The sequence below is a fragment of the Ascaphus truei genome, chromosome 7 (genome assembly GCF_040206685.1).
Source record: "Ascaphus truei isolate aAscTru1 chromosome 7, aAscTru1.hap1, whole genome shotgun sequence".
NCBI lineage: Eukaryota > Metazoa > Chordata > Amphibia > Anura > Ascaphidae > Ascaphus > Ascaphus truei.
This window is the reverse complement of record NC_134489.1, coordinates 15,973,494-16,117,672: the sequence shown is the minus strand read 5'-3', so window position 1 is coordinate 16,117,672 and position 144,179 is coordinate 15,973,494. Positions and strand designations below refer to the sequence as shown.

The 144,179-nt window shown below is 46.0% G+C and overlaps 2 protein-coding genes across 3 annotated transcripts in view; one reads left to right on the top strand and one right to left on the bottom strand.

Moving 5' to 3' along the window:
- MVB12A (multivesicular body subunit 12A) overlaps positions 1 to 2,007 on the bottom strand; it is a 31,800-nt gene extending 29,793 nt beyond the window's left edge. Inside the window, exons 1-3 of the mRNA XM_075607083.1 lie at positions 1,901 to 2,007; positions 941 to 1,042; positions 36 to 128 (exon numbers count right to left, since the gene is read on the bottom strand). Of these exons, the coding sequence (XP_075463198.1) occupies positions 36 to 128; positions 941 to 1,018 (171 nt within the window). The 5' untranslated portion in view covers positions 1,019 to 1,042; positions 1,901 to 2,007. The remainder of the gene's footprint in view (positions 1 to 35; positions 129 to 940; positions 1,043 to 1,900) is intronic.
- A 34,375-nt stretch (positions 2,008 to 36,382) lies between these two features.
- On the top strand, positions 36,383 to 138,583 carry LOC142498741 (cytochrome P450 2G1-like). 2 transcript variants are annotated; one of them, XM_075607080.1, is made up of 9 exons: positions 36,383 to 36,605; positions 50,906 to 51,068; positions 51,835 to 51,984; positions 79,629 to 79,789; positions 86,416 to 86,592; positions 87,064 to 87,205; positions 98,670 to 98,857; positions 101,899 to 102,040; positions 138,081 to 138,583. In XM_075607080.1, the coding sequence occupies exons 1-9, from the start codon at positions 36,426 to 36,428 to the stop codon at positions 138,269 to 138,271; spliced, it is 1,494 nt and encodes a 497-aa protein (XP_075463195.1). In that variant the 5' UTR covers positions 36,383 to 36,425; the 3' UTR covers positions 138,272 to 138,583. The 2 variants fall into 2 exon arrangements, with proteins under 2 accessions (XP_075463195.1, XP_075463196.1); XM_075607081.1 differs by lacking the exon at positions 138,081 to 138,583 and adding an exon at positions 113,608 to 113,856 and having other exon boundaries at positions 36,385 to 36,605.
- Positions 138,584 to 144,179: the final 5,596 nt, after the last annotated feature.

The following is a 144,179-nucleotide window of genomic DNA, read 5'->3' as shown; positions in this document are numbered from 1 at the left end:
TTCTGTGTATTCTTATTTATAGACAGGGTTACTACCTCTGGGACTGTGCTGCAACACAAATACACAGCAGACCTCTGGCCAAAACCCTTCACAAAGTTAGCAGATGCTCCTTCCATGGTTGCTACAATCTGTTGAAAGGACAAATATTACAGCGTTCAATAAAGAAATGAGACAGCATTGAAATAATGTAGTGTAATGAATGATTCACACTCTCTGTAGGTGCCCAGTCTATGTGCCCTCCTCTATGTAGGTGCCCAGTCTATTTGCCCTCCTCTCTGTAGGTGCCCAGTCTATGTGCCCTCCTCTCTGTAGGTGCCCAGTCTATGTGCCCTACTCTCTGTAGGTGCCCAGTCTGTTTGCCCTCCTCTCTGTAGGTGCCCAGTCTAGGTGCCCAGTCTATGTGCCCTCCTCTCTGTAGATGCCCAGCCTTCGTGACCTGCTAAGTGTTCATGCCCAGCCTCTATGCCTTCTCTATATCTCCCTGTGCTTTGGGCATGCCTCTACGAGCAGTCAGTAGTCAGTCTCTGTACCCTGCTGTGTACAGCCGCGTCCATAGTGGAAAGCGCTAGCTTCCACGCTTCCTCCTCGCGCTTTAAATACTAACTTGTTTGTATTGCGACGCTCTCCCTGTAGCGCACATATACGCGCACACTAAGCGCATATGCATTGGCGTCCTAGTGTTTATTTCAGCGCAAGCTACGCATCTCGCGCCGTATCCTGCATAATGTACAAAGCCTAGTGGTATGTGTCCATCCTTAGTATCTTCCTCTATAACAGTAGATGCACTTTTACAACGTTACAGTGTGTGCCTACTCTGTGCCCTGAGGCAAAATGAGATTGTCATGCAAGTCTATGGGGAAAATTGGATTTTAATGTAAAGTCTTTGGAGCAGGCGCCTTGTACACTGAAAAAGTTTATTAGAGATATATTAATGCCTTACCATGTTGTAGCCTTTGGGACAGGCCTGTTGACCCGAAGTCCAAGCGAGTGCAGTGAGAGGTTGAGACACCTCTTCCATGTTGAACACGGTCCTCCTGAATTGCTGCAACAAAAGGAAACAGTGTGAATACTTCCCGTGATGATGTGTTGTATGTGAAAGTACGAAGAGAAGATTCTAGGAAGAATAAAAAAAAAAGGACGATTGGCTCCTGCCTCAGGCTTCCCCATGTTGTATGCTGTCCAACATGTAACTCACAGTAATATATCGATATTTTTTTATGACAGGGCGGCCCAGTCTCCTGACCCCTCTAGGACAGGGCGGCCCAGTCTCCTGACCCCTCTAGGACAGGGCGGCCCAGTCTCCTGACCCCTCTAGGACAGGGCGGCCCAGTCTCCTGACCCCTCTAGGACAGGGCGGCCCAGTCTCCTGACCCCTCTAGGACAGGGCGGCCCAGTCTCCTGACCCCTCTAGGACAGGGCGGCCCAGTCTCCTGACCCCTCTAGGACAGGGCAGTCCAGTCTCCTGACCCCTCTAGCACAGGGCGGTCCAGTCTCCTGACCCCTCTAGCACAGGGCGGTCCAGTCTCCTGACCCCTCTAGGACAGGGCGGTCCAGTCTCCTGACCCCTCTAGGACAGGGCGGCCCAGTCTCCTGACCGCTCTAGGACAGGGCGGTCCCGTCTCCTGACCCCTCTAGGACAGAGTGGCCCAGTCTCCTGCTCCCTCTAGGACACAGTGGCCCAGTCTCCTGCTCCCTCTAGGACAGAATGGCCCAGTCTCCTGCTCCCTCTAGGACAGGGTGGTCCAGTCTCCTGACCCCTCCAGAATAATGACCCAGTCTCCTGACCCCTCTAGAATAATGACCCAGTATCCCGATCCCTCTAGGACAGGTGACCCAGCACACATGTCTATCATGGACAACTGACCCAGAATACAGCAAAGACAGATCCCCCTCCACCTACCACAACACACAGACACCTCTGAGACAGACAAGAGAGCTTCAATTCCTGGTTGGAGTTTCCTGGATGCGCACGCGCATTGTTCTAAGTGCCAGGTTACTAAAAACTACACTTCCCAGCATGCCACAGCAACGCCTGCGACGTCAAAAAGCGTCACGCAGGCTCAGCGCAGACGCAGAGTCTTCCAGAGAGGGGCGGTCAAAGAATCGTTTGCAGCCAGCAAAGGGCGGGAAACATGCGGGGTATATTGGCCTCACATACAGTGTCCGAGTGGGGGGGGGTCTGAGGATCCCAGTGATGGGGGCCGTGGGCAGGGCCGCCGCCCCCTCCCTTAACTCACACTTCCCCTTTCTGTCTCCGACCCCTCTCTCACACTCCCCCTCACAGACCCCCAACTCTCTCCTTCTTCCCCACCAATCTCATTCTCTCCCACCTCTCTCCTTCTTCCCCACCTCTCTCATTCTCTCCCACCTCTTTCCACCCCCACCTCTCTCCTTCACCCCCACCTCTCTCCTTCACCCACCTCTCTCCTTCACCCCACCTCTCTCCTTCTCCCCCACCTCTCTCCTTCACCCCAATCTCTCCTTCACCCCCACCTCTCTCCTTCACCCCACCTCTCTCCTTCACCCCCACCTCTCTCCTTCACCCCCACCTCTCTCCTTCACCACACCTCTCTCCTTCACCACACCTCTCCTTCACCACACCTCTCTCCGTCACCCCCACCTCTCTCCTTCACCCCCAACTCTCTCCTTCACCCCCACCTCTCTCCTTCACCCCCACCTCTCTCCTTCACCCCCACCTCTCTCCTTCACCCCCACCTCTCTCCTTCACCCCACCTCTCTCCTTCTCCCCCACCCCTCCTTCACCCCACCTCTCTCCTTCACCCCCAACTCTCTCCTTCACCCCCACCTCTCTCCTTCACCCCCACCTCTCTCCTTCACCCCACCTCTCTCCTTCACCCCCACCTCTCTCCTTCACCCCACCTCTCTCCTTCACCCCCACCTCTCTCCTTCACCCCACCTCTCTCCTTCACCCCCACCTCTCTCCTTCACCTCCACCTCTCTCCTGCACCCACCTCTCTCCTTCACCCCCACCTCTCTCCTTCACCCCACCTCTCTCCTTCTCCCCCACCTCTCTCCTTCACCCCACCTCTCTCCTTCACCCCCAACTCTCTCCTTCACCCCCACCTCTCTCCTGCACCCCACCTCTCTCCTGCACCCCACCTCTCTCCTGCACCCCACCTCTCTCCATCACCCCCACCTCTCTCCTTCACCCCCACCTCTCTCCTTCACCCCACCTCTCTCCTTCACCCCCAACTCTCTCCTTCACCCCCACCTCTCTCCTTCACCCCCACCTCTCTCCTTCACCCCACCTCTCTCCTTCACCCCCACCTCTCTCCTTCACCCCCACCTCTCTCCTTCACCCCCACCTCTCTCCTTCACCCCCACCTCTCTCCTGCACCCCACCTCTCTCCTGCACCCCACCTCTCTCCATCACCCCCACCTCTCTCCTTCACCCCCACCTCTCTCCTTCACCCCCACCTCTTTTCCTTCACCCCCACCTCTTTTCCTTCACCTCCACCTCTTTTCCTTCACCTCCACCTCTTTCTTTCCCCTCCTCCTCTTCTTCACTTTCACTCCCTCCCTCTTTCCCCTCACCCTCCACCCCACCTCTCTCTTTCACTACCCCACCTCTTATCCCCCTTTCTTTATCATCCCCCCTCTTTCTCCTTCACCGTCCACACTTCCCCCCCTCTGTCTCGTTCTCCCACCTTGCTCTCGTCCCCCTCACCTTTCCCGTCCACATTCCTCCCACCCTCTCTCCTCCCCCTCTCTGTCCCTTGCCATCCACCTGTCTTTCCTCTCCCCTCTCTCTAACTCCCTCTTTTACTCAAACCTATACATTTGCACGCCCCGGGCGAGTGGATTTAACATCGTGGCGAGCTCCTATTGACCCAAGCAGCACACGTGTGGAACTAGGTGGCGAGTAGATTTTTTTGTTCGGCGAGTACATTTTTTGATGATTTGTCGACCACTATATATATATATATATTATACTATATTAGTGAAAGCACTGTATGTTTGCCTGCCTGGATGTCCGGTGTCCCTAGGGGAAATCTCATTGGTCCCTTGGCCCGCCCGCCCCCGCACACCTCTCATTGGCCTGAGGCGGAGTGACGGGCCAAAGGTCACACACACACACACACACAGGGAACACAGGGACACACACACACAGGGAACACAGGGACACACACACACAGGGACACACACACACACACACACACACGCGGGGACACACACACACACACACAGGGACACACACACACACAGGGACACACACACACAGTGACAGACACACACACACACACACACACAGGGACACAGGGACACACACACACAGTGACAGACACACACACACACACACACACACTGTTACATACATTAGCGGGGCTCACAGTGTTAGCAGCACCCGCGCGCACCTCCTCCTCTCCCCGTGTCTCCCGCGCTTTCACCCCGACCCCCCCCTCCCCCGGCGCCGCTACAGTCAGCGGGACACACACGCTATTATTACCCCTTCAGCGCCCCCCCCCCCCACCCAGTGTCAGCGGCCGTGCGAGACCCCCCCTCTATATCTCCCACCTCTCCCCCCCCACACATATACATGCCCCCCCCTCCCCGGCGCTACAACTCACCCCTCCCCGGCGGGGGAACAGCCAATGGCCAGGCAGGCTGCCTCGCGCGCCGAGTGCCCAAGATGGCGGCGCCCGGGACACAGCGGGGGAGCGGCCACAACACGCTGCCTCCCGCCTCAGATCCACGTGGGACCTGCCGGATGGGTGAGTGAGCGGCCTTCACCTCCCCTCCACCCCCCCTTCACCTCCCCTCCACCCCCCCCCTCCCCTCCACTGTCAGTGTCTCCCCGATACCCCCCCCCCCCCCCGGCGCCGCTACAGTCAGCGGGGGAGCGAGCGAGCGCCCGGGACACAGCGGGAGAGCGGCCACAACACGCTGCCTCCCGCCTCAGATCCACGTGGGACCTGCCGGACGGGTGAGTGAGCGGCCTTCACCTCCCCTCACCCACCCATCACCTCCCCTCACCCCCTTTCACCTCCCCTCACTCCACTTCTCCCTTCCACCCCCCTTCACCTCCCCCCTCCACCTCCCCTCCACCCCCCCCCTTCCACCCCCCCTTCACCTCCCTTCCACCCCCCCCTTCACCTCCCTTCCACCCCCCCCCTTCACCTCCCTTCCACCCCCCCCCTTCACCTCCCTTCCCACTCCCCCCCTTCACCTCCCCTCCACTTCACCTCCCCTCCACCCCCCACCTTCACCTCCCCTCCACCCCCCCCTTCACCTCCCCTCCACCCCCCCTTCCCACCGCCTCCCCCCCCCTTCCCACTGCCTCCCCCCCACCTTCCCCCTCCTCCTCCTTCCCACCACCTCCACCCTTCCCACCACCTCCCCCCTTCTCCCCCTTCCCACCACCTCCCCCCTTCTCCCCCTTTCCACCACCTCCCCCCTTCTCCCCCTTTCCACCACCTCCCCCCTCCTCCCCCTTCCCACCACTTCTCCCCTCCTCCCCCTTCCCACCACTTCTCCCCTCCTCCCCCTTCCCACCACTTCTCCCCTTCCCACCACTTCTCCCCTTCCCCCCCCGCTCCCCTTCCCCCCCCCCGCTCCCCTTCCCCCCCCCGCTCCCCTTCCCCCCCCGCTCCCCTTCCCCCCCCCGCTCCCCTCCCCCCCCCCCGCTCCCCTTCCCCCCCCCCGCTCCCCTCCCCCCCCGCTCCCCTTCCCCCCCCTCCGCTCCCCTTCCCCCCCCTCCGCTCCCCTTCAATCCCCCTCCGCTCCCCTTTCCACCCCCCTCCGCTCCTCTTCCCCCCCCCCCTCCACCTCTTTTTCCCCTTTCCCCTCCCACCCACTCCCACACTTCCACCCCCTCCTCTAACCCTTCCCCCCCCTCCTCTAACCCTTCCCCCCTCCTCTAACCCTCCCCCCCTCCTCTAACCCTTCCCCCCCCTCCTCTAACCCTTCCCCCCCCTCCTCTAACCCTTCCCCCCCCTCCTCTAACCCTTCCCCCCCTCCTCTAACCCTTCCCCCCCCTCCTCTAACCCTTCCCCCCTCCTCCACCCCTTGCCCCCCTCCTCCACCCCTTGCCCCCCTCCTCCACCCCTTGCCCCCCTCCTCCACCCCCTCCTCCCCTTCCCGCCGCCCTTCGCCTTCATGCCCGCCTTACCGCCTCCCCACCCCCGCCTCTGCCTTTCACCCGCCCTTACTCCGGCCGCCTCTGCCTTTCACCCACCGCCTCACAGCCGCTGCACGCACTGAACAGACACCCGCCACACTCGACACATACCTGCCGCCACACACACCTGCTGCCTCCCGCCCCTACGCACCGACATCACTGACCCACCGCCTCACACCCTAGCAGGACCCCCACTCACAGACAGCACTCACAACCCACGCGCCAGCCGCCGCCTCACACCCTTGCAGGACCCCCACTCACAGACAGCACTCACAACCCACGCACCACCCGCCGCCTCACACCCTAGCAGGACCCCCACTCGCACACAGCACTCACAAACCCACGCGCCACCCGCCGCCTCACACCCTAGCAGGACACACGACTCAGATTTTTACATCACTTATGCCACCAAAATATACATTGTACTGTGGTGTGGTAACAATAAACCATTTTTATACAACATCGTATTACATTTTCTTCATCTTTCTTTTCAATATTATTATCCAACCTTTACAACAAACAGTCACCTATTGTTCCACGATTTATAAATAATACTACCTATTACGCATTTACATCCCGGGCAACGCCGGGTCTCTCAGCTAGTATATATATATATGCAAATATAGCTGTATGCTATACACACACATATACATACAATCACACACACATATACATATAAAAATCAGACCTGGCATGCTGGGGGGGGGGGTGGCTGGATGAATGTCCCAGTCCCTGCACAGGGGAGGTCAGTGCTGCCTGTGCCACGTGGGGGGGGGGGGCGGTGTGCTGCGGAGGGCGGCAGTGCTGCTGGGAGACATCTGTCTCCCGGTGCTGCTCCTCCAGCGCGCGCGCCGGGCCTCCCTCTTGCTTACTTCCGGCGCTGCCAGAACGGTGACGCTGCCAGCACGGTGACCTGGCGCCGAGTTCAGAGGTTTTTTTTTTTTAAATTAACTAGCAGCCCTTGTTCCCCGCTGCTGGCGGCCCTGACCTGGCTAGAGGGGCGCCGCGGCGCACAGTTTGGGAACCACTGCATTACACAATTCCTCTAACTTTAGAACACTCTCATTTCACTAATGCGTATGAGAACTAAGATATACCCTGTAAATTACTAAAGGCAATACTGTCAAATTCGTCTCATTTATACATAGGACTAATTTGATGCGGCCATTTGAATATAGGTTTTAAGATATAAAATTGTGCAAATTAAAAATAAAAATACATATTAGTGGAGGTGAAGTTTCACCTCTTTTAGAAAAAATAAGGTTCTGTCTAAGAGATTGAGTGCAAGCATTATAGGGATTACTTTTCTTTTTTCTATAAATATGATGTGGTCCCTATTGGAATATAGGGATAGAATTACATTGTACATATGTATGTGTAAGAGACAGCTTTGTATGAATGCATATAGCACAGTATGTATAGACATGTCCTCTAGCACTCATGGGAAGAGAGTTCTTTTGTTTCAGAGTAGTGACTCATGAACAGCGGTCTCGGTTTAGGCCACCGCTAAGTATGTATGTATGGCTTTATTTATATAGCGCCTTTAATGTACATAGCGCTTCACAGTAGCAATACACGTGACAATCATATAAATAACAAATACTACAAATAACAGATCATTGGAATAAGTGCTTAAGACATAAAAGTAACATTTTGGAAGAGGTGTCCCTGCTCTGAGGAGCTTACAATCTAATTTGTATGTAGGCATAACGTACAGAGACAGTAGGAGGGCTGTCTGGTATGTGCGTCTGCTGGGGGCCAAGCTTTATGTATCATGTGTATAGTATTAGCCACGGTGCTACTCATACAGGTGCGACGACTAGTATTCTAAAACTTGCCTTGGAAATTCTGGGGCAATATCCAGGTAATGCTGCCAACATTTCAGTGACATTTCTGCAGACAGACTAATGGCCCATCGGATTAACACCGTGGGGGTCCCTGGCAGTCCCATTCAAACTGAATGGGACTGCTTGGGACCACTGCTGTGTTAATCTGATGGGCCATTAGTATTTCTGCAGAAATGTCACAAAAAATGTTGCAGCATTACTGGGGTATTGCTGGTGATTGACCCAGATGTTTCAAGGTAAGTTTTAGAATACTCGTCGTCTCACCTGTATGCTTCTTTAAGCAAGTGTGTCTTAAGGTGGGTCTTAAAGGTGGATAGAGTGGGTGCTAGTCGGGTATCAAGGGGAAGGGCATTCCAGAGGTGTGGGGCAGTCGGCGAGAATGGTTTAAGGTGGGATAGGGCTATAGATACAAAGGGGGTAGAGAGAAGACATCCTTGAGCAAAAAAAAGAGTCGGGATGGTGCATAGCTAGAATTTAGGGCTGAGATGTAAGGAGGGGCAGAAGAGTGTAAAGCTTTAAACGTGAGGAGGAGAATTGAGTGTGTGATACAGGATTTGATCGGAAGCCAGGAGAGGGATTTCATGAGGGGAGACGCTGAGACAGATTTAGGAAAGAGTGGAATGATTCTGGCAGCAGCCTTTAGGATAGATTGTAGGGGAGACAGGTGAGAGGCAGGAAGGCCGGACAGCAGGAGGTTACAGTAATCGACATGGAAGAGAATGAGGAGTCAGAGTTTTAGCAGTTGAGCAACAGAGGAAAGGGCGTATCTTTGTAATATTGCGGTGGAAAAAGGGCAGGTTTTAGATACGTTTTGAATGTGAGAGGAGAATGTGAGAGAGTGTGACCCCTAGGAAATGTGCTTGTGCTACTGGGTGAATGACAGTAATTCCAACAGTGATGGGGAAGGAGGTAATAGGGCCAGGTTTGGGAGGAAGAATGACAGTAATTCCAACAGTGATGGGGAAGGAGGTAATAGGGACAGGTTTGGGAGGAAGTGTGAAGAGCTCTGTTTTTGCCATGTTAAGTTTATGTCGGCGGAGGGCCATCCAGGATGATATAGCAGAGAGACATTCAGAAAGTTTGGTCTGTACAGCAGTGTAAGGTCATGGGTTGAAAAGTACATTTGTGTGTCGTCAATTTTTTAGATTATATATATATATAATTTTTTAGATTATATATACTGTTGTTCATATATTTTCTTACATACACTTATGTGTTTTATAGCGACCTATATATTACAATACATTAGTTCTAGTATTTTTCACTTTATTATCACTATTATTCATTAAGATCATTATTGTTGATCTATACATAGATGCACTTTTTACACATAAGTTCCAATTATTTATTATTATATAGATATGTTCATATTTTGTCAGATATATGAGTATATGTTCCGCATTATGGTTTGATAGTGATGTTTATGTTTTGACATTCATGTATGTATTTTAGTTTGGTTATTTATTAGTCTTTAAGATTTTTCCATATATATGTTATACCTTTGCTACATGATCACTGGTAACTGTTTCTATATATTGTTTACTAATGTATTGAGACGACAGTGTAGCACTTTGTTTTTAATGTTTTTTGTATCTTTAATATGATGTTTTACTGCTCTAGAGGTCCTCAGTGATCCTATATGATTGAGTACAGCTATTGGGTAAATTAGGTCTTGGACCTAGAGTTTGATTAACTCATTATTCACCTGCTGAGTTAATTAATTAAGTAATTTACCTCACCCAATCGCAGTCTGTGTCTCACTATATAGCTATCTCTGGGACCATTACCAGACACTCTTTGAAAAAGTCCCTGCTCGCGGACGAAACGTGTCAGAGTTTCCATGTAGCAGTGTATTTTACCATGCCAATGCACTCAATAAACAACCTTTTAGTCTTTGCGTGAGGATTTCCTTTTTTTATGCCCCCGCGGTTTGCAGTGAACCGCCTGAAAACCCCTTTTTCCTGATATAACAGAGAGACATTCAGAAAGTTTGGTCTGTACAGCAGTGTAAGGTCATGGGTTGTAAAGTACATTTGTGTGTCGTCAGCATAGAGGTGATGTTTAAACCCAAGAGATGTGATTAGGTAACCTAGAGAAAGTGTGTACAGAGAAAAGAGAAGATGTCCCAGGACAGAGCACTGTGGTACCCCCACACAGATTGATAGAGGAGGAAGAGATGTTAGCAGAAGAGACACTGAAAGTACGATGGATACTGAAAGTACGATGGGAGAGGTATGAGGAGATCCAGGATAGAGCTTTGTTACGAATACCAAGAGTATGGAGAATGTGAAGGAAAAGAGGGTGGGCCACGGTGTCAAATGCTGCAGAGAGGTCGAGTAATATGAGCAGAGTGTAATGACCTCTGTCTTTTGCAGAATGGAGGTCATTAGTTATTTTAGTGAGGGCTGTTTCAGTCGAGTGAGCAGTGCCAAAGCCAGATTGTAGAGGGTTTTGGAGAGATAGGTGTTGAGAAAGTGTAGCAAGAGAGAGAATACAAGACGTTCAAGGAGTTTAGAGACAAAAGGCAGGAGGGAGACAGGTCGATAGAAAGACAGGCAGGGCCAAGCTTTCTGTTTTTGAGTAATGGTATAACTGTTGCATGTTTGAAGGAGGAAGGAAAGGTACCAGCGTAGAGGGAGGAGTTAAAAATGTGTGTGAGAGTAGGGATTATTGTAGGAGCAAGAGGTTTTAGGAGATGGGAGGGAATGGGGTCAAGAGGGCAAGTGGTAGAGGGAGAAGAGGAGATCAGCAGTGACACATCCTCCTCTGAGACATCAGAAAAGGAGTCAAGGAAGGCAGGAGGAGAGTTAAGAAGCGGTGTAAGATAGGAGGAGGAAACCGGGACTGTTCTGAAGTATAGATTCAACCTTTTCCTTAAAATAGTCAGCAAAGTCCTGAGGTGAGATGAGGAAGATGAAGAGGCAGCTGAGGGTGGTTTGAGTAGAGAGTCAAAGACAGAGAAGAGTTGGCGTGGGTTAGACTTGTGCATGTTGGTTAGTGAAGAAAAGTAGGTTTGTTTAGCCTGAGAGAGGGCAGAGTTGAAACAGAATAGCATAAATTTGTGGTGAAGGAGGTCTGAGAGTGTGAGATTTCCTCCAGAGGCGTTCAGAGCAACACGTGGCGGAATGCAGCATGCGATGTGGGAATTTAGCCAGGGTCTGGAGTTAGAAGGGCAAGGACGGCAGAGTTAAAGCTGTGCATGTAGGTCAAGAGAGGAGGATAAGACAGAGTTGTAGTTCCTGACCAGGTTGTCAGGGTCTGTAGCCGGGCTGAGAGAAGAGAGGGAGGAGCGTAAATTGGAATCAAAGGCTTGTAGGTTAATAGAGCGCAGGTTTCTACAGAAACGATGGGTAGATGGAGAAGGGGAGAAGCGAGAGAGAAAATGAGATGAGATGGTCAGAGAGAGGAAAGGGGGGAATAAAGAAATCAGAGAGAGAAAAGTTTTTGGTGAAAACCAGGTCTAGGTAGTGGCCATCTTTGTGGGTGCTGGCTGTAATCCACTGTTGAAGGCCAACATAAGTGGTTAGAGAGAGAAAGTGGGAAGCCCAAGAGAGACGGGTCATCAAATCGGCAGTTGAAGTCCCCAATGAGAAGACCAGGGAAGTCTGAGGAGAGAAGGAAAGAGAGCCAGGATTCAAAGTGAGAGAGAAAGGCAGAAGTGGGATGAGTAGAGGTAGATGGGCGATGAATGACCGCCACATGGACAGGGAGAGGAGAGATGATCTGAACAGTGTGAGCCTCAAAGGAGGGAAAAGAAGAGAAGAAGGAATAGGAAAGTATGGTAGCGGCAGATAGAGGAGAGCAGGAGTCCCATGTCTCCACCCCTGCCATCAGGGTGCAGAGTGTGGTAGAAAGAAAGGCCAGCTTCCAGAGCAGTCAGACTGAGTGAGCCAGGTCTCAGTTATAGCAAACAGGTGCAGAGAGTGATTGAGAAATAAGTCATGCACAGAGAGGAACTTGTTAGAAAGGGAGCGATTATTCCAAAGGACACAGGAAAATGGGAGAGAGGAGAGAGGGTGACAGGGGATGGGTATGAGGTTGGAGGGGTTGACGCCAGAAGGAGTAGAAGTTGCATTTGGCAGGCGAGGACAAGTGCATGTAGGAATAAGACAGGGACCAGGATTGGGAGAGATATCCCCAGAAGCAAGGAGGAGAAGCATGGATCGAAAGAGAATGTGTGAAGCTGATTTGCAGGGGTGTGTTTTAGTGCAGGGGGTTTAGCGGTGTAGTGACAGAGGGTAAGAAAGGAGTTCATATGAACTGAGAAGTGCTGAAGGAAGGAGAGCTGGAGATATATAAATAGTTAGAGACATAATGAGACTGGTAGAAAGAAGTGCATAATTTGAAAAGAAGTGAGGCCTGTAACGCGTAGCTCACCACAAACGAGGCGTGACCGCGGGGCTGAGGTAGGGAATTGTATAGAACGCCAACCACAACCGCAAGGGCACGTCTAGAGTGTAGGATAGTCGTGCAGGCCGGATCAGGTTAACAGAAGACAGTGTTAGTGAGGTACTTGCCGGGTCTTGGAGTATAGAGCAGCGGATCGTTGGGGTACGTAGCCAGAGTCAGGGTTGGAGAGCGTAGAGTAGTCGTGTAGCCAAGCCAGGGTCAGTGCAGGAGAGAGCAGCGTTGTCATGGTTCAAAAGCCAGGGTCAGTGCAGGATAGAGTAGAGTAGTCGTCCAAAGCCAAGGTCAGTGCAGGAGAGTATCATAGGGTAGTATCCAGGCAGGGTACAGCAGACAGGAACTAGATAGTGAGTGCAGCATCACACAAACAGGTTATGCTTGGCAATGACTGTGAGCACTGAGAGCATATTTATAGGACCTCCCACCAATGGGAGGCGACCAGGAAGCCGGAGAATGACACAGGATAGGCTGCTCGACCACACAGGTGTGTCCTATTACACAGCCAATAGCCAGTGCGTCAGAATGTGCGCGCTCACCCCGCGCAACACGTAGGTGACCCGGTCGCGCACCATAATCACGCGCCGCAGGAGCTGTGCCAACACGGGGCGGAGACCAGAGGCATGACCCGCGGGACAGGAGGCGGAGCGAGGGGCGACACCACGCTGCGTAACCGCGACGTCACGGCGGGGGCGGCTACCAGAGGCGTGACCCGCGGAGGTAGAGGCGGAACAAAGGACATGAGCTGTTTAATGGTGATGTCAGGCTGGGGGCGGGACCGAGAGGCGGGGACCGTAGAACACTTAGGAGACCGTGCACCGCGCACCGCACGCCAAGCCAGGAGGGACGAGACCACGCTCAAGCCCAGGAACCAAAGGGGACTGCATGGAACCGCGCGCCGCACGTAAGTACTGCCACCAGGTTGCCACTCTTGAGTGCCAGACGATGAGGGTTAAAGGGGCAGGAGCAGCAGACCGGCGAATCCTCACAAGGCCATAGCAAATATAAATAGCAAAGGCGGCATCACAGCAATAGTAACGTGCTGAGATGTGCAGTATTGGATTGATAATATTCTACTTTTCTGTGTAATTTAAATCCAGGATTCAGGGCCAGTAGGTGTTGTCCATTCCTTTTGAACTCCAACCTTCTCGCTACTTTAAACTTGGCTACTTAAAACATGGCTGCAAACAGCAAAGGCTGCTGTGCCCTACTAATATAGCTCTAAAATGTCACCTGACTGAAGCTACCTTAATTAGCTCATTTGAGGAACATTGAAATCGGATGACTTTTCTAAACGGTGTTGTCCTGCCTGGGTGTGAAAGCTAAATTGAATTAAGGGGTGAATTGGAGACAGGATACAAATATGGGATTTGCCTAGAATTGTTATAAGATGTATTTACAAACATACACACATGAATGGGGTGATTGGAGACAGCATTCAAATATTACCCGAGAAGAGAAGAAGATAATATCTGTTAGGGCAAGGGATAGGTCCAGTAATCCAATAGAACTCCCTTTTAATCTCCAACACTTCTCGCTACATAAAACATGGCTGCAAAAGGTAAGTGTCCCGAACAGTTGCATACATTTGTATTCATGCAACCGTCTCTCTTTCGGTGTTCTAAGATTACCTTTGAGTATGGCCACCTTCAGATCGTTCATCTTATGGCCAGAGTCAAAGAAATGTTTGCCGGAAGGACTGTATCTTGTTCCGCGTGTGATGCTGTGGTGATGCGGATTCATTCTCTTGTTTAGCCTCTGTCCCGTCTCACCAATGCAGTAGCATCCCCCTGGGCATTTCATGGACATGATGTCACGGTTGTGCTCGCAACAAACCAGGGTCGGACCGCGTGGCTGAGGTGGGGTTGTATAAGCACCGACCTTAGACCGCGCAGGCTGATCTGGATTGCGCAGTTCGTAGTCGTACATAGCAGGGTCGGGACTGGAGAAGGCAGCATCGTCAGTGGACAAGCCAGGGTCAGGATTGGAGACATCAGGGTAAACGTTATCCAAGCGGAGTTTCAGCAACAGGAAGTCAACTAGGTCCCGCTTCAGCGTAATAGCTGCAGGGCAGGAGCGGGTTCTGCGTGTGTGGCAACCATGGCCCATGGTACTGGTCTCAGGAAGGGATAGGCAGACTGGAGTGGGCACACCGCCTGGCAGCACTGGTAAACCAGTGCTTCAGCGCAAGAGTCCAGAACGAGCCTGTGCAAGGAGAGAGAGCTACAGACCTCAGGACTCGTAGACCGGCCTCTGCTAAGGGAAGGGCAGCAGGCCTCAGGAAACAGGGAGCTGAAGTATACACTGGAGGTCCTCCGTTTCAGCACAGGAACAAGGACACGGCCTCTGCAATGGAGAGAGCAGCAAGCCCCAGGAACCGGTAGGCAGGCCTCTGCTATAGAAGGACAGTAGGCCTCAGGAAACAGGGAGCTGAAGTACACACTGGAGAGTCCTCCGCTTCAGCACAGGAACCTGGACACGGCCTCTGCAATGGAGAGTGAGCAGCAGGCCCCAGGAACCAGTAGATAGGCCTCTGATATTGAAGGACAGCAGGCCTCAGGAAACGGAGCTGAAGTCAACACTGGAGAGTACTCCGCTTCAGCACAGGAGTCAGGAACAGGCCTCCGCGTGAAACTAGCAGCAGGCCTCAGGAAAGCAGGAAACACAGGCCTCTACGTAGAGAGTAGTAGCTGGCCTCAGGATACTCGGAAACACAGGCCCCTTGCATGAAGACTAGCAGCAGGCCTCAGGAACTAGGGGAGAGAACTAGAGAGGTTAGTATACCAGGAGACAAGCCTAAGGCTTGTGGCAGAACACGTGTGACATCCAGGAAGGATTATGCTCGGCAGAGAAGCATTGTGGGAAGGCTGTATTTAAAGGTCAGTGAACCAATAGCAGAAGGGGCGTGTGACAGTATTGCTTTAATGATTGAACCCTGGCTGCAGTAAATATCAGGGGAAGTGTTCCAGGACTGCATAGGTCTGTAAGGCAAGGTAAGCAGTAAACTAAGGTGCGGATTCGTTACAGTACCCCCCCCCCCCTTCACGTGAGACCTCTAGGCGAATAAGACCACTCATAGAGTTGGGGGACCTGGAATTTTTCCTGAACTGTCTAGGATTGGGAGTAGAGTCATTGTCCAGAGACTCGTGGGCACTCCTTTGCGTACCCCCACCCCCTGTTGAGAACTGTGGCCAGACAGGGCCATCCATGGGTCTTGGGGACATTGAGTTGTTCCTAAAGTTTTTTAGGCGGAAAGGGGATTCGTAAACGAGCAGTTCCTTGGCGAGTACTGTTCTAGGATATGAGAGTGGTGGTAGAGACAACATTGATTCATGGCTCGCCACGCGAAATGGCTTGGGAATCCAGGGCTGTGAAGAACCAGGGGTTTCCGGAGCAGAAACGGCAGAAGAACCCCCACTGGGAGCCCAGTCTTTAGTAATGGGAACAGAGTTTAGGATAAGCGGCATCGATAGTTGATCGAATATACCAGGGCGACCTTCGGGACAAAGTCTTGGCTGACCTCTGCATGTAGGAATTTGAGAGGGTCTTCTCCAGAGGTCTCCCAGGAAGTGGCCAGCGAGGGTATAGGGTGGGTGGGAGCATTTCCAGGTATTGGTATGGAAGGTGACAAGGCAAGAAGTAAACCAGGCTTAGACACCGAAATCTTGGGATACGTACAGAGTATTTCCAACACAGAGGAAATAACAGGGGCAACAGAAGGTTCCGAAGGGGATAACCATGGGTTCGCAGAGGCAGAGAAGCAATCAGCAGTGGAGCTCCCAAAAACTGTAGAACCCTCAGTGGGAGATAGTATTGTCTGGGGAGTAGGAATAGGCTTTGGGGCTTTAATATCAGGAACTTGAGAATCAGGCAGTGCAAGGGTAGCGGAGGGAGGGGAGCTAGCATCAGAAGCTGAAGTCTGTACTTCAGTGACAGGAACCTGAGACACTACAAAAGCAGCAGCGAGTAGAGGAATAGACTCGAGCTGGAGGCTCAGAATCCATAACAGGAACATCTAGCACTGCAGGGGTACTGATAGGAGAACTAGCGTCCTGAGCTGGTGCCTGGGAGTCAGTGACGGGTAGTGGAGGAGTAATTCTGGGAGTTAAAGAGACAATAAGCGGTAAGTTGGAACCGTGGAAACTCTTAATAGCAGAAACCTTAGAAGTAAAAAGAGTCTTATCCAAAACAGCAAGGGCCCTAACAACATGGGTGCTTGTCATGACAAAAACAGAAATAGGTATGTTTACTAGTGCGAATATTCTGATAACGGAGCTCCTAGCCAGTGGTGAGGGTGTCTGGGTTTGACTAGTGAGAAAATCAGATATAGTGATAAGTGATTTAGAATCAATCACAGAAGCTCTAGGTTTACTGGACATGTGTGAGAAAGTACACTTTAAGACAGGAATTTTCATTTTTACCCCGAGTAACCCAACGGTTGCTGGAGCACATTTCGATGCAATGCTAAGGGACTGAGGTTCAGCAAGGGCAGGAAAACTAAATAGCTCAGATTTCAACACCAGGACTTGTAATATAGGCAGGGTGGTCTCTGACTGTACTAAGGGAGTGACAACAGATACACTGATCCCTGGAGGGGTTGCATGGGCAGAGAAATCAGGGGAACCAAAAGCAAGGATGGCCTCTATAGAAATAGATTCTGAATCTGAAGGAAGGAGTTTACCTCTCAGAGTAGCGGGACCGACAAGGCAAATTTCAGAGAGAGGGGAAACTGTACAGGCTTCTAGCAAGCACATATGAAAAAGCATCACTTTTGAGTGAAAGCAGTGTGTCAGCAAACATTCCTGGGAACACAACATGAACCCCAGGAGGGGCATAATAACCACTGTATGCTTTTAACCCTAAGCTTTGAGAAGAGGAGAACACAGACAGTACAAGGGGGGCAATCACAACTGTACTGGTCTCTGAAGTGGGTATTTGGTAAGGAGTGTCTGGGAAACCAGAAATGACTGCAGATTCCACAACGTGGGGACTATGCGCTGAAGCAGGGATCACCGCTCTGGGTGACAGACTGGTTCAGTGAAATACCCGGGAGTGGGGACTCTGCAACCAAGCTTAGGGAAAAACCTGGTACCTGAATACATTTAACTGGAATCAGAACTTTAGCCGAAGTTTCAGGGGGCTCAGCAGCTGAAACTTGAGCTGAAGCAGGGGGTTTATAGCAAAGAATATCTAAGGACTCCGCAACGGTAGGGGAGTCATTCAATGCAAGCTCTGCTGTCGGACTTGGGGAGTCATTCACTGAAGTTAGAAAGGAGGCATTAGCTTGGAGGCAGCAAGAATTTACAGGGGTTAATGCAGATAGTACCTGAGAGTAAAAAATAGAGCGCTTTTCCTCTGTAATTGGGGGCACAAGGGATTCCTCCTCTGGAGCTAGGGACGTGACCTTGGCTGGCAAAGAACAGGGACTTACCAATGGAGACTCATAGAGCTGCCCCACAGGGGTTAATACAGGAATGACCTTGGGAACAGAACTTAGGAATTCAAACTTAGAATGTGGAAGTAGAAGGGATTCCTTCTCTGACGGGGAGAGCACGCAGAACTGCCTAGCAGGGGTTAAAGCAGGAAAAACCTTAAGGGCTGGAATGGGAGGTTCTGAGTTAGAAAGTGAGGGTAAAGAGAGCTTGCACTGTGAGAGAGACACACAGACCTGAGAAATGCAGGGATTTACAGTGGGAAACTCATAGGCCTGACTAGCAGGGGTTAAGACAGGACTAGGCTCAAGTTCAGAAGTTAGGGGTTCTGAGCTAGAAATAGAGGGTAAAAGGGATTTGTTCTCGGATACTAGAGCCTTAGTGTTGGCTAGAGAAATATACGTATACTCCACGGGAACCTCACAGGACTGGTCGGCAGGGGTTAACGTAGACATATCCTTGGGGTCCAAGTAACCGGAGGGGCAATCAGGGCTAGTGACCGTGGCAGCTTTTACGTTAGGGGGTAGTGATAGAGAGGTAATTTGGTCATTTTTTGGAGAGGGAGGTACGCCCACAGGTTTAGCAACAGGACTGGCAGTACAGGGGAACTGCCCCGCAGCAGCATAGCTGACGAGAAGGGGGTCCTGTTCTTTTATGCAAATGTCCAATGTTAAGGAAAGTACATGGAGTGTAGTTTGAGCGTGAGCCAACATGAAGAGGGCGTTCTGTTGTACTACGTAAATGTCCAATGATAAGGCCAGGGTATGGAGTGTCTCTTGGGCGTTGGCCAGTTCCACAGGGTTCACGTTATCCCAGGTTAAAGGGGAACCAGGGGAGCGAACACAACTGGCCTGTAACTGTTTTAATTCCTGGAGGCAGAAAGCCTTCATAATGAGATCATTACGGCATCGTTGTTGCAAAGGGGTTAAACCTTCTAACATAAACAGATCTTCGATCAGGGGTAGTATTTCACACAGATACTGGTTTTCAAAATGGGACTGGTCCGCAGGCCGGGACAGGATTTCAGATAGAAACCTGCCAACCCTCCCCACAGGGCGGTCCGAGTTTGTGGGGCCGAGCATACTGTCACGGTTGTGCTCGCCACAAACCAGGGTCGGACTGCGTGGCTGAGGTGGGGTTGTATAAGCACCGACCTTAGACCGTGCAGGCTGATCTGGATTGCGCAGTTCGTAGTCGTACATAGCAGGGTCGGGACTGGAGAAGGCAGCATCGTCAGTGGACAAGCCAGGGTCAGAATTGGAGACATCAGGGTAAACGCTATCCAAGCGGAGTTTCGTCATCAGGAAGTCAACTAGGTCCCGCTTCAGCGTAATTGCTGCGGGAGCGGGTTCTGCGCGTGCGGCGACCTTGGCCCATGGTACCGGTCTCAGGAAGGGATAGGCAGACCGGAGTGGACACACCGCCTGGCAGCACTGGTAAACCAGTGCTTCAGCGCAAGAGTCCAGAGCGAGCCTGTGCAAGGAGAGAGAGCTACAGACCTCAGGACTCGTAGACCAGCCTCTGCTAAGGGAAGGGCAGCAGGCCTCAGGAAACAGGGAGCTGAAGTATACACTGGCGGTCCTCCGCTTTAGCACAGGAACCAGGACACGGCCTCTGCAATGGAGAGAGAACAGCAAGCCCCAGGAACCGGTAGGCAGGCCTCTGCTATGGAAGGACAGCAGGCCTCAGAAAACAGGGAGCTGAAGTACACACTGGAGAGTCCTCCGCTTCAGCACAGGAACCTGGACACAGCCTCTGCAATGAAGAGTGAGCAGCAGGCCCCAGGAACCAGTAGATAGGCCTCTGCTATTGAAAGACAGCAGGCCTCAGGCAACAGGGAGCTGAAGTCAACACTGGAGAGTACTCCGCTTCAGCACAGGAGTCAGGAACAGGCCTCTGCGTGAAACTAGCAGCAGGCCTCAGAAACCAGTAGATAGGCCTCTGCTATGGAAGCACAGCAGGCCTCAGGAAACAGGGAGCTGAAGTCAACACTGGAGAGTACTCCGCTTCAGCACAGGAGTCAGGAACAGGCCTCTGCGTGAAACAAGCAGCAGGCCTCAGAAACCAGTAGATAGGCCTCTGCTATGGAAGCACAGCAGGCCTCAGGAAACAGGGAGCTGAAGTCAACACTGGAGAGTACTCCGCTTCAGCACAGGAGTCAGGAACAGGCCTCCGCGTGAAACTAGCAGCAGGCCTCAGGAAACACAGGCCTCTACGTAGAGAGTAGTAGCTGGCCTCAGGATACTCGGAAACACAGGCCCATGCATGAAGACTAGCAGCAGGCCTCAGGAACTAGGGGAGAGAACTAGAGAGGTTAGTATACCAGGAGACAAGCCTAAGGCTTGTGGCAGAACACGTGTGACATCCAGGAAGGATTATGCTCGGCAGAGAAGCATTGTGGGAAGGCTGTATTTATAGGTCAGTGAACCAATAGCAGAAGGGGCGTGTGACAGTATTGCTTTAATGAGTGAACCCAGGCTGCTGTAAATGTCAGGGGAAGTGTTCCAGGACTGCACAGGTCTGTAAGGCAAGGTAAGCAGTAAACTAAGGTTCGGATCCGTTACACATGATGAGGTATACGACATTGCTGGAGGAGCCTTCCTCTGATTTTGTTCTTCAGATTCCTGCGTGGTTTTTTTATTGTGCACGCTGTGTGGAGCATTGCGCAGGTTTTGCATTTTGCATCCTGGCATAGTCTTGTCCTGCATTCAGTTGTACTGTTGAGTACTTTACTCCTCACCATAATTTTCTTGTCTGTATGATAATTAGGGTGTTTCAGGGAAGACCTGTTGCTGTCTTGTATCTTCCTGGAGAATGGGTTGTAGTTCCTTTGCGTAGGGCTTCTAGGTGTGGGTTATATGTGACCACCAAAGGTACCCTGTCGCTTGTTTCTTTCTGTCTGTATTCAAGGAGATCACTTCTTGGTATTCTGGTGGCTTTATGGATTTGCTGGTCTACAATTCTTTGGTTATATCCACGGTTTATGAAATCCGATCTCAAGGCTGTAATCCGCTGGGCTCTGTGAGCTGTGTCGGAGCATATCTGGCTGTATCATACGGCTTGACTGTAGATGGTTTCATGCTTAATGTGTGTGGGATAGAAAACAAAAAAGGAGCGCAATGAAGAAAAATAAAATGAATACTAGTAAAGTCACATTTATAAAAAGCACACTTGATGCTTACAACATATAAAATAATCAATAAGAAAAACACATATTAGTGTTGTACACCGAATTACTAACAACCACAGAGGATAAGGTCCTGTCTGAACAGGGCCACTCAAACCCCAAAGGTGTCCCAGATCTAAATAAGGGAATCAATTCTATCTGCGGATGGTGTGAGCGAACAACTTAGCTTTGGGTTTATTTCCTCGTGGAGTAAAAATCAGGTACACAGCAGCTTGCGAGTCTCAATCATGATGGGGTCACGTGCTGCGTAATGACGTCACATCTACGCGTTTCGCTCACCAATAGCGCTTTATCAGGGGATGAGCCAACACAAATCTATGATCCGGTACCGTGTACAAGACCAGCCAGTGTCCGCCCATTTCTTGTCAGCAGGGCATAGTATCACCCAGCTACGGGTGCAAGTCATAGACCATGTCTTGAAACCAACACGTGGGGGCAATAGGGTTTTTATCTTTAAAAAATGTGAGGCCTTCTGGATACACGAGTTGGGGATGTTACATTCCCATGGACTTAATCGTGATTATGACTTGACGAGTTTCTGAGGATGGAAGTTTTTATAATTAAAGGATGCCTGTGTTGGTTGTTTGTGGTGTGATGCTATCTGGGAGAGTGGTGTTTTATTAATTTGCTACACCATTTGTGTCAACCATTACAATTATGCACCTCTTTGTCCATGCATGTGCTATGTGTACCCGTTCTATTTCAGTGTTTTCACGTTACCTATTATTTGGGTTTCCCGTCTATCTTTGTGTGTGTCTGAAGGGGTTCACTCATTACTTTTCAAACCTGTTGTCTATGACTACCCCCAGGCTACTGATGTTGTTTTTACCTGTGTGATGTTATTGTTCCAGCTCTTCTGTTTTGGACTATTTAATATTGCCTTGAAATTCTGGAATTTTTGCCTGTTCACTCATTTCACATGCTTCTTTTGTTTACCTTGTCCTGTCTATTCTCCCCCCACCATATCCCTTTATTCACTTACTATGTACTGTATGTGTATTTATTGTACTTTTTTTTTTTTTTCACTGTTTGTTGCCTATTAAGTTAGGGATGCTGTCTTTTTGTATATATAGGGATTATAGCATTTTGTGAGGAACACACATTTAGAAGGCACCCTTATACTTCTAATATTCTAGTTCAGAGTACAACAAAGTTTATTAGTTCTTTCCGTGGGCAGTGTATGATCTGTATATTAAGGGCAGCTTATGTTAATTTGTGATCAATGCACATGCTCTGTAGTGCTGTTCAGACAAGCAGCATAGGTTACACAGCTGTTGAAGGTTTTGTTATTAGGACTTTAATGCTGTTTGTATGTGTTCCACCCAATATATTCTGTCCCTGCGTCATTGACAACAAAGAGCTTGAGAAAAGACCTTGTGGTCTGAAATGTATGTCGTTCTGGATTTTGGTGTATGCCTGATGATTTATTTAGAGTTAATAATCCCTTTTCTATTGATTGTTTTGCGGACTTCGGGGCTTATGCAGAGAGGAACGTTAAAAAAGTTTAAAATGGCTGTAAAATAGCCACAGATTTGCCGTTAGTGAAGGTGTTATGCAGAGAACGTCGTTAACTCATTTCGGCAAAAACCTGCTAATTGACAACTTTTCCTGGCTATTTGAAACGCGCCATACTAATGCACATATTGGCGTGTTCCAGCGATTCGGAGCTTCTGGAATACCACGCTATATTAGCATGGCGAGTTTCAGGTTCTCGCCACGAGTGTGGCGAGTTTTACAGCTCTGAAAAAATTTCTGGGCACTTTTAAAAATCGCGCCATTTTCTCCCGAGTTTAAGGATTTCTGGCTAGTTTTTTCGCCAGAAGATGGCGCTATTTCCTTATCTATGCTCTGTGCATGAGCCCCTTCATGTTTTTGTGTATCTATTAGACTGGTTGGTGTTCCCTGTCTGTCTGCAAGCACCTGGATTTCTGATAAGTATATATTATTTATTCTTTTTAGACTGGGGCCTTTTTGTTTGTGTGCATCCAGCTTTATTTATGGTTAATATATTTATGGTGGATGAAAAAGGGGACAAAAAAACCTCCACCGTTAGAATATAGCCAATAAAGAATATCACTTGTGAGCACATTCACATGTCTTAGACAGGTCTGCAATCCTGCCTTTCAACCATTATCACTTAGCATACAGTGCTTCTACTGCAGCAAGGGATTCTGGGAAATGACATGCAAATGAGCACACAATGTGTCACATTTTGCCTAAAATCCATTTTTACATAGAACCCAAATAAGCAAATGCACTTCTGTTTGTGCCATTTCGCGATTCCGGTTATAACGCAGTCTCATTATGTGGACCCAAAGCACTGCGTTATAACGGGGTTCAGAGATATATCTATCTCTCCAGGACTCATCACTGCTCTGCACATTACCAGTGTTCCCACATACATTTTGTATATATGATATGCATTGAGTGAACAATGTTTATTTACTACATCCAATATGACAAAAATACACATTAAAATACTTATATATTCTCTTGAAAAAGGGTAATTTAGATTAACCCTTTGGCCAAAGCGTTGTAAGCTTGCGAGCCACGACAAGGCAGACCCAGTTCGCCGGTCCTAACACTATCAGATAAAATACTAATATGCCTCTATTAGGATTAAAATTCTCATTTACTTCTATTAGGAGGGAGAAAGACCAACATTGGATCTATATCCAGTAAAATGAAAAGGACCTGCTGACTTGGGAAGTGGGATGGGGCGGGCTTAAAACCTGGGAAGGAGGGGCCACTAACCTCCAACAGCTGTGACATCTGAAAATAAGTTAACAAACAACACACACAACCCCACAAAATATATATGTATATGTGACAGGGTGAAGTCAACCCCTATCAGTTATGCCTGGGAAACATATGTCTGAGTGCTGCATCCAGCACTCAGAAGGTTAACTCAGAAGGTTCAATCAGGAGGTAAGCTGACACCTGATAGCCAGCAAGGTAGAAAAGGATCTTGTTACTGGCAATAGCTGCCTACATTAGACCAGAGCACACTGCTATGTGAGCTGTTAGCCAGAGGGATTTCACCAAAGTCACTACTTCAACCAAAGTAAGGATTGTTCTTTTGTTTTCCTGACTGCTTAAAGTACACTTATGGTTTGGTTATGGTCCAGCCAGCCAGCCTGCTAGATAGGCCTGGTGTGTTAGTCAGATCTCCCAATGTGGAGCAGGTTTTGTTTCGGTTTGAAGGGACAGTGTACCCACATGTTATGTTATGTTATGGAGAAATAAAGCCACTGAACGTTTTTCATTATTCTGAAACTACACGTGTGGACTGTTCCCTGACCTCGGCTACAGGCCGTTCTGCCACAGGTGGTGTCAGAAGTGGGATGTCGGACGGCCCCTGTATCTGAAGGGCCACACAAAAAAAAAAAAATGGAGACCATTTTTTCTCAGTTCCTTGAGCAACAGCTCCAGCTAGCAGAGAAGCAAGCTGAACGACAAGCACAGCAAGATGAGCAACAGGCCCAGCGAGAGGAAAAGCTACTCCAACTGCTGGCCGAAGGCCCAGCCCCAGGCAGACCAGCGATTCCAAATAACCCACCGGTGATGCTGCCTAAAATGAAGCCAACCGAAGACCCAGAGGCATTTCTCCTCACTTTTGAAAGGGTAGCCACGGCCCACGGCTGGACAGTTGATCACTGGGTAACGACTCTGGCTCCACTCCTCATAGGAGAAGCTCAGGCAGCCTACCAGGCTCTTCCAGCAGACGAGGCCATGGACTATCAGCAACTAAAGGCTGCTATTCTGGATCGCCTAGGCCTCACTCCAGAGATCTACCGACAGCGGTTCCGGACAGTCAAATATGCAAACAGAGACCGACCCCGGGTCGTAGCCCACCGCTTAGTAGACTTATGTGCCAGGTGGATACAACCGGAGAAGCATACCAAGGCAGAGATCCTTGAACAGTTTGTGCTCGAGCAGTTCATACAGATACTGCCCCCCTCCTCCCGCTCTTGGGTAAAAAGACACGCTGCATTTTCCCTGGATTCAGCGGTCCGCTTGGTGGAAAACTTCCTTGGCGACGACACCCAACAGGATAGCTGGGAACGGTCCGTGCAAACACCAGTTGCTTCCGGTGATGCCAGAGGCAGGAGAGCAGACAATCGAGGGGTCTACAACCCGCCAGCTCGGGAGATCCAGTCAACTCGATCGGAAGACCCTTTCCGATCTCAGAGGGTTCCTGGTACAAACACCCGAAGAGACGCCCGTCCCGGGTCGGAGGCCATTGGATCACTCAAGGGAGGCCGCCACCCACAGTATTCCCCAAGAACCTGGACTCCCGTCACCCATCCGGTGGAGAGGATACCACCACCAACCAGAAGGGAGGATCCCATCCAACAGCGGGGAGGTCCCAAACCGAACCCCGTCGAGAGCTTCCGCTGACGACCGAGTTTGCGGACTCCGGAGATGATGAGATGGACTTTTCATATGGCAGAACCACTGCCACAGCTTCTCTCCGAGGGGACCACAATCCGTGGTTAGTTCCAGCATCTCTGGAGGGGAAAATAGTCAAAGCCATGCTGGACTCGGGATCTGGAAAAACCCTGATCCTAGAGGGCCCAATTCCAAGCCACAGACTATCCTATGACTCTCTGTGGAATATCGAGTGTATCCATGGGGATACAAAGAGATACCCGACGGCGAACATTCTACTGCGTATCAAGGATCAAGAGGCTAGCCTGCTAGTGGGAGTTGCTCCCTGGCTACCTGCTCCTGTTCTACTTGGCCGAGAGTGGCCCTACTTCGAAACATTTTTGGGCCCTACTCCTACAGAGCCTACTTCTCTGGTACCGGAGAAGCCCGGAGACTTGTTTCCTTTTTCCCCAGAGATTTTCCCCCGTAGACACCACGTCCCAAAGACACGTAAAGAGAGACGGGCGGAAAAAGATGACTGGTTAAGAAAGGCTGGGACTCTTGGTAACATTAGTCAGCCCAAAGGACTGCAGGTCATGGCCGGAGATGACCAGGGTGGGGAACAGATAGATATGGGAATTTTGCCAGACCTGGATCTTCCTGACTTCCGTCAGAGGCAGAGGGAAGACCCAGCTCTGGCTAGACAATATGAGAAGGTGGTACAGGTCAACAACAAGATAATGGATGAACAAGGTGTAAGAGTGTTTCCACATTTTGAACTGTTGAATGACATCCTATATCATGTGAATATGGTTACACAAACAGGGAAGGTCATTCGACAGATGCTAGTCCCAAAAGGGTTGATTAAAACAGTGTTCACTCTAGCCCATACTCTCCCATGGGGTGGTCATTTGGGCAGAGATAAGACCACGGACCGCATCTCGTCCCGGTTTTACTGGCCAGGCATACATAGTGACATCATGAAACTATGTGAGACATGTCCTGAATGTCAGTTAACTAGCCAAAAAGGACAGAAGCCGGCTCCCTTGGTCCCTCTGCCCTTGGTAGCCGTCCCATTCGAGAGAATTGGGGTAGATCTGGTGGGACCTTTAGAACCCTCTGCGAAGGGACATAAATTTATACTCGTTGTTGTTGATTATGCCACCAGATATCCTGAGGCCTTCCCTCTGAGATCAGCCACTGCTAAACAGGTTGCTCACAGGCTGTTAGAACTGTTCTCTAGGGTAGGACTTCCCCAAGTAATGTTAACTAACCAGGGAACAAATTTCATGGCAAAGTTAATGCAGAATGTCCTGAAGTTATTGGAGGTAAAATCCGTCCGGACCTCAGTCTACCATCCTCAGACTGATGGATTGGTAGAGAGGTTTAACCGAACTTTAAAAACCATGCTTAGGAAGTTTGTGGACACTGAAAAGCGAGCTTGGGATGAACTTTTCCTTTTTCTGTTGTTTGCGGTACGAGAAGTTCCCCAATCATCCACAGGCTTCTCCCTGTTTTAGCTTCTATATGGACGCCAACCTCGGGGTATTGTCGACCTACTGAAGGAATCCTGGGAGGAGGAGCCCTCCCCCTCCAAGAATGCCCTTCAGTATGTCATAGACCTTAGAAACCGCCTAGACATGATAGGTCGGTTTGCTAAGGAAAACCTCAAATCTGCTCAAGAACGTCAAGAGAGGCAGTACAACCAAAATGCCCGCTTGAGGATCTTCCAACCTGGGGACCAAGTGATGCTACTACTACCGACATCAGAGAGTAAACTCCTTGCGAAGTGGCAGGGTCCTTTTCAAGTTCTCCGCCGCACCGGGGAGGTGAACTATGAGATCTCTCAACCAGGGTCCAGGAAGGGTAAACAAATCTACCACGTAAACCTCCTGAAACCCTGGAAAACGATGAGATCGCTGTTCATCCACCCTCGGGAAGGAGAGACAGATTTGGGTCCACAGCCTCCAAAGGGTAGTATGTACAGTGACCATCAGGTTCCCATGGGAGGGCAGTTAACAACGGAACAAAGGTCAGACCTACTAGAATTATGTGACCAGTACCCAGATGTTTTTTCTGAGCTGCCAGGGCAAACTGATTTAGTGTCCCATAGGATTGAGACAGAACCTGGCGTAAAAGTACGGTCCCGTCCCTATAGAATGCCAGAGGGCCGAAAAGACCTGGTAGAGAGGGAGATAATAGACATGTTGGAATTGGGCGTGATCGAGGAGTCCCACAGCGAATGGTGTAGTCCTATAGTGTTGGTCCCTAAACCAGATGGGAAGGTGAGGTTTTGCGTGGATCTGCGAAAGGTAAATGCTGTATCCAGATTATGCATACCCAATGCATAGGGTGGATGAATTGCTTGACTCTCTTGGTAAAGCAGAGTATATCTCCACCCTAGATCTCACGAAAGGATATTGGCAGATACCTCTAGCGGAGGAATCCAAATGCAAAACTGCCTTCGCCACCCCTCTTGGTTTATACCAATTTGTTACTATGCCATTTGGGTTACATGGGGCTCTAGCCACGTTCCAAAGGTTAATGGACAAGGTACTACGACCCCATAGGAAATATGCCGCGGCCTACTTTCATGACATTGTCATCTATAGCAGACACTGGCAGTCTCATATAAAAAGCTTAAGGGCAGTCCTAACGTCCTTAAGAGAAGCAGGGCTCACTGCAAATCCAAAAAAATGTGCCCTGGGTAAATCCACTACAAAATACTTGGGCTATGCAGTTTGGGGAGGGATAGTAAGGCCACTAGCTAGCAAGGTGGCCGCCATAAAGGAAGTCCCCACCCCACAGACAAAGACACAGGTCTGCTCCCTTTTGGGGTTAGCAGGGTATTTAAGGCGGTTTATCCCCAATTTTTCAGAAATATCTGCACCCCTAATAGATCTGACAAAAAAGAGTGCCCCGACCCAAGTTAAATGGTCTTGGGAGTGCCAAGACGCCTTTGACATGCTAAAAAAGTGCCTGTCAGAGGGCCCCGCTCTTCGGAGCCCAGATTTTAAAGAGCCCTTCATCATCCAGACGGATGCCTCAGAGGTAGGACTGGGAGCAGTGCTGTCCCAGCAATTTGATGGTGTTGAACACCCCATACTGTTCATTAGCCGGAAGCTGTTCCCAAGGGAAGTGAGGTATTCCGTCATTGAGAAGGAGTGCCTCGCTGTAAAATGGGCAATTGAGGCCTTGAGACATTATGTCGCCGGAGTACACTTCACCCTGGTCACTGACCATGCGCCCTTGAAATGGTTAAACACCATGAAGGACACAAACTCAAGGTTGACCAGGTGGTAAATGGCCCTCCAACCCTTCTCTTTTGATATACAGCATAGACCTGGAAAGGACCATGGAAATGCTGATTTTTTTGTCAAGAGAAGGAGTGGAGGGTCGGGCTTCAGCCGTGTGGGACCCTAGCCACACACAAACAGGGGAGGTATGTGACAGGGTGAAGTCAACCCCTATCAGTTATGCCTGGGAAACATATGTCTGAGTGCTGCATCCAGCACTCAGAACGTTAACTCAGAAGGTTCAATCAGGAGGTTAGCTGACACCTGATAGCCAGCAAGGTAGAAAAGGATCTTGTTACTGGCAGTAGCTGCCTGCATTAGACCAGAGCACACTGCTATGTGAGCTGTTAGCCAGAGGGATTTCACCAAAGTCACTACTTCAACCAAAGTAAGGATTGTTCTTTTGTTTTCCTGACTGCTTAAAGTACACTTATGGTTTGGTTATGGTCCAGCCAGCCAGCCAGCCTGCTAGATAGGCCTGGTGTGTTAGTCAGATCTTCCAATGTGGAGCAGGTTTTGTTTTGGTTTGAAGGGACAGTGTACCCACATGTTATGTTATGTTATGTTATGGAGAAATAAAGCCACTGAACGTTTTTCATTATTCTGAAACTACACGTGTGGACTGTTCCCTGACCTCGGCTACAGGCCGTCCTGCCACAGTATATAAGTGTCAAAAAGGAGAGCTATTGAGCATGGCAAATGTATACAGAGGCACCAGCCTTTATTCTAAAACTTCGCCCGGCGTACCGCTCTGAATACCAGGGTCATGACGCGCTATGTTTTCCAACCGTATAGCAATTGACTCGGGTTTCTATCGGGCGCAGAAAATGGCATTTTAGCAATGTTTGGAATACCATCTTGAAACTCAAGTGAGCAATCGCTCTTAAAAGTCTAATAGCAATTAAACCTACTGTACAGCCGTACAGTTCTGCAAGTCTGTGTGTGTACAGTAATTGTAATTTGAAGATTTATATTTGAAGCAGAGATTAAAGTTACCAATTAATACTGTATACAGTAGTCTGAGGCTCCTTAGCCACACACATAAAACATATGAGGACACATACTGTACTGTATAAAGGATAATAAAGGGAAAAGAAGTACAGTATTACAAAAATATAACGTTGCGTCTTCCGAACATAAAATATTTTTTCCGCTCATGCGGATTGGAACCTTGCTGAAACGCATACTGTATGCGTGTCATCACATTTCTATATGTATTATTTATTAATCAATACTTTTGCTAGGCTTTCTCTTTTCATTGTGTTTTTTATTTTATGCGCATGCATGTACTGTATGTCTCATTGGAACCTTGTTGAAACGCATATGCGTGTCATCACATTTATGCGCATGCGTGTATGTAAAAAAGAGACACCACACATCCCCCCTCCCCCCAAGCCATTCATGAAAATTCTTGTAGGCTGATAAGCCCTTACTGTGGAACAAATCCTCCCCCAAGCACATTCATCCGTTTTTTTTACTAATTAATCCTTCACACACACTTCTACAGTAGTAGTTCCCAACCTCCCACCCACCTCACACGCAAAGTCTTACTAACAAGACAACGGTAATGCAACCATTTATCAACACGCTCCCCACCCCTCCACTCATGAAAATTCTTGTAGCCTTACAGCACTATATTACATTGACTGTAGTTGGATATAACATAGGCCTCGTCCAGGGTTGCTGCTTACTGGCGGAGGCGCGCTTCCGCTCGGCACTGAGCCCCTACAGTCGCTATTAGAGCGGCTTTAGTAGGGGCTCGTCTACACTTTCACAAGCGCGCGAAAGCGTCGGTCTTAGCAAAATTTTTAATTTTCGCGCTTGCCGGAGCGCTGCGCTGGTCATGTGAGCGGTTCGCCCAATGAGGGCGAACCTGCTCCGGGACGTCACTGGCCCGCCCCCGACACGCCCCCGCACGGCGCGCTGTCTAAGGCCAGGGAAAGCATCTGCTTTCCCTGAGCCTCAGCGTGCCTCCGCACGTCAGCGGGGAGCTTGGGCGAGGCCTTAGTCAGGTACAACTTGTCTCAACACACCAAAATCACATGGTACAGTTATTTCAAGTAAGTGTTTTCTAAAGGTACCTACTGTCCTATGGTTTTGCGGGTTATCACAAAAATTGCTTTTAATCCTACGTGTATTATACCAGAGGGTATACTTAATTGTTATCCGTTTGATAACATTCGGTCATACTGCTATTATGAGTACTTCTATGGGGCTTCAAAGTTCTCATTAGAGAACTATGGTTATTTAATACCACATTGCGAGATCACGTTGAATTACCCTGATATCGCAAGTGAAAGGCTCAATTAACCCTTTCACATCCAGAGGTATTCTGGGCTGTCTAACGTCAGCTTGCACTACAGGATACAACTTTCTGTTTAATGTTCATTTTAATCACCATTATTTTAAAAGGATATTAATAAAGTTATATGTTTTAATACTAACATAACACATCCAGCCTATGACAGAGTGCCCTAACTGGGTTACCTTTTCTTTCTGTGTGTATATTTTAATACAAGTGTACATGAGCAGGGGGTCTCCCAAGCAGAACCGCATTGATTTGAGGTCCAGGGACTCCCTGCTTACCGAGATACAGGTCCCATTATGGAGTGCCAGTATCTCCTATGCATTTTATTCCCATGGTCCCGTGACAATAGACATTTAAATGCATAGGAGATACCGGCACCCCATAACGTGGCCTGTATCTTATGAAGCAAGGTGTTCCCGGACCTGTAATCAATGCTGTTCTGCTCCGGAAACCCCCTGCTTATCTACCCTAGTATGCAAATTTATATTAAAACAGCTTCATTAACTTAGAGGCCAGCCACTAAGGCAATGAAGGGGTTAAACCTCAATAGCCTGTTTCTTGGGGCAGAGTGAGTTGATGAAGGGGGTATTAATTCCAGAGTGGGTGGTTATGCCTGTCTGGAAGGTTTCAGGAGGATTTAACCCCTTCACTACCATAGTAGTGAGAACCACTATGGTAATGAAGGGGTTAACCAGTCCCGCTAGCCCCCATAAGGCCTAAACATCCATCCTTGGGGCTACTACCCCTTCACCCAATCCCTCTACCCCAAGAAACAAAAATAAACACAACAACCTTACAAACCACCTCCTCTACCCCTAACAACCCCCCAAATACATACAGTACAGTAATGGTAATAGTGCATTTGCCGATTATAAAATCAAACATTAGTCAGCCAGCATAAATAAAGTAAATAAAACGTTCAACTCACCCCCGCTATCATGAAGGGCGTCCTCGTTAGCATACACACACAGCACCTCTACACACACTGGAGCTCTACACACACACACAACACAGCACCTCTACACACATACAACACAGCACCTCTACACACACACACACACACACACACACACACACACACACACACACACAACACAGCACCTCTACACACACACAACACAACAGCTCTACACACACAACACAGCAGCTGTACACACACACAACACAGCACCTCTACACACACACACACAACAGCTCTACACACACACAACACAACTGCTCTACACACACACAACGCAGCAGCTCTACCCACACACAACGCCGCAGCTACACACACACACACACACACACACACACACACACACACACACACACACACACACACACACACACACACACACACACACACACACACACACACACACACACACACCAGCTCTACACACACACACACACACACACACACACACACACACACACACACACACACACACACACACACACACACACACACACACACACACACACACACACACACACACACCAGCTCTACACACACACACACACACACACACACACACACACACACACACACACACACACACACACACACACACACACAACACAGCAGCTCTACACTCACAACACAGCAGCTATATACACACACACAACACAGAAGCTCTACACACACACACACACACACACACACACACACACACACACACACAACACCGCAGCTCTACACCCATAAACACTGCTGCTGACACTGACACACACACACACACACACACACACACACACACACACACACACACACACACACACACACACACACACACACACACTGGAGCTCTATACACACACACACAAACTTCTGCTACACACACATATAACAGCACAACACACACACTGCTGCTGCTATACCCATTAACACTGCTACGGACACAAACACACACACACCTCTGCCCCAATAAACAGGCTATTGAAGTTGAACCCTTTCATTGCCTTAGCAGCTAGCCACTAAGGCAATAAAGCTGTTTTAATAACAATTTTAATACAAGTGTACATGAGCAGGGGGTCTCTGGAGCAGAACCGTATTGGTTTCAGGTCTGGGAACCCCATGCTTCCAAGATACAGGCCCTGTTATGGCGTGCCGGTATCACCTATACATTTCAATGTCTTGTGCCACGTGACCGGGACATTTTAAATGCATAGGAGATACCGGCACCCATTAACGGAGCCTGTATCTTGGGAAGAAGGGAATACCCGGACCTGAAATCAGCACAGTTCTGCACCGGAGACCCCCTGCTTACGTACACTAGTATTAAAATTGTTTTTAAAACCCTGCGGTCGCTGGTGAGATATGCGCAGGGGGAGGCGGCTCTCTCTATGCAGCTCTCTATGCAGCTGGGCCAGATCGCTGCAGATCCACGGGTGACACATTTTGAGAAAGGCGAACATCAGATCACTCAGTGCTCCTCACCAGTTTTGGTCATTTTGCTATCTCAGGTCTTCAGAGTCTTTCTGAATACTGTGATAACTACACTGACAAAACTGGCGGCGTAACAGGCCAAGCGACACATTTTATGAAGGCTACTAGCATAGGCCCCTAAATTTTTTTTAAAATCCCTTCTCAGTTTTTATTAAACATGGGACTGGAGGTAAGGCCCTTTTTAATGGTAGTTTTGGCAAAGTATATCATGACATTTCACTTATTATAAAGTAGTACTGCTCATAGAAAAGGGACACCATTTGTAGCTTTGTCTCTTATCTGAAAACGGAAATCAAACACTATACATAACCCCTACTTGTATATAGATACTTAATCATATTCAATAAAAATAGGAAAAAAAACTAAACACATTGACATTGATCCACTGGTTTAAATTAAGTTTTAAACAGAAGACTTTGCTTGTAATATGCTGCTACTGTATGGAAAGAGCTGAGTTTATAAGGCATTTTTATTTTCATTGGTAGTTAAAGGGGCCGTTTTCCATGCTTGTTTATTGTTTTCTCTGTTACAGATTTTGTTTCTCTATACTGTACAATGCAGTCTTGGTTTTCACCCCTCTACGTGATTTCTCTGATTACTGATTTTTTTTTTAAATGTTTGCTTTAATCTTAAAAAATGAACCCAAATATAATATGTCTACTAAGACTTTCACTTAGGTCAGGATTCACCAATCTGCCAGATAAGTAAATAGCAGTTACCACCAGACTGAGGTGTGATAACCACATTGAAGCGAATCTGCCCCTACGTGACATTAGTAGAACTTATCTGAGAAGACCAAGATGAAACATTTTCTGATATGAAACAACGGAGGGATAGGGAGTGATCACAGGACCATACCAATTGAGTAATGTAATCAAATATTTAAGTGAGGTAATCAAAAAGATGGGTGCAAACTGTGAACTGAAAAGTGAATCAGAAAAGGGGGGAAGGGAAACACAAAATGAATGTGCACCCTAAAAGAATTCACTTATATGCACACCACACTAGTGTAAAAATTAACTTTTAATAAATTCCTTAAAACATAAATTTGTCCCTGAAGAAGCTCCTTTGCTGGAGGGAAACGCGCGTTGGACGCGCAATGTTGTCAGTCTCCTATTTGGAGCTGTTTTTAATGTAGTGTCTGTAGTCTCCTGGTTCTAACCTTGTAGACCCTAGTAGTTAGCCGTTTATTTATTTATTTCCACAGTTTGTGTGCCTGCTTCCCTTGCACTCTATGTGAGGTGTTTCCACAGTTATTTATGTGCTATTCACCCCAGCACTGCTGTGTCTGGCGTATGTTGCAGTGTCTGTATTATCCCTACACTGTATGTGCTAGCTTTACTACCCAGGCAATTGTACTTTAACACACCTAAGCCTTCATTGCAGTGCGCAGTGCTGGTCCATCTAGCAAGGAAGCTTAATTTGTTGGCCACCTACTTATGAACAACTATATATTTTCACTACTGGGTCTCATCGTTGCTCCAGAGGGGTTAACACCCTGACTCCTAGCATCCCCTGTCTTTTGTATCCCACTATTATTAAGTAGACATCTGGGACAGCACGATTCAATAATCAAAGACATGGATGCCAGATATTTCTGATTTAATACATTCTTAATCCACATTACACATTACTTTGGTAATATATGTTTTAAGGAATTTATTAAAAGTTAATTTTTACACTAGATTGGTGTGCATATAAGTGAATTCTTTTAGGGTGCACATTCATTTTGTGTTTCCCTTCCCCCCTTTTCTTATTTTCTGATAAGACCCTGTATGGAAAACAACTGTAACGCTCGGCCTGCCCACAAGCCAGACGAGACCCCGGGACTGAGGTGGAAAGGAGTAATACCACACACCTAACAGTAAACGGGGGCACGGCCGGAGTGTGGAAGTAGCATAGATGGTCCAGGTAACAAAAATAGAAAAGGTACCGTACTTGCCAACTCCAGTGGTGAAAGGTAAAGTCTGTAAGCCAATGGTCGTGGGATGGAGAGAGCAGTGTAGTAGATTGTCCGTAAGCCGTGTCCAGGGAATATAGAAGTCTGCAAGGTAGAAAGTCCAAAGCCAGATCCAAGGAGTTCCAGAGAGCAGCGTAAACGAAGTCCAAAGCCAAAGGTCAAAATCCAGGGCGGTCAGCAAAAGCAGACAACACCAAGGTACAGAAGCTATGCAGAGCAAGGAGGAAATGGTGAAGAGAGGTTAAATAGGGGGCTGGGACCTATCAGTGGAAGGGGAGGGACGGAGGAGCGGCCCAAAGGAGACCTGATAGGCCCCAGCCTCCCAGACACTTCTCCCCTATCAGAGTGAGGGGAGGGACGAAGGAGCGGCCCGAGGGAGGACCTGATAAGGGAGAAGTGCCTGAGAAGCTGGGGCCTGTCAGAGCAAGGGGAGGAGCGGCCCGGGGAAGGGTCTGAGGGGCGGACCTGACGGAGCAGGGGCAGGGAAGTGCGTGATGTGCACGCCGCGTCAGCGGAGTCAGGCGCCCGGCACCAGCAAATGGATGCCTGGGTCCGCGCGCGCCCGTAAGGGTGACGCGCATGACTCGGAAGTGCGGGGGCAGCCGTGGAGGGGACCGCAAGGAATGAGGGACGCCGCCGGGGAGCCCAGGTAGCATGGAGCAAAGTTAAGGAGGCGCTGGAAGCGGGTGTAACCGCAGCGCGGATCCTTACAACTCTGTTCTGACTGGTGAAAGTGAGAGTTGCACTATGAAACTATACTGCAGGCTTTGGGTCTTTTTACAGTTTTATAGTGTCATGTTGGGTGAACTGTCCTTTAATGTACTTTTGATTCATGGGTAATATGAGCCTTGTTGATCTCCCAATCATGATCTGAACTTACCCCAACCTTTTGTCTCTTTGGCAACTGGTTAGAGCTGTAAATTGTGCCAAACAGCTCAAGTGAACTTTAGATACTTTAATGATAATTTTTGGACAGTAGCCACTAATACCAATATATATATATAAAACACACCACAGACAGAAGGGCTGGGTGCTTTAACTCAAGAGAACATGGATATTACGGTGCTCTGGACCGTTGTCCTGGCTGTGGTGATATCCTGTATGCTAATCTATTCAACATGGAGTACAATGTATAGGAACCGTAATCTCCCCCCAGGTCCAACTCCCCTACCTGTGATTGGAAACTTGCTGCAGATCAAAAGAGGGAGGATGGTGAAGTCTCTGATGGATGTAAGTCATTTACCTACATATTTCCAGTTCCCATTTCAATTTTAATCTAAATAAAGCTAAAACGAGGAGGATAATGTGACTTTTGATTTTATATGAAGGGGACCCATGTTTGTGGATATGAATCCTTTCTTGCAGAGGGGGGTGGGAAGAAAGTCTATGGAGACATACAGTATATTTTGTACCAAGAGGGATCCCATGAAAGTCAATGGGGACAAATCCTTCTAATAGAGGGGAATGTCAGGAAGATCCTTGGGACAAATCATTTCTTGTTGAAGGGGATCCTATGAAAGTAAAATAACTTCTAGATGAGTGGGATAACCAAGAACATACATATACATTCCTGGTTGTCCCACTCGTTCTAGAAGTGATTTTACTTTATTTGATTGTCTCTTGTGCTGTGCCGGTATATTGGATCTCTAGGGACCTCACAGACTTTAACTATTTACCCTTTATCTCGCACCACACCTGCCTCTGCTGAGGCTTTTTATTCAGTGTGCTGCCATTCTCTCTCTTTCTCCTTTTTTTTTTTTAGTCCTGTTCATTTTGGGGAAATAAGAAACAAATGAAGGTAGAATTAAGAATTAAAAGGGTAATTAAAAATATTATACTGTAATGTATATAGAACGGGAAGGAAAATCTATGGATCTAAAAACCTAAAACTGTAAAGGGTGCTGTGTGATTAAAATATAATGTGAGCATTTCTATTAAAAAAAACCCACATATAATACAGAAATCTGTTTATTATTGAAATAATATGTTTACGCTTTATACAGATGTAGCAAGACTTAATATCTCTGGAGCCACGGCTTGAGAAGCAAAAAGTTGCGGCTCTAGAGGCATTGTCTGCTGAGGTCTCGCTATGGGGGTCCATGCTTCCAAATCAGATCCCCCACAGTGTTAATCCTCCTGCTCCAGGGCAACCAGGGTCGTGTGACCGCAACTTACTCCAATGATGGAAACATTAAGCTTTGCTACTGTACATCTGTATATAAAATACGTGGATTGGGGTTCTGCAAACCATACATTTGAAAGTGGCACACAAGATAAAAAGGGTCAACTTTTACCATTCATATCTTTCTTTTCTATCGACCTCAATTGAAATAGCACCTAATGATCCATTTCATAGAGAAATCAATGGCCCATATCCACACAAATGGGTGCTAATCTTTAGTATGCCTTTAGTGTCATGGGAGTAAAGGTGTGCTAAATCTGAGCACTATTTTGTGAATCTGGGCCATTGTGAGGGAGCATTGACCAGCAGATCGTGTGGGTTTGTCTGATATGAGAAAATGGGCACACTGTACATTTGGTGGCAGATGTTCCACTCGAATATGTAAAAAAAGAAATTAAAAAAAAATGTGAAAAAATGTATATAACAGTTATTTTCAACAAGTGTGTGTAGTGGCACCCGGTGACACTAGCATAATCCGAGATGGTGTCACCCTATATTGTAGAGCAATTTAAATTTTAGAAGGCTACACAGAAAAATACTGTAACTCCCCTCTAACCGGAAAAAAACTATATCTATATTTACAATTTTTTTTAAATAAAGAACATTTTCTTTACAAGTATTATTTAGCAAAGCTTTTACAGAGAACGCTATGGCAAGAAAGGAATAAGGGTGTCACCCATATTGTGAAAATAAGGCCGGAGACAATGGTGTTTTTCTAAATCTGGTGCTGTGTTTGACAAGTCTGCATTTGTAGACCCTGAAAATAAGATGTTCTGATAACCACTATCCAATATTTACTGCTGGCTGAAAGTACCCGCTTCTCTCTTTCCACTTGCAGTATATGTACTTGTAGCCATGTATCCCTCTGGCTACTAATCTGCCCTGCCTATCACATAAGCCCACAACAGGCAGTGTTGGAGTTAAATCTATGCCCTGCTGTAGTAAGCAGCTACCTTGAGTGATAGGAGGGGGGTGGCCTGAGGCCTAGATGCCGGCCAACTGGGACTAAGACCTGAAGCCCCGCCCCAGGTAACAGTGGGGAGTGACAGTTGGGAGTTGTCAGTCAGTTCTCCCCTCTCCCCTCTAGGGAGTGCGTCGTTGTTTTATCCCCTCACGCAGGGTAGTGGGAGCTGTTACCCCTTAATCCACCAGGGAGTAGGGGAGCAATGGATAGACCTTTGAGGCCTCAAGCCCTGGGGGTTAATTCCAGGGACCAGAGGAAATGTATTTTTGATTGTGTACGACTGTACTCAATAAAGACCAGTTGCTGTTTTTATACTCGTGCCTGTGACTGCAGTTTATCAGGGGGAGTGCAAGATGGTTTTCCTGCAGGAACTGCACCAAGTCGGCTGGCGCCTGCTGGAAATGGAGGCGTTGCACCCAGAAAGAGCTGAGAATATCCTGAAAGCCTGTCCTGTCTTCCCCACTACCATGAGCAGACACTCGGTAATCCTGTAAGCCTCACGGGCACAGCACAGCGAGAGTACAGGTAACAGTGAAATCTCTCTTGGGGTGTGGGAACACCTGTTAAATTTGGAGGCACTGCTGAGATCATAATCAGGACAGTCTTTTACAGTAAGAGAAAGGAGGTACGCTCCTGTTTATGTACGAGGGGGGGGGAACTGCCAGTGGAACTACAGCCTGTGCTGCTCCCTAATAGGTTCTAGGTCATGCCAAATTGAGAGGTGCTTGTTGAAAACCACTGTATAAAGGCCGTTTTCAGAGGACTGTTGTGTAGGGACCCTGGGGGTGTTTTGGGATCCTGGGGACCCAAAAACTTCAGAAGGGGACTATGGCATCAAGGGTCCAACCACTAGTAATTCTGCTCACAGTATGGAGGGTAGTGTCCGAGGAGGGGCGCTTGACCTCGGGCAGCCTAGAACCTCAGTTTGAGGTACTGCAGCGAATACTTAAGCAGTCCCCAGCACAGGGAGCTGCAGTGTGCTCTATCTGAACTGTCCACGTATGTGTAGCATCCCAGGGGGGGCGGCTCTCGAATATTGGGTGCTACAGCAAATAAAAGAGCCGTTCCCGCTAAAAGCGGCAGGACCGCGTGGGGAGGTTTGCAAAATTGCAAGCTTTCTGTTGCAAAATTGTGCTTGGTTCAGCGTGAAAACGAAGCTCCGCCCACAATAAGGGCTGGGTTCGGAGTGAAAGCAAAGCCGTGCCCACCTGCTGTGAGTGGCTTGGCGCGAAAGTGAAACCACACCTATCTATAATGTGCCGGTGCTCCTGGATCCACCAGGGGGAGGAGGCAAATAGTGTTGTGACACCATTGGGGTGTAGCCGGCCATGAGCTACTGCACCCTCAGTTGTGCGTGGTGAGTCAGCAAATCAGGAGCTAACTACGAAATTTTCCTGTTTGAACCATCCCTATTATGGCTGAGTGTGCAATCTCACAATATACCCTGTGTAAGGAATCGGTGAATGCGTCCCCCGCAGCGCGCTCCCTCCTTACCTGCAACCTTAGGAACCTCCGTGGACATCACCATGCGCACGCACGGAAGGGTTCTCATGACCTCACGGGGACTGGCCTCGCCTCCCGTTCATGCCACGTGACGGCGCCACAGTGTGCACAAATGTGACACGTGTGCACCGCTCCCTAGCTACGTGTTAACATCCACTATCACCTAATCACTCCCACCTGTCTCCTGCACTTGCTTTCAGATTGATCTCCTGTGCACCGACCCGGCTTAACCCTTGGACTCTGCACCTCTGGCTCCCTGACCCTGGCTTACCTCTGACCTTCCGCATCTCTCCTACCCTGACCACGGCACTCGGACTTCTAGTATCCTACTGGCTTTACCCCTGGACCATGGCAATCGGTCTCCTACTATCCCACTGGCTCCAACCCTTGACCTTGGCATGTATCAGGACTGTTCTTTTATCTATAACCTTGACCCCGATACCTTGACCATCCACTCTCCAGACATGCCCTCATTGCTGTGGGTGGCGTTTATACTATTCCCACCTCAGTACGTGGGACCCGCCTTGTTCGTGGTGAACACAAGCGTTACAGTATGCTCAGCCCCACAAACATGGTCCCCCCTGAGGTGGCCCAAGCTTTGTCCGAGATTGACAACAAGTTTTGTCAGTTAGAGGCTCAGATTGTAGCTCTAACCGATAGTTTTCTACTTTTTCTATCCAACAAGCACAACCCAGTATATTAAGACCTGCCACCTTATTTTTACTCTCACTGGAACACTCTCCTGCTGCTGAGCCACGTCTTCCAACTCCCAACCGCTATGCGGGTGATCCACACTGGTGTAGAGGATTTCTAAATCAATGTGCTACAGTATACACTTTGAACTCACTCCCTCTCGTTTCTCCTCTGCAAGATCCAAGGTGGCATACGTCATAGCACTGCTCACCGGTGACGCCCTGGCTTGGGCATCCCCCATCTGGGAACAGAGACCGGAGTTGACACAGAACTTTCCACGTTTTACAAAAGAATTCAGGCAAGTCTTTGACACTCCAGGCCGCAAGGGGACCGCAGCCTCTTCCCTGTTCCACTTGTCCCAAGGGCACCGTTCCGTAGCCAGATATGCCGTAAAATTCCGGACTATCGTGGCAGAGACATCCTGGAACAACTAGGCCTTATCTGCAGCATTTTGGCAGGGTCTATCCGAGTCTCTCAAGGATGAACTGGCCGCTAAGGAACTACCAAATAATTTAGAAGATCTCATTGCGTTATGTATATGAGTCGACCAGCGCCTCCTAGAAAGGAAGGCCAAACGTTCTCGCTCCCGACCATTTTCTGTCAGATCCCTTGTTTTTCATTCTATTTCCCCAGACCCACCAATCACAGAGGACCCAGAACCGATGCAGTTGGGGAGTCAACGTCAACCAGATGGCGGCCGGGAGGTACCAACAGTCAACAGAAGGGTAAGGGGATCTTATTGGGGACAATTTCTCCTTCTCCTACCAGTCTGGAGAACTTACCTACCCGGATCATGCTCCCCATTTCTCTCCAAGGCTCTAATTTCCAAGTCGCTACGCCCACCTTCATCGACTCAGGATCCGGAAAAACTTCATTGACCACAACTTTGTTCTAAGGAACACAATCCCACTGATCTGCAAATCTGTGCCTGTCGGGTTAGAAGCCATCGATGGACGACTTCTCCAACCAGCGTTCATGTCATTGGAGGCCTGCAAACTTCGCATTCTTACAGGGGACGGTCACCAAGAGGAAATTTCACTAGACGTGATCAACACGCCCTCCGTAGAGGTAATCTTGGGTCTGCCTTGGCTCCAGCAACATAATCCTCACCTGGATTGGACCGATAAGGAAGACATACAGTGGAGCAACCATTGTGCCAGATCATGCATCAAACCCACACAACAAATCTGTGGCATAAAGAACACCAAGGATAAAGGAGAAGTCGTGCCAGAGGTCTACGCAGACTTTAGAGATGTCTTTGACAAGGTACGCTCAGAACTCCTTCCCCCTCATCGCCCCTTCGAATGCCCAATCGATCTATTATCTGGGTCTGCTCTACCCACAACTAGATCATATCCCTTTTCTCTAACAGAAACCGAAGCAATGACGAACTATATCCAGGAGAACCTGAAGAAAGGATTAATTCGGAACTCCTCATCCCCAGCTGGGGCTGGTTTCTTCTTCATCAAGAAGAAGGATGGATCCCTCCATCCTTGTATAGATTACAGGGGTCTTAATAAAATCACCCTAAAAAGCAGAAACCATTTACCTCTGTAACGCCTGTATGCCCGCAGACCTGGCCAGTCCCCAGTACTGAGGTGGGTAAGGGTATAACACGCACCCACAGCAGTGAGGGCGTGCCCGGAGTCTGGTAATGCGTTGACGGGCCTGGTAAGAAAGGGTTAATGTATACTTGCAGAGTCCGGGGTGCCAGAGTTCGGGTAGTAATGTCCGTGTGCCAGTTCAAGGATTGGAGAGAGCAGCGTAGCGATGTCCGTGAGCCGAGGTTCAAGGACAGGAGAAAGCAGAGTAGTCAAATCCAGAGTTCATGCCAGGGGAATCCAAACAGAAGCAGGGACAGGAACCAGCGCTGAAACAAACAAGGGAGCTAGGCATATACACTGCACACACAGGGGTCACAGGAAAGCTATGCAGAGCAATGAGCAAGAGGACAGATAGGGGTTATAAAGGAAGGAGAACCAATAGGGGAGAGAGGAGGAGCAGAGGTTTGAGTGAGAGTTTGCAGGGATAGGTCAGAAAGAGCAGGGGAGGAGACAGGGAAATAACTCAGAGATATGGCTTGTAAGCCACGGGGGGCGGAGCTAGAGTTTTGGGACGGCAGATAGCTGGAGCTTGTGCGCGCGCCCTCTGTAAGGGTATTATGCGCATGCACCGTGCGCGCCACAGAGCGCGAGGGACGCCGCGTCGCGGGGGATATATATATATATACGTATCTTTTGAATAAAATGATGGTCTTTTAGTTTAACTCTTTGGCCAAAATGTTGTAAGCCCTTGAGCCCCTCCACGGCAGACCACGTCTCAAGGGTCCTAACCCTAATTTAAATTCTTAATAACCTATGTATGTTGTGGTTATATTGTGGTTATTTTGGGGGTTCAATATGAGCCTGTAGGGGTTCTGTGTGTTTTGCAACTCTGTTCAGTTGTTCCTAGCTGATTTGGAGGGTGGCTCCTCCTTCCCAAGTTTGAAGCTCACCCCCTCCCACTTTTAAATGGTTAAAAGCTCACTCCATCCCACCTTCCACACTCATGGGAACTTGCAGGAAGTTTGATTGCGACAAATCTAATACAGAGGGCTTTTCCTGGTGTTATACAGGTTAATAAGAGCTTCAATCAGACTTAGAACTATGCAACTAATTTTGACAGATTTATTATAAATCATTCTTCCTGGTAATGTACAGGTTATTAAGAATTTATATTAGTGTTAGGACCCTTGAGACGTGGTCTGCCTTGGAGGGGCTCAAGGGCTTACAACATTTGGCCAAAGAGTTAAACTAAAAGACCATTTTATTAAAAAGATATATATATATATTTAGGCACTGTACTGTGTATTTGTGTCATAGGATGTAGCATTGAGCTCTGTCTGTGTTTCGTGTTCTGTCTCTGGTTTTAAATATATATTGCCATGCTCAGTAGCACTCCTCTTTGACACTTATACGCATATATATATATATATATATATATATATATGTTGTGGTTATTTTGGGGGATTCAATATGAGCTTGTAGGGGTTCTGTGTGTTATACATTATTTCGGACTCAGGATATTCAATGGACCCTGCTAAACTCAAAGCAGTCCTGGAATGGCCACAACCGACTTCGCTCAAAGCTATTCAGCGTTTTTTAGGTTTTGCAAACTACTATCGAAGGTTTATTCGCAATTTTTCATCCACAGTGGCACCCATCACAGCCCTAACAAAAAAAGGAATGGATGCCACCATCTGACCACCCGCTGCACTTCAGGCATTCACCTCACTCAAAAGAGCCTTTGTATCTGCCCCCATCTTGTGCCACCCGGATCCCAAACTACCCTTTACTCTAAAAAAAATTATTCAGCAGAGAGAAACTATGTCGGCAACCGGGAACTCCTAGTGATCAAACTTGCCTTACAAGAGTGGAGACACCTCCTGAAGGGCACAGAGAACCCAGTCACAATCCTCACGGACCACAATAATTTGCTCTATATAGAAAGCGCCAGACGCCTAGGAGCTCATCAGGCCGCTGGTCCCTTTTCTTTTCCAGGTTTAATTATATAATCTCCTTCATTCCGGGTTCCAAAAATGTTAAAGCGGATGCACTATCCCGTCAGTTCTTACCAGAAGACAAATCAGAGGACATTTCCGAAACCATTCTTCCATCCAAACACATTCTCGAGGCAAACTCATTTGATGTGTTGGATGACATTCTTGCAACCCAGACACACATTCTGGGGGGGTCTAGAGGTTCTGGAGGGTTGTTTGTACGCTGCACCCAAATTTCACAAAAAAATCCTGGAATGGGGTCATGCGTCCAAATCTGCCGGCTTCCCAGGTACTAGAAGAACCACAGATCTGAACAGAAGGACCTTCTGGTGGCCCACCATGCTCAAGGACATTGAGGAATTTATTAAAGCCTGCTTCACCTGCGTTCGGAACAAAATGGCACTCACCAAGGCATCAGGCCTTCTTCGTCCTCTACCCATACCGGACCATCCCTGTACGACTTTGTCGTAGAACTGCCCTTCTCCTGACGAATGAATACCATACTGGTCATAGTCGACAAATTTTCAAAACAGTCACTTTTTATTCCACTAAAGGGACTGCCTAATTCCGCGACCCTAGCAGACGTCTTCATAAAAGAGATCTTTCACATTCACAGCATACCTTTGTCTATAGTTTCCGACAACAGATCCCAATTCGTGTCTAAATTCTGGCGCTCATTTGCCCAAAGACTGGATATCGCCCTGCATTTCTCCTCTGGGAATCACCCCCAGACTAATGGACAGACTGAAAGGACGAGCCAGACATTAGAACAGTACCTATGGTTCTTAATCTCTGACACAAAAGACGATTGGGTGGACCTACTACCCTGGGCAGAATTCGCCCACAATTCTTTGAGAAACGATTCCACTCAAGAATCCACATTTTTTGTAAATTATGGCTGCCATCCCGCAAGCTTTCCATCACTTCCCCTTCTGGGGTTCTGGCAGCGGGCGACAGGATCAAACTCCTTCAAGATTCATGGAAGAAGATCCAAAACACGGTCAGACAGGCCACAACTAAGCATAAGACAAAGGCGGATCGTCATCGCCAGAAGAATCCAGAGTTCAAACCAGGAGACAAGGTGTGGCTATCCTCAAAAAATATCAGAATCAAGACTCAAACGCTCAAATTGGCTCCCAGATTCTTAGGACCCTACATAGTCCAGGAAATAATCCACCCAGTGGCCTATCGCCTCCAACTTCCACCTTCGATGTGGGTGCCTTCCGTATTTAACGAATCCCTCCTAAAATCAGTCTTTTCAAGCTCTATTTTTCCAAACTCTTCCACCACTCCTCCATCGCCCATAATCGTACAGAGACAAGAGGAGTATGAAATCCAGATAAATATTGATTCCAGGATCTCAAAGGGAGCAGTGCAGTACCTGGTGCACTGGAAGGGGTTTGGACCTGAGGAACGGTCCTGGATACCCCATCACCAAGTACACGCCCCTTACCTCATCAAGAAATTTAATTTAAATTACCCCCTCAAGGTTTATTGGAGTCGTCCAGAGGCCGCTCCTCAAGGGGGGTACTGTAAGGAATCGGGAAACGCGTCCCCGCGGCACGCTCCATCCTTACCTGCAACTTCAGGAACCTCCGCGGACATCACCATGCGCGCACAAGGAGAGGTACTCATGTCCTACCGGGGACTGTCTCCATCTCCCGTTCACGTCACATGACAGCGCCGTGCGGCACACACACGTGACATGTGTGCACCGCTCCCTAGCTACGTGTCCACTTCCACTATCAGCTAATCACTCCCACCTGTCTCCTGCACCGGTCCCTAGCTGCATATTAACATTCTCTAATCACCTAATCACTCCCTCCTGTCACCTGCACCACTCTACCTATCCTTGCCTCCGCTGAGGCCGCACCTCCGCTCCTCCCCTCTGCCTATTGGATCCCTTCCCTCATATATGCTCAGCTGGGCCACTGGCACTTTGGCTGAGCATAGTTTTTTGTAGCCTTACTGTTCCCACGTTCCTTGCCTTGCCCTGTGTTACATTGCCGTGCTTTCAGATTCATCTCCTGTGTACTGACCCAGCTTAACCCTTGGACTCCGCACCTCTGGCTCACTGGCTCCAACCTCTGACCTTGGCAAGTATCAGGACTGTTCTTATATCTCTAACCCTGACCGGATACCTTGACCATCCCTCTCCAGACGTGCCCTCATTGCTGTGGGTGGCGTTTATACTATTCCCACCGCAGTACCGGGGACCAGCCTTGTTTGTGGTGAGCACAAGCATTACACCCTGCCAGGAGGCTTCCTGCTTGTGAGACTAAAGGGGAAAGACTTCCTACAGTGCATCTGTTCCATATGTGACTTTCCTGGGGAAGAGGTGATCCTTGAGTCAAGGTGTAAGAGGTGCGGGAATCCCCATCTTAAGCCCAAGGTGGGGCTACCACTTGCATGAGCCCCACAGAGATGGCACGGTCCTACCTACACCCGCACAAACATGGACTGCGGAATCGGTAGCGGGTGCTCAGAGAGAACCGTGTTTCTCTGCCCCGCAATATTCAAGAAATTTACCTGGTGAAATGACTGCCCGGGAGGAGGCTGAGGCACTTCCGCTGGTGGTGCAGGAGCGGGACCGCTGCCTGCAAGCTGCCACCAGCGATAGCGAGGTGTCCCGTTCTTTTTCCCCAAGGGGCGTATCCAACGCTATGTCAAGAAAGTGAAGGGGGGGCACTCCCTTGTGATGCTGCAGTGTCACCCAAGTGCTGCTGCCGTGGAGATGCCAACCCCCAAGGGTGCGCGGGAGCTGAGTCCCGTATCTGTGAGGTCATCAGAGGTGACGGTGCACCCTAAGTGGAGGAGCACCAAGGCCTCGGAAGTTCCTTGTGAGGTGGCATTGGATGCGCCTGCTCCCGGCCGGGAGAACCGCGCAGATGCCCAGGAGCAGTGAGGATATGCTGCCTTCCCAGGTTCCAGCGTATGGATCCATCGGAGAGGTAGCGGCCGGTAATTCTTTCCGCACCGCAGACGTCAACACCTTTTCGGTGCGACCGGATGTGGTCATCACGGAGGCGACTGCCGGGGTGGAGGAGGACCTTGATACACACGTTCCAGTGAGTAAGGCCCAGACTGACTTATTCTTGCAGCAGCACAATGACCGAGCCAAGGACCAAAGACGTAAGGCCCCTACGAACCCTGACAGCATAATGTGTTGGCCGTAACAGGCCACGGTAGGCCTAATGTGCTTGGAACCGCTGAACACACTTCTGTGCCTAAGGCTTCCACAGACATTGCCCAGGACAATTAAAGGGTAAAGAAATCTTCCCAGGACAGGAGAAACTGGACTGGATTTGATGATGATCCTGCTGGGATGCAAGAATATGTGATATTTTCTAGGGAAGGGTCAGAATGGTAATGAACACCATCTAGGGCAGACTCCGAGTATGATGTATCTATGTGTAATGCCAATGTGGGGGAAAGTATTGCTGTGGTGGGACCCCATGTTTCAAGGGTATGTTCATCATATGAACCGGACACGGTTCTTGCTATTCAGTGAGGATATTGTGGATCATTGGTGGGAGGAAGGAGAGTTCTCTGCGGAAGAGACGGCAGTGGCTCTCAGACGAAGAGATAGGGAAATTAAACTAGGGTTGATAAAATCAACTGGTTTAACAATAACTTATTAAAAAATGTCCTCTCATGAAGCACTATTCTGGGTGCTACCAGGCAGGCCTGTGGCCGGGAAATTAACTAAAATCAGCCGGGCTGACAGATTAATAGTGCAGAGGTACCATCAGTCCCATGGGTATGATTACCCCATGTCCCTGAGGCCATAATGAGGAAAATAGAGGCCAACAGTGATGAGTGATTGAGGGATGCGGTCCTAGACTACCTAGCCTCCAGGTGTAGTATCTCTAGGTACTGCAATGATAAAAAAAAGTATGTTATCTCATCCGAGAATGGAGGGTGGGGAGAAACATCTACATGGACCCGGCGGAATATATCTCTGAACGGGGTCCAAAGAGAGTATATTCTGTTACCATTCCCAACGGGGAAGGCAGGTTAGTTAAGAAACCTAACCCAAAGCATTATTATTAAATGGGGTATGGATTCTCCATGTTATGGAAGGGATCCAGACATTCCTCATCGGTTGTTATGTCATCAAATGTTATGCCATAAACTGTTATGTGTTATTGTCATGTTATCCAATTTAGGGATAGTCTGTAAATTGGGTTCTCCGCGGGGTCCGTGAGATTCCACCAGGGGGATTGTATGTATCCCCTTGGCTACTAATGTGCCCTGCCTAACACATATGTAAGGCCGGGTACCAGTGCAGGCAGTGTTAGGGTTAAATCTACACTCTGCTGTAGTAAGCAACTTCCTTGAGTGACAGGTGGGGTGGCCTGATGCCTTGGTGCCACCCACCTGGGGCTAAGACCTGAAGCCCCGCCCCTGGTAACAGTGGAGAGTGGCAGTTGGAAATTGACAGTTGGGAGTTGTCAGTTCTCCCCTCTCCCCTCAAGGGAGTGTGTCATTGTTCTAACCCCTCCCGCAGGGGAGTGGGAGATGTTACCCCTTACTCCACCATGCAGTAGGGGAGCAAAGGATAGACCTTTGAGGCCACAAGCCCTGGGGGCTGATTCCAGGGACCAGAGGAAATGCATTGTTGATTGTGTACGGCTGTACTCAATAAAGACCGGTTGCTGTTTTTATAATCCTGCCTGTTACTGCAGTTTATCAGGGGGAGTGCAAGATGGTTTTCCTGCAGGAACTGCACCCAGCTCTGCTTGGGCCTGCTGGAAATGGAGGTGCTGCATCCAGAAAGAGCTGAGAATATCCTGAAAGCCTGTCCTGTCTTCCCCACTATCATAGACGGACACTCCGCAATTTTGTAAGCTTCACAGGTACAGCACAGCGAGAGTACAGGTAACAGTGAAATCTCCCTTGGAATGTGGGAACACCTGTTACATACTGATCAATGTTAGAAAAAACAAATAGGTAGCGCTATATCCCACAGTGAGCTGGCAGCCGGTGATATAACCCTGACCCCTAGTCAGGCTATAGAAGTGGAAAAGAAGTTATATCAGTGGCGCTCAACACTGTAATGATCAAAGCAATTCTAATAGATATTATAAAATATATATTATAAAATATACAACCAGAGCCACGGAAATCGCCCGTCCGATTGGATGCTCCACGTGGTAAGGGTAAACATGTAAATATACAAAGAAATCAAATCATAGCATAATACTGTAAAACATACACATACATAAACAAACAACACTTAACAAACGCTGAGAACAACAGGTAACTACTCACAATGGCATTTAATATGGCATATCATTAATATCATAAAATACACTTATTACACATAAAATAGTACATAAAAACATATATTAGGTTCAGGCAAGATTCTCCAACTCGGGTGGGGGTACCTGCTTACCGAAAACAGGATGTAATCAGGCAATGGATAATTCAAAGAGTATCCCCTCTTATGGATAGCTGCTGCTGCTGCTGCTGCTGTTGTTAACACCTGGGCAGGGACAGGTTTTTCCAGCTAGCTGCGTCTGCCTCAGTCCTCTCCCAGCACTGCAGAAGCTCCAGGACCACACACAGAGATACTTCCTGGTCTGCCCGCACCACGTGCACCAAACACAGCAATGCTGAAATGTTGGATATTCCTACGCCAGCATGTGCTTTCCCACAGCTCACAGCTCCCAGCTTCGGAAGGGTACAGCACTCACACCCGAGTAGTGGGGCCCTCACAGAACCACCCTACGCGTTTCGAAAGTCTTGCTTTCTTCCTCAGGGGTTAAAAGTAATTTAACCCCTGAGGAAGAAAGCAAGACTTTCGAAACGCGTAGGGTGGTTCTGTGAGGGCCCCACTACTCGGGTGTGAGTGCTGTACCCTTCCGAAGCTGGGAGCTGTGAGCTGTGAGCTGTGGGAAAGCACATGCTGGCGTAGGAATATCCAACATTTCAGCATTGCTGTGTTTGGTGCACGTGGTGCGGGCAGACCAGGAAGTATCTCTGTGTGTGGTCCTGGAGCTTCTGCAGTGCTGGGAGAGGACTGAGGCAGACGCAGCTAGCTGGAAAAACCTGTCCCTGCCCAGGTGTTAACAACAGCAGCAGCAGCAGCAGCAGCAGCAGCAGCAGCAGCAGCAGCTATCCATAAGAGGGGATACTCTTTGAATTATCCATTGCCTGATTACATCCTGTTTTCGGTAAGCAGGTACCCCCACCCGAGTTGGAGAATCTTGCCTGAACCTAATATATGTTTTTATGTACTATTTTATGTGTAATAAGTGTATTTTATGATATTAATGATATGCCATATTAAATGCCATTGTGAGTAGTTACCTGTTGTTCTCAGCGTTTGTTAAGTGTTGTTTGTTTATGTATGTGTATGTTTTACAGTATTATGCTATGATTTGATTTCTTTGTATATTTACATGTTTACCCTTACCACGTGGAGCATCCAATCGGACGGGCGATTTCCGTGGCTCTGGTTGTATATTTTATAATATATATTTTATAATATCTATTAGAATTGCTTTGATCATTACAGTGTTGAGCGCCACTGATATAACTTCTTTTCCAATACTGATCAATGTTATCATTGCAAAATCAGTGGAGTCTTAAATAAGAGAAACTATGATGTAATGAAAGTAACACCCATTTTTTTACCTTTACAGCTGTCAGAGAAATACGGCTCAGTGTACACTTTATACTTCGGGTCACGACCTGTTATTATTCTCTGTGGCTACCAAGCAGTGAAAGAAGCCCTCATTGATCAAGGAGACGAGTTCAGTGGCAGAGGAAGGCTGCCTACAGTGGACAGAGTTTTCCAGGGATATGGTGAGAAACCTGTGTACATTATATTCTCCCAAGTGGTACTGTACATCTCCCGCCACTTCAATTCCAGACTTACTGTATTAGGATCATCCATTTCCTTCATATGCTTGCCCTCAGAGCCATAACCTCACATATTCCTACGTTCTCAATTATTCACCCACTCATTCTAAAGCAAGAGTTTCCTCAACGTTTTATATTAGAGAATAGCTTTTTTTTTTTTTACAAACTTGTGTGGCTACTTGTTTTGCTCTTTCTAACAAAAAAAAATTCTAACAGGCATGCTGTTTGCCTCTAAGTTACATTTTCTCTTTGTTCTGTTTTCTTAAATTTTTTTCAATTATTTTGCTTTAGTAAAACAAAAAAGGTAACTCCAGTGCATTCTATTGCTAGTTATGTGCAAAATAGTCACACTTACCTTTAATGTAATGTTTCATTGTATACAGACTACTTATCTGTAGTAGTTTTTCACTTTCTGACTTCCATGCTTTGCTAGAAACCCAAGCAGAATTAAATAGTGTGGTGACTCTCTTGGAGAGGAAGACTCTCACAAGAGTCAACAACTCTACAGTACAGTACATGCAGCATTGTCAACATAGTTCTGTAATTTTAGATTTCAATCAATCCTTGTCTTTAAAATCTGATTCCTGCATGTTCTGGTTCTCATTAGTCTCATTGGGAAACAAGTTAATGATGACAGGAATAAAGGTTGTAAATACTCTACATACAGTATACATCACATGCTCACAGATACAGTATGTTTGTTTTACAGGGGTTGTTTTGAGCAATGGAGAGCGCTGGAAGCAGCTGCGACGCTTTTCTCTTATGACCCTGAGGAATTTCGGGATGGGGAAAAGGAGCATTGAGGAGAGGATCCAGGAGGAGGCTCAGTGTCTGGTGGAGGAGCTCAAGACATATAAACGTACGAATAGGACTGTCTAATGATAGGCTCTCATGTAGATTTATTATAGGTTGTGATATCTTCTAAGGCAGTGGTGCGCAAACTGGGGGGCGCGCCCCCAGGGGGGTGCTAGATTTTCTGGCGGGGCACGGCAGTTATAGAGGTCCTGCGCGCTCCCCCAGACATTTAAATTAAATGCTGGGGGACCGCGCAAGGCCTCTATAACCCACTTACCTTCCCTTGTTGCGTTGTGTAGTCCTGGTAACCCAGCGTCAAATGACGCCGCAGGGTCACGTTACCATGTCAATGTGACGTCACATGACCATGCTCGTCATTTGATGCTGGGGTTGAGCAGAAGGGGGGGGGGCTCGAGGCACAGAAGAGCTGGCATGGGTGCGCACAGGGAAAAGTTTGCACACTCCTGTTCTAGGGAAACAACATTAGAGTTCTTCATAGATGTATACAGAACTTTCCATAACCTCATAGGTTTCTTCTTCAAGATGCGTTCGGCTATCAAAATATGAATGTTTTACCAGTCAAGAAGGTATAAGGACTTTATAAGAAATTCTACATTACGTATCAGCTTTGTAATGTTTCTATCTGCCTCGGAAAGAAACGTACAGTACGACCACATCTAATGTCTGTGATACCTTTTTAATTGACAAAATTTTACAGCGACAGCCTTCTCATTTCATAAAGTTTAAATAACAAGAGTTTATTAAATGTTATTAATCACTAGATCCCGTATTTTCTCTTAAGACCTGAAACTGGATGATTAACCCCTAGGGTGCCATTATGGCATGGAATGTCATGACACTAGTCTTCTTGGGAGAGATCGTTCAATCCAAGAGGTGAACGTGATTGGAAAAGAAGTGGAGCATCCATCACTTCTGTTATCATCACCATGTGATCGCTTCCCCAAGTGATTATTTTCCTGGAAGATCGGTGGCACCCTTCTTGCACCATAAGGGTACATTGGATTTGAGGCCAACAATACCAAATGTACAGTATGCCTACAACATTGAATGTCCTTTTTTTTTGTCTTCAATGATTGGGGTTTTCCCACTGAATTTTAGAAATATCCACTATAAACTTATTAGCCCTTGAATAGTTCTTTCCGTGCGATAGAGCCAAATCGGTGGAATCGCAGTTTAAAGAGTAAAGGTCATTATTTGAAACCTGCTAATGAGAGAATGTTAGTTCCCAAATGTTTGTTGTACAGGTCGTTAGTCTATTAACAAAAAGTACTGTATCACAGCCAACAGATGAGACACACCTTTCTAGCTACTTGACTGGCGCAATACATCCAGTTAAGGCCGAGAATACACTAAAAAACACAGAGACATGAAGCGCGATGCAAAAACAGATTACATTGCTACAATCATATTGATTATACCAATGGCGATGGCTGCGCTGCGCCGTACTGCAAAGTGACAGACTGGAGAGGAGACAGCGGGTTTTGTTTTGGGCAGGTGACCGCTGTGTCATGTGAGTGGTCCAGCCAGTGAGGGCAAACTGCTCATGGCCATGCCTCCACCACACCTCCCTGTCTCTGCTTTTCAGTTTTTCTGGTATAATCAAGATGCCGCTCGGCGGCAGCACAGGGTGACGTCACCAGATTGTGCTGCCACCCACCGGCATCTGGTATAATCTCAGCCTTACACACCAGTTATGCAAGATGTTTGCCAAAGAGTAGAGAAGTGTGAATCTGTGGAGATCCGCTTCTCCACAGTTTCTTGCAAAATTTCAGAACATTCTCAAAACCTCACTGGAACTTTTTGAACTTTTGGACGCCAAAAGTTTTAGAGAAATTAACCACACTTTTTTTCTTGTGAAACTTGTGAAATGGCACTCCGGAAAAAAACATTTTTTTTTATGTAAAAGTGAATTTCAAATGTGAAAGTAAGTAAAATTGAGCAAAAATGCTATGTTCATTGACTTTTTAGCCCCACCCAATTTTTTGGGATCAAAGTAAATTTTTTCGCGAACTTAAAACGGTGAAATTTTTCAAGTTGTGTTAAGCCCTCTAAAATGTGTCCATATCTATCAAAGAGAAAATGCAATGTTTTTCAAGGTTTGTATAAGTGAGGGGCCATTGCAAACATAGCTCAGAGCAGCTTAACCAATCAAATGCTAAAAGACAAGCAATTCATTTGGGGCACAAAATCTATATTAAAAAAAAAAAAAAAAAAAACAGATAAAGAGTTCATATCCATATACACTGGCGACACACTTTATTCGAGCTCGGCTAGTCCCACGAATTCGGGTATACCCGGGTGTATTGAGGTTTGTGACTGTTTACTGCCCGAGTGCATTGAGTTATTTTCCGGCAGGGATTGAAGCATTTTATTCCCGCTGGCTGCAATACTGCACAGTAGATATATATATACTGCATTACAATTCATGAATTTATGCCATCTGGTAGACACGCGAAGCATTGCAGCCTATTAAATCCTAATCATTATCATTTAACAGATCAGCCGCCCGTCAGCCAGGCATGAACCCAGGCTGGGAAGGCAAATGCAACGGGGCTTGTCAGAGGTGAGGAGCGGCGCATTCCAGGTATCTGCCAGGTACATACCGGGTATTTGCTCGAATAAAGTGTGTCGGTGCAGTATTCAGAGAAGTCATAATGTTCGGTGCATCAACTGGGTGCACCAGTTGTTCCCCAAGAAAACTTAATTTTGTTAATTGAAGGAACCTTTGCTCTGCCAAAAGGCCTTTGTGAATTTCCACTTCTGGACACCAAAACTAAAGGAACTTTTGCTCTGCCGAAAGGCCTTGAGGCCTTGTGACTGGATACGAACACACAGCACCACACTGCTGCAGACTCCCCAGGAAGCTTTGACATGCCCTGACACTGTTATCTCCAATCTGATTAACGTACGGATCCGGGAAACGAAAGAATCAACACACAGACAGTGTTTCAATCCTTCCGTCTCAGTTTATTAAGCATAGGGTAAAGGTTTTTATACAGAAAAAAAGAACGGTTTGGTTAGAGGCGTAGGTGTAGGTGTAACGTAGGTGTAACCTGGGTGTGGCTTGGGTAGGGTTTAGATTAGAGGCGTGACTTATGGGCAGGACATATTGGTGGAATGATTTTGGGGCGTAATTCTCCCTTTACAGGCACTGTCTAAATACATAGCCCATTAATTGTCTGTTATCAAAAAACCTTGAATTTCTCTAGCAACTTTGTTAGACGATTTTACCTCTCTCAGAGAACCAGTCTATTGTTTATTAAAACAGCAGGAAGCTGACAACATAAAAAATATCTTAGCAAAATCCTGAGGAAAGAGGAAATGTAATTTGGCAGAAGCTGAATACATTAGAAATTATATTTCAGCAAAAGCTGACTACATAATCTTAACAGGTATTTACAGACAAAATGGATGGTTTAACACAAATGCAGTTTCTGGCCTTACCTACTGTCCCTAACAATTCCTCCTTATTGTTCTCTAAAGAACAATACCCTTACTTGGTACTCTTCTTTATGACTAGAGCCTTGTAGGGACCAATAGTGTCATATATATATATAACATTAAACATTTCCACAGATTAGAAAAATGGCTTACGTCTCAATACGTCACATAATTTAAGGGTCAGCTATTTGTGAGAAATGGTGGGGGCTAATTTCTTCTAAGAGCGACTGCACAAACATCCTTCTTGCACGCATCTTTCATACTGCATTTACTCCGAATGGCAAAACGGACAAAATGGATGCTATGGTCAAAATGGCTGACTTGTGATTCTTTCCTTGTGGTTGACTCACGGCCCTTGGTGACCTCCCACCTTCCTCATATCATCATATCCAGTCTTCTCAGTCCGCCCATATCCTTAAGAGACAATCTATTTAAAGAACAGTTAACCATTTCATAGTCCTGCTGGACCAAGATGTCCAAGTTGTGCATAACTTTATTCCTTTCCTTTCCGGCCATTATATTAGCACAGTTGATTTCTTCTTCGGTCTCTTCTTCTGGGGGACTGCCGACATCTTCATCACCGAAAAGAGGCATAGCGTCAGTGGGGGTTGCAACGCACTTCTGGATCAGAGTTTACTGCATGTAACATATACATAGAGAATAATGAGTAGGACAGACACACATACAAAAGCATTCGCTAGCTTTGCTCAAAGCAAATCAATCCAACCACCAAGTCCCAATGGTTCCTGAATCCTGGATAAATACACAACATTGCGCTTTAACTAGGGCGCATACATACCCCTCCCTTTGAGACTAAAATATAGTATAGAGCTATTCCATTCTGTAGGGCCATTAATCTAAACTAAACCTATTCTTGGTTAAATGAGTGGTTGTATGATTGAGGATATCTAACCTGTCATACAGTAACCCAACTCCTACATTTATGAATAAGTTCCCCGAAACTTGTTCTTCCCATAGACTACTTTTTAGCACTTGTGTATTGGGTGTCTCTCTTTTGTTTCCAACTCTACCTGTGAGCAATTAACATAACCGTGTGTTTGACTGATAAAACATCCTCCCACCGGGATATCATTCTGCAGGGAGATTCTATTAATCTATAAATCCAAACAAAATAAACAGAGTTAAACAAATAATACCTTATAATATTTTTGTCATCCTTATGGGACGCCACTTACACAAACATAATGGAGCATACATTATAACTGAAAAATAATAAAAACCTGTAAAAATAGTAAAAATTCAAAGTTCGTGTGTTGAGGCCTGGACTTTTGCCTGTGACCTTTCTCCCTTGATGATTAGTGGTCAGGGAGTCCTATGCCCATCAAAAAACTAATTTGCAGGCGCTTTGTCTTTGTTTTTATTAGTTGTTTGTGCCGAGGCTGGCACTATTTTGACGTGCGTGATGTGTATCCATGATGATAATTAAGCAAACTTTTACTGCAGTGCTGGTGGTGAGTAGTATTTAAATGGACTTTTCATCTGGGATGAAGAGCATGCTTGCGCAGAAAATGCTTGACCATTAACGCGTCTCGCGTAGGTGCACTTTCAGCTTTGACTTGTGCCTAGAGATACTCAAAAAATATATCAGTTGCATGCAATACTTATTAGTTGTTTTATTACCAATAACATGGTCCTTAATTCGTTCCTTTGAACTACTGATAGTCATAAGTCATCCCATAAGTGTCTCATAGGGAGATAATTTATACCTAGAAATAAATTCTTGTATTAATATGGTTACTACTGTCTTAGCATCCGCATATAAACAGAGGTATCCCCTAGTAACGCTCCTCAAATTTCAAACTAAGCAACCAATGTGGACTTGACTGCGCTACAATCCAAGTTCCTAAGACTTGGTACCTCAGCCTGTGCCAAACCAATTGCTTCCATAATCAACTCTATCCTGTATGCAGGCCATATCCCTAAGAAATGGAAAACTGCCAGAGTTGTCCCAATCTTCAAAAATGGGGACAAAAACACTGTCTCAAACTACAGATCAATCTCTCTTCATCCAATACACACTTGCTCTCATTCATACCTAACTGCCATCTGCCATCTCCTCTGATGCAAATTGTGTCAACCTTTTAGTCATTTAATACTAACTAACCTTAAAACTCGCCCCACAACTCAAGCATCTCAACAGCCTGCACTCATGGCTATTGTCCCACACCCACAGTCACTCCTGGCTTTCACGTCAAACACTCCACTGTAACTATTCTGCTAAAAATGTGAAATGCCTTGTATATAATGTATACCCTGCTCACTTATGCAACTGCACTTGCAGCAATGCATTACCTGTCCTTTAACTCTATGTCCAGGACACACCCAAAAACAAATAAATGGTTCCAAAATTATAAAGTTGGCAGATATGATACACCCTCAACATAGGGACGGCCTGCTACCTGCTTTGCTGTGACATCTGCAAAGGTATTTTTTTTTTTACCAAGAGCCTGTCAGCCCTGTTAGTAGTATATGCAGCAACCTTTATTACTGCATGAGTGTCGCGGTAATTTGTGATAGGATATAATATGCTTCAAAATATCTGGGTTGAATTGAACACGACTTAGATATAATAAATATAGTTTATTCCTTAAAGAAGGTGAACACACAAGATATACAAATAACAGGCAAAATATAAACGTACTTAGGGGTTGGGGTGGTGAAGTAATCAGGATACAGGATTAGCAATTCACACAGCAATCAGGCATCAAGTTGTTGGTAAAATTGAAGACACGAAAGACACTGAGCATAGGACTGACACTGGTTTATATGTAATTCCAGTCCTATACATTGTCTTTGAGTGCAGATCATTGGAGAACAATTATCTGCACCCAATCTCTCTTTGCCACCTCACTTGGGGGGCAACGTAATACCTGCCCACTGGGCAGATATTATTCTAATCAGGGGCTTATTTCCTTAGCCCCTGTGACAGGGTAAATAAAAGCCACCAGCTATATGCCTGGAAAACCTATGTCTAGTCTGCAGTGCAGCACTGACTAGGTTAACTTCAGCTGGGAACCTCAGGACAATTAGTTGGAACCCAGCTGCCTAATCAAAATGTGTTAAAACCCAGGCTGTAGACACATGGAAGCTGCTGTTGATGAGAGAGGAGTAGGAAGTAAAGAGATTCCTGAAAACAAGGTCTGAGTAGCAAAGTAGTTGTATTGTGAACTGTCTGTCCCCTGCATAGAAAAAGGGTAGCTGCCTTATATATAAACTGTCTGCTAAAGAGAAACTGTTTTGTTTGGTTTGCTGAAGAAAAAGCCAAATTTAGTTTTTGCTGATGGAAACTATTTTTGTTTTGTGTGCTGCATATCTTTTAAGGCTAAATAAAACAGCCTTGTCAAGAAAACCCACGTGTGTAGTTGCATGTACCCTGCAACATATGGTGTCAGAAGTGGGATGGTTTTTTTCAAAAGGCTCCTGCAGTTAAAGGGCCACACACACACACACAAGAATGGAAGAAATGTTGAAAGAGTTTCTGTGCGAGCAAACCAGACAGCAGGGACAGTTAATGCATGAGCAGACCAAACAGCAGGGACTGTTAATGCAGGAGCAGGCTCGGCTGCAAGCGGAGAGAGATGAAAGACTACAAGCAGCACAGGATGTGCGGATTGCCAAGCTGCTGACCCAATTCCAAGGGTCTGCCAGTGCAGAACTAGCAAGCAGACCCCCCGATACTCCTGAGGAAAATGGCTCCGAACGAGGATGCAGAGGCTTTTGTACTGACTTTTGAAAGAGTTGCCGAAGCTCAGGGCTGGGCTACAGATCGCTGGGCAACTGCTTTGGCCCCACTCCAAATAGGAGAAGCCCAGGCTTCATATCAGGTTCTCCCAGCAGATCAGGCAATGGACTACCGACAAGTAAAAGCCGCCATATTGGATCGCTTAGGTCTGACCCCAGAGACCTACCGGCAGCAGTTCCGGAACATGAAGTACACCGCTAAGATGAGACCCCGGGTCCTCGCTCAGCGATTATTGGACTTATGTACGCGCTGGATACAACCCGAGGAGTGCACTAAGGAGGCAATTCTTGAGCAGGTGGTTTTGGAACAATTTCTACAAATAATATCCCGTTCCGCACGCTCGTGGGTAAAACGCCACGCTGCTGAAACCCTAGCTTTGGCGGTCCGACTCGTGGAGAACTTCCTTGGGGCTGAGCAGCTGGCGAGTGTCCTGGACCTGACTCCACCGGCACTTGCGGACGCCCAAAGAGGGAGGTCAGATCAATGGGGAACCTACAGCCCGTCACGGAACCGGCAAGTCCAACGGAAGGAGCAGTCGTTCCAGCAAGGATGGAGTCCAAATGCTGGTCCCCGCAGAGACCCTCATCTCCTTCCGGATGTCGGCTCGTCGCAAAGTGAGAGGAACTTCCGAGGACGTCGCCCACAGGACCCACCAGATGCCTGGTCTCCAGTAACCGGTCCAGCGGAGCGCTATCCACAGCCCCCTCCTGCGAGGGAACCCTCTCCATGTTCTGCCTACGGAGAACAAGGCCACCGGTATGTGGACTGTCCACTGATGGATTGTTCATTCAGCAGAGCCGTCACCTCGGCTTTTACTGGGGATAATTACAAGCACTGGCTACTTCCAGCCCTGATTGGGGGAAAAACGTCCAGGCCCTTGTAGATTCGGGCTCTGGGAAAACTCTGGTCCTCCAGGAACTGTTACCGCCAAATGTGTGTTCTTTTGACTCCCCATGGAGCATAGAATGTATACACTGCGATGTAAAACGCTATCCGACGGCCAAAATCCGGCTACAAGTAAAAAGTCAGGAGGCTTTCCTCGAAGTAGGAGTCGCTCCTTGGCTCCCTGCCCCCGTTGTGCTCGGTCGGGACTGGCCTTTCTTTTCGGACCTAATGGCCCCAGTCTTTCATGAGGAGCCTCCTCTAGGGCTCTGGAGAACCCTGGCAAACTGTTCCCCTTCTCGGCAGACCTTTTTCCCAGTAGACACCGGGTTCAAAAGACTCGGAAGCAAAGACGCTTGGACAAACAGGACTGGTTGCAGAAATCTGGGTCTCAAGGTGACCATTCTAGTAGTCAGAGGTCACAAGTGATGGCTGGGCATGGCCAAAGAGAGGGGGATATGGGCCCTGGAGATTTACCAGACCTGTACCTCCCAGACTTTCGCCAGAAGCAAAGAGAAGACCCAGTCCTTGCTAGACAGTATGACAAGGTGGTGAAAATTGATGAACAGATGTTAGATGCACAGGGGGTGATAGTATTCCCCAATTTTGAGCTATCAAAGGATATCCTATATAGGGTGAATAGGCAGACACAAACAGGGGAGGTCACCAGACAGATATTGGTTCCCAAGGCGTTTGTTAAATCTGTGTTCACTCTAGCCCATACTGTCCCTTGGGGTGGTCACCTGGGCAGGGATAAAACATTGGACCGTATTTCATCCCTATTCTATTGGCCAGGGATGCATAGTGATATTGCTAAGCTATGTGCAGCATGTCCGGAGTGCCAGCTAACTAGTCCAAAAGGACAAAAACCAGCCCCTTTGGTTCCTCTACCCTTGGTGTCAGTTCCCTTTGAGAGGATTGGGGTAGACTTGGTAGGACCTCTAGAACCTTCTGCGAAAGGACACAGGTTTATCCTTGTAATAGTGGACTATGCAACAAGGTATCCTGAGGCGTTTCCCCTGAGAACAGCAACAGCGAAGCAAGTAGCCAACAAGTTGTTGGAACTGTTCTCACGGGTTGGACTTCCCAAGGTTATGTTGACAGACCAAGGTACAAATTTCATGGCTAAACTGATGCAGGATGTCTTAAAGTTACTAGAGGTCAAGTCTGTTCGGACATCGGTCTACCATCCACAGACTGACGGATTGGTGGAAAGATTTAACCGAACTCTAAAAGGGATGTTGAGGAAATTTGTAGATTCAGAGAAGAGAGCCTGGGATGAACTTCTCCCTTTTCTGCTATTTGCAGTGCGGGAAGTTCCCCAGGTCTCCACGGGATTCTCTCCATTTGAATTGCTCTATGGCCGCCAACCCCGGGGTATCCTAGACCTCCTAAAGGAGTTCTGGGAGGAACAGCAGTCCCCTTCTAAAAATACCCTGCAATATGTACTAGACCTTAGGAAGCGCCTAGATGTGGTCGGCCATTTTGCCAGGGAGAATCTTAGATCAGCCCAGGACAGTCAGGAGAGACATTACAATCAGAATGCTCGCATGAGAGTGTTTCACCCAGGAGACCAGGTGATGTTATTGTTACCCAGTTGCAAGAGTAAACTCCTGGCCAAATGGCAGGGCCCATTTGAAGTACTCCGCCGTACGGGTGATGTGGATTACGAGATCGCTCAACCAGGGTCCAGGAAGGGTAAACAAATTTACCATGTGAACTTGCTGAAACCCTGGAAGATGCAGCGGTCTCTATTCATCCACCCGGTGGAGGAGGAAACGGACTTGGGTCCTCAGCCTCCACGGGAGAACATCGTGAGTGACGATAAAATCCCAATGGGTAAACAGTTGTCCTATGAACAAAAAGGGGACTTGTTAGCAATAATTACACAATTCCAGGATGTTTTTTCTGACTTACCAGGACAAACTAACTTAATTTCCCATGCAATCGAGACAGCACCTGGAGTAAAACTACATTCCCGTCCTTATAGGTTGCCTGAAAGTCGTAGGGCTCTGGTAGAGAAGGAGGTACAAGAAATGTTACACTTAGGAGTGATTGAGGAATCATGCAGTGAGTGGTGTAGTCCACTAATTATGGTCCCTAAACCCGATGGGAAGGTAAGATGGGTTTATACCAGTTTGTGACAATGCCATTTGGACTGCATGGAGCCCCAGCCACATTTCAGAGACTCATGGATAAGGTACTGAGGCCCCATAGGACTTATGCCGCAGCCTACCTAGATGATATTGTCATTTATAGTAAAGGAAACAGATAGGAAAAAACAGGCACCAGCAAAGCAGGAAAAAAAAAAAAAAACCCATCCAAAGAGCGTGTGCCCATTAAAAAAATTATTTAATGGATTGCAGCAAGGGTTACAACAACATTATGGGGTACAGAGCCCCCCCCACCAACGCGTTTTGAGCGTAAGCTCTTTTTCAAGGTCCTAGATGACATTGTCATTTATAGTAAACACTGGCGGGCCCATCTAAATAGGCTGAAAGCGGTCCTCATATCTCTAAGAGAGGCAGGGCTCACAGCCAACCCTAGGAAATGTGCCTTGGGTAAAGAGGAAACCAAATATTTAGGGTATGCAGTGGGAGGTGGAAAAGTAAGGCCACTAGCCGACAAGGTAGCTGCCCTGAAAGAAGTTCCGACCCCCCAAACAAAAACGCAGGTACGCTCTCTACTGGGTTTAGCAGGGTACTACCGGCGGTTCATCCCCAACTATTCGGAAGTGGCAGCCCCTTTAACGGACCTCTCAAAAAAGTGTGCCCCTACACAAGTGGTGTGGTCAAGGGATTGTCAGAGAGCCTTTGAGGACATAAAAAGGTGTCTTTCAGAGGGTCCCATCCTTAGAAGCCCAGACTTCAACAGCCCTTTTATAGTGCAAACAGATGCATCAGAGATTGGGCTAGGGGCAGTGTTGTCACAAGAGTTTGAGGGAGTTGAACATCCTATCCTTTTCCTGAGTAGGAAATTGTTCCCAAGGGAAAAAAACTACTCGATGATTGAGAAAGAGTGCCTCGCAGTAAAGTGGGCAATCAAGGCTTTGAGGCATTACCTGGCAGGAGTCCATTTTACTTTGGTGACGGATCATGCTCCACTGAAGTGGTTAAATAGCATGAAGGATTCCATTGCTAGATTGACTAGGTGGTATATGGCCCTCCAACCCTTCTCATTTGAGATTCAGCATAGGCCGGGAAAAGAGAACGCAAATGCTGACTTCTTTTCTAGAGATGGGGTGGATGGTCGGGCTTCAGCCGTGCGTAGCCCCAGCCACACACTAACAGGGGAGGTATGTGACAGGGTAAATAAAAGCCACCAGCTATATGCCTGGAAAACCTATGTCTAGTCTGCAGTGCAGCACTGACTAGGTTAACTTCAGCTGGGAACCTCAGGAGAATTAGTTGGAACCCAGCTGCCTAATCAAGGTGTGTTAAAACCCAGGCTGTAGACACATGGAAGCTGCTGTTGATGAGAGAGGAGTAAGAAGTAAAGAGATTCCTGAAAACAAGGTCTGAGTAGCAAAGTAGTTGTATTGTGAATTGTCTGTCCCCTGCATAGAAAAAGGGTAGCTGCCTTATATATAAACTGTCTGCTAAAGAGAAACTGTTTTGTTTGGTTTGCTGAAGATAAAGCCATTTTCGTTTTTGCTGATGGAAAGCTATTTTTGTTTTGTGTGCTGTATATCTTTTAAGGCTAAATAAAACAGCCTTGTCAAGAAAACCCACATGTGTAGTTGCATGTACCCTGCAACAGCCCCCCTCCCACAAGACTGGCGTCTGAATGTCTGCTTTGGCTAGGAATCTCTTTGTCTTGAGGTGTGAAACACGACACTTATCCTAAAGTGTCCACGTCCTGCTATCCTTTGTGCTAACATACACAAGCAGGGTGGGGGAGCCTTTGATCAGGGGTTTATAGAAGACCACTCGTCTCCCCCCTGAGCATTAACATGCCATCTGGGCTCTGGGTTTTTATACCAGACCCAAAATGCACTATATGTGTTATATATACACAAATTAAAATAATCCGTTCTGTGGGTCTGAGTGGGCTGAAATTTTCCAGGTCCTCATGCCGGAAGACCTTTGCCAAAGTGGCCAAGTTTCAGCATTCCACGATCCCCAGAACCGTAGATACCAAACACAAGTTAAAATCCAGTATTAAATTTAATGCAGGATTCTCCGCTATAGCTAAAATAAATCTCTGCTTTTCACTCTCCCATTGAAATCAACGGCTCCGCCGCTATAGGCTTTCAATAGAGCAACTCTGCCATTGAAGTCAATGGCTCCGCCGCTATAGGATTTCAATGGAGCAACTCCGCCATTGAAGTCTATAGGAAAACCACAATTTTTACATTTGCCCATGCTCCGTCTGGTTGATCGGAGAGGGCTGGAAATGGCCATGCAGTCATGCCGGAACAGTGACTACATGCGACCCAAATTCCAGCCCTCTGGTCCTCACAGAACCGGAGATATAGGCTTACACTTTTTACCTTTTCGGACTTAGCCGTTTTAAAGCCACGTGGCTTTCCCCCATTAGAATCAATATGGCCGGCACCGCCATAGGATTCAATGGGACCTCCGCTCCGCCATTAGAGTCAATGGCGTGACCCTCGTGGCGCACGCGACCCTTTACGGGGGTTCTTCATTCCCGGACCCGGCGGTGGTCGTGTGTGGGGGTTCCTAGGGTCTAGGGGCAAAAATTATTTTATTTCTGGGTGCCCTAGAACCTAAGTTTCCCACGCCAATTGTATTTGAACTTGACCGGGGAGCTCTCTTTTAGACATTGTTTCCGCTCTTGCGGTCTGTGGTTTGGATGGCTGCCAACCCGTTCCTGGAGTTCGGCGTCGAGGAATCCCCATTGAAATGAATGGCTCCATTGACTTACAATGGGGAACCGTCGCTCCTCCTCTTGGGCGCCACCTGCTGGTCTTCTACCGAAACGGGCCCAAATCGCCGGAATCTCCATAAGGTTGCATTGGGCTGCAGAGATCTGCAAAATGGAGCCTGAAAAGGTGGGAAAATGGAACAAAGGGCTGTAAACACTGAATTAACATTAACCCTTTCCCTCCCACATCAATCCCAGTGTATGTGTTGGTGCAAACACTGGAATGGGAACAATACACATTTACAGGGGAATATACATTTGGTTGCTGATGCAGGGTAAAAACACATTACTGGACCGCAGTCCAGTTAACCCCTTGCTTCCCAAGTGAGAGCAGGGGGTGGCCAAATGGGGTGTAACCCCTTTAATACTGGGCCAAACACCCTCTCCCATGACACCTCCCCTGCTCAATGGGTGCCTTGTGAAACAGCTGCCCACCCTGGCACTGGGACACCACTGGCATCCTTGATGCACTTGATAAGTCCTGAGGGGTTGGACTGGCAAAATTGTCCTCCGGCATTCTCCAGTACCTTGTCCTGGCCACATTGGATTGTGAAGTCCAGATCCTTCAGAGCAGGGCTCCAACGTGGCCGCCGGGCATCCTCCTTTGCCACCCTCTGCCCCCCACCCAGTGCCTGGTGAACCAAGCCCATCATGAAGGGGCACCTCTGCAGACCAGGCTGCATGTTGCCCAGAGACTATCAGGTCTCTGTACCAGTGAGAGACCAGCTACCAAGCACAGACCGTCGCATCTCCGACAACCAAGTCTGGGAAAGAGCTATGTCACTATCATGTAGGGACCCTACCTACCCTGGCCCTTTGGCCACCTGTAGCTGCTCCGCTATACCCTTGCCTCTCCTCCCTGGCTCTAAGGCAGTCCCCACCCCGAGTGGCATCACTTCTGGATTCAAGAAACCACCTGGGATGTTGACTACCATCCTCTCCTGTGCCTCCTGGGACAAGGCAATCCCCCAGTACCCTATACTGGGGTTCCTGGTACCCAGATGCTTTGATCCTGCCCTCTCAAAACTGAATGCCAGGAAATAAGCACCTGCTACCACCACTGCTGCTAGGGCCAGCATCACTCCCCTCCACTGTGCTGCCCTTCCTCCCTGTAGCTACCCTTGGCTGCCCTGTGGACAGAACCCTCTGCTGTACCCCCCTAGCCCTGGCTACTGCTCCTGGCTGCCTACCTACCCACAGCCCTGCCTCTGGAAACCCTAGGGAATCTTTCATGGGGGTCGCTCCTGGAAAGTCAGAACAAGGGACCTCCTGCCTTCCTAGCCCATCCCTAGCTTCTACCAGCTGCGTGACACCCCACTGACCTCCTATCTCCCCTGCTCCACAGTGTCTCCCTGCCTAGCCTCCTCTAGGCTCAGCACCTCAGCCCCTGCTGATGACTCCTGCTGCTTATCTCCCTGCAGCCCACCTGCACTCCGCTCCCCCCTAGGCAATCCTAACCCAGACACAGGGACTACCTGAATGCACCTACCTCCCTGACCTTGTCTCCCCCTTCCCAGGGATGAGCTCAGGGGCATTTCTTCAGATGCAACCGCCTTAGCTCTCTGTTGGCATGTATTCCTGGGGTGGCACAAGCTTGCCACTGCACATGATACCTCCAGCCCATAGCCAGGCTGCAACAGGGGATTGCTGATCTGAGAGACACCCTGAGGCTCCGCCAGGGTAACGGGGAACTCTAGCTGCCATACTTGCGGCTTTCCCTCCCCGGCTACCACTGGCCCTTCTCCTACTGAGACCTTGTGCTGGCTACCTACCTGCAGCCATCCCTCACTCCGCATCGCCCTTGCTAGTCCTAACCTGGATACTAAGAACACCTGAGTGAGGCCATCTCCCTGACACTGCCTCCCCATTACTGGAGAGGAGCTCAGGGGCACTGGTGCAGAAGCACCTGCCTTGGCTCCTGGCTGGCAGGTAATCTGGGGTGGTTTAACGTTGCCACTGCCCCTGATACCCCCAGCCCATAGCCAGGCGACAACAGTGGGGCTGTAAACTGAGAGAACCCCTGATGCTCTGCCAGGGTAATGGGGAAATCCAGCTGGCTAACTTGCTGCCTTTCCTCCCCGGATCCCGCTGGCCAACCCAATCCTCTTCCAGGCAATCCTACCCTAGGGCTGGGTGCTAACGAGGCTAGGCCCTCTCCCTGAAGCTGTGCCCCCATTACTGGAGACGAGCTCAGGGTTGCTGGTGCGGATGCACCCGCCTTAGCTCTTGGCTGGTAGGTAACCCTGAAGTGGTCTAACTTTGCCACAACCCCTGGTACCCCCAGCCCATAGCAAGGCTGCAACATTGGGGCTCTTAACTGAGAGTCCCCTTGATGCTCCACCAGGGTAATGGGAACGCCTAGCTGCCCTACCATCTGCCCTTCCTTCCCCTCCCCTGGTACCCCTATCTCCTGCCACCCACCGGTCACTCCTATAGGGGAATAAAAGGGTACAGTAATTGGAAAAAATAAGTCAGGGTCACTCTGCGACTGGGTCTGGCTTACCTCGCTGGTCCCTGCAGAGACCGCTGCCTTTGTAGTTCCTGATTGCAGGGGGACAGAAGTGGCCACCGCCGGTGTTATCTTGGCCGGGAAGCAACGGGCAACTGCCGCAACAGCTCCCGGGTTTGGCACAGGGAAAACGGTGCAGGACATGGGTCCCAGGTCCTTGTGGAGAAACAAGGCTCCATTCAAACCAGGAAAAACAACCCCCTCCCGCAACCCCTGTCCCTCACCCCCTTTCAGAAAAGGTTTCGACACTTTGCCGGAATCGCGGATCTTCCGCTGCCGCTACGGCGAGCTCTGGGTGACTGCCGCAACAGCACCTGGCTTCGGCACAGTGTCACCGGTGTAGATCGTGGGGCTCCTGTTGCTTCTGAGGAGCGTCGACTCCTCCAAACAAGAAAAAACACCCACCTCCCGCACACCCCGACCCTCCCTCCAAATAAAATCGGCTCCGCCGCCGCCTGCATCCCGCATCCTGGGAGCACTTCCACTGGCCGGACCATATCAGGTCGGGCCAGGGGTATCACAGCACCTTGCTGTAGCAAGCCGACCGCTTGCCGAGCACCGCTGCTGATGACCGGAAAAGATGTGCTCCGGCCACCGCTCCACTGTTCTCTGCCGGGATCAGATGGATGGCCACCGCTCTCCACCGCTGTTGCCGATGCAGCCCGGCTAGGTTCTCCAGGGGACGTCCCGCGAAGGGTTGTCGCCCCAGCTGGGCGGGATTCATTGGAGGATGCCGCTAAATGGGTCACCTTTTCTGCAGCTCGTGAGCGCTGGCCCTGAGGGGCTTCTTCGCCCGACCACGCATGGTCCGGGACTCGGGCTTTGATGTGGCCCGCTTGTTGGCAGTGATAGCACCTCCGCTCCTGCCGGAGCTCCTCCGCCGCCGGTGGACTACCCCCCGCAAGAGGCTGTAAGGTCCAAGATGGAGTTGTGGGAGCGCCGGGCTCGTTCCAGAGCTCCTCCACCACCGGTGGACTACCCACCGCAAGAGGCTGCTGAGTCCAGAGCGGAGTTACTCGAGCGCTGGGCTCAGGGAGGGGGTAAGCGGGTTGGGACATGGCCAGCTTCTGGAGCTCGTTCTGCTCCGCCTGGGACCACGTCTCTCCCCACGCCGACAACTGTGAAAGCTCTTCCAGGGAAAATGGACTGGCCGCCGCAACGGCCGATACCTCTCCTGCTGCAAGACTCCCATGGACTCCGCGATCACCCGCTCCCTCCGCAAGTCTCTGCCATCCCGGAGCTGGGTCCATTCCCTGCTCTCCAGACGGTTTGATGGTTACAGCGGCTGCAGCGGTGGTTCTTTGCTCAGCCTGCCAGGTTTCGTGCCCACCGATCGCCGCCTCTCTCTCAGCTTTACCGGCTGCAGGTTCCCGCTCGGACTTGATACATTCCTCCGGTCTCGGTGCCCGGCTCCAGTCACACGGATGGCCGGCACTTGCGTTCTGGAGGCAATGCTTCTCACAAGTAGGGGAACAGTGAGGTGGTGCCATATCTTGTGTTATATGTTGTACACTGTGTGTCCAATATCTTTACCCTTAGGAACTCGCAATTCACCCGAGTTCCAACTGTATTACAGAGTCCCGCAGTAAACTGTAATACAGGTTCAATTCAATCCCGCCGCTGCCACCAGTTTATTATAAGCCTGTCACGGTAACTTGTGATAGGATATAATATACACCAAAATATCTGGGTTGAATTGAACACGACTTAGACATAATAAATATAGTTTATTCCTTAAATAAGGTGAACATTCAAGATATACAAATAACAGGCAAAATATACAGTTACTTAGGGGTTGGGATGGTGAAGTAATCAGGATACAGGATTAGCAATTCACACAGCAATCAAGTTGTTGGTAAAATTGAAGACACGAAAGACACTGAGCATAGGACTGACACTGGTTTATATGTAAATATGTAAATCCAGTCCTATACTTTGTCATTGAGTGCAGATAATTGGAGAACAATTATCTGCACCCAATCTCTCCTTGCCACCTCACTTGAGGGGCAACGTAATACCTGCCCACTGGGCGGATATTATTCTAATCAGGGGCTTATTTCCTTAGCCCCCCTCCCACAAGACTGGCGTCTGAAGTCTGCTTTGGCTAGGAAACCCTTTGTCTCGAGGTGTGAAACACGACACTTATCCTAAAGTGCCCACGTCCTATTATCCTTTGTGCTAACATACACAAGCAGGGTGGGGGAGCCTTTGATCAGCGGTTTATTATAGACCACTTGTCTCCCCCCTGAGCATTAACATACCATCTGGTCTCTGGGTTTTTATACCAGACCCAAAATGCAATACATGCTTTAATATATACACATATTAAAATAATCCATTCTGTGGGTCTGAGCGGGCTGAAATTTGCCAGGTCCTCATGCCGGAAGACCGTTGCCAACGTGGCCAAGTTTCAGCCTTCCATGACCCCCCAGAACCGGAGATACCAAAAACAAGTTAAAATCCCCTATTAACTTTAATGCAGGATTCTCCGCTATAGCTAAAATAAATCTCTGCTTTTCACTCTCCCATTGAAATCAACGGGCTCCGCCGCTATAGGCTTTCAATAGAGCAACTCCGCCGTTAAAGTCTATAGGAAAAACACAATTTTTTACATTTGCCCATGCTCTGTCTGGTTGATTGGAGAGGGCTGGAAATGGCCATGCAGTCATGCCGGAACAGTGACTACATGGGACCCAAATCCCAGCCCTCTGGTCCTCTCAGAACCGGAGATATGGGCTTACACTTTTTACCATTTCGGATTTAGCCGTTTTAAAGCCACGCAGCTTTCCCCCATTAGAATCAATATGGCTGGCGCCGCCATAGGATTTAATGGGACCTCCACTCCGCCATTAGAGTCAATGGCGTGACCCTAGTGGCGTGCGTGACCCTTTACGGGGGTCCTTCATTCCCGGACCCGGTGGTGGTCGAGTGTGGGGGTTCCTACGGTCTAGGGGCATAAAGAATTTTATTTCTGGGTGCCTTAGAACCTAAGTTTCCCATGCCAATTGTATTTGAACTTGACCGGGGAGTGATCAAAGTTCTCTTTTAGACATTGTTTCCGCTCTTGCGGTCTGCGGTTTGGATGGCTGCCAACCCGTTCCTGGAGGTCGGCGTCGAGGAATCCCCATTGAAATGAATGGCTCCATTGACTTACAATGGGGAACCGCCGCTCCTCCTCTCGGGCGCCACCTGCTGGTCTTCTACCGAAACGGGCCCAAATAGCCGGAATCTCCATAAGGTTGCATTGGGCTGCAATGGCGACCTATGGAGAGCTGCAAAATGGAGCCTGAAAAGGCGGGAAAATGGAACAAAGGGCTGTAAACACTGAATTAACATTAACTCTTTCCCTCCGGCATCAATCCCAGTGTATGTGTTGGTGCAAACACTGGAATGAGAACAATACACGTTTACATTTGGTTGCTGAAGCAGGGTAAAAACACATTACTGGACCGCAGTCCAGTTAACCCCTTGCTTCCCAAGTGAGAGCAGGGGGTGGCCAAATGGGGTGTAACCCCTTTAATACTGGGCTAAACCCCCTCTCCCATGACAATGAGCCCGTGGAGTTAACATTGCTTCAAATAAATTCTGAACCTGCAGTCCATTGTGTATTGTCAACAAACATATCAAGTTCTGGAGCCTCTATAGGGATCTCAAAGAGTCCTTCCCTACCCTATGTGTCTCCCCTCTTTTGTTCATATATTATCTATATTCTATGTGAACAAAGATATAAACATAATTATGAAACAGTAGTGGCTAAAGTTTTGGTTGCTTGATATAGCAAAATTAAACTGGTAAATAGATTTGTATGTGCAGTGACTAAAAAAATATATATACTGCTTGTGGTAAAAGAAAAAGCCTGTAGTAGGTCTTTTAAAAACTGTGGCATTAACAATTGGGAACCTGTAAATATAAGAAAAACCCTGAAATCTTAAGCAGAAGATTTTCTTTTAAAATAGACAAATTATTTTGCATAGGACTCCACACTATTTTTTTTGTAACTCTTTGCGAAGTGCCGAGCACACGGCCAGATTTTACTTTTAAAGACACTCCGACTTAAAAAATAATAATTTACAAAGCTCTTTTTTTTTCTTTTTTTTTGGACAAACAGTCAGTTTGTTCCAGGCATTTCGCCAAAAAAACCTTGAGCAGTACAGATAACAGATAACGGGTTTTGCCGTCTTATACATATTAATTGCTGGATTAATCCCTCGCGCAGGGGATTGGAACATTAGTTTAATGTTAAAAATTAAGCTTCCTACACAGTCCTAAAACGGCATTTTGTATGGCCTTTCAAAAATAAAATAATTTTATATAGACGAGGTTAGATGACTTTTAAACACACACACAGACTCCCACAAGCTCATGCTATGTCCTTCCACAATATCACAAAGATACACCCTTTCCTCTATTGCTCAACTGTTAAAACTCTGATTCTCCTCAGCACAGAGACTCCTCTTCCTTAATGTTACTTTTATGTCTGGATCACTTATTCCATAACCTATTACCTTTTACCATTTGCTACTTATATGATTACCACATGCACCACACTTGTGAAGCGCTTTGCACATTAATGGTGCTAAATATATATATATATATATATATATATATATATATATATATATATATATATATATATATAATACATATATATAATTCAAACAGTGCTTGTGAGCTTTTACCAGCATTTTTAAACAAAAACATTCCCAAACATATCTTAATCCTGTACAAATAAAATTGAAATGTGTTATCTTACTGGTTACACTCAATACAGGACACACAACACAAAAACGTCTCTCATACACAGCCAACCAACTTCACAGAAATAACAAACAGACAAGAAAACAGGGGCTCATGCAGAGAGCATAGATAAGGAAATAGCACCATCTTCTGGCGAAAAAACTAGCCAGAAATCCTTAAACTCAAGAGAAATTGGCGCGATTTTTAAAAGTGCTTTGAAATTTTTTCAGAGCTGTAAAACTCGCCAAACTTGTGGCGAGAACCTGAAACTCGCCATGCTAATATAGCGTTGTATTCCAGAAGCTCCGAAACGCTGGAACACGCCAATATGTGCATTAGTATGGCGAGTTTCAAATAGCCAGGAAAAGTTGGCAATTTGCAGTTTTTTGCGGAAATTAGTTAACGACGTTCCCTGCATAACACCTTCACTAACGCCAAATCTGTGGCTATTTTACAGCCATTTTAAACTTTTTTAACGTTCCTCTCTGCATAAGCCCCACAGTTCTACATTACCTTGTTCTCATAAATAAACTGCTTAAGCACAGAGCTAGTTCATTTTAATGTGAATGCTGCACATTCTTTAAAGTGGAAGGGAGAGGCTGTGCCCCTCTTTTCGTTAAGATAGAAATATAGCAAACGGAAAGAATGTGTCCGGTTTAAAAAGTATTCGCCTGGCCAGGACGAAAAAACCTTTCAAACTATCACCAGGGACAGAGCTGAATATACTCGTTCCTTTCCGCTGTGATGTATTTCTATAATTGGTGTACACCTTTTAAAACCTTTTAAAAATTTAGATTTCATCATGAGCAACAAATATTAATATTTTTGTAAATATCTGCAAATTCATGGATGGCGACCTATACACATATGATAATCAGCATGACCCACAGTATCTTTCACACAAGAAATCATTCAGGAAAAAATTCATCAGGGTTTCAAACAAACTTTTTACATAAGGTAGCATGTTTTTTTTTTACAGGGACTTGCACTCTGAGCCCTCACGGACAAAGCAGCAGTTCCCTGCTTCTGACTCTGATAGGGGCACTCTCTCTGCCAATGACCAAAATTACCACAGTTAAAATAGGCAGCATTATTCTGAGCTATTCTTCCTGATTAATTTCTGGGACCAGCATAAGATCTTCGTCTATTCTGCCCTCTGCCTTGTATCCTACCTCGGTGTTGTCCATTATCAAATACATTGCCTTATTCTCTTGCCGAGAATAACCTGCTGCATGATCTTCAAACGGGTCACAATAATAATCACCAGCCGTCGGAGCAACAAATTCCTCAGGAGTCAGACTAGGTTTACACTTCACTTGCATTTAAAAAGTTGTATATTCCTAGGCTTCCCTCCAGAGTCCTTCATACTCATGTAAGCACCCATTAGTAGCTTATAGAAAAACAGCTAAATTATGACAAATAATTGCAGATAAGTAATAATACAATTCTTATACTTTACACAATATACAATGGTCGTTCACCCAGATCAGAGATGACAGTCCAGTCGTGCACAAAAGTATCTGGACTTTATACCAGCATACATTTGTCTCAAAATTATCTGGACTTTATACCAGTATAATTTTAACTATCCACAGTCACAATTTAGGTTACTGAATTCCCAGAGAAGGGTGAGACAATGTAAAAATCAATTACATTTACTCACCGCCTTTGTGAATTTCCACTTCTGGACACCAAAACTGAAGGAACCTTTGCTCTGCCAAAAGGGCTTGAGGCCTTGTGACTGGATACGAACAGACAGCACCACACTGCTGCAGACTCCCCAGGAAGCTTTGACATGCCCTGACACTGTTATCTCCAATCTGATTAACGTACGGATCCGGGAAACGAAAGAATCAACACACAGACAGTGTTTCAATCCTTCCGTCTCAGTTTATTAAGCATAGCGTAAAGATTTTTATACAGAAAAAAAGAACGGTTTGGTTAGAGGCGTAACGTAGGTGTAACCTGGGTGTGGCTTGGGTGGGGTTTAGATTAGAGTCGTGATTTATGGGCAGGACATATTAGTGGAATGATTTTGGGGCGTATTTCTCCCTATACAGGCACTGTCTAAATACATAGCCCATTCATTGTCTGTTATCAAAAAACCTTGAATTATTCTAGCAACTTTGTTAGACGACTTTACCTCTCTCAGAGAACCAGTCTATTGTTTATTAAAACAGCAGGAAGCTGACAACATAAAAAGTATCTTAGGAAAATCCTGAGGAAAGAGGAAATGTAATTTGGCAGAAGCTGAATACATTAGAAATTATATTTCAGCAAAAGCTGACTACATAATCTTAACAGGTTTTTCCAGACAAAATGGATGGTTTAACACAAATGCAGTTTCTGGCCTTACCTACTGTCTCTAACAATCATCCAGAAATCAAAAAGATAGCAGTATACAAAAGATAAAATACACTTGCGCACACACACACATACAGTGGTGTGAAAAAGAAAGTAAACCCTCTTTGAAATCTATGGTCTTACATATCAGGACATGATAAGTGTTAATCAATGATCTTCCCACAGCTTGTAAGGAAGCCTAAATATACATGTATTCAGATGACACAATCCTATATGCACACAGCCATAGCCTCTCTGACCTTCAACACATACTTCAATCTGACTTTTTGAGACTCGAAAACTGGATTTCCCAAAAACAAACTGTTTTTAAACACTGACAAGACTGTAACAATGGTATTTGGGACCAAGACTAAATTTTTTAAGCTTCCAGCGACTGAGCTCCAGATTAGAGCCAATGCTAACACCACCCTAACACCTGTCACTAGTTTTAAATATCTGGGCATATGGTTTGACTCCCACTTAACATTCGGGATGCACATTGATACCCTGACAACCAAGATCTATGCCAAACTAGGGGTACTTTACAGGAACAAATCCTCCCTAAGTCTCCTGGTCAGAAAGCGTATCACACAGCAGATGCTAATGCCAATTATTGACTATGGAGACATAGTATATGGCTCGGCACCTCAAACCCACCTTAGCAAACTTGAAACCCTCTACAATTCAATTTGTCATTTTGTTCTCCAATGCAACTATAACACACATCACTGCGAAATGCTCAAAAAACTAAATTGTCATCACTCGAGTCTAGATGCAAAGTTCACCTTTCCTGTCTTGCCTTCAAATTCTTTATGGGCAAGCTACCCAGCTACCTGAACAAGCTCCTCACCCCTACCACATGCAGCACCTATCATCTGAGATCAGACTCCAAAAGACTGTTCATGGTCCCAAGGCTCAACAAAGTATCCGGACGTTCCTCCTTCTCTTACCGTGCACCCCAAAACTGGAACAACCTACCAGAGACTCTCACATCCACCACCAGTTTAAGTTCTTTCAAATCTAAGGCTGTCACACATTTTAATCTGGTCTGTAACTGTTTCATACGCCCATAATATATATTATCTTTAACTGTGCTTGCAATGTCTTGTATATAATTTATACCCTGTTCATTTATGTAACTGTATTTGTAACCATGTATTATTTGTCTTAACTCTGTGCCCAGGACATACTTGAAAACGAGCGGTAACTCTCAATGTATTACTTCCTGGTAAAATATTTTATAAATAAATAAATAAATAACAATAGTCTGTTCCTTAGCTGGTAAAATTAGGTAAATACAACCTCAGATGAACAACAACACATGGCATATTACAACATGTCATGATTTATTTAACAAAAATAAAGCCAAAATGGAGAAGCCATTGTGAAAAACGAAGTATTCCTTATTATTCAATAGCTTGTAGAACCACCATTAGCAGCAATAACTTGAAGTAATCGTTTTCTTCATGACTATCAGTCTCTCACATTATTGTGGAGGAATTGTGGCCCACTCTTCTTTACAACGTTGCTTCAGATGATTGAGGTTTGTGGGCATTTGTTTATGCACAGCTCTCTTAACGTTCAGCCGCAGCATTTCAATCGGGTTGAGGTCTGGATTTTGACTGGTCCATTGCAACACCTTGATTCTTTTCTCTTTCAGCCATTCTGTTGTAGATTAGCTGGTGTGCTTGGGATCATTGTCCTGTTGCATGACTCAATTTCGGCCAAGCTTTAGCTGTCGGACAGATGGCCTCAAATTTGACTCTAGAATACTTTGGTATACAGGGGAGTTCATGGTCAACTCAATGACTGCAAGGTTCACAGGTCCTGTGGCTGCAAAACAAGCCCAAATCATCACCCCTCCACCATCGTGCTTGATAGTTGGTATGAGGTGTTTGTGCTGATATGCTGTGTTTGGTTTTTCCCTAAACGTGGCGCTGTGCATTATGGCCAAACATCTCCACTTTGGTCTCATCTGTCCAAAGGACATTGTTCCAGAAGTCTTGTGGTTTGTTCAGATTCAACTTTGCAAACCTAAGACGTGCTGCCCTGTTCTTTTTAGAGAGAAGAGTCTTTTCATGGGCAACAGTTCCAAACAAATCATACTTGTTCAGTCTTTTTCTAATTATACTGTCATGAACTTTAACATTTATGGTATTTAAAACCATAGAATTCAAAGAGGTTGTACTTTCTTTTGCACACAACTGTATATACAGTGTATATTAATTTCTGGGTGAATAAAATGAAGATTTCGGAGGGAAACTGGTGCACCAATCCTCTTTTCTCTGTTTCTTTGTCAATAACTGTAGTTAAAAAAAATCTAATTCAGCAGATTTTCTAAGTCAACAATCAAGTCAATGTAGCCAACTTAAATAGAATGTAAAGTAAACCTTTGCCATTCCCAATGTAAAATAAAGGATAGAATATTATTGCATTAAACTGCCAAGATGTTCTGAAGTTTGGAATGATATCTGTAATTAGAACCTCACACTTGGCACTGTGGAATATGTGTGTCAAAGGAGGAAAAGTAATTCATGCATGTATCCATGGAATAAAAACTATTATATCACACACAAAGGGTGTTATTTACTAAAGTTTGTAGCTGGCAGACATTAGCATGTAGACCCATAAAGGGGGGTATTTTCTAAAGTCTTGTGGTTGCCGAACAGGGGGACAAACAGATTTATATTACAGTATATCAGAAAACTATATTGGTATTCCTGTTCTTTGATAAAGCTGTTTATTTCCATTGGGGTTGTCCAGTTTTGCTGTCAAGACAAATGTAATAAGTAGACCCCTATGTGTTCACATAGAGCATTCCTATACAAACCTTGTATATGGCTTAGAGCATGTGTTCTTGAACCTCTTTGCACTTGAACAAAGGGGAACATTGTAGAAAAGGCCAACAAGGTGCAGAAGGAAAGCATATATTTTGGAGACTAAGAAGTGCTAGAACAAAAGTCCTGCTCTGAAGGTGGGGGGTGGGAGGCTCAGGGGAAATGTGACAAAGTAATTCTTCATTGAAAATGTGGTGTATTAATAGAACAGCTTCCCAGCAGTGGTGGTAGAGCTAAACAGTGAAATACTATATTTCATTATTTTGCAACAATTTGTAACTTGTGTTACATACTGTACTGTACATATTTACATTATCTTAACTAACAAGGGAATTTACACTACCGACACACTTTATTGAAGTGTGGTCGGTACCGCAAGCCGGGAAATCTCCCGGCTTGCTAGTGGCCGCCCCTCGGCGTGCCGCGCGTCATAGACGCGCGGTCACGCGTCATCGGGAGCGTGCGCCCCCTGCACGCGCGTCCAGGGGCTCCCCGAGGGAGCCCTGGTGTCCCGCGATCGCGGGACAGCGGCAGGGGGTTCCGGGGGACTCGGCGGACCCGGCAGCGGTAGGGAGAGCGCCCCGATCGGAGGGCGCTCTTCCGCTGCTTCGGCGTGCGCCCGTCACTCTCGGGCGCGCGCCAGGCTACTGCTGCGGCACAGAACGGGCAAATGCTCGAATAAACTGTGCCGCAGCAGTAAGTGTGAAAAACAGCTGTTACTGTAACTGACTAAGCATCTAGCATGAAATTAACTGCAGCAGGGAGTCTAAGGCCTCGGTCCCGCTGCGCTCAGTGGCGCGGGCGGCAACACGCGAGTTCCCCACCAGCAGGGGAATCCTGCGGAGCCGGTCCCGGTCCCCCCTGGCTGCACAGCTTACTACACGCTGTGGCGCGTCAGCCGCTATGGGATACAAGATAATGGTGTTCCCTAGCGTTGACGCGTCACGTGGTGTGGCTGTGAGCCAATGGGGAGGGGAGGCTTCGGGAGGAGGAGAGGCTTCGGGGAGCAGGGAGGAGTGTGGAGTGACAGCAGCGTGAGTGCCTGTCTGTGTGTGTGTCTGAGTGTGTGCGTGCCTGTCTGTGTGTGTGTATGTGTGTGCCTGAGTGCCTGCCTCTGTGTGTGTGTCTGAGTGCGTGCGTGCCTGTCTGTGTGTGTGTGTATGTGTGTGCCTGAGTGCGTGAGTGCCTGCCTCTGTCTGTGTGTGTGTGTGTGTGTGTGTGTATGTATGTGTGTGCCTGAGTGCCTGCCTCTGTCTGTGTGTGTGTTGCTTTACTTACCCGAGCCGAGGGGGGAGAGTAGCGGGTCCCTCTGCTCAAGCCACGCCCCCCCTCCCGCTCAAACCTCCCACTCCCGCCCACCTCCCGCTCCGGCTCCCGCTCCCTACAGACCGCATATCGCGGTCTGTGTATGTCAGCGCCCCGCCTGTCTGCAGTGCGGGCGCGCTGACTCTGGGTGCGGGGCCTTAGCCTTAGTGTCATATTAAGGCTCTGTGGGTGCTACTGTACATTTGCTCTGCTGTATTACACTCTACCACAACGTTTCTAAACTAGTGGTCTGCAAAGGAAATCAAAGCTGCTTGGCATAGAAACAAGAGGATCCTAAATATTCTAAAAGGTTAAAGATTCTACGGGCATCTGAGCCTCCCAACAGGTAGCGAAGTACTGTACAGACTGGGTAATCACTACAGTACATCTGCTCTCAAAGTTAATGTGTTTATGTAAGTTTTTTCCACCAAATTTAATAGGAAATACATCATTTAGTTTCCAATTATCCAATATTTTTTTAATGATAGACTGGTTTGGAGAAATGTTCATCAGTAAATCCCTTTTCCCTGTCTACCCTCGACATATGTAAATATGAAAATACTAATTACTGTAGTTACATTACTGTAGCTGCAGTTTGCAATACCATGTAATAAACCAGCATGAGACTTCTACACAGATGCAGTGTGTTCACAAGATTTCAAGACCTTGCATGTGTCTGCATCAGTCATACAGACTATAATAAAAACTTTGATATTGCGTGACTACACCAGCAATAAACCTACACATTTCTAGGACCAATACAGCTGCTAAAACTGTGCACTGTTACATGGGTTGTCAACTAAACTTCACTATTACATGTCAGAACTTTTCAATGAAAACAGTATTTATTTTGATCCAGAATTCACAACTCTCACTTATTTGGTTCTGCAGACTTTGACAGCAATGTACTGTGTGACTAATCTAAGACTGAAATCTCATTCCATTATCTTGCAAAAAGAAGTAACATTTTCTCTCCACTCCAGAATCACCAGTCAATCCCACTAATATCGTCGTGCAGGCTGTCTCCAATGTCATCTGCTCTGTTGTCTTTGGGAGCCGGTACGAGTACGAGGACGTGAAGTTTCTGAAGCTGCTCAATATGTTTAATGAAATCTTCTTTCTTATGAGCTCCACTTGGGGTCAGGTAAAAGGCTTTATATTTCTAGATAAGGGGGAGGCTGCACCAGGTCTCCTGCTCAACAAAGCTTTTCAATAACTCAAAATATCATGTATTCTAAAAAAAATGTAATGCACCAACGTAGCAAATCTGAATGAAGCAATGCACTTCCACGAACTCCTATAAGCATAGTAAGGGCCTATTCACAAAGCTGTGATAAATGGTTTAATGGTCGATAAATGCCCTTATTGCGCGATACTGCCTGCTTTGCTATTCACAAAGCAGTGATAACACTACAGTATCTCACCAGTGGAAATTTTCTTTCACATGGTTTACTCCAACCAATCAATCAGATTGTGAGATATACTATTTGATGCCTCACAATGGTATATCTCACAATCTGATTGATTGGTTGGAGTAAACCATGTGACGGTAGACATCTTGTTTTTGGTGACGTCATCTTAAAGGGGGGGTAAGCACAGCCTTCATGATTGGCTGGCTTCCCTCCCTTTGCATGACTCACATCCTAAAAAAAAAGTGGTTATGTCACATGGTACATCGTCCAATAGGATTGGAGATGTTTCATTTGACAGTAAAATGTGACATCACAGGCCTTGTATAAGGTCTGTTCCATCTCATTTGACCTCAAGAAGCCGACTGGACAACTTCCGCCCCCTGGAATGGATTATAATACAGAACAGAAGACAGACAAAAAGAATATACAACTTACCTGAAGCTGAGCATCATGGCGTCTTTGGTCGAGAGCTTCCTGAGAAAGCTGGAATCGGAGGGTGAAGACACCTAAAGGTAAGAAAAACCATTAAATATATGTTATTTTAAATTTTCAGGATTTTTCACTGTATATTGATTGCTAATGTATTTATCTATGTCCCTTTAGGGCTATACATACATACATACATACATACATACATACATTGATGAGCAATGCATTTTTTGGCAAATGCTTGCTTTTATTTTTTATTTCTATTTTTTTGGTGTTTGCTTTTTAATTGTGGTTTATTTTTGGTGTGTTTTATATGTAATATATGGTCATGATGTACCACAGTGCCAATCAATTGGTTTCTTGGTATTTGTAATGTGTTTATTTTCTATGTAATTTGTTTTATTTTGTGCCTTTTTATTTATTTTTTAGCTTCCCCATTTATGCTATAGTGGGAAAGCATGTCCATATTATATGGGCATGCTTTAACACTGTGCCAATTAATGGGTAGCATTGGCGTGGAGTGTGGGGGTAGTTGCACCAGGGAAAGTGGTTAGGCCTCTTAGGTAGGTAGCGGGGGAGGGTTGGTTAACCCCTTAATTTGTCAGAGAAAAATTGATTGTGACGGCGCTTACTTAGTGCATAGTGTCCAAAATAGTGATAGAAAACTTATATAAAACTATAATAAAGTGACTTGAAATATATTTCCGTGAACTGTGATCAATTTTTTGAATATATATGGTGACTTTTAGGTCTACAATAAATCCTTTACACAACCCAGTGTATAGTGCTAATTGAAAAGCTGCTCAGAACCCTTTGAAAGACTGTTCTCTAGTCTGTTGGATCCCAATGTTCTTCAAAAGTTCAGGGGAGCGCCAGTGTTCACATCAACGTCATGTAAGAAACAATAGAAACGACATAGTGTAGTACAATTTCAACCAGAATGAATGCTGTTTAAGTGAAAAGTATTTCCACTCACACTTTTCTCCTTTTCAATAAAGCAGTACAGAGACACTTCTCTCTCTGAATAGAGCAATGGATCAGGAACTCCACATGTAAACACCCCTTTGTTAATGACTTCTTCCCATCCGTGGTTGCTGTACCCAGGAAAATAATGAAAAATTTTAATTGCACAGTATATCTCAGATTGTAGTAAAATAGAACAATAAAAGCATATAGATGTGCACTCACATTTAGTACATAATGGCAATTTGTGGTACGAAATCCCGACTGTTCTTTAACATATTCACCGGTACACACGTTGTGAAGCTCACTTCCTCGTCTCGTCTCTCGTCTACGTCACTTCCGGCTGAGTGAAGTTGAGGGCGTAAGGGCTGTGTAGAGGGATCTCCGGCTGCCAGGATTTAGTGTCACGAACATGCACTGAATGAACACTGATTCAACGTGAAGTCGTACCGACGAAACATTCTCTTTTAACATCTGTGATTATTTGTTCATTTTTATCCTCCATTACATGTGAAGTCTCTCCTCCTGCATCTTACTATGCCCTCCCTATTGCTTTTTCTGTTTACTGTTTCCTCACTCCTTTGTGAATGTATCTGTTCTCTCCAACTTCCCCACTCCCCACTGCATCATTATTTATACACCTCTCTCCCAACAACGTCCTCTTAACCCCTCAATAAAAAACACCCCCACAAATCCTCTATTCACACCCTCTATCTACTCCTTCCTGCTGCTGGGGATCTCCCCTGAGCCTGAAGCCAGACATACACACCTGATCTCACTCATGCCTCCCTGCCACCTCTTCCCCTGTAAATGGTGTTAAATGAAAAGGTTAACACTGACCTTCCTTAAATTTTACCCCACAAATCAAGCATCATAGTAGCCTGCACTCCAAGCACTGCCATCTACAGAACATACTCCCTCACCTACTGTGTCTGTAAGTTTCCCATTAAACCTCTTAGATTGTAAGCTCTTCGGGGCAGGGATTTCCTTTCCTATTGTCTGATTTTGCTGCACTTATTGTATAATTATAATTCCCTGTACTGTATTCTTTGTGAAGCGCTGAGTACAATTTTGGCGCTATATAAATAAATACAATACAATCTATGCCTTGAAGAAGCGTAGCGTAGTGAAGAAGAAGTTTGTCTCCAAATAGCATTACCGGCGGCTAGCTGTTTACACAGCATAGACTCACATCTGGCTGATTTTGGTCACTATAGGTTACGCCGCATCTCATAGTCAGGGGTCACTTACCCACAGATCAGCAGCTACAGTATACCGGCACTATACTTAGCACATGTATGACCATTCAGCTGTGCTCAGGCTCTGACAGCAATCCTATGACATCTGGGGGTAACTAGGGTACTAGAGGTCACGCTACCCTCTGTATTTCACTACATAGCTATAGGCTATTATACCTGAATTATACAGAGCCTGTACACGATCTGTTAGCTGCGCTCTGACCCTGTCTACAGTATTCTGATTCCTAGGGTTACTCCATGTCAACCCACCCACGCTACAGTCCCGTCTGCTCACCGTTTACATGCCCTGTGTATACAGACTCTATCAGTCACTTACTATAGATCATATACGGGCACCAGGTAGTGTGCATACGATTAACAAGCAGTAATAAATCACGGACTCAAAATATACACAAGACTCTTTCACTTCAGGTTTATTATTGCCTTATGAATGGGATATTAGAGTCCAATATGATCATATGACTCAGGAGCTGTGCATTCAATGAACAAGCAGTCATAAATGACGGACTCAAAATATACATTAGACTCTTTCATTTTAGTTCTATTATTTACCTATGAATAGGATATTAGAGTCAAATATGATCATATGACTGGATATGACAACACGCGACATACTGATCTACAGTGAATCACTTCCATCCACATATACTACTCTATAGCAAGAATACCACCTCCTCTACCTACACCATTAGCAGACTCTATTGAGGGACTGCTCTATAGGGGATACCAGGATATACTAAAGGTTATCCACTACCACTGTTAGGATCCTGAGCATTTATCATACTCAGCATTTAGATCCAATACGCATTAAGATTGTCAATTTTAATACCCATTATTTTAGTCTGTTGTATTAAATTAAAGATATTTTTAACTTCCTCCCCTTATCATCAGAGCGGGAGCTCGAGTGCTTGACTTTGGTCGCTTTCTCTCCTGGCATTATTATCGGTACATACCCAAGAGCACCACTCACTCATCAAGATTTAGCAGTAGCAGGGGCTCCTTATTGTTCTCAGATTAATACAGTAATAGCCAATGCATTTTTTTGGAGAAACTTTTTTTTTTCTATTGATTGTTATTTTTTCTATTTTTCTTGATTGTTTGGATTTAATTCTTTGTAATTTGAATTGCTTGTTTTTATTAATTGTTTCAATTGATTAGCGTTTTAAATTAATTATTTGTTTTGTTGGCTCCTGATTTGAATTGATGTGTTGGATAGTGGTTTTATTAATGAATTGCTTTGTTGGGTCCTGGTTAAAATGATATCATTGTTTTATTGGTTAGTGGTTTTATTTAATTGGTTGGCTAGTGTTTGTATTTAATTCATTTGTAGTCTACTGTTTTTATTTATTGAATGGTGGTGTTTAGCTGCTTGTGTATGTTTTATTGATGTGTATTTTGGGCCTTCATGTATTTGTATTAGGGTACCCATTGACTGCTATAGTGGCTTATCATGCCAATATTATATGGGTATGACGTACCACTATACCAATCAATGGGTACAGGGTGGGTATAGTGGGCTCTAGGTGGTGCTTAGGCCTCCCAGGTAGAGAGCGGGGGATGGGATTAACCCCTTAATTACTATAGTGGTTATTAACCGCTAAAATGATTAAGGGGTTATGGACCATTAGATTGTATTTTTGCATGTATGCTTCCTGGCAATGGAGGACATGGCCCTGCAGTATGCTGACGAGGATGCCTGTCATAAGAGCAGGGGTAAGTAGAACGGTTTTTATTTACTGTATTTCTGCTGCCTGGCTAATATTTTCTTTAATAATGGGAAAATGAGCTGTTATCCATATCTGGATAATGATTAGTTTGCCCATTATTGTACTGTATGTGTTTGGTGGTGGGGGGAGGGGGAGCTGTATTTATTGAAATGTAGGCCATCTTTATTTATTTTACAACAGGTTTGGTACTGAAGGCCAGCGGGGACCACCCAAGGACCCCTAGATGCCCATGTGGACAACCTGGGGACCCCTGTGGGGCCCTCAGACACACGTTGGAACCCTCCGAGGGCCCCCAGACTCCCATAGGGGCCCCCGGATACCCGCGGGGACAACCTAGAGGCCCACGGACACTTGCAGAGACCACCCAAGGGCCCACAGACACCCACTGGGTGCACCTGAGGACAACCAGGCACCAGTGGGGACCACCTTGGAACACCCGCCGGCCTATGTTATCAATCCTTTGTTAAAATAAATAAATAATGGTTTTATGTGGAGGCATAGGGGGTGGGTTGTGTATTGATGGTTATTACGTATGTGAATAAAAAATTTAATATGAGTGTATTGTTGCAGGGGGTCTCTGGAGCAGATCCTTGTTGATTTGAGGTCCGGGGACCCCCTGCTTCCCGAGATACAAGCCCCGTTATGGGGTGCCAGTATCTCCTATGCATGTAAATGTCCCGCGTCACATGACGGTGAGATTTAAATGCATAGGCGATACGGGCACCCCATAAAGGGGTCTGTATCTCGGGAAGCAGGGGGTCACCGAACCTCAAATCAACACGGTTCTGCTCCGGAGACCCCCTGCTCATCTACACTAGTTATAACATTTAAAAATAAATAAATTCGGTCGAGATTTGAGGAGAGAGAGGTGACTCTCTCTCTGCAGCAGTAAGAACTTACCGGGTGAGCCCTTTTCAAAGGGCCGATCACCACGCCGCCGGCTACTCGCCATTTTTGCAAATGTTGCTATCACTTTAATTCGAGGCTTTCTGCATACCGTGATAGCAACACTGTCAAAAATGGAGATTTAAAATCCCTGCCGATTTGTTTTCTATCAGACTTTAGTGTACGAGGCCCAAAGTCGGGCGCCAATGCACTGATTTTATCACAGCTTTGTGAATTGGCCCCTAAGTCGCCTATAAGTTTGCACGCCATATAGTCTTTGTTCATGAAAAATAAAGAGACAAACAGGAAGATTTCAGCTTGTAATAAATGTAAAAATGTATTACAAGTTAGGACTTGCCATTACTGTTACCATTTGCTATTTGGCTTAAAATCCAGTGTCATTTTTTTATAAAGCCGCTTGAGATTTCACTTCACTCTATATACAGGTAGAATTAAGAGAAGAGACCTTGGCAGTTTTTTTTAAATTGTTGTACTAAAACTGCAAAAGCTGCCTCTTACCAGCATGTCATATATGGCCCTAAGATTGGAAGCTCTCTAGAGCAAGGTATTCCTTCTCCCAAGGTTTACTTATTTTATATCGTATTTACTATGAAGAGCAGACCTTACATGGTTGGCATGCTATATAATGATATACATGAAAAAAAAAGACTTAGCAGCCTAAATCATGACAATTAACTTTCTGAACAGTGAAATTCTGTCTGGATGTACAATATCTGAGGCGGTTCTATTAAAGTTTTAGCTATGTTGGCAAAACATGTACAGTATCAACCCAGGAATTACTTTTTTAACAGGATGTAGAACAAAACAGTAAAGCCAATTTAATGAACTTTTCATAATAACACAGTGGCAAAAAGACAGAGAGTTGCGGCATCTAACCAACAGCATGATAAAGTGATACCGTGACTTGGAGAAGCAAATTTTCCACTGTGTCTGTTTTAGTTTTTCTCTAGCGCCATAGCATTAATTATTCCTTTTAAATTACTATGTGTACATTTAAAACCACATGTATCACAGAATACATGACCTAATTACTTGTATACTGTTTGAATAACCCATCATTGTTGACTTTATCAGCTGCAAGACATGATGCCGTCGATAATAAACCATGTCCCAGGACCTCATCAGAAAATAGATAAACTCTTAAGAAACCTGCTTGAGTTTATTTCTGAAACAGTGAAGGTGAACCAGGACACGTTGGATCACAACTCACCCAGAGACTTCATTGACTGCTTCCTCATAAAAATGCAACAGGTATTTATAACTTGAACAATGTGCCTCTCATCCTCACACATGTTATCTTCTCACTAATCATACCCTTTTGTACAGTACAGTATACAGTACATCATGCATTTAAAATAAAGACAATACAGAATATGTGGTCCGGTTCAAACTGATGAACCCATAAAGACAGAATAGCTACATTGAGTAGGTTTGTTGATTTTCTTAATTTTGAATGTACAGTACAAGCTGTGAATTTTTCAATGTTATTTAAAGTGCTTTACAAATACAAGATTACACATTAAATCATGATGCATAGATTGTTATGTAAAGTATATACTGTAATACTATTTTGTTTGAAACAAAACTAAAAATTTTTATATATCTGATTATTTGGTAGTGTTTCCTATAGTATATTTCTCACCATCTTCATGAGAATGACGGTTCTATAATTTTTTCGATTATTTAGTTAACCTATCAATTGATTTTATATTGTGTTCTCAGGACAAACAGAATTCAACTTCTGAATTCACCATGAAGAACCTGCTAATGTCGGTTCACAACTTATTCTTTGCTGGGACTGAGACAGTCAGCAGCACCTTGAGACATGGGTTCCTCATCCTTCTAAAATACCCTGAGATACAAGGTATAGTGTGTAAAAAAAAATGTAGAGACAGTAGAATGCTTCTCAAGTCTTTTACCATAACTCTGCCTTTATTGCAGCCTTACAAGTACCAAGAGCGTAACAACATTTGTGGTCTAATCATACAACTACTACTAATGGAGCATGAGCAAACTCAGAGGTTTTAAATCAGTGTAACAAACTGTTGAGCTCTTCACAAGTATATGGTGACACTGGAACACAGTAAAATATTAACCCAACTCTTTTATCCTATGCACGTAAAAAATACTATTGCTGTACCTCTCCATATGCCCACCAAAAGGGAACAAACAAGTCTTCTACAACTGTATGTATAGAATGATAGCATAGTAGACCTGCTGAAGAGTGAGGTCTGGTAAAATTGTATGCAGATGTAAAGCAGATGTGGTGCCTATATTTAAAAAGGGAGCTAGATCACAACCGGGAAATTACAGACCTGTAAGCCTGACTTCAATAGTAGGGAAACTACTTGAAGGTTTAATACGGGATAATATTCAGGAATACCTAATGGAAAACAAAATTATTAGTAATAGTCAGCATGGATTTATGAAGGATAGATCTTGCCAAACTAACCTTATTTGTTTCTTTGAGGAGGTAAGTTGGAATTTAGACCAGGGTGATGCAGTGGATGTGGTCTACTTAGATTTTGCAAAGGGTTTTGATACGGTTTCACACAAGAGGTTGGTGTACAAAATAAAGAAAATTGGACTCAGTAATAATATATGCACCTGGATTGAAAACTGGTTAAAGGACAGACAACAGAGGGTTGTCATAAATGGAACTTTTTCAGGTTGGGCTAAAGTCGTGAGTGGAGTATGTCAGGGATCGGTACTGGGACCCCTGCTTTTTAACTTGTTTATTAATGACCTTGAGGTTGGGATCGAGAGCAAAGTCTCCATCTTTGCTGATGATACTAAATTGAGTAAGGTAATAGAATCAGAGCAGGATGTAATTTCTCTTCAGAAGGACTTGGAGAGACTGGAAACGTGGGCAGGTAAAAGGCAGATGAGGTTTAATATAGATAAATGTAAGGTTATGCATTTGGGATGCAAGAATAAAAAGGCGACTTACAAATTAAATGGAGATATATTGGGGGAATCCTTGATGGAGAAGGATTTAGGATTGCTTGTAGACAGCAGGCTTAGAAATAGTGCCCAATGTCATGCAATAGCTGCAAAGGCAAACAAGATCTTATCTTGCATCAAACGGGAAATGGATGGAAGGGAAGTAAACATAATTATGCCCCTTTACAAAGCATTAGTAAGACCGCACCTTGAATATGGAGTACAATTTTGGGCACCAATCCTAAGAAAATACATTATGGAACTAGAGAGAGTGCAGAGAAGAGCCACCAAATTAATAAAGGGGATGGACATTCTAACTTATGAGGAGAGGCTAGCTAAATTAGATTTATTTACATTAGAAAAGAGGCGTCTAAGAGGGGATATGATAACTATATACAAATATATTCAGGGACAATACAAAGAGCTTTCAAAAGAACTAATCATCCCACGGGCAGTACAAAGGACTCGGGGCCATTTCTTAAGGTTGAAGAAAAGGAAATTTCACCAGCAGCAAAGGAAAGGGTTCTTTACAGTAAGGGCAGTTAAAATGTGGAATTCATTACCCATGGAGACTGTGATGGCAGATACAATAGATTTGTTCAAAAAAAGGTTGGACATCTTTTTAGATGGGAAAGGTATACAGGGATATACCAAATAAGTATACATGGGAAGGATGTTGATCCAGCGATTAATCCGATTGCCAATTCTTGGAGTCAGGAAGGAATTAATTTTTCCCCTTAATGGGGTTTTTTGTTTGCCTTCCTCTGGATCAATAAGTAAGTATAGATATATGATAAAGTATCTGTTGTCTAAATTTAGCATAGGTTGAACTTAATGGACCTACGTCTTTTTTCAACCTCATCTACTATGTAACTATGTAGCTCAATTCAAAACTTGTTAAATAATGAAAAGGTGTCAAACCCTGCAACCAATGTACACTACTCCTGGTCCAATTCATTACAACTGCTTCTTCTTCTGTGTACAATCTTATTATGGAAATGAAAATGTTTCCTAACAGAATGACAACATAAATCCTTTCAACAGTTATACCAGTGGTTTCCAACCTTTTTTTTTGGTCAAGGAGACCTATGTGAAATTCTACGGAACCCCAGCCTCTCTAATAGCGTGTCTGAGATCAGATGCATTGTGTGACGGGCAAGAATAACAAGGCTTCATAATAAAGGTTAAGCCCTCTGGTTGCCCTTGGGTCCCGTGGGTCCCTGGCAGCTGTCCAGCACTATAAGTCAGGGGCCAGGTATCTTGACATGAAAGTTCAAGTGAGCCCTGCATTCCAATTTCCATGTTCCCTTTACCCCAGACTCATGAGACTTGCTGTGTGTAAGTTTTTTAGGTGGGTTATTCGGGTAAGAATGGAATTCTTTTGTTTGCAGGAGTTCGGGGTCCAGAGCAACCGGTAGTACGTTCATTCTACACTGCATGCAGGCACTATTTGCCGGTTCACAAGTAGAGTTACACCAGGACTGTCCAGCGTCCCGCAGACACCTGCTTTTCGAGCCCTGATATCCCAGTCCTAAGGTCCTTACAGTCATGAGTGTCCCCCATGTATTAAAGTATGTTTTATTATGTTTGAAACATTTCTTATAAGGCTCTATGCAGGTTGCTCGGGCATCCAGTTAAGGTGCCAGAAAGTCTGCATAGAGTCCGTAGTTCAAAGGGGTGAGGATTTCCAGAGGTGTGAAAAAGTTTGGTGGGCGAGGCAAGGGCGAATGGCAAGGTCTGGACTACAAAGGGCACACCGTGTGGACAGCTTTTGTAGTTTCCAGACTTGGTGGACCAGGCCCGCAGGCTGCAATGAGTTTTCCAGGGATGATGCAGCTATAGAGTCTGCTCACCCTTTGGCTAAGATCATACTTCCCGTCACCTGCCTTTTTGAGACTGCTGTGTATGTTGACTCCTCTGATGTCAGCTGGGGATGAGCCCCTCTTTCTATTGGCTGACAGGGAGGAATTCCCATGCTCCGATTGGCTGCTTTCCCCCCCTCCATTCTGGGGATAGCCCAGTGGAGTGAATGGAAGGTGCTGACCGAGAGAGGGAGCCAGTCCATCCAAGTCAACCAATGATCTGAGTCAATGAAGTTAAGGCAGGCTTTTCAACGTTTCTCTGTTCGAAATAACAGAGCAACAAGCTTTGTTTTGAAGCTTGAAAAATTTGCCTCAAAGACTAAGTCCAGTCTTTTGCGCCCAAGGAGTTTTCAGAATTGAACGGAGCAGACACGGCTAGGAATTGAAGCCAAAGGAGGGCCAGGAGAACCAGGGGTATAACCCGGTCAGGGGAAGCTCATCCAAGCGGGTGCTTTACACCTAGGAAAGCCTAGATTTTTTTTCCCCAGACCTCCAGTATGTGTGTTTTTAACTGTTCCTTGTGTATTTCTTCTTGTTGTACGTGGGTTTAGCAAATAAACACATGTACCCGGTCTCCCGTGACAGTTTTTTTTCTGGTGGTAGAAGTGGGATCATTCGGCTTTGGACTATAAATTCCTGCGGGGATTTATAGTACAAAGTGGAGCTCATAGATTGTGAGCTCCCAAACCAAGTTGTACACGTATGCACGATTTACATAAGGCAGGAGAAAGTAGGCTTTTCTTTGTCACTGAAGCTAAGTGCCCAAAGGCAAAGATATCTCCGCTGTCAGGACGGTTTCTGTCCTGAGATCGCCTGAGAATCGTGACTCATGTGAGAGCTATGGACTACCAACCGGTCGGGCTAAGACACAACTCGAGGAGGATCTGGAGCACCACGTTGCCGAGCTGGCTTGCCCTATGTCTATTTAGGCAACCATGGCTAATCCAGCCCAGGATGTAACCCTGGATATCAAGGAGATTGCAGAGGAAACAGAGCAGGGGAGTGAGGGCGAGGATGAGCCTGTGGTCCTACTTGCAGTAGCCCCGGTGGCTACTGCTGTCCCTGTTGCGGATCTGACTGCTCACATTACAGCCATGGCTGTCGGGCCACTTTTGAGCAGAAAGTACAGCTGATCGCTGCTTCCCAAGGTGCTCGGATGCAACCTGATAGGGTTAGCCCAGGGGATCTGCTCCTTGGACTCGGGATTCAGGTTACTATACCAGACAGGGGACCTAGGCCAATCCAGGTCTCCCGTGTGTTCCATGACTGGCGTGCTGGTTGGAGTGAGGGATGTGGGTGTCTTGCCAGGGTTGGATACTGAGATGCTACTCGTTAACGACCTAGGACACCATCTGCTCTTTCGTGAATGAAGATGCTCCGGTAACAGCGGTCACCAGGAGCCAAAGTCAGGCATTTGCCCAGGCAGGGGTGCCTTTGGTCCCCCTGGATTTGGGACCACCGAATCCTGAGGTCCCTATGGAGATCAGGCAGGAAAGCCTCAGGTCTGTATGTGTCTTGACATCCCTGGCAACGTACCTGTTTCCCCTTCCCCTGACTTAGTTGTCACGGTAGCTAGTGATAGGTTATAATATACACAAAATATCTGGGTTGAATTGAACATGACTTAGATATAATAAATGTAGTTTATTCCTTAAAGAAGGAGAACACACAAGATGGTACAAATAACAGACAAAATATGGACACTTACTTATGACTTGGACCATGAAGCAATCAGGTACAGGATTGGCAATTCATTCAGCAATACAGGAAACAAATGAAGACATCACGAAAGACACTGGGTATAGGGCTTACACTCGTTTATATGGAGTTTCAGCCCCATACCCTAACATTGGGCGCCTGAAAGTCTACCAGACTTGTATCTGGTCAGGAAACCCTTTTGCCTGTAAGTGTGAATTATGGCACTTACAGACCACTCAGGCTCTGTGTTTCTCCGTCCTATTGTACACAATCAGAGTGGTCAAGTCTTTGATAAGGGGGGCTGTTGTAGACAAAGGGTCGCCCTCCTGAACATTAACATGCTCGTCTCCGGAGGTCGGCTTCCAGGAATCCCCATTGAACTGCATTTCTCCATTCACTTTTAATGGGGAACCGCCGCTCCTCCTCTCAAGCGCCACCTGCAGGTCTTCTACGATATCAGGCCTAAATCGCTGGAATCTCCATAGGGTTACATGGACTGTAATGGCGACCTATGGAGAGACTGCAAAATGGAGCCTGCAAAGGCGGGAAAAGGGACAAAGGGCCATAAACACAAAATTAACATTAACCCTTTCCCTCCCGCATAGATCCCAGTGTAAGTGTTGGTGCAGACACTGGAATGGGAAAAATACATATTCACAGGGGGGTAAATTCAAACCGCGCTTCCTAGCAAGATCTTGAAATAGATCAACTCTCCCCTCTTGCAACTGATGTGATGTGAAGGCACCCCTCCTCCACCGATACCGCCGTAGGATGGCTCCAAATGTCAGGTGTCAATGAAAAATAGAACACAAAAGCGCACCAAGGGTCAAGATTTAATAAAACAATGTAGTAAAATAACAAGTAAAAACTTACATATAAGGATATATAAGTCCAGTAGAGCAGTGCATGGGCAACAGTCCTGGTTGAATCCTAGGCGCAGGGGGTAGGTGCTGAGGCTTACAGATCAGTCCCGCGCGCTGGGGCTGGCTTGCTCGGCACCACGTTGTTGTCACTTCCGGGTTGCGGCTTCTCGCAGGACCCGTGTATAGTAGCCCACCACAATCGCCGGTTCTCCAGAATGAAACTCATTCAGGCAACCGAAAGAGTCTCTGGCTGTTTGTAGGAATGCTGGGGCTTCATCCACCAATAAACTGTATACCAGTAGCAATGTGTGAGCTCCGCAACGCGTTTCACACGATACTGTCAGGTGACGAAGCAGTGTTATTTTACTACATTGTTTTATTAAATCTTGACCCTTGGTGCACTTTTGTGTTCTATTTTTCATATTCACAGGGGGAAACACAGTTGGTGCTGAAGCAGGGGCATAACTACAGTACTGGACATCATTCCAGTTAACCCCATGCCCCCAGGTGAGAGCAGGGGGTGGCCAAATGGGGTGTTACCCCTTTAATACCGGGCCAAACCCCCTCTCCCATGACATTAGTGACTAATGATGAGTGGCTGTAGCTGGGTGCCAGGTACAGCGAAGCAGTGTGGTCCAACTCCAGCTTAGAGAGCATGAGGCTTCGGGCATCTGAGTCTGTCTCTGAGAGTGGGTTGGATCGTTATCTCTGGCACCATGGTCTCCTTTATAGAGATCATGCCCCTGATGCTCCAAACAGGGTATGGACCAGTAGGAGACAGCTAGTGGTAGCCAGGCAGTATAGGCAGCAGTTGTTGCAGATACTGTAGCCCATTCCATCCCACTAGCAGGACATCAGTGGGTCACCCGCACCAGAAACCCTGCTATTGCAACATTTTACTGCCAGGGGCATCTACGCAAGTGGCAGATTTTTGACACTCCTGTGATGCCTGCCAGGGAATAGGCAAGTTGGACGACCATGTGAACATCCCCCTGAAGCCACTCCTGGTGATTGGTGAGCCTTTCCAGAGGGTAACAGTTGACATAGTGGGAAGCCTTCTGGTCCCTACCTGGACGGGGAAGTGCTACATCCTCACGGTGGTTGATTTTGTGAGCAGGTAACCTGAGGCTGTGGCACTTTCATCCATTGAGTCTAGGAAGGAAGCAGAAGCTTTAATAGGGATTTTTACAAGAGTAGGGTTCCCTAATGAGATCCTAAATGCTCAAGGGGCACAATTCATGTCTAAATTGCTCCAGTGTCACTAGGCTATGTGCGTTGTGACAGCCCTCCATACTGCCCCTTACCACCCCCAGACAAACGGACTGTGTGAGCGGTTATATGGTACCCTGAAGCAGATGCTGCGAGTCTTTGTAGAAACTGAAAAGAGACTGGGAGATTTATTTACAGCACTTGCTGTTTGCATACCGAGAGGTACCGCAAGAATCTACTGGGTTCTCACCTTTTGAGCTTCTATTTGGTCGCAGGGTCCGTGGACCGCTTGACCTGTTCCGTGAGGGATGGGAAGGGGAGACTACTGATACTGATTCTTCTGTCTACCGTATGTAGTAGAGCTCAGAGACCGGTTAGAGATGCTAATAGTGTTAGCAGAGGCTAACCTGAAGGATGCTCAGACCAATCAAAAGCGTTGGTATTACAAAAATGCCAGAAGCAGAGTGTTCATCTCTTGGCAGCAAGTGCTTGTTCTGAAGCCCACTCAGCAGAGCAACTCATGGCTGCCTGGGCTGGCTCGTATACGGTACTCCGGCAGATGAACGAGTGCAAATATGTTGTGCAATTAGATGAGGAGACAGGTAGACACAGAACTAACATATAAATACAGTATGTTAAAAGCATGTTTTACGAGTGAGCTATCTGTAGCCCACCGATGGGGGACCCGGCGAGCCAAGCTCTGCCTGATCTCCTAGGGCAATCTTGGAAGGGGGGCACTGTAAAGCAGGTAGAGATATGTCCCCTGTTCAAAGCCCCCCAGTGGGAGCTTGCATGGCCTATGTTAGAGCAGTACAAGGTTCTGTTCACGGACAAGCCAGGCAGGACCCATATTACTGATCACCCATTCCACACCGGGGATCAGCGACCTCTGCGTAAGCATGCCTACCAGGTATCAACAGAGGTAAAGAGTAGTATTGAAGAGGAGATAGAATAGATGCTAGCCCTAGGGTTATTTGTACTGTCTCAGAGTCCTTGGGCTTTACCAGTGATCCTGGTACTTAAGGATGGGACCACTCTGTTCTGTACTGTATGAACTACTGGTAGTTCAATGCTCAAACGGTGTCGGATGCCTATCCCATGCCCTGAATGGACGAGCTGTTAGATGAGCTCGTGGGGGCAAGGTACCTAACTACCATGGATTTGTCCAGGGGGTACTTGCAAATCCCTCTGACCCAGGAGGCGCAGGAGAAATCAGCTTTCATCACTCCGAGTGGCTTATATGAATTTCTAGTTATGCTATTCGGGATGAAGAATGCCCCGGCTACCTTCCAACACCTGGTCAATAGGTTACTGGAAGGCATGCAAAGCTTTGCAAGGGCATACCTGGATGATATTGCTGTGTTTAGTAATTCCTGGGAGTCACATTTATTACATGTAATCAGCGGTGCTGAAGAGGATTAAGGAAGTAGGGCTGACACTCAAACCACTCAAGTGTCTAGTCAGGTTGGCAGAGGTACTGTAAGGGGAGGGCATCTCAAGCCGAAGCTGGCTAAGGTAGAGGCAATCATCGAGTGGCCAGTGCCCCGAACCAAGAAGCAAGTTATGGCTTTTCTAGGCACTGCTGGCACTACAGAAAGTTTGTCCCCCAGTACAGCGTGCTGGCAAACCCCTGTCTGACTTGACCCATAATAATAATACAGCTCAACCCCATTATAGCGTGGTCCTCGGGGGCCACCTGATCCGACCGTGCTATAACTGGGGTCGCGCTAATCTGATCGGGAAGAGGGGGGAGGGAGGGAATAGGTGGCCGGCAGCCCTACACGTCCCCCAGCCTTACATGTCCCCCAGAAGCCACCATAACTTCCCCTAGCAGCCTCACTTCCACCAGTAGTCCACACCGATCCCTCCCCACCAGCCACGCTCCGAACAACCCCCCCTGCCAGCCTCGCTCCAAGCAACCCCCCTGCCAGCTTCGCTCCACCACCCTGCCAGTCAGCCAGCCAGCTCCGCTCCGACCCCCCCACACCAGATCCGCTCCGAGCAACCCCCCCAGCCAGCTCCGCTCTGACACACACCCCTCCCGATGCCAGCTCCACTCTGACACCCCCCTTCTTGATGCCAGCTCCGCTCCAACACCCCTCCACCCCCTGATGCCAGCTCCACTCCGGCACCCGCCCTCCCGATGCCAGCTCTGCTCCGACACCCCCCCTCCCGATGCCAGCTCCGCTCCGATCTCAGCAGCTGACACCAAAGGTAGGGAGGAGGAGTGGGAGGGGGGTGTGTGGTGTGAGTGCTGTGTGTGCAGTGTGCTGTGAGTGTGTGCCGTGTGCTGTGAGTGTATGCCGTGTGCTGTGAGTGTGTGCAGTGTGCTATGAGTGTGTGTAGTGTGCTGTGAGTGTGTGTAGTGTGCTGTGAGTGTGTGCAGTGTGCAGTGGTTTTTTTTTAAGTTTGGGGTCCATGCTCAAACCGTGTTATAGCAGATCGCGCTATAACGGGGTTGAGCTGTAATGGAATGTTCTTGTATAGCGCTGCTAGTTTTACGTTGCGCTTTATCTCAAAACTCTCGGTTCTGGTTGTCAGGTCTCCCACTTGCGAGGATACATTCCGGGCTCTTAAATCTGCTGGCTAGTACTCTCATCCTGGCAGCAGCCGACTACAGCAAGCGATTCCTGATACTGACCGATGCCTCAGACTATGCTGTCGGCACTGTACTGAGCCAGGTAGGCGAGGATGTGGGACAACACCCAATTGTCTACCTGAGCTGCAAGCTGCTGCTGCGGAAAGTGGCTTATGTCACCATTGAAAAAGTGCTTTGCAATTGTGTGGGCACTCAAGAATCTCCTGCCCTTCCTGTATGGCAGGGCTTTCATGGTTATCATGATCAAAATACACTGTGTTAGCTACAGATGGTGTCGGGGGAGAATGGAAAATTGCTATGCTGGAGTCTTGCTTTGCAAGAATTTGTCTTTACAATTTAGCATAAGAAGGGCAGTGAACATGGCAATGCTGATGGACTCTCCCGATATGACATCCCAAGTGACCAATGTACCTCCAGAGCTTACAGGCTTGAAGAACCGCCGGATGAGGTGGTCACCCCAGAGCCTTTAACTTAATTGGGAAGGTGTGATGGGCAAGGGTATCCAGGCTTCATAATAAAGGTTAAGCCCTCTGGTTGCCCTTGGGTCCTATGGGGCCCTGGCAGCTATCCAGCACTATAAGCCAGGGGCCAGGTATCTTGACATGAAAAGTTCAAGTGACCACTGCTTTTCCACTTTCTATGTCCCAGACTCCTGAAACGTACTGTGTGTAAGTTTTAGGTGGGATATGTGGGTAAGAATTCAATTATTTGGTCTGCAGGAGTTCGGGATCCGGAGTTAACTTTATTCTTCCCGGCGTGCCGGCACTATTGGCTGGTACGTGAGTAGAATTACACTGGGGCTGTCCAGCGTCCCCCAGACTCCTGCTTTTCGAGCCCCAATATCCCAGTCCTATGTCCCTAACAATCATGAGTCTCCCCATGTCTCCCATGTATTAAAGTATGTTTTATTATGTTTGATACATTTCTTATAAGGCTCTATGCAGGTTGCTCGGGCGTCCAGTTAAGGTGCCAGCAAGTCTGCATAGAGTCCGTTGTTCAAAGGGGAGAGGATGTTCAGAGGTGTGAAAAAGTTTGGTGGGCGAGGAAAGGGCGAATGACAAGTTCCGTTCTACAAAGGGCACCCCGTGGGGACACCTTTTGTAGTTTCCAGACTTGGTGGAGCCGGTCCCACAGGTGGCAATGAGTTTGCCAAGGAACATGCAGCCATATGTCTGCTCTCCATTTGGCTAAAATCACATTTCCGACTCACCTGGCTTTTTGAGCCTGCTGGGAACACCTACTCCTCTGACATCAGCCGGGGACAAGCCCCTCTTTCTATTATCTGATGGGGAGGAATTCCCATGCTCTGATTGGCTGCTCCTTCCCCCTCCTTTCTGGGGATAGCCCAGCAGAGTGCATGTAAGGTGCTGGCTGAGAAAGGGAGCCAGTCTATCCAAGTCAACCAATGATCTGAGTCGATGAAGCTATGGCAGGCTTTTCAAAATTGCTGTGTTCGAAATAACAGAGCAACCGGTTTCGTTTTTTGAATCCTTTAAAGTTTGCCTCACAGCTTAAGACCCGTCTTTTGCGCCCTAGTTCTCAGAATCGAACGGAGTGTTTGTTGCTAGGATTTGAAGCCAAAAAGAGGACCAGGAGAACCGGGGGTATATCCTGGTCAGGGTAAGCTCATCCAAGCGGGCGCCCTACACCTAGGAAACCCTACATTTCCCCCCCAGACTCCCAGTAAGTGTATTTTTAACAGTTCCTTGTGTATTTCTTTTATTGTACGTGGGTTTACCAAAATAAACACAATCTGTTTACTATCTTGTTCTGCTTAATGAATGATCCTGGTAATATATAAATGGTGTAAAAAGTACCTGGTCTCCTGTGACATATTGTAAATTATTTTGTATTTACTGTAGTACAATATACAAGCGACCTGAAAATTTCAAGGAACCATTTAGGGATGCCCGGGGAACCCTGATTGAAAAACACTGAGTTATACCCTGCTCCCCACAAAAAGTGAAAGGTGATCTTTATCACAATCTTGAGTCAGGATTTCTTTTAGGTTTTCTTTGGCTACTATCCTTTCAGTGTAGTACCATCCTCATTGTAGGTATTTTGTAGTGATATTTAGATCTCTCTTCCATGAGCAGACATTTTATCAGTGTATGTTTTGTTTGAATCAGAACGTTAAATTCATTTTTTTGACAGCAAAACTGCACGAGGAAATTGATCGTGTGATTGGCCAGAACCGTGCCCCGAATATTGAAGACCGTGGAAAGATGCCATATACAGACGCCGTGATCCATGAGATCCAGAGATTCAGTGATGTTCTTCCTGTGAATGTCCCTCATTCAGTCACAAAGGATACACATTTCCGAGGATACACCATCCCTAAAGTAATTGTCCTGGTGCTTGTGTTGACACTATTTAATAGAGTTGAGCGAACCAGTTTAAATCCATTACCCGGATTTTCCTTTTTTTTAGACCAAATCCACCCCCCCCTTCCAAAATCCATCTACAAATTAGGTACTAAAAAAATCTGAGTGTATTCATCAGAATTGTCCATTAGGTAGAATCTGGGTGGATTTATAAGAATCTAAAATTAATGGAATCCGAAATCCGCACCCACACTATGAAAAATCCGCACTGAGAATGTTAAAAATCTGCTCTCTCCCCCCGCGGATCTGAGTAAAGATTTTGAACAATCCAACCACAGATTAATAATCTGCCATGTGGACTGTCAGTGATAAAAAAACATCCAAAAAAGGTGATCACCCAATTTGGGACTGATCCGCAGACCAAAGGAAACAGTGGATCCGAGGTGGATCCTAATCCACAGAAATTATTTGCTTATATCTACTATTTAACCTCTTTATATTGTTGGCAGTAAAACATTGGGGCGATTCCCAAAGCGGTGATAAAGCAGTGATATAATCAGTTCATTTGCACCCGACTATGGGCCTATTCTATAAGCATTCATAAGCCACTTACCTGCCAAAATGCCTATTGCTACTGTATACAGTAAGCCTCAATAAGTGGGCAATAAAGGCATAAATAGTCACATTTCAGACGTCAAAAAAAAAAGATAACACCGGATGACCGTCTATTAGGCAGTTATCAGCAGGTTCTGAAACACGTGCAATTCTAGGAACCTCGATTTAGTTTATAGAGGCTAATCGTGGCTCTGAATAGAGAGTTTCTCACAAAATCTTCACGTCAGGAAAAGTGTGTGTGACTGGTGAGAACCTGCAGAGGCGGTGAGAGAGAACTTAGAAAAAAAAATGCATTTATTCTGCATCGGATTGATGCTGGGGGTATCCGGAGCTGATACACATTAATATTAGCACCGGAGGCCCCCGTCATAAATCCCATGCAATAAAAATGCATTTACAGGCAACTTCATTACCTTAGTGGATGACTTCTAAGGCAATGAAGGGGTTAACTACCAGTGCCATGTTTATTGTGAGTAGTGGGGGTGGGTGAAGGGGGTATTTGGCCCTTGGTAGGTGTTTAGGCCTTTTAGGGGGGTTGCGGGTAGATTTAACCATTTAAATACCGTAGCAGTTAATATCGCTAAGGTAAGGAAGGGGTTAACCCCCCCCGCTACCACCCGGTAGGCCTAAACATCCATTCTTGGGGCTACTACCCCCTTCACCCACCCCGCTACCCACAATAAAAAATTTAAAACACAACACTAATACCCACCTCTTCTATCCCCCCCAACCCCTCCAACACATACAGTACAGTAATGGGCAAAATTACTATTATCCACATATGGATAATTGGGCAAATGCACTTTCTAAAATCAAACATTAGCCAGCCAGCATAAATAAAGTTTAAATAAAATGTTCAATTTACCTCTGCCATCATGAAGGGCATCCTCGTCATCATACAGCAGGCCCATATCCTCCAATACTAGCAAGAATACAAGAACAAATACAATCTAATGGCCACTAATCACCTTAGCGGTTAAAAACCACTATAGCAATTAAGGGGTTAACCCACCTTCCCCTGCTAATCACCCAGGATCCCTAACCACCCACCTGGGACCACTATACCCACCCTCTACCCATTTATTGGCATAGTGGTACATCCTACCCATATAATATGTGCATAAAGCCACTATTGCAGTCAATGATCACCCTAATTAAAAAGCATGAAGGCCAAAAATACACAATAAGAAAAGATATACACAAGCACCTAAACACCCCAATTAAATAAGTAAAAGCACTAGCCAACCAATTAAATAAAAGCACTAGTCAACAAAACAATTAATGCATTTAAACCAGTAGCCAACAAAACAAATTAATTTAAAACGCTAAACAATCCTAAAATGTACTATAAACAAGCCATCCAAATTCAAAACAATTTAATCTAACAATAAACAGAAATCTAAAAAATAACAAGCAATAGAAAGTAAACATTTGCCAAACAATGCATTGGCTGTCACTATGTTTATCTGTACCCTAATGGGGCACAGATTAATACATTCAGTCAATGGGCAAGCAAATACAATAAAAAAAACCTGTAAAAAAAAAATCAATTTCATACATTCAATATTTTACTTACCTTTAGAAGTCTTCACCCTCAGAATCCCGGCATATCTGCAAGCTCTCGTACGGCGACGTCATCAAAATCAATCCAACATCATCTACCTTGAAGACCAGCATCAGGGGGAAAAAAAAAATCTTCTCTCTTTTATGTTCTATCACAGTCTTCTATGTTCATCTGTAATTATTTGTATCTTTTCTTTAATCTTCTATCTTCTTCTTTAAATTCAAAGCCACGTGGTAAATCCACAACAGGATGTTGTCTCGTCGGCATCTGTAGGTAAAAGGAGACGTCCAAGCCTTAAATATGGCCTGTGACATCACATTTTAGGGTCAGATGGTACAGCTCCAATCCGATTGGATGCTGCATCATGTGCTCGCCACTTTTTTTTTCAGATAGCGTGATATTGCACTGCTAACTCTTTTGTGAATAACAGATCAGGCAGTAGTGTGCTATAAGGGCATTTATCGCCCACTAACCACTTATCACTGCTTTGTGAATCGCCCCCATTCTGTCCAGTTAAATTAGACTCCTCTGCGCTTCAATTCAATTGCTTTGCAGGTTTTCTTTATGGTGATTCTGCACTTTCAGATCTACAAATTTTCCCTGCTGCATTCCTGTGCAATGCACTTTAAGGGAAATATACATGTTTTAAAATGGATAGGAAAGAAAAAGTGGTATAATTTGTTTACTCAATTGCGTGTTATTATGTAATACAATAGCTGTTAGCAGTTGTCACACATTTCAATAATGAAAACATTACCATTAAACATACAGTATAAATCCCTTACCTTTAGGGATAAAAAAAAACAAGCCATATAAAGGGCAATTCTTGGGGTGTCATATTACAAATCCTGCCCTAAATACATTTCTCACCCATATACAGGGTACTGATGTCTATCCGTTGCTGTGCTCTGTTCTCTGTGACCCCAGCCAATTTGCCACTCCTAAAAAATTCAATCCCAGCCACTTTCTGGATGACAATGGCTGCTTCAAGAAAAGTGACGCCTTTGTGCCATTTTCCACAGGTAAAATACTTTGTTGCATAAGAACAGCTTGGGGTCAGGTAATTCTGTTTAAGGACATTACATACAGTACAGTTATGAGGAATGCCATTAAATGCAATGCTAAATCTACTGTAATAATACCACACTGGTACACACACACACACACATGCACACATACACACACACATGCACACACACACATACACACACATACACATGCACACACACACATGCACATACGCACACATGCACACACACACACACACACACATACACACACATGCACAAACACACATGCACACACACATGCACACATACACACACATGCACACACATGCACACACGCACACACGCACACACGCATACATGCACACATGCACACATGCACACACACACATGTATACACACATGCACACATACATACACACACACACACACACACACACACACACACACACACACACACACACAGACAGACACACAGACACACACACACACACACAGACAGACACACACAGACACACACACAGACACACACACATATATATATATACATACACACACACACATATATATATATATAATCACACACACACACACACCACCTTGCTGCCACCACTGCTCCGGGACACAACCCCTTCCTCAACCTCCCCCCCCCCCCCCGGCGGCCGCGCAACCCCCCTCCATCTTCCGCGCGGGCAGCGAGGCAGGCACAAGGATAGGGGCAGAAGGGGGGCACATCACCCGCTCCCCCCCCTGCGGCGCAAGCAACAGGGATCGGGCAGAAGGGGGCACATCACCGCACATCAACACACACACACACACCTCTGTGCTTCCTTGCCGGGCCGGCTGCAGACCCATTGGATGGGAGCGGTCACGTGACCGCTCCTCCGCTTCCAAATTTCAAACTTGCCGCTCTCGGGGAAGTTTCTCCTCCTCAGCGCGCATCAGCGCGCATGCGGAGGGAGAAACTATAGCCGCGCTGATAACAGATGCAGGGGCTTTGTGCATGTGTTCAGCGCGGCTCAGCCCGGCTCAGCGACGCTGAGTGCACTATGTCCTGGGCCTTAGGCTTCAATAAGCCAGAGAGTTTAACACAGAGCTTCACTCGGTTACCCTGTACCCGCTGCTACAATTTATTGTCAGGAGCAACAGCCAGCCTAGATCTACCCCTGAAAACTGCTAGTTATGTGTACAGTAGTACATACATTACTGCTAAAATTCTAAGGCTTCGGACATGGTGTCATTAACAGCGCTGAGCAGCGCTGACGCTCAGGCTCTCCTGCTCAAGCAGGAGCTTTTTTGTGTCCCTGCATGAGCGTCAGCGTGCGCGCTTGTGAGCCGGGTGGGAGCCGGGGCGGGAGGCGGGGCTAGCGCGTCATGGCGCCGACGTCACGGACTGCCATTGGCTTTTGGTGGTCACATGACCGGCTCTGCACTTCCCTCAGCGGGAAAACTTAAATTGTGCTGTCGGCTGCAATTCCACATGCCTCCGCTCGCCTGCGGAAGCGCCGACTAAAGCCGTGCTCATTAGGGATGATGTTTCTCCTCAGGGTGGCTCAGCACGGTCTTTTTGACCATGGCCCTGGCCTTACACAGGCCCTCATTCTCTCCCATCTCAACTACTGTAACCATCTATTGTCTGTCCTTCCTGCCTCTCACCTGTTTCCCCTATAATCCATGCTAAACAATGCTGCTAGAATCACTTTACTCTCTCCAAAATCTGTCTCGGCTTCTCTCCTGCTGAAATCCCTCTCCTGGCTTCTTTTTAAACTCTATCATTTACAAAATTCTCTGCCTCTTTTTAAGGCTATACACTCTTTTTCCCCTCTTTACATCTCAGCCCTAATTTTTCGCTATACACTTGCCCGACTTTTGCTATCTGCTCAAAAATATCTTCTGACTACCCTTTTTGTATCTAAAGCCCTCTCCCACCTGAAACCTTTCTCATGCACTGCCCCACACTTCTAGAATGCCCTTCCCTTCAATAAACGACTGGCACCCTCTCTGCCCACCTTTAGGACCTGTCTTAAAACACACCTGTTTAACAAAGCATATGAGTAGCTCCACTGGCTTGTACATTCATATGCACTGACCTTGGCCTGTAAATTCTCCCCACTTACCACTTTGATTGTAAGCTTTGAGGGACAGGCACTCCTTTTCCAATATGTCTGTAGCGCTTATTCCCATTACTTATTATGTCATCCGTATTGTAAAGCTCTATGTATCTGGATGGCACTATATAAATAAAGATATACATACATTTAAAGGTGCAATCTCCATGTCATGAAATGCAGGCAGATCACACTATTTTCCCAGGTTCCTAGGTACACACTATCAGGACACAAGGGCTAACAAATGATAGCATTTATTAGGATACAATACAAGCATACACCAATAGAAATAAAAGGGGAAAAACAAGCTGCTGAAGCTAGCTTATCCTGTGGTCTGTAGAATAAAAGAGGTCTTAGTTGAGGAACTCTAAAAGCTGCAGCATGTTGCCTGACAATCATTCACAAACAGTTCTACTGGACACTGAGATTTTCCTCGAACTCTTTCCAAATTTCTCTCCAGTCTGGAAGTGGCACTGGAGCTAGTCCTTGTATACATCCTGGTTCCTATACAAAACCATGGAGTGTGACGCTCAGCCAATCAGAGTTCTCCCTTTAATCACCCATCAAATCTGGATGAAGGTGGGTGGCCGCGATGAGCAGACAGAGGTGGAAATTAAGGGTACATACATCGCCCCAGGGGCAGGGGCAGGACTGGTGGAAAATCCAAATTGACCAGGTCAGCACCGATGGAGCTCGTGCTATCCAGCATGTAACTGGGCAGGGTCGATGGTTAACGGCAGAGCTGGGTGCTCCACTGTTGGGGGAGAACAATGCTCCGGCTTTGGAGTGTGTATCTCCTCAGCAGGCGACCAACCTCCACCCAGAACCCAACAATGCCCAAAACAATATAATGTATTCAGAGTAAACTTGAGATAATTTAGGGGGTATTTTGATGGCCAGAGGCATCAGGCGGGCATAACCTTTAATGTTCAATTGCCATGTTGCCTCTTCTGTCACATTCACATAAAGCAACTTTTCGTAAAGCATTTCCCATCTTAAATGGCTTCCCTTAACAAATACAACCACATTAAAAGCAATGTTTTGACTGTATTTCTCCAAATCCGTGGACATCAGGGGCAATATGGCAGACTTATGTTCTGCTTGGTTATTATAAACCCTAGCAGTGTCACGGGCGCAGAGCAAATGGATGATGTTTTTTTTCCCCTCAGCACTTTGCTGGAGCTCCCTTTAGCATGGGAGGATAAAAGCAGCAAACCGCTCCATCCGAGTCTGCGCTGGGCTGGACCCCCTATCCCCCTGTGTTCCCCTCCCCCATAGCCCTGTGTCCCCCCTTGCCTGCACCCCCTCCCCCTGTGTCCCCCCTGTGTCCCTTCTTGTTCCCCCATCCCCTGGTTCCCTTTCTTCACTGCCGAGTCTCAATTTCAGCAGCCAATCAATGTAAAAGTCTGTACATTGATTGGCTGCTGAAATTGACGTCACGCTGCTGCAGCCTGAGATCACAGATTGAAAATTCACCCGCGACAGCAGCAGCGTCGACGCCGTACAATACTGAACACTACCATTGGCCGCCAGACATCTGTTACGACCGCGGGCAAGCATGTAAGCGCACGCACGTCGTGTAGTGTGCTGTGTGAGCGGGGCCTAACTGGGCGGGGAGGTGCTGAAGCTTACTGGGACATTGATATGGAAGAGGCCAGGGACTAATGGGTAGTAAAGTGCGTCCTCCTTGCTGGTACATGATCACCCCAGAGTCCTATTGGCTACAGTTTCAGTCCCTGCAGAGAGGAGCCCAAAACACCCATATAGATTTTGTTTCCCACTTGACACACTATATGAAGTGGTGGGTAACTGGCAGAGGCTGCTTCTATGAAAGAACTACAGGATCTACTGCATTAATCAAAGAACAGTCCCTGCGTTGATGCCTTCCCGAACAACAAGAGTGAGTCCTGATCAGCAAGGGTGCCACAGCACAGCAAGCAGACAAGATGGCCAATGACTTCCTCATGGCTCGCCCCTATCTCTGTTGCCAACCATCAGTCAAGTACCCCAAGGTCCAGGATGTGAGGAAATTGACCAACAAAGAAAGCGCTGCATGGGTAGACCTCCCCACTGAACCCCAGCTCACCAACCTTTCCCCTTCCCTTATTGACTCTGTTCCAGCATGAGAGGAAGTGTTACTAGTGTAGGCAGCCAGGGCATATACAGATCAACTACCCGGCTCAAAACACAATAAGCTAACCATGTCCTGCTATTCAATGCCAAATCACCTATGTGGTGGTGCAACCTGCTGGAAAATGGCACCAGGTGGTTCAGACTTTTCAGCATTCCACCAACCCTCTAGAATCAGCACATCCTACTCCAGAAATGGCTCCTCCGGAGCATTGTGTCGTCAGGTGTCTGGCAAAGAGCAACAAGCATATGATCCAAACTTACTACACTACACTGGCGGCACGTCTGCTTGACACTTGGGCAACTATAATATAAGTGCACCCAGGCTTTGTTCAGCCAGAACAGATTTTGCTGAACAGACACACTGACATGTTCATGGCTGATTGAGCCATTCTCGCCATCCCTCTTGGCCATGTGGTCCTTGATTGGAGAGCGGACCAATGTTACATTGAAGGAAAAAAGTTGCTAGGCTAGCCTAATGATGTCTGGCTAACACTGCTTGTGTTCCCGAACCACTCGCTATGGGAGAGGGAGGAAGCTCCCAGGAGTAATGGAGCAACCCAAACCCATTGTGTGGAGGAGACCAGAGTTAATCCGGGGGGAGCCTAATCTCACTGCCCCCCCCCCCCCGACCACATCCCTGGCTGTGTGACTAGGGGCAAGAGTATGGAGCAGAACCACATTTTCAAGGATGGCCATGGTTTGATCCAAGATTAGAGGGCTTTCTGCAGCATACTGACCAGCCTGTCTTGGAGCCCGTGGCAGATCGGCAACAGGAACTTGCACAAAAGCCCACCTTTACTAGCCGAGACTGGAACAGGTGGTGGCAAGCTTATGTGGCACACCTTGGTGCCACTACTGTTAATTGGGGAACTCTTCTAGTGGGTGGCTGTGGATATTATGGGGCCACTTATGATTTTGAGTCATCAAGGAAGAATTACATCTTCCCGCTGATTAATATCTTTGCTATGTTAGGTTTGCCAAGCGAGATCCTCACAGATCAGGGGATGCAGTTCATGTCAGAACTTCCCAAGTGTTTCTGGGCTAAGGGCAGGTTTAATCCACTTTGCACTGCCCCCTACCTTCCCCATACAAACGTACTGTGTGAGGGGTTTAATTACATAATTAAGCAGATGCTCTGTGCATATGTTCAAGCCAAAGGGGGAGATTGAGAGTTCATTTATGGCACCTAATCTTTGCTTATAAATAAGTTCTGCAGGAGTCGACTGGTTTCTCCCTATTTGAGCTTCTATATGGACGCCAGATATGTGGACCCCTTGACCTGTTCCGTTAGGGTTGAGAGGTGGATACAGTCATGACTGATATTTCAGTAATTTAGAATGTGGTGGAGCTCAGGGACCAGATTGAGGATCTAATAAGGTGAATACAGGATAGCCACAGGGATTCTCAAACAAGACAGAAGTGCTGATATAACCAGAATGCCTGGAAGCAGAGCGTTCCTCCCAGGGCAGCTGATCTAAATTCTGAAACTCACTTTTCAGAACAAGTTGCTAATACTGTAGGCCTAGATGAATGACCAGTCTATTAAGACAGCTCCTCCTCAATTAGAGCTTTTTGCAGGTACCGCAGTGTTTGGACCTATAGATGGGGCATACCATGATGTGGTTGTAGGCTTAAAACTCTTTGGTCAAAAAAATTGTATTTAGGCCTAGATGAGCAACAGATTAAGCAGAGGACCTACCACATAAATATGCTCAATGCATACCTTGCGAGTGAGACGGCGGAGATGGCCTTTGTAGCCCACCGCTGGGAGATCAGGCATGCCAGGCTCTGCCCAATATCCTTGGGGAAGCCCAGAAGGGAGGATCTGCAGATCAGGTGGGGATTGGAACCAAGCTCACTGCTCTCCAATGGGTGCAGATGAGAGCATTTTTAGGGAGTTACTATGGCCTATTTACAGATAAGCCAGGCACCTCATTGACCAGCCACCTCATTGACCATGTATTTGCTGAAGTTCAGCAAAGAATTGAGCAAGAGCTTGATGACATGCTGGCCCTAGGGATCATCTCCTGATCCCAGAGCAGCTCAATGCCCTAATAGTTATGGATGCATTCCTGATGCTCCGCATGTATGAGTTCCTGGAGGAGCTTACAGGGGCCAAGTACCTGACCACCATGGATCTCAAATAAGAGTACTGGCAGCTCCCCCTGTGCCAAGAGATGCTGGAAAAGTCAGTGGTCATCACCCCAAATGGCTTGTACAAGTTTTCTGTAATTCCATTTGGGATGAAGAATGCTCCAGTGAATTTCCAGCACCTTGTAAATGGGTAGCTTAAAGCGACGTCGGCATATGCACAAGCCTATTTGGATGACCTGGCAGTGTTTAGTCAGACATGAGACGAGCACCTATGGCAGTATTTGACCGGTTCAGGGAGGCTGAGTTAGCTAGCTGCTAAGGTAATGAAGCAATGTTTATTTTTTATTTTAACACTAGTGTGCGGGAGCAGAGGACTCCTGAGCTGAATCGCATTGATTTCAGCCTCAGGGACCCCCTGCTTCCTGATTTACTAGCCCCGGTATGGGATGCCGGCATCCCCATGCAATGTTTAAATCTCCCGTGTCACGTAACAGGGACATTTAAAGGCATAGGAGATACCGGCACACTACTGGGGCCTGTATCTAGAGAACAGGGGGTCCCCGGACCTGAAATGAATGTGCTTCAACTCTGGAGACCCCCTGCTCCCATACACTAGTATTACAATTCAAATTAAAGCACTGCGATCAACTGTAAGCTGTGCAGGGAGATGCAGTTCTCTATGCAGCTCAGATTGCGAGAAGATCGCAGGGGAGAACTTAGAAAAAGCTGAGATCACATTGCTATTACACCGAGCAGTATTGACATTTTCCTACGTCACGGTTTGGGATGGTTTCAGATTATTTCTGAATACCGTGATAACACAAATGACAAACCGATGTGAACATGTGAAACTGTTCGAGATGGCAGCAAAGTTATCAAAGCTACTAGAATGAGGCATGCCAAGGTATGATGGGGAGCTCGGGAAAGATGCTCCTGCCTGCTGGCAGACAACACCAAGGCCAGAGCATTTTTCTGTTCCCAGAAGCGAGGCATCTAACCGTGCAGGAGGCCTGAAACTGAACCTGTGGACCGACATTTGGTCATAGTCCTGTCGGTGTGGATCCCATTGATCAGCTTGAATTTCCCACACCCTCTAGGCCCGCCCCTCAGGGTGGTCAGTTCCGGACATGACCCTTGCTCCAAATTGGCTTAGTGTATTAAAGTGGCTCTGCTGATTGGTCTTCACCCGGTTCTCCATGTTTCCAAAGGGAGGCTGGGAAACTATAGAAGCCAACCCCAATACAAGCTCCAGAGTTGTTCCTGGTTGGTCTCTTTGTCTAAATACCAACTTTACTGATGACTGTGTGGATCAGGGACTGTCATCCTTTGTGACATGGATATCCTGAACGGAGTATGGCAGCATCCTTGGTAAACTAGCTTCAGCAGTGCCCAGCACCTAGAGAGCTAGGCATCCCCTATAAATCCCTATTTTCTGTAGTTATTGCTTTGTTTTTGCATGTGTTTCTCGCTGCTGGCACTGGATAAATAAACTTATGCTTTTTAACTCTTGTATTCTTCTTGGTGATTACGATCCCTAGTAGCCTAGTCAACCCCAAATCATGAATGGGAGTCTTTGTCAGTCAAGCATTTTCTTCTTTACCCTTATCCCATGCAATTACAGTATAAAGATAAGAGGATGAAGGAGTGAGGGAGGCATTTCTTGTGTAAACTTGTTAAACACACAGAGACATCATACCAAATGGAGCTACCAGAGGAAATCAAACCATTCCCATCAGCTCACTATGTTTACAAACTAATTGTAAATCTAAAATATCATCCCACCCTGTTTCCCCTCAAAAGTGGTACATGTCTATGTTATATCTGTTTCACTGTGATTGGCTGTCTTTATTACATATACAGTGGCGGCCGAGCTGAGTCTTATTCGGCCGCCACCGCAATGCGCGGGAAGATTTGGCTTGGCCCGCTGCGTGCCGCTCGTCACTGATGCGCAGTCACGTGGTACTGGGTGCGTGCGCATGTGGCGCACGTGCCCATGGCTCCCCGAAGGTGGGCGGGTGGGAGGGGGGATGTGGGAAGGCAGAGGGGGACCCGGGGGAACCGGAGAAGGTAGATCGCGAGGGGAGAGGAACGACCGGGGAAGATCCGGCTGGCGCGCGGCCAGGTTCGGCGCCAGCCCGAAAACAGCCGCGGGACTAGACAGGTGAGTGTTAGAGTCATATGCACCGCAGCAGTATAGTTGAACAGTAGACAAGGTTGAAAAAACCCTATGTCCATTGAGTTCATGCTGTGTGAAATTCAAATTGGGTGAGATAATCATCCTATATTTATAGTTTTATTGATCCAGAGGAAGACAGTAGAAAAGACCTTAGAGAAACATTAACAAATGTGTCTTAAAAGGGGGAAAAAAAAGTCCTTCCTCCTTCATTGCACTCTTAGGGGACTATTCTAGTAGCTTTGATGTTATCACTGTTACATCGAACAGTTTGGCATGTCCTTACCTCACAGTCTGACATCTGTGTTATCGTGATATTCAGAAAGAGTTATCGCAAGACAGGAACCGTAAGGTAGGAAAATGTCAAACCGCTCAGGATAGCAGTATCTTTATCTAAGTCTTTTTCTAAGTTCTGACCCTGTGATCTGCGTGCAGTCTGTAAGAGCTACATAGAGAGAACTGCATCTCCCTGCACAGCTCTTACATGCAATCACACTGTTTTAATTTTAATAATACAGTATTGGAAAAGGGGGTCTCCGGAGCTTAACCACATTAATTTCAGCCTCGGGGACCCTCTGATTCCTGATGTACATGGTTCGATATGAGAAGCCGGTATCTTCCTGCATTGTTTAAATCTCCTGTGTCACATGACCGGGACATTTAAATTTTGCGGGGATAGCAGCACCCCAGATAAGGGCCTAAAATTTGGGAAGTAGGGGTCCCTAAGGCTGAAATTAATGTGGTTCATCTCTGGAGACCCCCTGCTTCAATACTGTTATTAAAAAATTTAAAAACAACTTCTTTACATTAGCATTTAGCACTAAGGTAATGAAGGGGTTAAACTAAAGTACCTGTTTTTTGTGGGTAGAGGAGGTGGGTAAAGGGGGTCGTTGTCACAGGATGAGTGGTTAGGCCTACCGGGAAGGATGCGGGAGGAGTTAACCCCTTCATTACCGTAGCAGTTACTGCCACCAGTGTCATAAAGGTGTTTACTCCTCCCGTTGCCCACCCAAGAGGCCTAACCACCCACTCTGGGGAAACTACCCCCTCTACCCCCAATAAATATTAAAATACAAACACCAATACTAGCCAATAAACCCATTGATTGCAAGTGTGATTACCTATGCCCTCAATTGGAGCAAAGATAACCCAAAAGACAATGAATGGAACCCATGTCCTCTACCCTTAACAACTCCTCTCGCCCCCAACACATACAGTACAGTAATGGACAAAATCCCTATTATCCAGATCTGGATAAAAGCGCATTTGCCCATTAAAAATAAAACATTATCCAGCCAGCATAAAGTAAATTCAAGTTGTACTTGCACATGCCAGGATGAATGCCACCCATGTCCTCATTTTTGTCCTCTGCGTCTTCTGTGGGCAGCAACATTAAAGGAAAAAAAAACGGACTAAAGGCCACTATAATTATTAAGGGGTTAACCTGCTCCCTCCCGATACCTACTCTGGAGGCCTAACCACCCTCCCCGGGATAACTACCCCATCACCACACATACAAATGGGCAAACGCACTAGTAGCCTAGTAGCCAAAAATGGCTAATAGCACGTTTTCCCATTTGTTTTAAAAACAAAAGAAATACACAATAAAATAACATTTACATAAAAGTACAATGCATTACACTTGCCAATAAACCTATTGATTGTGACTGCGGTAAACCATGCACACAAAATGAGCAACCTAAAAAAAATAAACATAACAAATACAATACTTTAAAATTAAATAAAAACAAGCATTTGCCAAAAAATACATTGCTTGTCATTGTACTTCTCTATAAGCTATCTTCTATCTATAAGCTAAAAGGGGAATAAATAAACACATTGCCAGTCAATGGGCTCCAGAGAAAAAGAATAGACAATTAAATAAAATACAATCTATGTGTTTCTCATCTTTGATGGGATTCACCCTCCTCATCCTACTGTGTTATCATCTCTTGACCCGCGACGCAATAATACTCTAGAGCCTGATATCCAGAAATCCATGATACTCTGTTGATTGCAGAGGAGGCCCGGTTCAGTAATCTTGTTTCCTTTCTTTTCTCCATTGCAATCCATTTGGTAAAGTAGATTTTAATCCAACGATTTCTGGGGCTCAAATGAGATGTGACAGGCCTTATATTTGATTGACAAATGGTACACCCCCCAATCTGATTGGATGATGTACCCCCCAATCTGATTGGATGATGGCTTCCATTTTTTTCATGATGTGACGTCATCTTAAAGGGATTGAAGCCAGCCAATCGGTAAGGGTTATGCTTCCCCCACTTGAATTTAGGAGCTACTAGAATTGCTCAATTTGCAAAAAAATTGCAATTTTTAGCATTTTTGGAGCTCCCACGTGGTTTATTTGTGCGGGAGTGCTACTGATCGGGAAAAAAAGCACTTTATCAGAGCTTTCTGAATAGTTACTGTACAAATGCAAAATCATTCGAGAAGTGCCCAAAATTATCTGCTACAAAATTGAAGCTACAGTACTAAAATAGGCCCTTTAATCTTTCTGTAAACCCTATTCATTTTGCCTCTGGAGTTAATTTGGCTTTTTTGATCATTTTTCCTTGCTTCCTAACTTGCCTTTTCCCCCCTAACTTGCCTTTTCCCCCCATTGAAGATGGCACATTGTCCAACGAAACTGCAACGTACAGCATCACGTTACATCACAGATTTTTCCAAATAAGTTATAATAATTCTTTCAATGTGCAATGTTAAATAGCCCCAGTGAACAAACTTTGAAATACAGTATGTCTCTTAGTGGGAAAACAATGCCTCCCTCCTTTAATGCATTGTTAACCTGTCTGTCCCATTTATTCGTCTCTCTCCATCTCTGGTCTCATGTTGGCTTTCTACTTTTTATTTCTCCCCTCTGGAGAATTTTCTAACCTGCTTTTTCCCCCTGTCAGAACAAACTGCATCAAGTTATATCACCGATTTTCAAAAAGGATTTATAATGCTTTAAGAGTGCAATGTTTAATAGTGCTTGCCAGATCTGTAATACAGGACATACAGAATTGTCCTGCTCCTTAACTGTTCTTAGAATTCTCTTCTGTTTTCATTATCAGGGAAGCGGGTTTGTGCCGGAGAAGGTCTGGCTCGGATGGAGCTCTTCCTTTTCCTCACCAACATTTTACAGAACTTCAAGCTGTCCTCAAAGACGCATTTCACAGAGTCTGACATCATGCCAAAAATGACTGGATTTGCTAACGTTCCTATATCTTATCAGCTCTCCTTTGTGCCACGTTAATTAAGCACCTGGAAAAATTAAAGCTTCTTCATTTAAATCAGGCCTGCACAACTCCAGTCCTCGAGGGCCACAAACAGGCCAGGTTTTCAGGATATCCCTACTTAAGTACAGCTGGCTTAATTAGTGGCTCAGTATAACTGAGCCACTAATTAAGCCAGCTGTGCTTAAGTAGGGATATCTTGAAAACCTGGCCTGCTTGCGGCCCTCGAGGACTGGAGTTGTGCAGGCCTGATTTAAATGATACTGTACCTACGAAAATTATTATTAATCAATCAGAAAGGCAGGCGCACAGAATGATAGGATTATATGGTAGTTATGGCAATTACTGCAGTGCAATTTGTAAGATTTTAATCTTTCTAAAACTTTAGCTTTCATTAGATATATACAGCTTAACCCGTTATAGCACGATCCGCTACAACGCGGATCGCTTATAACACGGTCTCAACGTGGCTCCCGATTTAAAAACATATATATTCTACAGCAAAATATGTAGGAGCTCAAAAATCAGAAACACAATATGGTCTAGTATGTTTTATTAAACACAAAATTTAAAAAAAGTTTAAAATGTACTCACACATACTGTAAATGTATTTCTAATTACTTATCGAGAGTGCTGGTTCTCTGTCTTTTCAGCTGGCATCTTCTCAATAAGGGAGAATACCTCCATATCCTCCAACACTGCCTCTTCTGAACTTTATGATGTCACTACGGAAAGTCGCTCTGATCGTTTTCGCTTGACTCAATTCACGCTCAACCTGTAGGCTTGGCATAGCGTGCAGATTGAGTGTAAATTTACAGCAAGAATGGCCAGAGCAGCTTCCTATACTGACATCAAGTTCAATAGAGTCAGCGTTCCAAAAGTTTCAATGCCAGTGATAATGCTGTATTTCACAGGATTTTCGCACCATAACATGTGAACAGGAGCAATGTGTCTCTTTACATTTACATTAAAATTTACATTGTATATCTATAATTATCAATATAAATACCTATCAGTATATAATGCGTCCTGATCTGTGTGACTATATTACTGTTTGATTTAAACTAATGTTTGTATTAAGTGCGGAGTTACAAATAACAAAATAATGAACACCTAAGTGAACGATGGTGCACTTGTAATTAGTTGGGGTTTGAGCTGTGTGTATTTTAGACCAATCCCTTTGGATCAATATTAAAAATGCATTTAGGTGTATATATGCATAAATGTAACAGATAAAAAATACAAAATATATCATATAAAAAATGAACAATTAAATGAATACAGATATCCTTGACTATCATGAAAACAACTGATAGATGTACCCTTTCAATAAATGATGTAATGCAGCAGCATGCACTTAGCTTAAAAGTATATAATCAGTAGAAGTACTCCACATAATCCATACAGAGATAGAGTGATATGAATCTGTTGCGTTCCAATCCGCAATGTCCTCCTTTTATCTCTTAGATGGTTTGCATAACTATGAGTGCTGCCCCAATTCCATGATCACCAATCCATGTAGAATAACCTCCAAATGTAAAGAAACAACATATGGGACGCAGACATAGAAAAAACATTAAATCACAATTAATTACATAAAAATACAAATATAGAGATAAACCTGGCGCATACAAGTGATATTCAAATGTGTGAAACAAACAATGAATATGTGAAATGAACAATAACATTTTAAATATCTAAAGTCCATAAAGGATATCGTGGTGACCTGGGGTGGAAAGTGTCTTTTCTTCAGTGATGATAAATTGAAATAGAAAATAGACTCAGTCCTCAACACACGTTGTGAAGTTCCTCCTCACAGCAGCTACTGTCCTGTAGATTAAGACATAAACCAAGGACACAACATTGCGCAGTATAGTTTTAAGCAATGCAGCCCTCTAATGTGAATGCCCATAAGAATGCCCACTTACTAGAAGTAGGAAGGCAGCATGCAGCAGAGAGAAACTGTATGTTGGGTCTTCCAGATCCCACAATTAATTAAAACAAAATAAATAAATGTTCACTCACATACGTGTTGCTGTTAGTTGTTTGATTGCCTGCAACTAGAGTCCTTATTAGCCTGGATGCCGGGAAACTGATGCTTACTCTCTGCTTTCAGTCACCTCCTATACGTCTGTGTCTTCTGGGTTGTAGGTGCACTATGATGTTAATCAGGGTAGTGAGAGCCTTATGGTGTGTGTGTAATGGCTCCTATTCATCCACAGGGGTCGTTTCTGTGCTCCGTTTCTGCTCTCCTGCTCCTTTAGGCTGCGGTCCCAGTAACTGCCTGTGCGCACGGCGCGGCGTGCGCTGTGCGTGTAAGCACCGCCCCTCAATGGGGCTGGGCCCAGTAGTCACCATCACGCTGAAGGTGCAGCCGCGCCGCCACGTTTTTTACAACTCAATCAAATTGAGTTCAAACCTTGTGACGGAGGTGTGGCCACGCCCCCACCGGCGGTTCACCAATGAGGGCGAACCAGCCGCGTGACGTAATGGCCACACACCCGCAAATTCCCCTCCCATCGCAAGCTTCCCTCTCTCCTGGAGACCGCAGATCGCGATTAGCGCTGTGCACGTGCCGCCCCCCCCTCAGCCGGGCGCGCGTATCACAGAACGCACTGGGGACTCAACCTTAGCTGTGTCCCTGAACCGTTCCTGAAAGGAAGTGACGTCTTCTCCCGGAAATAGGGATTCCCCTCAGATGCTATGGTATTCAGCTTTGCTGCGGCTGCTTCATTCTCCCTCAGGCAGTCAGAATGGCTGCAAAGGCTGGGCAGGTTCACCCGAAAATGCTGTTGGCAATCTCTGTGTCTGTATCTGTGCTGCTGCACAATCCTGTGTCTGTATCTGTGCTGCTGCACAATCCTGTGTCTGTATCTGTGTTGCTGCACAATCCTGTGTCTGTATCTGTGTTGCTGCACAATCCTGTGTCTGTATCTGTGTTGCTGCACAATCCTGTGTTGCTGCTGCTGCTGCTGCTGCTGCTGAATTCTACGAGTTTCCTCGACTTCACTGTGTCTTCTTCAGGGGTATGGTGCATAAACTACTAGCAGACATTTTATAGGGTCCACTTGGTTAATTAATTAGATAATTATATCAATTGTTTCGATACTTTTTCATTGTATGCTAGATTTGTCTACTTTGTTGCCCAATGTATATTCATTGGAATTTAATAAAGAATTGTTTTGTCTCATTGCGTTTTTCATGTCTCTATGTACAGTGTGGCACAATCTTAATGTATAACCATCATAACCAATTTAAGCAATATTAAATATTAAACTATTAAATAATTGCACCTAAAACCATATAACTGCCAGCTTATGGTTTTCTAACGCTTGATGAATAATTCTACACATCTGTACAGTTAAAACAATGAGCTATAAAAACAATACCATTATAATGTCTTAGTTAGTAATTGAAATATTAGAATTGTGTATATGAGTCCTAATTTAAACAATGTTCATTCTCAATCCTATGTCTATATCACAAACTCCAACGATAATAAAAACATTCTTATAATTATGTTTGTCTAGTAAAGTATAAAAAATATATAAAATTGATATAAATAATAAAAATATTACTACAGTAGATAAAATAATAAATTGCAATTAAAATATATTTATAATAAAAATCTAATTAATAAAATAACCAGGGTACAGATGCGAAGGGCAAAGTGTGGAATAATACTCTTTCTGTCATGGTATAGCCCCTGCTGACAGCTCCACTACTCTCTTAATTGGAAAGTTGCTAAATCTAATTCTTAGTTCAGACATTCTGGATACGAGGTTTGAAGTTTGAAGATCCAATAGGTCTCTAATCTTAAATTTCCCAACCTTTCCCCCCCTCCGTGTACCTGGTTTAATTTGTTCTACACCCATGGTTTTGAGATCTGTTGGGTCTTTGTTGTGTTTATAAGCAAAGTGGCATGGAACCCCATGTCCTAAAAAACCTTTGGGTATATTCCTCCGGTGTTCTAGAAAACTTTCTTTCATCGTTCTCATTGTATGGCCAATATACTGTAGGCCCCATTTACATGTAAGCATATACACCACATTCTTCGAGTTACAGTTTGTGCCCCTTTACTGCAAATGTCTCCTTAGTTGCTTTGAAACTGGACACCTTCAATTTGTTCATAAAAAGCGGACATGTCAAACACCATGCATGAACATAGTTTCATAGTAGATGAGGTTGAAAAAAGACATACGTCCATCAAGTTCAACCTGTGCTACATTTAGACAACAGATACTTTATCCTATATCTATACGTACTTTTTGATCCAGAGGAAGGCAAACAAAAAAAAACATTAAGGGAAAAATAAATTCCTTCCTGACTCCAAGAATTGGAAATCGGATTAATCCCTGGATCAACATTCTTCCCATGTATACTTATTTGGTATATCCCTGTATACCTTTCCTTTCTAAAAAGATGTCCAACCTTTTTTCGAATAAATTTATTGCATCTACCATCACAGTCTCCATGGGTAATGAATTCCACATTTTAACTGCCCTTACTATAAATAACCATTTCCTTTGTTGCTGGTGAAATTTCCTTTACTCCAACCTAAAGGGATGCCCCCAAGTCATTTGTACTGCCATTGGGATGAATAGTTCATTTGAAAGCTCCTTGTACTGTCCCCGAATATATTTGTATATAGTTATCATATCCCCTCTTAGATGCCTCTTTTCTGATGTAAATACATCTAATTTAGCTAGCCTCTTCTCGTAAGATAGATTGTCCATCCCCTTTATTAATATGGTGGCTCTTCTCTGCATTCTGTCTAGTTCCAGAATTACTTTTCTAAGTATTGGTGCCCAAAATTGTACTCCAAACTCAAGGTGTGGTCTTACTAATGCTTTGTAAAGTGGCATAATTATGTTTACTTCCCTTCCATCCATTGCCCGTTTAATGCAAGATAAGATCTTATTTGCCTTTGCAGCTACTGCATGACTTTGGGCACTATTGTTAAGCCTGCTGTCTACAAGCACTCCTAAATCCTACTCCATCAAGGATTCCCCCAATTTATCCCCATTTAAAGTCGCCAGTTTATTCTTGCATCCTAAATGTATAACCTTACATTTATCTGTATTAAACCTCATCTGCCATTTACCTGCCCAAGTTTCCAGTCTCTCCAAGTCCTTCTGGAGGGAAATTACATCCTGCTCTGATTCTATTACCTTACACAATTTAGTAGCATCAGCCAATATGGAGACTTTGCTCTCGATCCCAACCTCAAGGTCATTAATAAACAAGTTAAAAAGCAGGGGTCCCAGTACCGATCCCTGAGGTACTCCACTCACGACTTTAGCCCAACCTGAAAAAGTGCCATTTATGACAAACCTCTGTTGTCTATCCTTCAACAGTTTTCAATCCAGGTGCATTCTGTACATTATTACTTAGTCCAAATTGCTTTATTCCGGGTCATTCCATTTCTAAAATATAATCCAAGCGTTCTGGCAGTTAAATCATGTGGTTTGTCACTTTGTTTAAAAGCAGTTTAGAAGTGATTTGCAATAGAGAATGCCATTTTTTTCACACATTTAAGTCTGCTTCTTGTGAACATGCCAAAACATGTGATTTGGCAATGAAGAATTTGGAGCTATTGTACTAGAATTAGCCTTTTAAACTCTGTTGACATATCTGTGGCTGTGTTTATCAACTGCATTGAACGTGGAACAAAATGTGCAAGAAAAACTCAGCCAACCTCCCAGCCTGCCTCCCCTCCCTGTAATTCTAAAGTCTACATTATGTTTGTTCAATTACTTTGCAATATTTTATCATGGGCAAATTAGATTGATCAAACAGTCTTCATATTCTATTGCTTGTGTGTTTCCATAAACCCTTAGCTGTCCAAAACATACAAGTCAGTATTGCATATTAATCTTTGAGGTTGCTAAATAACTAAAAATGGCATTGTGCCTAATAAAAGTTTGCTCGTTCCAGTGTGTGCACATGAAAGAAAGATGAAGAAAACACCCTTGTTTCCTAAGTCACACTGACAGCAGCTTTCACGTTTAGAAACTTATTTATAGTATACGGATATACTGTACAGTATTTGTCTAAACATGACACAGGCCGCACAGGCCTCCAAATCCCTCTAGCTCTCTCTCCTCCTCCAAGCACCGCCTCAAAGCCACTCTTAACGCATTTTGACGTACGTGATGACGTCTTCCCCAGGAGTGGCTTTGAGGCGGTGCTTGGAGGAGGAGAGAGAGCTAGAGGCATTCAGAGGTGTGTTCCTGTTCTAAGCAGTGACACGGTGACCGGAGGTGACGCCGAGGACCCGGATGCGGAAGTTATTGCCGGTGTGGGAGACGGAGCAGCGGAGCGGTGAGATCGCGTCTCACTAAGACTACTCTACATTTGTTACCACTGCCTTTCTTCCCTATCTCTATGTAAGCCTCCATTTGTGAGCTCATTGTTAGATAAATTGTTCTTTTTGAACTGCACCATGGTCTTTCTTCTTTTCTTGTCTGAGATTGCTGCATGCTGATTACCTACGATATCCAGATCTGAGATGTTCACTAGTCAAAGGCAGGCACACTGCTTCTTATTTCTGCTCAAAGTGTGAGTAGGAATTTGGGAGCCCCCCTGTTATTTCATATTCACTGTGCTTTCATATTACACTATATATATTTCTTTTTTTTTGGCATTCATCTTCGCTCCCCTGGATTTTGGAATAGCTGTACACCCTTTTTTATTATGTTACTAGCTGAGAGACCTGGCGTTGCCCGGGATGTAATGTTCCCGCTCCTCTCTCTCTCCTCTCTCCTCCCCCCTCTCTCTGTTTGTCCCCCATTCACATCAATCCAGTCCCCCCCCCCTCCCTCCTTTACAGCTTCATGCAGCGTGTGTGCGTCAGTCACTGTGTGCGCGCGTGCGCGCGTCAGTGAGTCTGAGGCAGAAACACAAACACACACAGACTGACTGACGCACACAGTCAGTGTGTGCGTGTGTGTGTGCCTCAGTCAGTGTGTGCGTGCGTGTGTGCGGCAGTCAGTGTTTGTGTGCGCGTCAGTCAGTGTGTGTGTGTGTGTGGGGGTGTGTGTGCGTGCGTCAGTCAGTGTGTCAGTCGTTGTGTGTGTGTCAGTCGTTGTGTCTGTGTCAGTCGGTGTGTGTGTGTAAGTCGGTGTGTGTGTGTGTCAGTCGGTGTGTGTGTGTGTCAGTCGGTGTGTGTGTGTCAGTCTGTGTGTGTGTGTCAGTCGGTGTGTGTGTGTCAGTCGGTGTGTGTGTGTCAGTCAGTGTGTGTGTGTCAGTCAGTGTGTGTGTGTCAGTCATTGCGTGTGTCAGTCAGTGTGTGTGTCAGTCAGTGTGTGTGTGTGCGCGCATCAGTTAGTGTGTGTGTGTGTGTGTGTGTGTGTGTGTGTGTGTGTGTCAGTCAGTGTGTGTGTGTGTGTGTGTGCGCGCGTCAGTTAGTGTGTGTGTGTGCGCGCATCAGTTAGTGTGTGTGTGTGTGTGTGTGTGTGTGTGTGTGTGTGTGTGTGTGTGTGCGTGAGTCAGTCAGTGTGTGTGTGTGAGTCAGTGTGTGTGTGTGAGTGAGTCAGTGTGTGTGAGTGAGTCAGTGTGTGTGTGTGTCAGTCAGTGTGTGTGTGTGTCAGTGTGTGTGTGTGAGTAAGTGTGTGTGTGTGTGAGTCAATGTGTGTGTGTCAGTCAGTGTGTGTGTGTGTCAGTCAGTGTGTGTGTGTCAGTCAGTGTGTGTCAGTCAGTGTGTGTCAGTCAGTGTGTGTGTGTCAGTCAGTGTGTGTGTGTCAGTCAGTGTGTGTGTGTGTCAGTGAGTGTGTGTGTGTCAGTAAGTGTGTGTGCGCGTCAGTTAGTGTGCGTGTTTGTGTGCGTCAGTCAGTGTGCGTGTGTGTGTGTCAGTAAGTTGTGTGTGTCAGTCAGTGTGTGGGAGGTGATGTGAGTGGAGCACCGGGGAGGGGAACACCGGGGAGGGGAGGTGAGTCAGCGGCGGGGAGGGGAGGTGAGTCAGCGCCACGGAGGTGAATGAGCGGCGGGGAGGGAGGTGAGTGTGATGGGGGTGTAGGAGGTGTGTGTGTGTATACCCGGCGTTGGACGGAGGCAGGGAGGGGGGGCGTGAAAGGCAGGGGGAGTGAGCGCCGGGGAGGGGAGGTGAGTCAGCGCCAGAGAGGGAGGTGAGTGTGATGGGGGGGAGGAGAGGTGTGTGTATACCCGGCGTTGCCCGGAGGCAGGGGGGGGCCTCAAAGGCAGGGGGGGTGTCAAAGGCAGGGGGGGGCGTCAAAGGCAGGGGGGGGTCGTCAAAGGGAGGGGGGGCGGTGTCAAAGGCAGGGGGGGAGGCGTCAAAGGCAGGGGGCGTCAAAGGCAAGGGGGGCGTCAAAGGCAGGGGGCGTCAAAGGTGGGGGGGGGGCGTCAAAGTCGGGGGGGCGTCAAAGGCAGGGGGGGTCATCAAAGGCAGAAGGGGGGGGCCTCAAAGGCATGGATTCCTCCCCTTGCATTTCCTCACCTGGCAGCATGCCGCGCTCCTCGGGCTGCCACTGGTTCTCTCCCCCCTCGTGGCCTCCGCTGACTCCCGGTGGCACAAAGGAGGTATTAAGTCCCTGCCACCCTCCTCCTGCTCCTCGGGGATGTTGAGCCGTAGAGAGCGTGCTCTGGGAGGTGGGGGGGGGGGGTAGGTGGGGGGGTAGGTGGGGGGGGGAGAAGTGGGGGTGTGGGGAAGTGGGGGAGCGACACACGCGACACCTACCTGTACTTCCGGGCTCCGCCATCTTCTCACTCAGTGCCGCGAGGGAGGAAGGGTGTCCTTCCGGGCGCAGCCATCTTAGGCGCCGCGAGGCAGGCTGCCTGTTCCAGTTGTAGTGGTGGCGGGGAGGGAGAGAGGTGAGTTGTAGCGCCGAGGGGGAGAGGTGAGTTGGAGAGAGACCCGGCGTTGCCCGTGAGTTAAATTTCCCGCTCCCTTCTCTCTCCCTCTTTCTCCGTGTTCCCCAGAGGGGAGGGACGAACAGTGGACAGGAGGGGGGGGATGAATAGTGGACAGGAGGGGGTGGGGATGGACAGTGGACAGGAGGGGGAGACGGACAGTGGACAGGAGGGGGGGCAGTGGACAGGAGGGGGGGGCAGTGGACAGGAGGGGGGGCAGTGGATAGGAGGGGGGGGGGCAGTGGACAGGAGGGGGGGCAGTGGACAGGAGGGGGGGCAGTGGACAGGAGGGGGGGGCAGTGGACAGGAGGGGGGGCAATGGACAGGAGGGGGGGGGGCAATGGACAGGAGGGGGGGGCAATGGACAGGAGGGGGGGGGCAATGGACAGGAGGGGGGGGCAATGGACAGGAGGGGGTGCAATGGACAGGAGAGGGGGGGCAGTGGACAGGAGAGGGGGGGAGGTGGACAGGAGGGGGGGCAGTGGACAGGAGGGGGGGCAGTGGACAGGAGGGGGGGGCAGTGGACAGGAGGGGGGGGCAGTGGACAGGAGGGGGGGGCAGTGGACAGGGGGGGGGCAGTGGACAGGAGGGGGGGCAGTGGACAGGAGGGGGGGGCAGTGGACAGGAGGGGGGGGCAGTGGACAGGAGGGGGGGCAGTGGACAGGAGGGGGGAGGCAGTGGACAGGAGGGGGAGGCAGTGGACAGGAGGGGGGGCAGTGGACAGGAGGGGGGGCAGTGGACAGGAGGGGGGGGCAGTGGACAGGAGTGGGGGGGACAGTGGACAGGAGTGGTGGGGCAGTGGACAGGAAAGGGGGGCAGTGGACAGGAAGGGGGGCAGTGGACAGGAAGGGGGGGCAGTGGACAGGAGGGGGGGCAGTGGATAGGAGGGGAGGCAGTGGACAGGAAGGGGGGGCAGTGGACAGGAAGGGGGGGCAGTGGGCAGGAAGGGGGGGCAGTGGACAGGAGGGGGGGCAGTGGACAGGAGGGGGGCAGTGGACAAAAGGGGGGGGCAGTGGACAGGAGGGAAGGGGGCAGTGGACAGGAGGGGGGGCAGTGGACAGGAGGGGGGGCAGTGGACAGGAGGGGGGGAAATGGACAGGAGGGGGGGGGCAGTGGACAGGAGGGGGGGCAGTGGACAGGAAGGGGGGCAGTGGACAGGAAGGGGGGCAGTGGGCAGGAAGGGGGGGCAGTGGACAGGAGGGGGGGCAGTGGACAGGAGGGACGGGGGCAGTGGACAGGAGGGGGGGCAGTGGACAGGAGGGGGGGCAGTGGACAGGAGGGGGGGGCAATGGACAGGAGGGGGGGCAATGGACAGGAGGGGGGGGCAGTGGACAGGAGGGGGGGCAGTGGACAGGAGGGGGGGGCAGTGGACAGGAGGGGGGGGCAGTGGACAGGAGGGGGGGCAGTGGACAGGAGGGGGGGCAGTGGACAGGAGGGGGGGGCAGTGGACAGGAGGGGGGGCAGTGGACAGGAGGGGGGAGGCAGTGGACAGGAGGGGGGAGGCAGTGGACAGGAGGGGGGCAGTGGACAGGAGGGGGGCAGTGGACTGGAGGGGGGGGGCAGTGGACAGGAGTGGGGGGGCAGTGGACAGGAGTGGGGGGGCACACACACACACACACACACACACACACGTGTCTCAGTTGATGCGCCCTTTCTCAGTTCCGTTTGGCGCCGGAGGTGGGGGAGCGACACCTACCTGTACTTCCGGGCGCCGCCATCTTCTGACTCGGCGCCGCGAGGGAGGAAGGGGGTCCTTCCGGCCGCCGCCATCTTAGGTGCCGCGTTGCAGCTGCCTGTTCCCCCGCCGGGGAGGGGGAGAGGTGATTTGGAGCGGGGAGGGGGAGAGGTGATTTGGAGCGGGGAGAGCGAGAGGTGATTTGGAGCGGGAAGGGGGAGAGGTGATTTGGAGCGGGGAGGGGGAGAGGTGATTTGGAGCGGGGAGGGGGAGAGGTGATTTGGAGCGGGGAGGGGGAGAGGTGATTTGGAGCGGGGAGGGGGAGAGGTGATTTGGAGCGGGGAGGGGGAGAGGTGATTTGGAGCGGGGAGGGGGAGAGGTGATTTGGAGCGGGGAGGGGGAGAGGTGATTTGGAGCGGGGAGGGGGAGAGGTGATTTGGAGTGGGGAGGGGGAGAGGTGATTTGGAGCGGGGAGGGGGAGAGGTGATTTGGAGCGGAGAGGTGATTTGGAGCGGGGAGGGGGAGAGGTGATTTGGAGCGGAGAGGTGATTTGGAGCGGGGAGGGGGAGAGGTGATTTGGAGCGGGGAGAGGTGATTTGGAGGGGGAGAGGTGATTTTGAGCGGGGAGGGGGAGAGGTGAGTTGGAGCGGGGAGGGGGAGAGGTGAGTTGGAGCGCCGCTGGGGAGGGGGAGAGGTGATTTGGAGCGCCGCTGGGAAGGGGGAGAGGTGATTTGGAGCGCCGCTGGGGAGGGGGAGAGGTGATTTGGAGCGGAGAGAGATGATTTGGAGCGGGGAGAGGTGATTTGGAGCGGGGAGGGGGAGAGGTGATTTGGAGCGGGGAGGAGGAGAGGTGATTTGGAGCGGGGAGGGGGAGAGGTGATTTGGAGCGGGGAGGGGGAGAGGTGAGTTGGAGCGCCGCTGGGGAGGGGGAGAGGTGAGTTGGAGCGCCGCTGGGGAGGGGGAGAGGGTGTGTGTGTGTGTGTGTGTGTGTGTGTGTGTGTGTGTGTGTGTGTGTGTGTGTGTGTGTGTGTGTGTGTGTGTGTGTGTGTGTGTGTGTGTGTGTGTGTGTGTGTGTGTGTGTGGCGCGAGCCGAGGGGGAAGAGAGTGGCAGTTGGGTCACGTCACACATAGCAATCTGATTGGCCAGAGGCTGAGGACCAATCAGATTCACCACAGATAGCACTAACCTCACTAACCATTCGATTTTATATATTAAGTGTGGAAAGCGTAAATAAAAAACACAGTCTGAGGTTATTTTGAAACAGAATAACACGTGAATTTATTCAAGTCAAGTGCACAACGGAGACAGCTTCAAAACAAAAGCTCTCTAAATAATAACACGATATGCCATATATTTATACCCTAAATCCTAAAGCTCCACCCCTTTATGGGGGGGCTTGCACGTCACTAAACATTACCTCATTTTGTAATACATAACAATACTAAAGCTGATGTCATTTTGTAATACATAATAATATTGTATAACTGCCTGTCAGCTAGAAACCATTCTGGGGTTAAATGGGATGTGCCTATTCTGTCGCCTAGCAATATGTTATGAGAATAAATTCTACTGCAAGAATCTAAACTTATCTCATGGGTTCTCATAACTTTTAGCCTGTTTACACTTTCAATTTGAAGCTGATTGGATGAGGAAGAGTCAATAAATTTAGCTAGGAGCGAAAAAATTCCATTCCTGTTTCACACATTTGTTTATACAGAAATGTAACACAGAAATTAAGACTCACAGAGACAAGACAAGATGGCGGATTGAAATATTCACACAAAATGGCTTGATCCTAAATGCTGTTATGTTGTTATGCCAGACCCCCTAATATCTCATCTTTGTCAGTCCCTCCTCTGATTCTTTAAAACATTGTTTTTTTTAGAATTATTGGTATGATGTTAGTCCAGAAACACGTTGGGAGGCACAAGGGTGCTCCATCATCTCATAATGCTGCTTGAGGGTATAGGACAGTGCACGAGGGTGCCTGCCAAATGTAGTCATAGTCTCGTAGTATGGCGTTATAGCCAAATTCTTTTCCAGAGTTAGAACATTGTACTTGGCATCTTCTTTCTTCAAGGGACTGCTGTAGATTGGTTCTGCAAACAATGGCATCATGTCTGCAGAGGGGGTTGCATATTTGTGGATCATGCCTTTGACAAACGTAACACAAACATAGAAGACAACGAGTATCACAATCATACACATTCAAAAATTTCGCTCCTAGTGATCCTACCAATCCAGTCAGCCCCAAAGGGTTCCAGTCTGTGTCACCTTCCTTCCTAAGTCTTTCTTGAATTTCTCCTATCTTATCTAACTCCTGTTGTACCTTGCCACTCTGATCTTGGATGAAAACACAACATTGTTCTTTAATTAGGGCACATACACCTCCTTTTGATGCTAAAATGTAATCTAAAGCCATTCTGTTTTGTAAGGCCATAAGCCTGATCTGAACCTGTTCTTGGTTTAATGATGAAATTAAAAACTGCAAAATTAAGGCCACATCCTTCCTGTAAATTGTTATCTGACTGAACATACATTTTTACACAGGTTTCATTGGTTGGTGGAGACACTTGACCCATAAATTGATTCTTGTTCCTAGTGTGTGATACACCCTTTAAAGAGGTTCCCTTAAAAAATTGGAAAAATACAGAAATTATACACATAATACTAAAACCCTTATTTTATGTACGCAACCTTTCTTTGGATATGCAGTTGCTAGATAAAGGATATGGCATCTATCTCTATCATCATATATTTTCAGCTATTACTGAGAATTGAAGGGGTTTGGTATCTGTGGAAGCGAAATGCATGATCCTCACCCCTGCACGCATTGTATACATCATTCACTCTGAATATCAGAACAGACAATGTCTGCGATGGTCAACATGGCTGACTTATGATCCTTTCCTTGTGGCTGACACACCCCCTGGGTGACCCCCTCCTCTCGTTGGAGGTGCAACACACTTCTGGATCAAAGTTTTGCTGCATATGACACATACATAGAGAGTGAAGAGTACTGCCAAAACACATACAAGAGCTTTCACAAGCCACGCTTCCAGAAAACCAATCCTCCCATCAAGGCTCAATTCTACATACACCTTAAATTTCTAACTTAAACACACTCTAAAGAATAAAAATATTGAGTCTCTGAAAAATGAAATGTTCTGATAGAAATCAGGAATATTGAGTCTCTAAAAAATAGAATGTTTTGAGTCTTTGAAAAAATGAAATGTTCCTGATAAGACCAGGCCTCTGCCTGGTATCTTATTTTCCTCGTTGGTTAACGGTCAAAGTTTATGTCTCGTCAAAACGTTAACTTGATGCGGCTGTGCTTTAGATGACTTTGGTCTTTGGTGGAGCTGGAATGAGCTTTACTGTACTTTGGGTCCAGGGAAAGAACTCTGCCACTTTAAATTCTGTATTGGTGGTTAGTACGGGCCCTTTCATCTGGGATGAAGAGCATGCTTGTTTAGGAACTACTTGACCTTTAACTCCGTCTCATGTAGGTGCACTTTTATCATACCTTATGCCTAGAGAGACTCAAAAAATATATTTGTGGCATACAATACTTATTAATTGTTTTATTACCAATAGATGGTCCTTAATTTGTTCTTTTGAACTACTGATAGTCATAAGTCATCCCATAAGTGTCTCATAGGGAGATAATTTATACATAGGAATAAATTCTTGTATCAATGTGTTTACTACTGTCTTAACATCCGCATATAGATAGAGGTATCTCCTATTAATGCTCCTCATATTTAAAACTGAGCAGCTAATGTGGACTTCACTGTACTACAATCTAAGTTCCTGAGACTTTGGGACTCAGCCATTGTCAAACCAATTGCTTCCATAATCAACTCTATTCTGTCTGCAGGCCATATCCCTAAGACCTGGAAAACTACCACAGCTGTCCCAATCTTCAAAAGTGGGGACAACAACATTGTCTCAAACTACAGACCAATATCTCTTCTCCCAATACACACTTGCTCTCATTCATGCCTCACTGTAATCTCCTCCGATGCAAATGGTATCAACCTTTTCATAAAATACTAACTAACCTTAAAACTTGCCCCACAAATTAAACATCCCAATAGCCTGCACTCATGGCTATTATTTCACACACAGTCACTCCTACCACACCCATTGTGGCCAAGCACTGCCATCTACAGCACTTATTCCCTCACCTGCTATCTCTGTAAATTCCCCTCAAACCTTAGATTGTAAGCTCTTAAGGGCAGGGATTTCCTTTCCTATTGTCTGATTTTGCTGCACTTACTATTCTATCATAATTCCCTCTACTGTATTCTTTATGAAGTGCTGAGAACATTTTTGACGCTATATATATATAAAGTCATACATTGCAATACACTACTATCCAAAGTCATGGATAAAAATGTGTTCACTCCCAATTAAACAATTACTATACTAAGACAAATGCCCCAAGCCAATTCCTGTCAGGCCTCCACCCCAAACACTCCATTGTAACTATTCTGCTAAAAATGTGAAATGCCTTGCAAATAATGTATACCCTGCTCACTTCTGTAACTGTATTTGTAAATATGTATCACCTGTCCTTTAACTCTAAACCTAGAACATATCCAAAAATGAGAGGTGACTCCCAATGCACCACTTTGGCAAAACATTATACAAATATTTTAACAATAACTACTGCTTATAATAAAATTGAACACCTATGGAAAAATAAATGGTTAAAAGTTATAAAATATATCACATATTCAGTTAATAGACAAATGATTTTGTATAAGACTTCACAATAATGTCTTGCTTTATATAATCTCTTTGCACAGTGCTGAGCACACGGTCAGCTTTATCATTTTAAAGACACTCTGCATATTCATCTGACTAAAGAAAAAATATTTTCTATAAGACTTGTTTCCGGGCAAAGAGCCATTTTGTTTCTGGGCGTTTCGCCAATTGACCCTGAAAAGATAAGATAACGATACACCACGGCTTCCTCCTGAAAAATAATTATTATTGGATTGGAACTTTGGCTTAAAGTTTAAATACATGGAGCTTTATCCAGAGCCCTAAGAACTACATTTTTTATGACCTTTCAAAAATTAACCAACGGGCTTTTATATAGCTGAGGTTCATATAATTTCTTAACACACAAATTACGCCACACGCTCATGCTGTCTCCCTCCACTCAGTTCTCTTTAATGCCTTCTGTATGAACTTTCATAGTTTTACTGATTTAATTCACTACAAATTTATGCTATCCTGTTGCAATTTTGTCCTTTCTCAAGCTACACAAACCTATTTCTTTCCATTAATCAACACTCATAAGTCTACCCCACACAAATTCTTCCTTCATCTCACCTCAGGACTTTTGCTGACTATTTTTAAGAAAGAGGTTGAATCCATACACCAGAACATTCCCTCTTCTTCCTCCTATCCTACTTTGCTTCCAACTCTCTACCTGCTTTCCTTGACTCTTTTTCCACTGTCTCAAAAGAGTGTCACCATCACTGTTGATCTCCTCTTCTCCCTCTAATCTGCTACATTTCCATTCTCCTTCAAACATGTAATAGTTATACCATGACTCAAAAATAGCAAGCTTGACCCTACCTCTCTTTCTAACTACTGAACTTGTCTTGCATTCGCCTGCTTGCTCCATTTTCTCACACCCATTCTCTCCTTAACCCTCTACAATCTGACTTCTGCACTGCTCCCTCCACGGAGACAATTCTCACTAAAATAACTCATGAACTACATGCTACCCAAGACAGAGGTCATCACACTCTGCTCCTATTACTCCACCTCTCTGAAGCATTTGCCTCTGTGGACCACACTCTTCTCTTTTCTCTGTACACACTCTCTCTAGGTGACCTAATAACATCTCTTAGGTTTAAATATCACCTCTATGCTGACAACACCACCATTTACTTTTCAATCCCTGACCTTACACCTGCCATACAAACCTACGTTTCTGAATGTCTCTCTGTTATCTCATCCTGGAAGACCCTCTTTCGCCTTAAATTTAACATGGCAAAAACAGAGTTCCTCATACTTCCTCCCAAACCTGACCCTATTATCTCCATCCACATTACTCTTGAATCTTCCATCCAGTAGCTCAGGCACGCTGCTTAGGGGTCACTCCCAACTCCTCTCTCATATTCTCCTCTTTCATTCAAAACATTTCTATAACTGTCGCTTTTTCCTCCACAATATCACAAAGATACACCTGTTCCTCTGTTGCTCAACTATTAAAAATTCTGATTCAGACCCTCATTCTCTCCCCTCTTGATTACTGTAATCCCCTGCTATCCCAGCTTCCTGACTTTCACCTGTCTTCCCTACTATCTATCCCAAACGCTGCTGCGAGAATCACTCTACTCTTTAAACTCTGATTCTGCGTTTCCCCTCCTCAAATTCCTCTCCTGGCTTCTAATCAAGTCCTACTGTTTCTGTATGCTCTCCCTACCTACCAAGTAGATTGTAAGCTCCTCAGAGCAGTGACTTCTCTTTGCTCAACTTTTACTTTTATGTCTGGATCACTTATTCTATGACCTCTTACCTTTACCATTTGATAACTATATGATTACGACATGCACCACTCCTGTGAAGCGCTGAGCCTATTAATGGCGTTCTATACATGAAAACATACAATACAATATATACTTCAAACAATGCTTATGAGCTTTTACCCATATTTTTAAACACAAAATATTCCATGTGTTTTTACTGGTTACATACAATACAGAACACACCCAATACAGACACCCAAAGAACATAGACACAAACTTCTCTCCTACACAGCGAATCAGCTTCTCATATAAATAACCTGCTTTTATTCTCTTTCTAGTTGCCATTAGAACAGAAGGAAAAAAAATATTTTCTGGTTCAAAAGACCTATTCGTGTGGCCAGTACGAACAAATCTTTTCAATTCCATTCTTTTTCTTCTACTCTCTCTCTCTTAGGGCTGCTCTGCAATTACTGGCAACATGTCCTACCTTTTTACACTTATAACACGTTCTGTCCCTTCCAAACACTTTCTGTCCCATCCAAACAATATACACACAGTCTCTAATTGTATCCCAATTTCTGCATATAAACCTGTCATAAAAATAACCCTCAATATCTACTTCCTCAACACCACATATGCCTTAATTATCTATCGGCAAATTCACTTGCTATTTCTTTCCTATTCACTTTCTTTTTCACTTGTTATTATATTAACTTCTGTCCTGGCAATGGTAAAAATTAATGCAGCGGGACCTTTCTGTCCCTCAACATAATTCTTTTGACCCATATTAATGTAAGGTATGTTTCCCTGTGGGATTCAAAAACACACGAGACGGCGCTCCTGAGCCTATCAATCCCACAGAAAAAGACCCCTCTTTCATTTAAACATCTGCGCAATTAGTTGATAATAGTACAAACAGTGCCATTCACTGGCCAACAAAATATATTTATATTGTCTCTTTTCGTTCTCTGTATTCATTCTTTATTATTTTCGTCTGCAGACACACAATCCTTTGAGAATTTTTGGTTTCCCATTATTCCCCTCTTACAGAAATCAAATTTAATTGACCTGTACAATACTTCTTCGGTTACAGAAATCAAATTTAATTGACCTGTACAATACTTCGGCTACAGCAATCAACTGTTAATTGACCTGTACAATTTAGCGTTACAATAATCAACGCAAGCTGATTACGTACAACTCTTTTGGCATGTTATTGTTCTGAATAGTGTAAATATGCAGATAAGGACCTGTCACGAGACTGTTCCCCAATCACATTTTCTCACCATAACTATACCAAAGAAAAACTTGAATCACTTCAGCGGGTTCAACCCAGTCCTGATAAACCTTATACTTTTATAACATGGATACAGATAAGACTTTCTAACCAGATATCCATGAATAACTCACTTGGTATGTAAATGACAAAACAGAGCAAATGTACAATCAGGGACCCGTCCTGCTCAGACAACAAAAATATTTATCACAACCCAGGACGGTCTGAAAACAATCCCTTTAAGCACAAAAACACTCACTTTTATCACCAAAACACCAAAACCTTTAACGGGACTCTTACCTTAGCCCCTAACAACTCTTAACAACTCTTACACTTTAAAATGAATACAGGAACAGAGAATAATAAATTCACGTGAAACTGCTAGGGATTCTTACTCGTCACATCAGATAAGACACCGTTCAAAAATCAGCTCCCCGCACCACTCAAAACTATTTAATCAGGCTGTTTGTCTAAAAAATGCAGGTAGCCTTACCTTGATTCATATGTGTGCTCAGGTTTGAGTGATGGAGGAGTGATTCATCCGGGTGCTCGATTCCAATGATATTGAGTCCCTATGAGGATTGCACCATCTGTGGAAAGCGTAAATAAAAAACACAGTCTGAGGTTATTTTGAAACAGAATAACACGTGAATTTATTCAAGTCAAGTGCACAACGGAGACAGCTTCAAAACAAAAGCTCTCTAAATAATAACACGATATGCCATATATTTATACCCTAAATCCTAAAGCTCCACCCCTTTATGGGGGGGCTTGCACGTCACTAAACATTACCTCATTTTGTAATACATAACAATACTAAAGCTGATGTCATTTTGTAATACATAATAATATTGTATAACTGCCTGTCAGCTAGAAACCATTCTGGGGTTAAATGGGATGTGCCTATTCTGTCGCCTAGCAATATGTTATGAGAATAAATTCTACTGCAAGAATCTAAACTTATCTAATGGGTTCTCATAACTTTTAGCCTGTTTACACTTTCAATTTGAAGCTGATTGGATGAGGAAGAGTCAATAAATTTAGCTAGGAGCGAAAAAATTCCATTCCTGTTTCACACATTTGTTTATACAGAAATGTAACACAGAAATTAAGACTCACAGAGACAAGACAAGATGGCGGATTGAAATATTCACACAAAATGGCTTGATCCTAAATGCTGTTATGTTGTTATGCCAGACCCCCTAATATCTCATCTTTGTCATAAGATAGACAGGGATAGCAACCTTGTTACGTAGGATCACTAGAGAAGACTAAGGGAGCCCAAGACAGTTAAGTGAAATGGCATGCGACAGAGGGCCTCAGTAATGAGGATTCCTGAATGTTGGTAGATCGGCTCTAACCGTGGATCTGGATTGACATTCCTCTCAGGTTGAAGTGGAAGCTACAATTAAGACGGAAGTATTGGATTAAGTATTTAAAACCAGAGACAGAACATGAAACACAGACAGAGCTCAGTGCTACATCCATTGACACAAATACATGGTACAGTGCATATATATATTTTTCATTTATTATATTTTGAATTAAAATATTTTTATATTTTATATTCTTTTTATATATATATATATAAAAACAAGAACAGAAACAATGAAGTAGCACCTCTAATATACCCTGATTTGAAGCTAATAACAATAAAGAACTATTAAACTATATAAATGGATATGCCTAGTGGGGCGGTAAGATGGTAGCTAATACATTATGATATGAACTTGTATTCTCAAAAAAGATTGTTAATATATCAAAAGAATATAAAATATAAAAATATTTTAATAAAAAATATAAAAAATTAAAAATCAGAAAAAATCAGAAAAAATAAATAAAACCTTGTCCTGTTCCAATATGTAATGCTCCCAGGTGGTTGCAGCCCGTTTCAATGGGATCACCAATCCCTGAACAAATCTGTGAAAAAAAGAAGGAAAAAAACAGGTGCACACCAAGTTCATTAACGTAATAAAATTTTTATTTAAAGAACATTAAATCAAACAAATGCCCACTCACAAAAGTACTGCAAATATAAGCATTTATGAGATTGGCTCTCATAAGCCAGCAACGTGGTCCTCTCGGTCCGACTCGAGGTAGCAGCTTCCTCCCGTGACTCTCCTTCGTGTACCCGGAAGTGGAAACCCTCCTATTGGGTGCTCGGCAAAAAGTGTCCCTCCGGGAACCAGTGGTTGGAAATTCTCTATGTCAGTAACAGGATCGTAGGAGGCTCAGGAACTCACGTATCTCTTTCAGCAGCAGCAATGTTCATGGGCAAATGACGGCCACAATCAGACCATGCCCTATGCGTTTCGTCATCGATGATGACTTCATCAGGGTGTACCAAAGTGTTCCCGGAGGGACACTTTTTGCCGAGCACCCAATAGGAGGGTTTCCTCCTAGTCTCCTACGATCCTGCTACCGGTGAAGCCCCTCCCCCGGCCGCTCTTGCGGCCAATCCGGTTCGGGGAGGCCGAGCCCCCTGGTCACGTGCTGTGCCGCCCATTCAGGCTAGGCCCGCTTCTTTCCCATTTGCAATGCGTTTTAAACGGTGTGCCCCCTAAATCATCTTGGGATGGAAGGGGTTAACAGAATCTTTATGTAAGAACCCTGTGTTCCCCTTGCCTTATGTTTCCTGTCCCTTAAAATGGAGGTAGAGGGAAGGGAAAAGGGGGGGAGGGGGAGGGAAAAAAACATATGATAATTAATGTCAAAAATGTTGAAGTTCCTAGTCGACATTAATGCCGGCTGGGGCCAGAGTGTCCAGAGAAAACACCCAGAACATCTCTCCTTGTTTAAGGCATTTAATCTGTCTCCCCCACGTTTGTGGGTCTCAATATGTTCAATTGCCATAAATTTAAAATTATCAATACCACCAAGGGGACATTCTACAAAATGTTTAGAAACTGGATGTTTTAAATCTTTTTTTCTAATAAATCTCACATGTTCCATCATGCGTTGTTTTAAGGGCCTGGGCCAAATGTAGTAGATTACAAATTGCGTCTTGCAATTCATAAATGTTTTCATAACATGTGGTTTTCTGCATTTTTTAACAACAAGTGTTTTTGAGGGATGGGCAAATTTGCATATCTTGCATGCTCCACATTTGAAAAAGCCTTTGGTTGCTTTTAATGCTGGAATGGCTTTTGATGAAAAAAGGCTTGGAGAAAGGTGATTGGCTAGTGTCTTTACTTTTTTTAAAACTATCTTAGGACCCTTTTCAACAAAGGGAAGGAGATCAGAGTCTAGACTCAACACATCCCAAAGTTTACGAATGATGTCTTTCATTTGTTGGGCCTGATTACTAAATCTAGTCACGAAGTAGGGTGTTGTACCCACTTCCTTATGTTCAACTCCACCAGTAAACTTATTAGATTTCCTTGGTTTACCACCACAGGAGGCAATAAGATCATTATGTTTCAGTCCTAGTGACTATTTATGGTATGGCATTATTTATGGTAACTTCATCATACCCCCTTTCTTTGAATCTTTGTTTAAGATTTTCAGAGTGATGTCTGAATGTCTCATCTGTGGAGCAGAGCCTCCTCAACCTAAGGAACTGACCCTTAGGTCAGGACCCTTTAATCAAGGATCTGGGCTGACTGCTGTCTGACCTGAGAAAGGTGATGCGTGAATTGATTTTCCTGTAAACCTCCATTTGGATGGTACAGGAAAGATCAATGTATAAGTGAATGTCTAAATAATTAATTTGAGTTTCGTGACTTTCAAAAGTGAATTTTAAATTATAATTATTGTTATTCAATATATCAATGAATGGAACCAGTGTGTCATTGCCCCCATCCCAAATGAGGATGAGGTCATCGATATATCTTTTGTAAAAAATTATATGATTACGAAGTGAATTATTAGTGCCATAAATGTGAGTGCTCTCCCAAAAACCCATAAATAAATTTGCATATGATGGGGCAAAAGAAGTCCCCATTGCAGTCCCCCGTGCCTGAAGAAAAAAATGTGTGTCAAACATAAAATAATTGTGCGTTAATAAAAACATAATTGAATCTAATAAAAATATATTTTGTGCTCCAGAATAATTAGACTTATGTAAATAATGGTGGACAGCAGTCATCCCCTGATCACGGTCAATAATGCTATAAAGCGACGGGACATCCATTGACACCCATTGGTATGATGGAGACAACTTAATTTCACTCAAAGATTTGATAAGATCAACTGTATCCCTGATAAAAGAGGGTAAACATTTCACCAGTGGTTGCAGAAATGAGTCAACGTACCGAGATAGACCATCTCCCAAAGATCCAATGAAGGAGACTATAGGACGCCCCGGAGGGTACTCCAGTGATTTGTGGATCTTTGGGAGATGGTGAAATATCATCACAATAGGGGCAAGGGGTGAGCAAAAACTCAAATTCATCTTTGTTTATCACCTGCAAAGTCCTACCCAACTCCAACAAGTCCACAAGTTCTCTTTTAAATTGGACTGTGGGATTGGATGGTAATTTAGAATATGAATCCATATCATTCAACTACGCAAGGCCTCAATTTCATAGGCCTTGGAAGATTGTATAATAATTGCCCCCCCCTGTCAGCATTTTTTATTATTATAGACCCATATTTCTGCAAATCAATCAATTCCTTTCTCTCTGACATTGATAAATTTGAAACAGGAGCCCCAAAAGTAAAGCCCTGAGACAAAACTGCCAAATCTCTTTCCACCAATCTCTCAAAAGTACACAGGTGGGGACCCTTGATGAAATTAGGACAAAATAATGATTTCTTTCTATAACCTGTATGAATGTTATCAAGAAAAGAGGATAAACCCCCCCTGACACATCATCAACTGAAACTTCTTGTTCTAAAAGTAAGCTTTCTAGATCATGAACCACACGTATCTCTTTGAATGAAGACAACAAGTGTGGTTGATGAGAAACAGGTATTATAGGAACATCGGGAGTATTATCAATATTAGAATCAGATTTAGCATGAAGGTTCTTTTTGGCAAACAATTTTTTTAAAGCTAATTTTCTTGTGAACCTCTGTAGGTCAATTACGACATCAAACAAATGAAAATTAGTGTTGGGCGCAAAATTTTAACCCCTATTCAACAAACTTAATTGATTGACAGTCAAATCTACCCCCGAAATGTTAATAACATTATTAAAGTCTATTTCTAGAATTTCCTTCTTTTCTCTCTCCCGCCAGAGTCTCTTCCTTCTCTGTGATCTTCTCGTTCTCCTGTGCGCTTGACGTTTTTTGACTGAGTAAAAAAAAGAAGTAATATATGGATTGTCCCGGGTAGAGAATGCATTTAAATCATCTTTATTCTGTGTGTTACTGGATGTTCCTGGCTCCTCTGAAAAAGAAACACCATGACTTCTGTAATCAGAATCTGAAGCATCTGACTCTATGCTGGACATGTCACTCTGTCTTTTTAGAATAGATTTCTTTGGAACATGGGAAGGAGATTTTGTCTAATCACCGGTTTTTGCCATATATAAACCTGATTCCGTTCATAGTCCATTTTGTCCCTTTGAAATTTAGACTGTTTTTTTGCAATAATGGTTCTATCTGCATTTTTTAGGTTACTCAATAATTTTTCATCATTCATTGAAAAGGTTTCCACATATTCAAATTCATGGAGTCTAACCCGCAGAAATCCAATATCTTTACTAAGACTAGATCTTTGTTGGATTTTGGAATCAATAATAAGCTGCATTAACCGGTTAGAACAGTCATCCAAAGTTTTCCGACAACTGTCTTCAAATTCTTTATTTAAAAACCCAAAGGTAGGTGTTTTCTTAATGCGAAGACTTCTAGGAATCCTGTTAACCCTTATATAGTTTTCCACGGAGGTAATGTCCCACCATAACCTTCGGTCAAGAACCAGAAGCTTTTCCAGCTGGAAAAAATGTGTGGCCAGATCCGTTGAATCATTACAGGGAATATCTCCAGAACCATCAAAAACATATTCTGCCTGTTTTTATTCTATGTGAAATGTCTTCACGCTATTTTTTCCAGGCAGATGCACCGCCATCCACGAATTCTTTGCATTGCATACCCTCGCCCACTGCCAGAAGAACACCTGCTCCCGCACCCAGGATTGTAACGCTCCCAAACATCATCTTGAGCGAACTGCTCCAGCACGTCCGAGAGAAATACAAGATCGGATGTGCTGCTGTAGCCCAGAAATATGCTCCGTTCATCTTTAAACACCACATCAATTTTGAGATGTACAGCGAGTGGACCCACAATGTAAATTATGAAGGGAATAAATTCAAGAAGGTTCTGCCGGTAAATTTAAGGAACACAATTTTGGAAGAAGTGCAGCGTTATTTTAATGTTAACATTCATGTGATGAGAATCATGAGAGACACCATCAATGTTCTTTTGAGGCATACCAGGGCTCTTCCCTGGAAGGCCAGCCCATTTGCGAACGACTTTTTTGTTTGATTGTAGTGTACTGTACTGTAGTTCAAAATTTATAGAAAAATGTTTTTAGTAAAAACAAAAATTGTTTTAAATTGTTTCATTGGTTAATGTTTTTAATGCTTAGTACTGTATAATCATTTATTTCTATTTCTGTTTTGCATGTGCATGTCTGGAGCTGGGCGAAGTTAAAGTGCAGGAAATACCCTCCCCCCCCCCAATATTGGCAGTTAAGACACAGTGCTCCAATCCATAACTTGTTATAGTTATACTGTATACAGTATAGAGTTACAGTATATAGTTTTACAGTAGTTATAGTCCAATATAGTTAAATACTCAATGCTTTTAATGCCATTTAATGCACTATTTTTTCTTTTCAGAGCTGCAGCACTACAGGAAGGGGGGGGGACATGTGTAAAAGTATTGTACTGTGTGTATGTCACGGGAGCTTGTGCAGGGTTATAATATACACCAAAATAACTGGGTTGAATTGAATGTGACCGTAATATAATAAAGAAAGTTTATTCCTTCAGGGAAGGTGAACACATAATATGGTACAAATAACACACAGGATATATACACTTACTTAGGGATTGGGCAATTAAGTAATCTGGATCTGGATAAGGAATTCATTCAGGCATCAGGTATCAAGTAGAAGTAATCACGAACAACATTGGGCATAGAGCTTGCACTCGTTTATAGGGGATTTAAGCCCTATACCCTAACATTGGGTGTCAGGTATTGGTTAACAATTACCTGCACCCAATTGCCTTTTGCCAGCTAACGTGGGAAGCACTTTGGTACCTGCCCCGAGGTAACTGGCACATGCGTACATCCCTCTGGCCAGAGACCCATTTTCAGCACCCCACAATAATCAATAGGCGCTGCTGAGTCTGCCAGAAGGGGATCTGGACTTAAAAAAGTTTGACTTTAAGTGTAATTTACAACACCTTTATAAACACTCATGTCCTTCTCTTCTCCGCCCTAAAATACTTAATAAGGGTGGGGTAGTCTTTGATCAGGGGTCTTGTTGTAGACATACTGTACTGTCGCCTCCTGACCATTAACATACTGGAGGGGCTCGTAGTTTTCGCGGGCTTTATGTTAGGCATAAAATACAGTACATTTCTCCAAATACATATCTATTAAAATAATCCGTTCGGCTGGGCCGAGCGGGCTACAAATTGCCAGATCCTCATGCCGGAGAGGATTCTACATGGTGGCCAATTTTCAGCTCGCTGGGACCCACCGAACCGGAGTTATAGAAATACATTTTAAACCGACATGTTTTAGAAATTACATTTCTCTGCCATTGAAGTCAATGGCAGAATCCCATTTTAAACAGTTATCCATACTCCGTTCTGTTGATCGGAGAGGGCCGGAATTTTCCATGCAATCATGCCTGAGCAGTGACTACATGATGGCCAAATCTCAGCCCTCTAGTCCAACAGCACATGCAGGCTCTCTCTCACAGCTGCTAGTGCTGTCAGAAGCTGGTGGGTCCCACCACTTGCTAAGGTAATTTGTATCTGTACTTTTTAAGTTTGTAGTTAAAATCACTATCCCCCAACTTCTCTTCCCATTCTACCCTTCACCCACCTCTCCCCCTCCCCTCTTCTCCCCCCCCACTTATCACCCCTCATCCCTTTCCCCCCTCAACACCTCCCCCTACCCTTCCCCCTCACCTCTCTCTCTACTCCTCCCTCACCTCTCTCTCTCCCCCCCTCAGCTCTCTCTCCCCCCTCAGCTCTCTCCCCCTAAACTCTCTCCCCCTTACCTCTCTCTCTCCCCCTCACCTCTCTCTCTCCCCCCTCACCTCTTTCTCCCTCTCACCTCTTTCTCCCTCCCTCACCTCTTTCTCCCTCCCTCACCTCTTTCCCCCTCTCCCCCACGTCTCTCTCTCTCCCTAACCTCTCTGCCCCCTCACCTCTCTCTCTCTCCTCTCTTTCTCCCCCCCTCACCTCTCTCTCTCCCCCTCACCTCTCTCTCTCTACCCCCTCACCTTTCTCTCTTCCCCCTCTGCCACCTCTCTCTCTTCCCCCCTCCTCCACCTCTCTCTTCCCCACCTCCTCCACCATTCTCTCTTCCCACCCATCATCCACCACTCTCTTCCCCCCCTCCTCCACCACTCTCACCCCTCCCAACACCTCTCTCTCCCCTCTCACCTCTCTCTCCTCCCACCCCCTCACCTCACTCCCTCACCTCACTCCCCCCTCACCTCGCTCCCCCACCTCTCTCTTCTCCCCTCCTCCACCTCTCTCAATTCCCCCTCACCTATCTCTTCTCCCCCACCCTTCCCTCTCTCATCCTCCCTCATCCCCTCACCTCTCTTCACCCACCCCTCACCTCTCTCTCTTCTCCCCCACCTCTCTCTCTTCTCCCCCCTCCCCTCACCTCTCTTCCCCCTCATTTGCTACTTTACTTATTTTTCCTACACAGGTGCATCAGCGTAGTTTTGAGTTATATATCTTTAGAAAAGTGTCTTATTTTATGAAAAAACCATACATTTAGTTTATAATAGTAATAATCCCCTCAGAACTGGGCATTATTGGCCAGTAATGTCCTTTTCTGAAATATTTAAATATTTATTACCCACTAAGTAGCAGTAGTTACTAAGTAACAGCCGGGACAGAATCGCCCTTGTTCTCACCTCCGTGAACAGTTGGAGTGACGTCACTAAGGGGCGCCTACCGACGAGCGTTTCACGTCTCACAGTTGCTTTCTCAAGGTGACTCAACCTATCTGGAAGCTACAAGGTTATTTAGGCGCATGTGGTAATGGTGATGCTATGGTAAGTATTGTCAAAATCTCACGATTGCGTGATGGGAGATAAAGCAACAAAATTGCGTGTTTGTCTCAATGTTTATTAAACTGGCAGGTTTAGCCAAGACTAATAAGTATGTACATTGCACATAAACTTGGAAGAATAATAGTAATTACTGTATATCGGAGAGAACGAGGATGGAGGGGGGAGGAGCCACAGAATGTTTAGTGAAAGATCCTGCAGTACCATGGTGATCGTGTGTTATATAGTATTGATCTGCACAATTCACACATAATCACCGATAATGCTGTTATAAATTATACTATTGGAAAAACATTTAAGCTGATCCCTGATGGATATAGAGCTCTGTCAAAGTATGAAAGATATAGATGTCTGCGTCTTAATCATACATTAATAGACAAACGGATGCAGGGATAGCAGTACATAGAACTGCTCAAGGAAACCTAATAGGCATGGATGATGTTTCAACCAATAAAGGGGTCAATTCCTTTAAAGTGGAGGTTGGTCATATCTCATCTGTGCATACCATTGATATGTTTGCAAGGGGAGTGTAGGTTTTGTTTCTAATAGTTCCTATGTACATGTTCAAGGGCCCTACTTCTAAATTGACGTATGGTCTTTCTGACGTATTTTCTTCCACAGCCAAATACCGCTTGGTATATGACTCTGTGGTCCTACAGTTTACACAGTTTCTCATAATGTACATTTTAGAATCATCCCAATTGTTGAAAGTTTTCATGACTTGAACATATTTACAGACGCGACAGCCATGGCATTTATAGTTGCCAGGTGACCTCTTACTTAGCCATGTACCTGTGGTCACTGGCTCCAGGGGGCTATGGACCAGGAGATCTTTGATATTGGTGGATCTCCAACTGACCATTGTTGGTTAAGGTAGAAGTACTTGGCAGAGATTACTGTCCTCTAAGTGGACATGCCAGTGTTTCTTTACAATACAATAGATGTTTTGCCACTGCCTGTTGTATGTACCTATCAGGCGGATGATCTTTTTCTCCACTGGTTTGGGATTATTATTCAAACGGGGTATTCTTTGATTTATTTTGGCCCTATTATAGGCTTTTTTTAATGCAGCCCCTAGCAAGGAAGCGTTGTCACATCAAGTCAGCCTGAATCTCAAATTTCTCATTGTTAGAACAGTTTCTTTTCAACCTGAGGAATTGGCCTATCAGGATACCACTAATGAGATTTTTGGTGTGATGTCTTTGTGCATGTAGCAGACTGTTTGTCACTATGGATTTCCTAATGACTGTTGTTTCTATCCTTCCATCTGAACCTCGCATGATCTTAAGGTCCAAAAAGACAATACTATTTACCCCAATTTCGTATGTCAGTCTCAAGTTTAGTGTGTTGTTATTGAGTTTATTGATGAACTCAATTAAAAGTTCATGGCGCCCTTCCAAAGGACAATGATGTTGTCTATATATCTAGCCCACAGAATAATATGGGTGGTATATACATCATTGTCCTCTGTGAAAACAATTTTGGATTCCCACCAACCCAGGTACAGGTTCGCATACGATGGGGCACATGTTCTTCCCATTGCTGTCCCCTGTACCTGGTGGTATAGCCTGTTGTTGAATAAGAAATAGTTTCTTGTCAGTACAAACATTGTGGTGTGCATACATGAGGCCTCTTTTTTGAGGAAACACTGGGTCGCTAGTATCCCAATTTTAGATATAATGCTAGTGTACAATGCCTCAACATCCAGGCAAACCAGAATTGTTTTGTCATCTATTTTGATGTCGTCAATTCTTGCCAGTATGTCTTTGGTGTCTTTGAGGTAAAATGGAAGAGAGACTACAAAGGGTCTAAGTACCTTATCAATATATATACTAGCTTGCTCACTCAAGTTACCAATCCCTGATTCTATGGGTTGTCCTGGAGGTGACTGTTTATGCTTATGTATCTTCGGGAGACTGTCGAAAATAGCTATTCTAGGTAGCTTGTTGTACACACAGTCAAATTCCCATCTAGATATTACCTTGTTAGTAAGGCCGGTATTACGGATGGTCAGACGTTCCTTGCTGTATTGGACCTTTGGGTCTTTTAGGAAGGATTTGAAAGCATGTTGAGTCTGAAAGTAGTCTAAGATTTTCAGTAACAATGTTTCCCCATTGTCTGATGGTTTAATGACAATTGATGTATTGGATTGAAGATTAGACAAAGCTTCCCTCTCTACCACATGGAGATTCCTATGATGTTTAACATACCTGATGCTCTCTAGATCATGAACCACTAAATTGGTAAACACCTCCACATTTTCACACAGGTTTATATTTAATAGGTATATATGCTTGTAACCTATGTATATGTGGATGTGGGGTTTCCAAGTCTGTGGTTCTGAGAGACCAGATGATACAGTATCAAGCTTGGCGCCACTGAGTCTGCTCAGGTCCTGGAGTTGAAAGCCTCAGGGATGCCCAGGTATCAGAACAAGAGGAGTACTGTAGTTATCTTTGAGTTCCTCCATCCTGGTCTAACAAAGGGCTATCCGGCGACCATTTGCCCATCCCCAGACTCTGCGGAGCCTGGACAGCGGGTGGGCTCAATATACTAAGGGGCACAGGTGCCAGTTTGGTGTATGCCCGTTAGCAGAATTGGAAAAGGTACCCATGCAGCCTTAGAGTACCGACAAATTGGTAATAGCATGTGTGACAGGGTGAAGTCAACCCCTATCAGTTATGCCTGGGAAACATATGTCTGAGTGCTGCATCCAGCACTCAGAAGGTTAACTCAGAAGGTTCAATCAGGAGGTAAGCTGACACCTGATAGCCAGCAAGGTAGAAAAGGATCTTGTTACTGGCAGTAGCTGCCTGTCTTAGACCAGAGCACACTGCTATGTAAGCTGTCAGCCAGAGGGATTTCACCAAAGTCACTACTTCAAC

Excerpts from the sequence above, each read along its gene's own strand:
- LOC142498741 (XM_075607080.1), top strand. The coding sequence starts at position 36,426 with ATGGATATTACGGTGCTCTGGACCGTTGTCCTGGCTGTGGTGATATCC. Across the intron at positions 86,593-87,063 it reads TCCTCATAAAAATGCAACAG|GACAAACAGAATTCAACTTC; the intron begins GTATTTATAACT and ends TTGTGTTCTCAG. Across the intron at positions 98,858-101,898 it reads GAGGATACACCATCCCTAAA|GGTACTGATGTCTATCCGTT; the intron begins GTAATTGTCCTG and ends ACCCATATACAG.